Raw genomic sequence first — 140,218 nt, 5'->3', positions numbered from 1 at the left:
ATTCCCTGGCTCCCTTAGTCCCCTCTCCCTCTTGCACTGCCTCGAGGCCTCTCCTCCAGCCAGGTCTTGGTATCATACCATCCATCCACAAAGGCCTTCCCACAAACCTCTCTTTCACTCTTGATATCAAAGGAAGAAAGGAGGCCCAGGCAGAAACAGATAAATGAATGAAAGAATAAGAACCAATGAGAAAGCAGAGTAAGAGGGACTTTCCTGCTGGTGCAGTGGTTAAGAATCCACCTTCTGATGCAGAGGACGCAGGTTTAATCCCTGGCCAGGTATCTAAGATCCCACATGCCGCAGGCTGACGAAGCCCATGTGCTGCTGAGCCTGTGGACACCAGAGCCTGCGCGCACCCCACCAAGAGGTCCTGTGTGCCACAACGAAGACCCGATACAGCCAAAAATAAATAAATATTAAAAAATAGAAAAGAAAGCAGAGTAAGAGACGAATCTTGTAGGCATTATTGCTCAGGAGATAGGCTAGATTGGCTCTGGGGGGGCAGTCTGGAGGTAACAAGCAGAAATGGGGATTGATGATGACTTAGAAGCTGCTCTCCAGAATTCTGCTTCTCTTCCCTTCCCTTAGACTTCCCTCTGATTCTGTGCCTCTATGAGCCCACATCTGGCAGTATATTGCGGGAGAGGACCTGAGCTCCCCTATTCATCCACCTTCCCTAACAGACAGCACCATCTGCAGAAGTGGGAGAGGGGAAGACAAGATCTACTTGAAAGCTGGAGACTACCAGAGAGCTGAACCCCTGGAGTTAATCTTCCTGCATGCTACTGAATTTTAGTTTCTATTTGTCACCTGTCAAGCCAGCCCAAGTCATGTGAAAGCTACTTTTCTTTTCCTGCCCTCAGTTCTCACTTCTCTCTGCAACTCGCCACTCCAGAGTTTTCCTGATATCCAGGATATGAAGCATGGGAAAGACACGAAAGAGGGAGGAAGGGGAGGCTCCTGACAGAGGGTTCACATACAGTCTCCATTCCAGACACACCCTCACGTCCAAGGAGCAGCACTGGGTCACCAGTGCTTAGCACTGGGTTGTTGTTGTTTTCTAAACTTTTACGTTTTATTTATTTAGGCTTTGTTGGGTCTTCGTTGCTGCAAGTGGGCCTTTTCTAGCTGTGATGCTCAGGCTTCTTACTGCCATGGCTTCTCTTGTTGCAGAGCATGGGCTCTAGGGCAGGTGGGCTTCAATAGTTGTGGCACACGAGCTTAGCTGCCCCTCAGTAGGTGGAATCTTCCCAGACCAGGGATGGAACCCGTGTCCCCTGCATTGACAGGCAGATTCTTAATCACTGAACCACCAGGGAAATCCTCTCAGCACTCTTTGATTTGTCATTTGCCTCAACATCGACTGAGCTTTAACTGAACCTTCTCCAAAACCCTTGCGGTGGAAATACACCCATTCAGATACATCATCTGTAAAGACAGCTTAATGAACACTGGGGTATATCTTAGAGCACCACAGCCAGACAAGTGTGCAAAAGAACACGCCTACCAATGCAGAAAATGTTGGTTCGATCCCTGGGTTGGGAAGACCCCCTGGAGGAGGAAATGGCAACCCACTCCAGTATTCTTGCCTGGAGAATCCCATGGACAGCAGAGCCTGGGAGGCTACAGTTCATGGGGTCGCTAAAGAGTTAGACATGACTGAGCAGCTAAATAACAACAATGACAACAAATTGTATAGAGCTTGGATAGAAAGGCCTTGAAACAAGATTAAGAAGATTCCATCATTTGTCTTCAGGGATGCTTTCCCTTAACACAATGAAAACCGATCCTCCTTCATGTTTACTGCATTTCCTCTCGTCCCAGTGAGGTCTGACAGCATCCGTTCACAGGTAGATCCCCAGTGCTCAGGCTAAATGATGATTTAATATTTTCTCAGAGGTTTCAGCCTCATTTCCCAGGACTTTCCTTATTTCCTCCCTCCCCTGGAGACTGCCTAGCAGTCTCTTATATCTTATATCTTGAGGGAACTCTTATATCTTGAGGGAGCAGAGCTGACCCTAATATTTGCTATTCAACAAACACAAAACAAAGGCATGGCAGGAAGCAGAAGTTAAGGTCTCTAGGGATTCCACAACCTACTTCCTGGCCTGAAGGAGGGTACTGTGCTCAGCATCTCACAGAAGACACTGTCAGCCTTTGATAAACCTTGCTGGGCCAGTCCAGAACAGACCTCTCACCTCCCTAAACACCTAACACCAGAGATCAAACCAGTCAGTCCTAAAGGAAATCAATCCTTAATATTCATTGGAAGGACTGATGATGAAGCTGAAGTTCCAGTACTTTGGCCACCTGATGGGAAGAATTGACCCTGCGAAGAATTGACCTCATTAGAAAAGACCCTGATGCTGGGAAAGATTGAGGGCAGGAAGAGAAGGGGATGACAGAAGATGAGGTGGTTGGATGGTGTCACCAACTCAACGGACATGAGTCTGAGCAAACTCCGGGAGTTGGTGATGGACAGGGAAGCCTGACTTGTTGCAGTCCATGGGGTCGCAGAGAACTGGACACAAGTGAGCGACTGAACTGAACTGAACTGAGAGAGTCACATGTCTAAGGTGCCTGGGACAGCAGAGAAACCCACCATCAACTGAACAGACATGTGTGGGTGCTTTTCTATCCCACATGCCTTCTCCACACCAGGGAATACTAGGTAGCCATTAATAGGAATGTACCAGCCCAGGATGACTCAGGTGGGAGCCAAGATATAGGAAATGGAAACAGCAAGGTGTGGTATAGTATGCTACTTCTGAGATTAAAAAAAATACAATAAAAAGGAATGTACCATGTAAGTATGTCTGTATAACCACAGACCATCCCTGGAAGCATACAAAAGAAAATAATAAGAGTATTGCCTATGATGAGGAGTAGGAAATGGCTGAGGATAGGATGGGAAGGAAAATTCCTTTTTGTAGTGTTTTCTTTTGAACTTTTTCATTGTTGTTCACTGTGTCTGTATTACCTATAAAAAATGACAATCAAAGAAGACCCTTCTCTTTAGGGAGCTGAGGGCGAAGGCAGATGTGCAGACAATTGAAATATTCTCTGCTCATTGTCATCATGGAGACGTAGACAGGGTAGGAAGGGACTGTGGGAGAGAGGCCATCCGAGCCGGTGTGCGGGTGTGTGTGGGGGACTTGGAATCATCACAGAGAGTGCTGGAACCTCTCTCAGCTCAGCCTTGCCAGGGCCTGAAGAGCACAGTGAGAACGGACCCTGGTGGAACTGCAAGGGCAGAGGCCAGAACGCCTACCGCGTTGTGTGCCAGGCTGAGAAGCCGCGATTTTATCCTAATAGAAAATAGGCAACTATTAAAGAATTTTCAGAAGAGGAGTGACCTGTTCAAAGTGGCTGTTTAGAGAGAGGATTCTGGCAGGAACATGGAAGGAAAGATTAACAGGGGCAAGAATGGGGTGGAGAGACTGGCTGTGAGGTTAATGCAGGAATCTAGGAGAAGGAAGGCAGATGGATGATGAAGGGATTGGGGATGCAGGAGAGGGATAAAAGCTGAGACATGCCATGGGTCTGAAATGTGCATGGTGACCATGAACAGATCTAGCTCTGCGCTCTTGGTTTTCTCACATGGGCATCCTCTGCTCATTCTTCCCCAAACACCCCCAGCAGCTGGCAGAAGAGGTCCCCAGGGGCGTCGCTCCCTTGCTCCAGGCTCTAGCTGCTTGGCAAAGAGGTGCAGAGGAAAGAACAGAAGCCTGTCCCTCGTCATTCAACTCCTAGGTCTCTCTTATTTATTCCATGCTCTCTCTCTCTCACGATTCGGTCCTCTCATTATTTCTGAGCTGTACAGCTTGCTGCTTCCCGGGCTTGCCTCTCCCACCCCTGTCTGCGAAGTGTCAATCAAACCATCGGATGAGCAGCTCAGCCTTCCATCCTCGGCGGCTGTGCCCCAGGACACAGCAGCAATTGCTGACACACAGCAGTGGTGTAGGACCGCCGGCTCTCCCTTTAATGGTCTTCCGATCCAGAATGGGTGTTAAAATGAAATTTGAGGGGTTCGATTCTCTCTGCTTGCCCCTATCAGGATGGCCACAAGGACAGGCAACACTAAGAGAGAGGGGAAGCCTTCAGAAGCCGGAGTGCTTTTCATCTGAAGGTTGGACCACGGCCAGTGTCTGCTTTCGGAGGAGTCGTTTGAAATTCTTAACAAGAAGCAGAATGCTTGAGTCCAGGAATCCAGGGCAGGCTTGTGAAGTAGGGATGGGGAGATAGAATTGTTATTTTATTACTGAAGTTATATTCTATTTAACAAAGGAGAGGTGGGATACAGAGCTGCTTTGTAGCTTCCCGGGAGGATGAACAATGAGAAATGTTCGGGGTTTCGGGGGGGTGGCTAGGAAAACTGAGATTAGAACAAAGAAAGAACCTCCCCAGGCCCTGGAACTGGTGACCGGGGAGATCTGAAGCATCTGTTTCCTCAAGGGATTTGTCCTTATCCTTTTACAAATTATGAATGGAAGTGCAATTTTTATAGAATATGGAAATTAATGAGCATTAAGCTCAATTACCTTCGCCAAATTCTCTCTAGATCTCTGATACACACACACAAGACTCGTGGTTGTGATCCGTGCGTGTCTATTTGTGTTCTGCGCCTCTTCCTCGGTATAATTTCATATACACATGTCTGCTTGTCATTCTGAATATCCTATCTATTGTGTCGATGTGCCAGTGTTTGTTCCTCCATGCCCTGTGGCTGGGTCGTTTCCAATTTTATTTTTTTTTTAGTTTGTTACTTTTCCCATTTGATTTTTTTAAGTTGGTAAGTTGTATTTTCATTGCTATTCAGTTCAAGAAATTTTCCTTTCTCTTTTTTTTTTTTTTTTGGCCTCTTAGTTCCCTCATCAGGGATGGAACCCAAGCCCCCTGCAGCGGAAACGTGGAGTCTTAACCACTGGACCGCCAGAGAAGTCTCTCCATTTTTTTTTTTTTTAATATATTATAAAAGCACAACAAGGAATGTCTTCATACAAATGACTTTTTCTTCTCTTGAATATTTCCCTGGGGTATAGTTCCCCAAGTCCAATTTCTAGGTCAGAAGGTTTGAATCATTTTACCGCCCCAGAGCTCTCCAGGAAGCCCAAGTAATCTGAGTGGCCACCCTACTCTCTCTCCATCCCAGAGGCACTGACAACATCAGATTTTATCATTTTTATTTATTTTTGCTCATTTAATAGGGACATAATTGTACCTTGAAGTTATTTAATTCCTATTTATTTCATTGCCAGTGGGACTGGGCACACTTCCACATTAGGATTTATTGTCTGCTTTTCCTTTGTGTAAACTGTTCATCTCCTCTGACATCTTATCAAGAGAAATCTGAAGGCCAATCTTATGTATTTATATCAAGACTTTACATACTGAAAGAGTCCATTTTTCTCATTTATGTCTGCCACTCCCTAAGGGACCTGTCACATTGTGAGGTAGATGCTAGCTTGTCCCGTGTGGGTGAAGAGTAGGAGAGTCTTGAGGTCACTTCTGGATCCTAAAGAAATTTTTTTCAGAAGTAAAAAATGCCAGTCGTATGGCACTCCCTCTCTGGGCCCCTGTTTTCCTAGGAAAGGAAGCCTGGGCTGAAAGGACAGCTAGTCACCAAGGCCACCCTGGAGGATTCTTTGCTAAGGCTAGGCACCTTCCTATGGTCCCAAGGATGTCCTGGTCCATTACTTTCTCCCGCTTGCAGCATGGCCATGAGAGAAACAACAAAATACTCAAACCAGAATCATCATTACAAGTCTGACTACTCATTGGTATAGCACAGTGCTTAAAGCACATGTTCTGTACCAGACACACCGAGGTTCACCTCTCTGTGCCCCTGTTCACCAAGTGCGAGGCTTTGGGCAAGTGATAGTCTCTGTAAGTCTTCGTGTCTTTGTCTGTAAAGTGGTATTTCAGTTATAGCTGCATGAAAAACTACCCAAAATCTTAGTGGCTAAAAACAGCAACTATTGGGCTTCCCTGGTGGCTCAGTGGTAAAGAATCTGCCTGCCAGCGCGGGAGACACAGGCTTGATCCCTGATCCAGGAGGATCCCTTATGCCTCAGAGCAAACAAGCCCAAACACCGCAACTATTGAGTCTGGAAGCCACAGCTACTAAAGCCTGAGCACCCTCGAGCCCTCTTGAGAAGCACAGTGCCTTCTAGAGAAGAACAATAAGCCCCCACCTGGCAATTAGACAGGAGCCTCCACTCACCACAATTGCAGAAAGGCCTTGAGCACAGCAATGAAGAGCCAGCATAGACCAAAATAAATAAACAAAAAATTATTCTATCTCATGATTTTGTAGGTCAGGAATTCAGATGGGTTTTGGCTAGATGAGTCTTATGCTCCACATGGCATTAATTGGGTCACTCAGTGGTATTTAGCTGGTGGCTAGGGTGGGCTGGAAGGTCTAAGATTGCTTCACTATTTTCTAAAGAAACTATTTATTTATTTGTTTTTGGCTGTACTGGGCCTTTGTTGCTGCACATGGGCTCTCTCTAGTTGTGGTACACGGGCTTCTCATTGTGGTGGCTTCCCTTATTGCGAAGCACAGGCTCTAGAGCATGGGCTTAGTAGCTGTGTCTTACAGGCTTACTTGCTCTGTGGCATGTGGGATCTTCCTGGACCAAGGATCAAACCAGTGTCCCCTGAATTGGCAAGGGGATCCTTAACCACTAGGCCAGCAAGCAAGTCCCAAGATTGCTTGGCTCTTATGTCTGTCTCTCCATGTAGTCTCAGGGCCTCTCCATGTGGTCTCTCCAAGACGGTTGGACTAACATGGAGGATCCAAGAAGCTGCGTTTAAGGCCTGGGCCAGAAAGTGCCCCCATGTCACTTCCTCTATATCCTACGGGTCAAGCTGTCACAGAGCCTGTGATGGGAAGAGTGACCAAGAAGTGGGGACCATCTTTAATGTGCCAAAAGTGGGGATAAAAATATCAATATTTACATCTAGGGCTGTGAGGATTAAACTAGATAATGCATGCAGAGGCTGATTCACTGTGAAGTTAATGAAACTTCAACCACGGGGCTCCTTAATTGCACGATCTTTTCCAAGTCTTAGCAACTAATTTTGTATTCACAATTTTTCCTTTCCTTTTCTTCAAGAGTCCTCCCGAATTGTATAAGAATTAGGCCCTACACAGCCTGGCTGTGTCCCAAATGCATTTAGCATACTGCCTGGCACAGAGGGAGCCCTCACTCCAGGGCCCGTCATATCCTAGGCTAGTTCCTGGTCCCCTTCTGTGTCTCCGGAGAAAGCTCCTCCTTTTACTCTGTCCTTTCCATTTGTTCAGGATCATTTCCCCTTCTCCTTTTAAAAAGACACAAGTCAGACACACTGAGAATAATTTCATAATCACAAACCTGCCCTCCCAATTGGTCCCTGCGTCTACCCCCTAACCTCACCACCCACCAGGGAGGTGGGTCTTACCCTGGGCATCGTGCCAAGTTCTTAGCTGGGCCCTCTAGAGTCTCCAAAGGAAATCAGGCTGGAGAGTGGGAAGACAGCAGGGGGAGGCAGCAGTCCCAGTGCCCGGCTTCGTCTAGGAGGCATTGAAATTCCAGGGCCGGAGTCCTGAGACAAAGATCGTAATGAGACAGGAAGGTGGCATAGGAAGGAGTCCATTTGCATGACAATAATTGAGCCAAGAATAGAAAGCTAGAGGGATGCAAGGGGTGAGGCTGGCAGCTGAGCCGGGCTAAACCTCACAAATTAGACTCCCCAGCTCTGCTTTGCAGGGGAGGTGGGGGCTGAGCCCGGTGCCAGGCTTTGGGGGTTGGGAGGAGCGGGGCGAAGGCCAGGGTCCAGGGGATTGTGGGAATGCTGACCAGGTTGGACTTTGCTTTACTCCTCCTCCTTGGGGCTGGAGCCTGCCTCCGCCGGCCCTCTCTGGTCTCTGAGGTCTCTGTGGTCTCTGAGGCTGTAGAGCTAATTCAGCAGGCAGGATGGCTGCTCAGAGGGAGCTCTATGACGCCATTGTGATCGGGGCAGGCATCCAGGGCTGCTTCACAGCATACCACCTGGCCAAACACAGCAAGAAAGTCCTTCTGCTGGAGCAGGTACTGTGTCCCCTCTGCACCCCTGACCTCAGGGACGGTCCCTTTCTCCCCCCCTCCCCAAACCCCTAGAGGGTTTTTCTGGAGCCAGCAGGCAGTGGGGTTGAGGACCTGATCATCACAAATCAAAGGGCCTGGTCATTACAAATTCTGTGCAGTGTGAAGCTTAGCTGTCTGGTGTGTTTCATGACAATGCAAAGACAGTTCCACCCTCCTTAAGACCTGCTTTGGGTTTCTAGGCACATTTCCTCCTTTTGCTGCCTCCCAGATCCTGTCCTTGGCCAAGAAGTGTCCCAGGCCCCATTCGCTACCTTCTACCTACCTAGGATCCTCTGTGCCAAAATGGCTGCTCTGACCCAGAAAAGTAATCAGTCCTTCTTTGCGTAACCTTAAGTACAGGTAATTCTGCCTGGAGTCTACGGCTGATTAGCCCGCCTAAGAGGTAGGATTCATCCTGGCATATTTCTGGCAGAAGCAGAGGCTTCTGTTTTCTTCTGTCACCTCTGGATAATAGCAGTCTCCTTGTTTGATACACAGGGAATGAGACTTGGATTTGTTTTTTTCCTTATAGAAAACTGACTCCACGAAGTGCAATCTACTGGCCACTGCACATGTGGGTAGGCCCTGTATATCCACAGGGTCCTTCCCAGGGCAGGTCTGTTGTAGGAAGGGGGAGGCCACCTAGAGGGCCCAAAGAGCGGGCTCTTGTCTAACACTCGGAAAAGAATTGTCCGAGGAGACAACATGTGCTGACAAAGCAAGAGATTTTATTGGGAAGGGCACCCGGATGGAGAGCAGGAGGGTGAGGGAACCCAGGAGAACTGCTCTGCCGCGTGGCTCCCAGTCTTGGGTTTTATGGTGATGGGATTAATTTCTGGGTGGTCTTTGGCCAATCATTCTAATTCAGAGTCTTTCCTGGTGGCGCACGAATCGCTCAGCCAAGGTGGATGCTAGCGAGAGGGATTCTGGGAAGTAAACGGACACTCATTGTCTCCTTTTGACCTTTCCCGAACTCTTCCGGTTGGTGGTGGCTTATTAGTTCCGTATTCCTTATCAGGACCTCCTGTCATAAAACAACTCATGCAAATGGTTACTATGGTGCCTGGCCAAGGTGGGCAGTTTCAATCCGTGTGCTCCCCCTAACAGGTCCACCCAGCCCACGTTCCCAAGGCTTCTACCCTCCCATTCTACCTGCATCTATCCAGGCTGCTTTTGGTTTACTCTTCTTGGTAATGAGCTGGATTGGTTGGAAGCCTTTTTCATTTCTTGATCAGTTTTCTCAAAGCCTGAGGGATTCCTTGTCCAACCTCGCAGGAAACACTCCATCTCTTGTTAAATCCCAAGACAGATCCCTTGTCCTGAGCAATCTGAACTACAGAGAAAGAGTCAGAATCAGTTTCCTTGTCCACAAAATGAGGAGCCTAGGCTAGAAAGATCTCGAAGCGTCTTTCTAATTCTACTTTTCCAGGAGTCTAAATGGAGGTTCCAACAGGATGCCTGAAGACTAACTCAGAGAGGGACTTTGGGATGTGAATGATGTTAGCAAAAAGGAGGCATGAGTTAGAGCTACTGAAGAACTTCTCTTCTGAAGCCAAGTCAATACTTGGCCATAAAGGGAGACTGTACAGAAATATTTGAAGAATAAGTGCTCCTCGTTGACAGTACAGGATAAGCTGACTCCTAAAGGGGAGGGGTGTCAGCTGCAGCTGTCTCTTGTTCTCCATCTCCAGTTCTTTCTCCCGCATTCCCGAGGAAGCTCCCATGGGCAGAGCCGGATCATCCGAAGGGCGTACCCGGAAGATTTCTACACCCAGATGATGGCTGAGTGTTACCCCATATGGGCCCAGCTGGAGCATGAGGCGGGAACCCAATTATACAGGTGGGGTTGGTGGAGAATTCTTTGAACCCTGGGGCTTGGCACCTGGGGGTGCTTTTACCATGAGAGGGAGTGGTCCCAGGAACACTTTTGGTGTGCAACAAGGGACACACAGGGTCTTGGAGGTGTTGGACACATGGAAGCATTCTGCTTGCTGTCATCATGATCACCCCACAAGTCCAACTGGCTCCGGCCAGGCTCCGAGTTCCAGGGCTGGGTTCAGACCATGTGTCCAAGGCTTGCAGAGGTTGTTTGGGGAAAGCTGCTGGAAAAACATTGGGCAGATGCCCAGAGCTAGAGTGTGTATCTACATTTCCATGGAGCTGACAGAAACTCTGTCGGGGCAGGGATTGAAATAGAGAACTCTGCTTCATTGTTTTTAATTAAAGAACTAATGATTTATTCGGCTGTGTTGGGTCTTAGTTTCATCATACGGGATCTTGCGTTGCTCGTTGCGGCACGTGGACTCTCTAGTTGAGGCATGCAGGCTCAGCCGTTGTGGTGCATGGATTTAGTTGCTCCCTGGCATGTGGGATCTTAGTTCCCCAACCAGGGATTGAACTCGTGTCCCCGGGATTGCAAGGCAGATTCTCAACCGCTGGACCACCAGGGAAGTCCCTTTGCTTGATTCTTTATATTCCGACTAGTATCACAACCCTTCATGCTGGGTCCTCACCCCCAGAACAACCCATATAAATCCATTTCACTTTTCTCTGCATACCTCCTCCCATGGGAACAAATGGGAGCTCCTCAGGCTGCACTGCTTGCCAGGGAGGGAGCCTGCAGCTATTTCCCTGTTGCTCCCATGTCTTATCTGACCCTTAAGATCCACGCCCCCAACCACGACCTTTCAGATACTCATGGGGAAGAAGGCAGACAACCCAGGAGGCAAAGAGAAGTTTTACCACCCATCGCATCATCCTCCCACCTTCTCTATGGCTCTTAACTGAACTTCCTGCAGAACCACTGCTCTACCCTACAGGGTGGCAGTTATTTTAATGGCCAGGAACCAAGAGGTTACTGTTCTGTTGCAAAAACACCATTAACTTAAGAACAAAGTGAAATCCATTATGCAAATACAGCTAGGGCAGCTAATTACAGATTGATTCCAGAGGCAGCTAATGCACCCAGCACCCAAATAAAGGAGCATGTCTTGCTGAGGGGTGGCCTGGCAAAGGGACCCCCCTCTCTGTCAGCCATCTGTGAATACTGCTGAGTATCTTATGCTGAAAGACCTGCTGAGGCCTTGGAGGGCACACTTCATCCCAGAAGACAAGGAGGCAACTGAGAGATGTTTGGAAAGTGGAATCTTTCAGAGGGGAGACAACTTTGGAGTCAGACAGGCTTGAATTTGACTTTGTGCTCTACTTCTTACCAGCTGTGTGACCTTGGAAAAGTTTCTGTACCTCTCTGCACCTCATTTTCTCTTCTAGGGCTTTGTGAAGATTAAAGGAGACCCTTATGAAATACTTGGCACTATGCCTAGCACCTTTGAACATATGGCATTTCCTTCCAGTTATTCTGGGTCAGCTGCATCCTATCTCCATTGAGCAAGGGGGGAAGAAATGCAGGAAGAGGCAGATGGGATTGCAGGAAGCATGGACGTCAAGGGGAAGGGCTGCTGGAGAGAGGGAAAGGGACCCTTGGATAGGAGACTCATGATCTCACAATCCTTCTCTTTGGCAGGAAGGCAGGAATTTGGAAGGGCTTTGGAATAAGGTAGGCCTGGCTCTAGATATCAGCTCACTCTGACATATTTAGCTGCGCGGTTTGGAGCAAGCTGTCTAACCCTGTGAGACTCAGTTTTCTTATCTGCAAAATAGGGGTAATAATATCTATTTCCTGGGTCTGTTGTGAGGATAAGTATGTAAAGGGTTTAGAATGGTACCTGACAAATCACCATCATCATCATCATCACTGCATGTTTTAGTACTTATGATAAGAAGCTGGAACTTCCCTGGGGGTCCAATGGCTAAGACTCTGTGCACTCCCAATGCAGGGGACACAGATTTGATTCCTCATCAGGGAAGATCTTGCATGCTGTTTAACCAGAAAAAAATAAAAAGGAAACTAAGGTTGTTCTAAAAGTACTTGATCCATGTTAACTCGTTTAATTCTCCCCACAAAGTTATGAGAAGGTTGCTACTGACCAGTCAAGATCTTAACCAGTAGTGCAATTCACAGAATTACTCAGCTTTTAGTCTAGAGCAGAGTTTGGCAAACTTTCTGTGAATGGCCATATAGTAAGTTTTACAGGCATTGCAGGCCATATGGTCTCTGTTGCAGCAATTCAATTCTGCCAGTTACTCAACTCTGCCATTGTGAAAGCAGCCACGAATAAAGTTAAAATGAAAGTCACTAAGAGCTTTCCGACTCTTTGTGACCCCACATAGTCTGCCAGGCTCCTCTGTCCGTGAAATTCTCCAGGCAAGAATACCGGAGTGGGTTGCCATTCCCTTCTCCAGGGGATCTTCCCGATCCAGGATCGAACCCGGGTTTCCCACATTTCAGGCTGATTCTCTACCATCTGAGCCACCATAAAATGAAAACAAATGGCCATGACTGGGTTCCAATAAAACTTTATTTATGGACACTGAAACTTCACATAATTTTCATCTCATGAAATATTCTTTTGCTTTTCATCAACCATTGAAAAACATAAAAACCAACTTGGCTGTGGGACAGGCAAAAACAGGTGGCAGACATGATACAGCCTCTGGGTCATATCTTGCTGGCTCCTGATTTAGGGGGTGACAGAGGATGAGATGGTTGGGTGGCATCACCGACTCAAAGGATAAGTGTTTGAGGAAGCTCAGGGAGTTGAAAGGAAGCCTGTTATACTGCAGTCCATAGGGTCACAAAGAGTCAGACTGAGCGACTGAATTGATAGGTTGATTGATTTAGGAAATACCACAGACTGGTTCCCTTGTCCATTTCTTGTCTCCATACAAGTTTGTGCCTCAATTATCCCAGGTCAGAAGCCTGCTATGTGTGTGTGCATGTGCTCAGTTCCTCAGACGTGTCTGACTCTTTGTGACCCCACAGACTGTAGCCCATTAGGTTGCTCTGTCCATGGGATTTTCCAGGCAAGAGTATTGGAGTAGGTTGCCAGTTCCTTCTCCAGGGGATCTTCCTGACCCAGGGATCGAACCTGGGTCTCCTGCATTGGCAGGCAGATTCTTTACCAGTGAGCCACGTATCAGGCCCAGGACATATCCTAGCCCCTCTTAAAAGACTATCGCCCCGCTTTCCCCCCAGAAAGACTCTCCCTATGCTTTGAAGCCCCACTTAACAGAAAATGAAGAGTAAAGTGAATGTTCTTTGAAAAATCTTTAAAGTTCTAGGTTTTATTATTGTGTTGTTATTATTAACAATTCCTTCCTTATGGCCAACCTAATTTACTCAGGCAGTCTAGTTTATTTAGTTCTTTTACTCGGAGCCACGGAACACATACTTCCTATTCCAATTCCTTGAGCTTTTGTTCCTAATTCTGATTTTCTAAATGATTCATCAGCTGTGTGGTTCTTATTCTCCTAAGCTCTTCTTGAAGAACCAGCACAATATCATAATTGAACTGATAGATACAAACATATTTACTTAATGATATTTGATGATTAAAAAAAAAATGCCTTCAGGAGTTGATAGTTAAGGTGGTTGTCCAATTCTTCTCATTCTGTTCTGCTGCTTCGAGTGACAGCGGCATACTGAACATGGGTGGGCTCCGGATATTTGCATATATTCCAGGAACAGACAATGACACATGTGTCAGATCACAAGGTCTGAGTCTTTTGTGATGTGTACAGCCAGGATGCTGATACCCAGAGCAAATCCCAGCTCTGTGGCCCATCTCTTTCCTGCCCCCGCCTTCTCCCTTTGAGTCCTACTATCTAGCTCCTGACCCGGGTTGCCCCTGCTTAGCTGACAATATCAGACAAGATCACAGCCGTAGGCAGTACAGCTGCTGGCAGAACCTGGTGGCCCCCTCCGCAGCTGCGGCTTCCTGTGTCTGCGAAGTGTCTGGCTTGTCAGCCACATCCCCTCCCTGGAGCAGTCTTTGTTAACCAATTCCACCTCAGCCCACTGAGCTGAAGATGAAACACCAGGAGCTCCTCGAAAACCAACAAAGACAGCAGCTATTACCAAGTCCTATCGGAGTCCCTTCCCCAAGGTGACTCTCAGAGCTGGCTTGCCTGGCACTTTTCACCCGGAGAGGGGGAAGCGGGAGCTTGGAATGGGAGATGGCAGAAGCAGGGAGAGCTATCTGCCCCTCCCATTTCCTCCCAGCTCCATCCTGCCTCCTGTCCTATTGTAGTAACTGGTAAAAATCCCTCATCACCAACTCCCTCCATCACGTCTAAGGCTTTAATAGGGCCACAGAGAAGTCAAGGGCTTCGCTGGTGTCTCAAACAGTAAAGAATCTGTCTGCAATGGGGGAGACCCAGGTTTGATCCCTGGGTCAGGAAGATCCCCTGGAGAAGGGAATGACTACCTACTCCAGTGTTCTTGCCTGGAGAATTCCATGGGCAGATCCTGGCAGGTCACAGTCCATGGAGTCACAAAGATTCAGACATGATTGAGCAACTAACACACACACACACACAGAAGACAACAAGGCTGCTGGGAGGAATCTCTTCCTAGCACTGGATCCAGCTAGGGTTGGGAGGAAGGCACAGTTTAGCACCAAATTCTCAGCACTCAGTTGATGGTGTCCTGCGACTTAGGAGCGGAACTGTTTTCAGGGTTCCCTGCACCCAGCCTCACTTCAAGGTGCCGTCTTTCTAGACCAGCCCTGGCTACTCATTTTCTGGTCTTTTTTTTTTTTTTTTTTTTGCCTGTGAAATCATTGTCCCTTCTCACCCTCTTCCTCCCCAAACTTGGTAGCCGGGATCTGAGCAGAAAAAGAGGAAAGGGAGGCCCAGAGCATGGGGGTGAGAAATGGATGCAGAATGAGCAGACTGTTTATTGGGATCTAGGAAAAGCCATTAAGAAAATAAGCACTTAAATGATTTTCAATCTGGCCGTGGAAGTCATCTATCTTCATATTGGGGGAGAAAAAGCCCGTTCTCCAATCCTGGTTTTGATTGACTGATTTCCAATTCTCTAAACATTTCCCACAGGAGACTCTCACCTATCTCCCATAATGACAGGCCTTTGCATTTCCAGGCAGTGTTTTACATTTATTTCCGATTTGCTCATAATGGTCAAAAAATCTCTCTCCAATCCAAGGCATTTCTCCAGCAGTGCATGGTTTCCCTCGGGCCAAATAGCTCAGCTGTGATCCACGGAAAATGAGAATTTCCCAAACGCATCTTTGGACTAGGGGAGGGTCCGGCACCACAAATTCAGACGGAAAATTTCCCACTGTTAGATCAATATCTGAGCTAAGAAATAAATGCCACAGGGGCAGAGAGCTGGAGCAAAATGATTACAATCGGCACAATTACATTCACCGGCAGAATCAGTGCGCTGATTACTCCTAGGAATGGGGTGCTCCCGCTTCAGCCACCACAGGACGGCTTGGGAATTAGAACATCACTCAGCATTTCATAATTTGACAGATTTGCCCGTTGTCTTGGCATGAGTTCATTTCCTCCGTGCAGTACATTCCTGTAAGAGGAGTTCTTATTTCAAGGAAGGAAGGAAGGAAAGAAGAAAGGAAGGCAAGAAGGGAGGAAGAAGAGGAGGGTAGAATAAAGGAAAGGTAAATCTCAGAGTATACGAGAGACCAAGGCTGCTACGTTGCAGGCAGAGGTTAACATATGCTGCTCGGGAATTTCCGGGTCAGGGATCTGATATTATGACTGCTCAGGAGAGAATGAAGCCAGGACTTAAGCAGAATTGTAGCCAGCCACAACCTCACGGGGTACAAAGGGCTCAAGAACGTATGCTTGGGTGACTTCCTTTTCTTGTTGACCAAGGAGTTTACTAGGTGAGTTTTCATTACCTGAAACCCAATCTCAAGTCCTTCTGGGGCCACAGGAAAAGGACTGCCTGCTGACAGGTGGGGATTTCTACAGTATCTTTCCTCTGCCGAGCTTTGAAGAGGCAAAGGCGCTCAGCGCTTTCTCATCAGTGGTGGATGCTGAGTAGGCGGGGGCCATGGCAAATGGATTGGGCACGCTGCGAGGCTCTGTGTACTGACACCAGCCCCAGGGCCCGCTGTGTCCCTACCCCCTCCCAATCTTCTCTTTAATCCCCCCAACCAGATAATGTGGGATTTGGAAGCATGTAATATCCATGAGACTCCATTATAGGCTATTACGAGCTTTATATACAGTACCTGGGGGATGTGTCAGGCTGATGCTTGTCATTGTGGCTGCTGGGACTGAGAGGGACTATAGGAGTGGTCCCAAGGGCCAAAGTGACCCTTCTATTGTTTTTATCAGTTCCCACAAAAAGGCAGCTCTGATCTCTGGTGACATAGAGGTGGAAAGCATTAAACAGAAACGGCTTTCACTCAGAGTAAGAAGCATACAGGGATGTACAGGGAGAAACAAAATCACTGAATCACAGAATTGATTCCTGGAGTCCTAAGAGGCTATCTATGGGGGTTTCTGCATGAGGGCACTATTCGCATTTGGATGGGATTTTCCTGAACATTCCAGGTTTAATATCCCTGGCCCCTGCCCACCAAATGTGAGTGGCAACTCCCAGGTATTGTGACAAGCCAAAAAAAAAAAGAACAATGATCCAGGCCATTTCTACACCCTCTCTGATGTGAAACCTCCGATAGTCCAACAGTCATGCATTACAGAGGAGGAATCTGGGGGTTGGCTCAGCGAGCAATCAGAGCAAGGTCACAGAGAGGATGCCAGGACCGGACCTGGAGTCAGAACTCCCAACTTAGGACCCTTTCCACAAAATAAGCAGCTTGAGAAGGAACCAAGAGATAGACACACAGGAAGGGATAAAACATGATCCGCCAAAAAAAATAATAATAAAAAAAAAAAAAAAACCCACCATGATCCATCACAGAAAAGGGACGGGGAAAAGAAGCAGCAAGGGGTTGGGGGAGGGAAAAGAGAGAAAGTTGTTGTTCAGTTGCTAAGCTGTGACTGACTCTCTGCGACCCCATGGACTGCAGCACACCAGGCTTCCCTGTCCCTCACCATCTCCCAGAGCTTGCTCAAACTCAAGTCCATTGAGTCGGTGATGCCATCCAATCATCTCATCCTCGGTTGTCCCCTTGACCTCTGAAGAACAGAGATCAAAACAGTGAGTAGGGTCAGGGAACTGGAGGGAGGGGAAGAAATCTTATCAAATTCTTTCAAGCTTTGCCACTTTCTAGGTGTGGCGATAAAAGAGGACTTAGGATCTCTGTTCTCAAGGGCAGGGTGGATCTTGAGGAGGGAAGATGGAGGGACAAGCAAACCAATAGTGACAGCCAAGGGCAGACTGAGGGATGGGCTGGATACCAGCTCAACAACACTGGGACTCTTACAACAGAACAGAGATGTCTCTGCCTGTTTTCTGAATGTGAGGCCAGGACTTCCCTTGATGCCTGGCCCCGGACCCTTGCTGAAGAATGACAGAGAAGGAAGGGCCCAGACACAAACTCTCACATAGGGGTTTTTTTTTCCTTTTAACAGGCAGACTGGACTACTGCTGCTGGGAATGAAGGAGAATCCAGAATTAAAGATAATTCAGGCTACTTTGTCGAGGCAGGGAGTGGAGCACCAGTGTCTTTCATCTGAGGAACTGAAGCAACGTTTCCCCAATATTCGGTTGGCCAGGGGAGAAGTGGGGCTCTTGGAGGCGTCCGGAGGAGTTCTCTATGCCGACAAGGCGCTCAGAGCCCTCCAGGTGACATGGTGCATCGCTAGGGGCCACGCAGCTCCTGCTTGGGGCATCCTGGGTCCCCATCAGCCATCCCCTGACCCCCGGCTGGATGAGAGCCTTTGCCCAGCTGGTTCTAGTCTTAACTGTGGGGGCAGGGCGATTTTAGATACCCTATTAGACCTGGACAATATGAGTGTGGAGGTCTAGAGTCTGCCCTCCCTTTCCTGCTCTCAGTGAAGGATTCTTTGTCCATGAGAGTGAGCCACATATAAAACTGATTCTTCCTTCCCTGTTCCTGCCCTTTCAGGATGCAATTCGACAGCTAGGTGGCATAGTGCATGATGGAGAGAAGGTAGTGGAGATAAAACCAGGGCTACCAGTCACGGTGAAAACTACCTCCAGTAGCTACCAAGCCAAGAGCTTGATCATCACAGCAGGTCCTTGGACCAACCGGCTCCTCCGTCCCTTGGGAGCTGAGCTACCTCTCCAGGTAAGGGGAACTGGAAGCCTGGGAGGTCGCGCTTAAGAAAAGTTGAACCTAGACGGACTTGAACTTGAATCTTCCACCTGCCACTTGTTAGTGGATGACTTTGGGCAAGTTCATTCACCTCACTGAACCTCAATTTTATAACCTGTAAAATGGGGACTAGGGCTGTCAGAGAATTAAATTAAATGATATATATAAAGGCCTTGGGACTTCCCAGGTGGCGCAGTAGTAAGGAATCAACCTACCAATGCAGGAGACTTAGGAGATGTGGGTTCGATCCCTGGGTCGGGAAGATTCCCTAGGGAAGAAAATGGCAACCCACTCCAGTATTCTTGCCTGAAAAATCCCATGGACAGAGAATCCTGGGGGGCTATGTTCCATGAGGTCGCAGAGAGTTGGACATGACTGAAACAACTTAGCATGCATGCACACAACATAATATAACATGTAAATGACACGAGTACTGAGTGAAACAAAGATGGGTGAGTTGAGCAGGGCATCTGGGCTTATATTAAAGAGCTGCAGGACCCCAGAATGCTCTCCTTTTCATTTCCCACTTTCTCTTCCTGCTCCAAGACCCTGCGGATCAACGTGTGTTACTGGAGAGAGAAGGTTCCTGGAAGCTACAGCGTGTCCCAGGCCTTTCCTTGTTTCATGGGCCTGGGCTCCAGCCTGGCTCCTCACCACATCTACGGGCTGCCCTCCAGAGAGTACCCAGGGCTGATGAAGGTGAGCGGAGAGGGCCAGAGCAGGCTTACAGCGGCCCATGCAGATCTAGGGCGGCTACCCTAACTTCCCTCTCAATGAGCTCCCTCAGACCCCAGTGAGTAGCAGCAGGAACCAACTTCACTATTCAGCATGCCACACGAGACTCTCAGCTGTCCTGGGGCCCAGCAACGGGAGCCCTTCCTTTGCAAACAGAGGGTTAGCGGGGGAACAGACAACTAGAACCTTGTGCGGCAACAAAAAGCATCTGACAGGACTGGGGAAGGCTGGGGTGATGGCTGGGGTGCCTCCTGTGTACAATCTGCCCCCCATCTCCTGCCAGGCTGGGGGTGGCGTGCAGGAAGCCGGCCCTCCCAGCTCACACCGCTCTGATTGGGAGCCAGGTCTGCTATCACCACGGCAACAATGCAGATCCCGAGGAGCGGGACTGCCCGGCAGCTTTCTCAGACATCCAAGATGTCCACATCCTGAGCAGTTTTGTCAGAGATCACTTACCTGACCTGCAGCCTGAGCCTGCTGTGATGGAGCGCTGCATGTACACGGTAAGTATGTGAGCAGCTGGGCCAGGCCCTCCCGAGGCCCTGGGAGCAGGGTGATGGGGCAGACCGGCCTTGCGCAGCTTGGGCCAGACTCCGCCTGACCCCTGACATAGAATGTGACTTGAAACAAATGAGCTCATTTCTGAGGGTCGGCTCACCTCCACCCGAGAGGGCCCATTAGAGGTTATTCATATTCCTTTTCATTAGGAAACTAGGCTTATGTCTGGCAGTCCTTCACTATGCTTCCCAGAAGAACTCTAAAAGAGTTTTTGGCAAGATGTTCTAGTTGAGCAGGCCTTGGGGACAAAGAGAAGAGACAGATGTCACCAGGACCCGAGGCATCTTGGCTGAAGTTAGTTTACATACATTAACTGAGCACCTACTGTGTTCATAGCTCTGTAGAGAAGAGACAGATGGACAAAGGAGAAAGACAGGCATACCCCAGGGCACTGGCATGCAGAAAGCACGCCTGGGTCCTGTTCCCATTCTTTCTGGAAAGAAATCCAGCCGAGTCTCCTCCCTTCTGAGCCTTCAGCTCTTCTTCCTGCCTCTATCCTCAAAGGACACAGGTGTGATTGTTTCTTTCTAGAACACCCCCGATGGGCACTTCGTTCTTGATAGACACCCAAAGTACAACAACATCATCATTGGTGCTGGATTCTCTGGTGAGCCTGAGCGAGGGAAGATGGGGTGCCTTAAAGCTGACCTCAGTGCCAGGCAGAATGGTGTTTTTCATGCTTTAAGCTGATAGAGAAGGGCCGAAGTCCAGATTGTGAGTGTATAAGGGGGCTGAGCAGGGCTATCAGAGAATAAGGGCTGCTCATGGTGGGAGGCAACTTCTGCCTTTGGGGTGCGACCGGTGGGAAGGTTAGCCCTATCTGGGGACCATGTAGGCGACTTCCAGGGAGCCCAGCCCCTGTCTATGAGGATGCCTGACCACCTGTTCTCCTTTCCCTAGGGCATGGGTTCAAGTTGTCCCCCGTTGTGGGGAAGATCCTGTACGAATTAAGCATGAAATTAACGCCATCCTATGACTTGACACCTTTTCGAATCAGCCGCTTTCCCAGCCTGGGCAAAGCCCACCTTTGACCCCTGGCCAGCAGCTTCCCTTCTGTGCCCAGGAGTTGGAAATAAAGCTGGGAAAGACATCTAAGAGGAAGAAAGTGGCTGTGGGAGGTTATCCTTTTCTCCTGCCTCTCTTCAGTCCCCCGTAAACACCAGCTGATTGAATGTACCTTCTTTCTCTGGCCAGCTCCCCAATCACACACCACTTTTTTGCTTCAGTTCAATCAGATATTCTATAATCACAGAGTGGCAATGGCCTTGGAGGTGGATGTCTCAATAAGGAAGGGGCATAAGGACCAGCTCAGGAGACCAAAGCAACTGTTAAAATTCTCTTCACTGGGGAATTTGTTGAATTTCGGATAGATCTGACGAAAGTTGCCTAGGGGAGGGTAAACAAGATGGTCTGTAGACCATTCATGCCCTTGGAGTTCCTTTCATAAAACTAGAGCCATCCTCTATCACGAACCCCCTCAAAATGCGGCTCGTCGTGGGTGCACAGTAAATGTTTGTTGAAAAAAAAATGTGTTGCACAAACAGATAAGTAAATGACTGCCTTGCATGAAAGCCTGTGGTGGGCTTTATTTTCCATGTGACCTTATTTCTTACAGAATTTAATTGTCTGAATTAGCACCACAGAATCCATTACCCCAGGACTCCTTAGGGTCTTTATCCCCTCAACGCACCGCACCCTCTTTCTCTGGATTCTTTGTCTGGTTCTCATCCTCTCATAAAGACGCTCAGCTCCCCAGTCTCTCATTAAGGTGTATTGTCAGGTCTTTATGAAGATGGAGCTGTTCTACCAGAAAGGAAGAGAGAGACACACTCGCTCAGAAACCCTGTTCAATGTTTGAATGTTAAATGTGCCATTTTATTATCATTAGGATTGCTCCCACTTAATGAAACGGCATTAACACCGAGTCGGCTGGCCTCCTTGCACTAATTGCTTTGGAAGGAAACAGGCTCATAACTGCCCCAGGGTGGGTGGGGGTGGTGAGAGGTGTAAACAGAGACCCAAGCAAGGCTGAGCACATTCAGATGAAACCAAAGCAGGAGGATCTCCAGACAGGGGCCCCTTGGACCCAAAAGAATAGGAGTTAAAGTGCTCTGGGGAGAAAAAAAAAAAAACCTGGCACTGGGTGGGGTGGAAATGTTCAGAGGAATCCCTGAGCGGGGAGGAGTGGGGAATGAGAATAAGAGTAAAAATATTCTCAAAGGAAAAACAACACAGAGGAAAGTACTCTTCAATTGCCATATAGGCCTGGGCACATGGATTAATTCTGATTTCTCCTGGGAACTATAAAAGCTAGCCAGTTCTGTCAACACCATTCCAACCCTGCTTTTTGGGTGCTCAACTTGGTTCCCTGAACCACAGCCTCTGTAAAGGAGGGGATGATAATCATATCTGTAAAATGGGAACTCTATTACATCTTGTGGATCAACCTTGAAGACATAATGCTGAATAAAATAATCCAGACATAAAAGGACAAGTAGCGTATGATTCCACTTGTGCGAGCTATGTGTGTGTGTGTGTGTGCACGCTCAGTCGCTTCAGTCATGTCTGACTCTTTGCGACCCTATGGATTTTAGCCCTCCAGGCTCCACTGTCCATGGGATTGTCCACGCAAGAATACTGGAGTGGGTTGCCATGCCCTCCTTTAGGGGATCTTCTCAACCCAGAGATCAAACCCACGTCTCTTGTGTCTCCTGCATTGGCACGTGGTTCTTTACGACTAGTACCTCTTGGGAGGCTTGTGAACTACTTAAAGTAGTCAAATTAACAGAAACAAAAGGTGGAATGGTGGTTGCCAGGGACTGGAGAGAGGAATAAGGAGTTATTGTTTAATGGGCACAGAGCTTCAGTTTGGGAAAACGAGAAAGTTCTGGAGATGGATGATGGTGATGGTTGTATAAGACCGTGAACATATTTAAATGCCACTCAACTGTACACTTAACATGGTTAAGATGGGGGACTTCCCTACTGGTCCAGTGGCTAAGACTCCAAGCTCCCAGTGCAGGGGCCCTGGTTTTGATCCTTGGTCAGGGAACTAGATCCTGCTTGCCACAACTAAGAGTTTGCATGCTGCAACTAAAAGATTCTGCATGCCTCAACTAAGACCTGATGCAGCCAAATAAACACTTTAAAAAAATAGTTAATATGGTATATTGTATGTTATGTATATTTTACCACAATTTTAAAAAGTGGGGGACTTCCCTGGTGGTCCTGTGGATGAGAATCTACCTGCCAACGCAGGGGACAAGGGTTTGATCCCTGGTCCAGGAAGATTCTGCATGCCATGGAGGCAACTAAGCCCTAAGCCCGTGCTCTAGAACCCAAGTGCTGCAACTACTGAAGCCTGTGTGCCAGGAACATGCGCTCTGCAACAAGAGAAACCACTGTCAGGAGAACACCATGCACCACAACAAAGAGTAGCCCCCACTCACCACAACTTCATTCACACAGCAACGAAGACCCAGCACACCCAAAAGTAAGATAATAAATAAAAATTTTTAAAGGGGATAATAGTACTGACCAACTCTACAGGAGTGTGTGAGGATCAAATAAGATCATTCATTCAAAACACAAATATTTGCAGCTTCTGTTCTGTGCCATGCACTGTGCTAGGCATGGTGGATGTATCTATGAGTAAAACAATCTGTGACAACCTCACTCCTATGGTGTTTACAGCCCAGGAGGAGGAGAAGACAAGTAGCTAATGCTTGCGTGCTTGTGTTCTCGCTGAGTCATGTCCAACTCTTTGCGACTCCATGGATTGTAGCCCTCCAGGCTCTTCTGTCCACTGAATGTTCTAGGCAAGGATACGGGAGTGGGTTGCCATTTCCTTCTCCAGGGGATCTTCCCCAGCCAGGGATCGAACCCATGTCTCTTACGTCTCCTGCATTGGCAGGCGGATTCTTTTACCACTGAGCCACCTGGAAAGCCCATGTAAATAATATGGATAAATAAATTGTATTGTACATTAGAGGGTGACAAGTGTTTTGGGGGAAAAACACAGCAGAGTGGGGAAGACAGAGAATGCTGGGGGAAGGGTTGCCCTTTTGGATGATGGTCAGGGTGAGACTCATTGAGCAGACTTGGAGGAAAAGGAGTGCGCCAGGCAGATACCAGGAGCACGTGGTGAATTGTAAAACAAGGTACTGTGTTATTACTAAGAGAGAAATGAGGTACAGACAGGGATCAGGGTAAGATGCTGCCAGCTCCCCAGCCAGCAAAGCCGGGGAGAAAGAATGCTGGGCTCTCTCCCTGCCTCTCGTTCCACGGCTGCCCTCCACTCCCGGCTTCTTCCAGTGCCACCCTCCTCCCCCAGCCAGCTGCTGCAGCTCCCCTTCCAAAATATCCAGTCTTATTCAGCTTGCTGGTGACAGCGAAAGGAGGGGACCAGTGTCTAGAGGAGGCTGAGGAAGGACAAGTGGGGGACGCTGACAAGGCCTGCCTGAGCTGCGAAGGCCCTTTACAAATGAGCCAGCGTGTCCTAGAAACGGAGTGCAGGCGGAGGCAGGGGCTGGGGCGAGCAAGTGCGTGTGGGAGGGATGAGGTCAGGGCAGAGTGGAGAGAGGCAGGAACTGGATAAGAGGAGACTGGTAACACACAAGCCAGGGAGGCAGGTGAGGACCTGCAGGGATGCTGCACACAGCCCAAGTGGGAGGAACTGAGCGTCTCTTATTGGGAGTGGGCTGGGGTCATAGAGGGGAAGAGAGGATGCAGGGAATAGAGTCTATGGCTATGGAGGAGAGGACTAGCCCTTGTAGATGGGCTTGGAGGACCAACTTGAGGGTTTTAGTAACACTGAAGGATTTGCCAAGCAGACCTGCCAGCATTATCTCCCTGCCTCCCTTCTGCTTGAGCGTGGCCAGGCATCCACTTTCAGGCAGAAACCCTGCCTATCTTCAAGATGGGAGAAAATCAAAATAAATTGGGCAGGCAGTAAGAGACCTCTGGAAGGGCAACTGGGGTCCACATGAGCTGCAGGGGAGAGATAAGGGCAGCAAAGAGAAAGAGGCCGGCATGGTTGCCAACCAGACTAAGGCAAACAGAGGCAGGCTAAAATTAGATTGGGGGTGGGGAGGGAGGAGAGGCAGTCCAGAAAAGAAGGGAAAGCACAGGCAATCGATGCCATTGCGACTCTGACCCAATTCTTCATCTCTCAGCCTCACCATCTGAAAAATGAGGAGGTGATGGGGGAAAAGGGAAAGGCTGGCACACAGGGGAGTCAGGGGAGAGTAATTTGAGTCCTAAGACCTAGGCAACTGTGCGGTACGAATTAATGGTGCCAATGTGGAAAAGAGGAGGTATGTGGTGTAGTTGAAACAAGTGAAAATCTAACTGGAGTTTGGCTGGGTTTTGAACCACAACAGGTTTAAGGGCTTAAGGAGTGTGAGTCTAACTTGGAATGAGGTTCACCTGTTTAGAAAGGTAAGTGGGAGAACAAGATGGTGGAGGAGCAGGTGGACGTGGAGTGCCTCTCTCTCCGCAGATACATCAGGAATACACCTTCAGACACAGAAGTGCATGCAGAACACCAGCCGAAAGCAGACAGGAGTACCCGACCAGTGAAAAGGAATATATAGAACCATGCAAAACTCGAGATCAAGCCCTGAACCTTTGGAGTGGGAGCACTGACTCCAAGACTCTAGACTACCAGAGATCTAACCTTAGGGAGTATCAAATACTGAGAACTCACACAAAGAAAGCCACTTGAATACAAGACCCGGCATCACCCAACCACCAGTAACACCCTGTGCAGGATGCCTCAACTAAACAACAAACAAAAATAGACAGGTAAGAGGAGGCAACAAGGATGAGTTAATCCAGGGACAGTAGGCTGGAGTGACTTGATGCTTGCATTTTACTTCTCAAAAGAGTGATTAAAAGACCTCCCTGGTGGTCCAGTGGTTAAGACTCTGTTCTCCCAATGCAGAGGGCCCAGGTTCAATCCCTGGTCAGAGAACTAGATCCCACATGCCAAAACTAAGAGTTTGCATACCACAACAAAGATTGAAGATCCCGTGGGTCCCAACTAAGACTCGGCGCAGTTAAATAATTTCTTTTTTTCTAAAAGAGTGAGTAAAGAGAATTTGGCTATTGGATATTCTATTTCAATGATGGGCTTCCACTTGCTTGCAGCAAGAGGGATTTAGGTTAGACCTCAGGAAATCCACCCAATCACTAAGTAAACAGATTTTTGAGATATTAAAACACATATATAAGCACTCTTAGGGTATTCTTTCCTTGGAAATCTTTAGAAATAAGAAGTCCATCTATTTGGGCCTGTATAGTCTTACCTGATGGGCTTCCTGGGGGCTCAGTGGTGAAGAACCCATCTGCCAATGCAGGAGACTTAGGAGACATGGGTTCAAGTCCTGGGTTGGGAAGATCCCCTGGAGCAGGAAATGGCAACACACTCCAGTACTCTTGCCTGGAAAATTCCATGGACAGAGGAGCCTGACAGGCTATCGTCCATGGAGTCACAAAGAGTCAGACACGGCTGAGTGACTGAGCACACACACACAATCTTGCCTGATGGCCAGGACCTGCCAGCTTCAGGAAGACTTGTGGCTAAAGAGCAGGCAGAGTCTGAAATGGGATTCTGGGTAGGGCAAATGAATGTATGCTCCTGAGGGGCGAGGGGAGGCAGAAGGCGGGCTGGATCTGTCAGGCAGGAAGAAGCAGCGGGGACAAGGGGCAGGATTCTAACATGCAGGACCCAGTGGCATTTACATAACTTTGAATAATGAATAAGCCCAGCTCTGGGGCTCCAAGTCAGCGCGTTCATCTGCATCTTTATTAGGCTTTATAAATGATTCAGCTCCCTACCCCTTCCCCCCTGCCCCTGCCCAGCCTGCCCCAAGCATCAGGGTAGTTGATTGCTCATTATTTTAGACTAGGTTTGTTTCACCAACAGTCAGTGAGGCATGGAGCAGGGGCACACAGGAGGGAGGAAGAAATCTGAAAGGTGGGGCAGAGTGGAGGGGGTGGAGGGGTGAGCAGAGGCAGGCGGGTGACTGTGAGCAGGGATGTGAGCATCTAAAATGCTCCTGGGGCCAACATCTTCAGGAGAGAAAGGTTTCTTAGATTCCCCCAAAAGTGCTGGGTTCAAGTCCCACTCAGTCCCCGGTTTCCCTTACATCTGCTGCCAAGCCCCCAGAAGGCTTCTCTCTCTGCTCCAATGCAGCACAGAGCCACTTGAGCAGCCAAATGAGAACTGCCCCCAGGGAAGTTCTCACTTTTTCCTGAGGCAGGAATTTTGCTATTTTCACACACACACACAAATCTGCTATGCTTGCAAGGCAAGAACAGACACCAGGCACATTAGGAGAGAAAGCGGTAGGAACAGGCCTACATGGTACGTGAATCAGTAGAGAAAAGGAATTCTCGTGTCCATTGAGAGTTGGAACCCACCTGGAAAGAGGAGTCTGGAAAAGACACACCTCCAGTTTAGGCATGTGACTGCCAACTGCTCTGGTCTATTGGCTAGAGGTGGGAGAAGTATTTAATAGCCTGGATGAGGAGGAATTGGCAGGAAACTGGTAGGGGGAAAGGTAAAGCATTTCTCAACCCTGGCTGCACATTAAAACCATCAAGACAGCTTTAAAAAATATGATGCTTGGGCCCCACCCAAGGTCAATTAAATCAGAATCCCTGAGAGAGAAGGCCCTGGGCACAGGACTAGTTCTTAAAAAGCTCCTCAATGCTGTTTGAATCCTGATTTTTCCAGTAGTCACATATGAATGTGAGATTTGGACCATAAAGAAGGCTGAGTGCTGAAGAATTGATGCTTTTGAACTGTGGTACTAGAGAAGACTCTTGAGAGTCCCTTGGACAGCAAGGAGATCAAACCAGTCAATCCTAAAGGAAATCAACCCTGAATATTCATTGGAAGAACTGATGCTGAAGCTGAAACTTCAATAATTTGGTCACCTGATGCTTAGAACTGACTCACTGGAAAAGACCCTAGTGATGGGAAAGACTGAGGGCAGAAGGAGAAGGGGGTGACAGAGGAGGAGATGGTTGGATGGCCTCACTGACTCAATGGACGTGAGTCTGAGCAAACTCTGGGAGATAGTGAAGGACAGGGAAGGCTGGTGTGCTGCAGTTTATGTGGTCGCAGATAGACAGCTGAGTGAGCAACAACTTTATATATATATATATATATACACATATAATTATATATAAATTAATTATATATATAAATAATATATAAAACTAATATAATTAGTAATATGTACAATCAGGAAAATGTAAACATTGATTGGATATTTGGTACTAAGGAATTAGTGAAAATTTTTTAATGGTGTGATAAGAGTATTGTGGTTACATTTTAAGGAGTCATTTTCTTTTTCTCTAAGGGAGAGACACTAAACAAATATCTTCCATTGGCATGTGTGTGTGTGTGTGTATGTGTGTGTTTGCCCGCTCAGTCACAAAGTGATATATCTGTTAAGTGAAAGTGTTAGTCACTCAGTAGTGTCTGATTCTTTTCTATCCCATGGCCTGTAGCCCTCCAGGTTCCTCTGTCCATGGAATTCTCCAGGCAAGAATACTGGAGTGGGTAGCCATTCCCTTCTCCAGGGGATCTTCCCGACCCAGGGATTGAACCCGAGACTCCTGCGTTGCAAGCAGATTCTTTACCATCTGAGCCACCAGGGAAACATATGATATATCTGGGGTCTATTTTAAAATAATCCAAGGGTTTAGATGAAGCAAGATTCATTCCTTGTTGATAACTTTTGAAGCTGTTTGATAGACAAAGCTCATTATACTATGTTTTTTACTATTTGTATACAAAATAAAAACAGTTCTGTGAGCGTTTCTGATGTACAGCAAAGTGAGAACCTCAGAATCAGGCTTCAGCAGGGTGGGGGCCACCGCGACACCTCAGTGGCATGACCAGCTTTAAAGGAGACCATGTTTGTGGGACCCTAAATGACAGGTAAGAGCTGTGTCCTCCGTAGCCCTATTCTTCAAGCAGAATCACAGGGACCACTTGGGGGGAACCGTATCTGGCACTTAGAGATGCACTAGGGTGTCCAGGAGCTCTGGCTCTTTCCCCAAGCCAGCACAGCCTCTGGAGACTCAGAGCCCCTCTAAACTCTGAGCATCAGGCCAGGAGGTTGGACCAAAGGGTGCCTAAGGCACCCAGAACAAACCATCAACCCAACTCTTCGCTCTCAATCCCTGCCCTCTCTTGACTGACTCCACAGGAGCCAGACCCCAGTTTCAGCCAGCAACCCCGCCGCCCTCCTCCACCCCCACCAGCCGTCACCATTGCTTCCCAGCGCTGTCACTCTCCCGACGGGCTCATCTGCCTCTGTCAGGGAACATTAGCCCAGCAGACTTCATCAAGGACGTGTGGGGCGGCTGTACACAGGGGAGGTTGAACACCGGTGCGCAGAAGTACGGGCATCCGGGCAGCCACCCCCAAGCGGCTGCCGGCGGAGCTGTCTGAGCTGCTGAGAGATTCGTGGGTAGCTTGATCTCATTTGCATAACACTTCTTCAACGAACACATTCACAAGAATTCCAGATTCTCAGTTTTCTACTTTCCCCGACAGGTTGGCTCTCCTCACACTTGTCCCTGACAGGGACCAACCATTCCCACGTTCTCCATATGCTCTTGGGAAATAACTCACCTTGGCTTGGAGCGAGGTATTTCCCTGACCCCGGCCCTCGCCCCGCCCCGCCCCTGCTCTGCCCTCGCCCCGCCCCGCCCCGCCCCTGCCCTCGCCCCGCCCCGCCCCGCCCCTGCCCTGCCCTCGCCCCGCCCCCACCCCCCACCGGCGGAACCACCAGCTCCACCATCGCGCTCAGCTTGGGGCTCTATCTCTCTTCTCCGCTCCATTACCTTCCCCTGATGGCCTCTAGGGGCTGGGGAGGGGAGAGAGTTGGAGGGGGTCTATTTAAGAGAATTTTTGGAATCTGTGCCTGCGCATCACCCGCTGCCATGAGTTATTTCAGCGCCGATGTTTGTCTCGAGCTGATTATTCCAGCCCGAGAACAGGTGGAGCAGCCTGCGGTGGCTTATTCGTCAGCCAAGGCCATCTGTTCCCAACAAGCTGAGATTTGTAGCTGATTTCTACTGGGGAGCAAGGAGTGGGGGCAGGGAGGGAGATGAAGATCACCTCCGAGCCCCAGGAGACTTACTCCTCCCAGACCTTCTGCGAGGCTGAATCCCCCAGTCCTCCCCTTCTAAAACCAATACCTTCTCGTTTTTTTCAGAGAACTCACTGGTCACTTGACTCTGAAATAGTGAAAATACTTTTTCCTTAAGGGGCTAAACCTTCTTCGATGGAGTCAGGTAAGAGAAGCAGGAATCCATTAACCAGGCACAGTCTGGCCATTGAGTCATGTCCACCCTTACAGATTTTTTTTTTTTTTAAGTATTTAACTGTGACACAAATATCCTAAATGACCTTTTTGATTCTCGGCTTCTCCTCACCTCACTCCATCACTGGTCCCTATATCAACATGTATCTCCTCGTCTAAACCTGTCACCTGCAGGGCTTCAGGCAGCATGGGAGGCTATGTCTGGAGGCTCTTCACACCCCTCCCCTGATGCTCCTCTTCCCTAAATACCCTGTTCAAGTTCCACCCTCCAATCTGTTCCTCTTCCAGCTTCCACTCACAGCCATGCCAAGAGATGCCTGCTGCTTTAAGAATGGCTTTCCCTGAGCAAGGGAGCTAAGCAGTTTCTAAGCAGCTTTGCCACATGGTTTACCCTCCACGGCTACTATTTCTATCTATGCGGTGCTGGGAAAGACACTCCTCTTAGAGTCACGCTAATATGACTAATTGGGGGCCTTCTTTGGTTTCTGACACATACACATCTGTACTGACTTAAAAGAGAAATTGTATGAAAACTTTTATTTCAAGCACAGAGACTTCATCTAGAATCCTACGTGCCCAAATAAAGCTATTTCTAGTTTTCAGAAGTCTCATCTAATATTTATCTGTTTTCACATGTACTTTTGTCATATGGACATGTTCCCCTAGGAACCCATTCACAGAGCTTCACACTGCCTCACTATTGAGTTGGTTTTCTAGGCTTATTTTGCCAGTTTGAGGGAGCAGGAGCTCCTTTTCTGCTATTAAATCCTGCCCAGTGGCTCAGTCTATGGTCCACTGGGAGGACCAGCCTCCACAGATGAGCTGCTGGACACGCAAAGGCAGGTCATGGCCCCGTGCTTCTAGTGTACAACCTTCCAGGGTACTGTCATTCGCTAGGGTCAATCCCCCTTGCTCTCCAGAGGACAGCATTCCTGTGGAGGCCAAAAGCAGCCCTTAAGCAAGGATGTTAACCTGCAACTGATGCCAGTCCCCAGGATTAAATATGTCACGAGGCTTATTTCATCACATACAGTTTTATATTTGCCTGGTTATCAGTTGTTGACCTGTCTTTCAAAGAGGTAATATTTCTAAAGCTACTGGCTGTATTCCCATACCAGGATGCTTTTTTTTTTTTTAATTCTCCACTTTCAAATTCCCTAGTGTCCTCTCTTCCCCAAATCCATTTGCTTCTTTTTCTAATCTAGTCAGATCATATAGATGTGGCACAAAACATATAAAAATTTATTAAAATGTGGAAACTCTTTGACTCTTAAACCACCTCAAATATAATTTGCCTGGGTAGTGTCAAAACTTAATATCTTTTTTGCGTTTTTTTCCCGTAAAGCTGTCATAGCTGACTTTTGATATCTAAAGCAAATTCTATATGCACATTTAAGTATTCCTCTGGGAGATTTATGTCACTGACTTCAATTGCAAAGCACACATCCTTTTTGGACTCTCCCTCATGTATATGACCCATCACTGGAGCTTACGCTACAGAAGACTCCATTTCTCTGTAAAATTCCTCCTAAATAAACCTAGCATCCTTGTTAACTCCAAAATGGCTATTGCTCTGAAAATCACTCCTCCCAGATGGAATCCCAGAGAATGGTCTGGATTGTTCCATTGTACTGCAATGAAATTAGATTGAGGTGCCTAGAGATTCAAATATGCATTCCAGGCCATGTGGAACATCGTTGGCACTGTGTTCTTGAAGCACAAATGTGATCACACATGGGGGATGCTCTGAGAACTGTAAGGAGCAACACAAATGTGAGGTTGACATTTCCCCACCCCACCCCCCAAATTGTCAGAAAGTGCTTCCTTCCTCTGGGTAGGCCTTGGTGAATACCAGGCACGCAGCTACTTGAGAGGAGGATCATGACAGCAAAATTCTTGGCTTTCTCGCCCCTCCCTTCATCCTCTGACAAGGCCAGAGTAGCTCGGGGACAGCTGGCGAGTTGCTGGAGCCAAGCTGAGGTCCCTGCTAGGACAGACATCACCCTCCCTGAGCCTGTTTCCTCAGGGGAAGGACACTTCCCGGAGCTGTGACAAAGGTTAAGTGCGATTATGAAGTGCTTAAGCACTGGGGACATAGTTAGCGCTCACGATGGTTATATTGGGTGAGCCCTCCTCGTCCTCCGCAACACTCCTAACAGGAGAGGCTGGTCTACATCAGCCTCAGCTCCCGCCGAGGATTTCTAAAGTGAAAGTGAAGTCGCTCAGTCGTGTCCGACTCTTTGCAACCCCATGGACTAATTCTGTGCGACCCCATGGACTCCTTGTAGCCCCATGTAACCCCATGTAGCCCACCAGGCTCCTCCATCCATGGGATTCTCCAGGCAAGAATACTGGAGTGGATTGCCATTTCCTTCTCCAGGGGATTTTCCTGACCCAGGGATCGAACCCGGGTCTCCCGTATTGCAGGCAGACGCTTTAACCTCTGAGCCACCAGGGAAGCCCTAGGATTTCCAGGAGCCCTTAAAAGGGCGGGAAACAGTACTATCAGGTTGCTGAGAGAGGGAACCGGTTCCTTAGGCTTCTGGAACCCTTCAAGGGCAAACGACTCGGTCCTGTCAGCGGCCCTTTATAGGGCGTGGCTTCGGGAAAACGGGCGGGGGAACCTCCAGACGGGGGCGGAGCCAGAGGTCCCAGGCTCCTGACGCCGGGGTCATGAAAATAAAATATGAATATGCTAATATGCCCAGGTTGGCCGTGAACCGGAGGGGCGCCGGCCTGAACGCGCAGAACCCGCCATTAGAAAGGTAAAGAACTGAAGAGGACGCAGGAGGTGCATCCGGGCTGCTGGACGGAACCAGGCCCAGACAGCCCTCGCGCTGGGGTAAGACATCTGTCCCCCAGCCCGCGGGTCTCGGGGCCCCACTAGCGCCACCCATTGGTTCCTCTGGCCCCTCACTGCAGGTGGTGACGAGGTGGGAGTTAGAGGTTCTGTTGGCAGCTTTGAGGGGTTCTGTAAGGACCTAGGAACCAAAAGTTTCTTGCCAGCAATTCCACCTTGTTTTACAGATGGGGAAACTGAAGCTCAAGAGGTCAAGGCCTTTCTCCAAGGTCTCAGTACTGGCAGCAGAAGCGATCAATTTAGCACTGGTTTTGTTTTCATGAGGGTCTGTGGACACCACTCTGTAGGTGAAAAAAAGCAGTAACCCCAAATGGGGCAGAACTTGGTATATTAGCAAGCATGTCCTGAACTGCCCACCAGCCCGGAGGACGTAGAAAAGAAGATTTCCTGGGGAAAGATGAAAGGCATTGGGGTGGCAGCCAGTTGCAGGAGCAGGCAAAGACAAATAATCATAGGCTGGTCTGGAATAGGTTGCTATATAAGAAGTGATGAAATGTTACAACTTCCCTGAGAACCAGCTCGGAGGAAATGAAAGGGGAACCGAAAGCATGAAGGTTAGATTTAAGGCAGCACTTTCTCCCAGGGGTGATAATGGGGAGCTTTATTCAGTGACCAGCAAAGGCTGTGGACTCGCCCTGTCTCTCCCACTTCTAAGGCCTCTGGGAATCCATCTTCCTCCTGTCCCATATGGGCCTGCTTGGAGGACAGGAAGGAATGACTGACTTTGAAAAGTTCCCATCACTCAGGTAGGAGGTCCTTCCCCCGATGAGCCTCTTGGGCTCTTTGCTGAGGGGGAGGACAGCAGACACGCAGGCTCCAGGGCCCTGGGGGGGTGGGGTGGGGGGAGGAAGCAGCAGTCATGGCATCTCTTGCAACATACTCCCTGCCAAATTGATTCAAATTGGCTTGGATATGAACATATGATTAAAGGAGCGGCGCGATTCATTTATCAGGAGAGATTAAAGAGCGGCATCTGCGCAGCCTAGCTGGGGGACAATTAAGGAGCAAATCGCTAAGTGTCTGTGCCACCAGGCATGGGGGCGGGGCCTGGGGGAAGGACAACCGGGATGTCTGCCAAGAGGACACAGGACGAAAGGAGGTGCTCGGGGAATCACCACGTGCTGCTCTTGTCTCTGGGCACAGACTGGGCACCATGGGAAGCCTCACGGGGCTTTGGGCACCCCCATGCCTCTTATCCAGGAGTCAGAGCGGTCCCGGTGGTCTGAGATTACAGAGGAGGATCTAGCGAGGCAGCTTTGAGCTTGGCACAGGGACAGACTTGCTGCCTGTTTTGTGGGAATCACTTACATCTTAGGGACCAAGGCAACCATGAGTGTACAGGTGAGGGCAGGAGCTTAGAGAGCTCAGAAGGCATATCCCGAATGAAGATGGGCTTTGATAGCCTTGTAGGTCCTGGGGTTCCCCTGGGGAGTTTGGTGCAGAGGGAATTGCCCCCTTCCCAGTCTGGAGCCCAGCATGCTGGCAAAGAGGCTTTGCTGCATCTCGGAGAAGTGTTGGTCATGTGAGGCAATGTCCAGCTTCTCTGGACACCCTGCGGAGTTCCCCATCACCACCTAGCATTCCCTGCCTCAGGGCCTTTGCTTAAGTTCTTTTTCCCCAGCACACCTATGCAGTAATATCTGTCTGTAGAAGTGCGTGAGTGCGTGCGAGCCAAGTTGCTTTAGTTGTGCCTAACTCTTGGCGACCCTCTGGACTGTAGCCCACCAGGCTCCTGTGTCCATGGGATTCTCCAGGCAAGAATACTGGAGTGGGGTGCTGTGCCCTCCTCCAGGGATCAAACCTGCATCTTTTACAACCTCTGCATTGGTGGGCAGGTTCTTTACCACTAGTGCCACCTGGGAAGTGCAATCCTTTATTCAAGTACCAGCTCAAAAATACCAGCTCCTTTTAGAAACCTTCCCCGTTCCTGACCCTCCTCTCTCAGTGACAGTGTCTCCTCTTATAACATACCCAAAGCAACTTCTTTGTCCTTTTATGTCTCGTGTAATTATTTCCAAAGGGGTCTGCCCTAGCCCTAATCCATGAGTCCCTGGAGGACAAACACTATGTTTTACTCCTCTCTACTCACCCAAAAGGAAAAGGAAAGTGAAGTTGCTCACTCGTGTCCAACTCTTTTCGATCCCATGGACTGTAGTCTACCAGGCTCCTCTGTCCATAGGATTTTCCAGGCAAGAATACTGAAGTGGGCTGCCATTTTCTTCTCCAGGGGATCTTCCTGACCCAGGGATCAAACCTGGGTCTCCCACATTGTGGGCAGACGCTTTACCATACTCACCCAAAGCTTGTACACATTAGGAGGGGTGGTACATATTTTCTGTGCTTAAGTCCTCTACTAGAATATCCACTTCATGCAGGCAGGACCTCATCCCGCCCCAGCACTTAGAACAGTGTCCAGACGACAGCCAGGCAGTGATGAAATATTTGACTGTTGAATGAATAAGCAGATGAATAATACATATTTTCTGACTTGAACAGATCCCTCTGCCCCAGGCCAGGCTATCAGAGGTTGATGCTGGGACTTTCTCTCAATAATTAATCAGAGGCCCCGAGTCAGTGTGGGTGAGCAGAGTTGGGATCTTGCCTGTAGGTAGCAGTGACTTTTGTCACACTAGTTCCTTGGAAGAAAACATGCACCAAGCTAGCTGAAAGCAGGAGTAAAAGATGTGAATGACAGAACTGAACATGAAGAGTCAGCAGTTAAAAAAACAACCCGGTAACTTCACTTCTACTGCCTTCTGTATTCAACCTTCAGGGCAGTTTCTTTCATTCAAGATAGAGCCACATCACACTTCACTCCCGTTCATTTTGGGGATGACTCCCCCCACTTCTTTCCCTTTCTTGCCCCTTTCTAGATGTATGACATCAGCAGTAGGCCTGTCTGATACCCTTTCTTGCCTACTTGTCCAAACCAGGGGGGTCTGATTGATCAGTTGCAAATACTTCATGCATGCAGGGATTATAACTGGTCATATTATAAGAGGTAGAGGAGGAGGAGGGTCATTTGCTTCTCGCCCTTTTGCATTAGCTACCTCTCAGCTGTCATGGAGGGGACTAAGTGTGGACTGGGACATGAAGGCAGAGATTGAGCAGGGTGGAGAAGCCAGCACACCCAGCCTATTCAAACTGCCCTGTGGCCATGGGACTGGAGGTCAGAGAGAGTTCTGCCAAGTATTGATCAGAAAGTCATCTTTGGGACTTCCCTGGTGGTCCAGTGGTTAAGAATCTGCCTGCCAATGCAGGGGACACAGTTCAATCCCTGGTCTGGAAAGATTCCACATGCTGTGGGGGAACTAAGCCTGTGTGCCATAACGTCTGAAGCCTGTGTGCTCTAGAACCCATGCTCCGAAATAGAAGCCACTGCAATGAGAAGCCTGAGCACCCCAACTGGAGAGTAGCTAGCCACCACTCACCACAACCAGAGAAAGTCCGAGCACAGCAACGAAGACCCAGCACAGCCAAAAATAATAAAGTTTAAAAAACCCTGATAAATGTTTGCATCCTTAAAAAAGAGGATAGGATTTCTGTAATTGGCAAGATTTAACAATCAGAGTAACCTCAACATACCCAAGTAGAGGCCAGGGTAGGACAAGACCTAGGTGGCTCTGCAATTTGAATTACAACCCTCAGGCTTTTAAAGCAGAAGGGAGGTTTATGTCTTTCTTGACCAGTTCTCTCACCCACTGCCTCTGCCTGCTCCAGATGACCTGCCAAGGCTCTCTGAGTGGCACTGGTCTGACACGGCAGCGGGTCAGAGGCCAGGGTGACTCCCCCAGGTCCTCAGCAGCAGCCTCGCTCTGCTCCCATGTGCCGACCCTGCACTTTACTGAGCCTGAAGGAACAGGAAGGAAAACTGGCAGCACCAGGAGAAAAAGGATGTTTATTTCCATACATCAGGTAAACGGGGATGAGAGCACAGCCCAATGAGTACAAACCAATCGCAGGAGAGAAGAGGGGGACAGCAGATGGGAGCGGCACCAGGCACTGCCCTTGGGCCCCCAAGTCTGGAGGTATTGGTGGGATGATCTTTTGGGGGGGGGGAACTGGGACTGTCAGTCCCCATGTTGTCATGTCTGGGATAAGTGTGTGTGGGCAGGGCGATTAAAAGAAGAAAAATGACTCAGGCTCAGGTCTCAGGGTGAGGACTTGTGTCTGATACATATTAGTACTGACCAAAGCCTCCATCTTCAGTTTCCCCAGACACAAGCCCTCCACCCAAGGCCTTCCCTCTCAAGTCGAGCTTGTGATCCAGGCAACTTGGACTGAGGGGGAGGGAGGCAGTGCTTGGATAAGCCCCGAATTGGCGTAGGTGGAGCGGGTTTACTCTTAAATAGGTCATTGCACATAACACACGGATAAGACAAAGAGGGGTGGGGGCTGGAAGTTCCTGCTGGTACATCCACACCCCTGTCTGTGTAGGCTTGCTCAGCTTGAACCCAGAAGCACCTGAGAGTCCCTCCCCACTCGGACTCTTAAGAAGCTGGACCCAGCTCTGCTCACCAGTCTCTCCAGCTGCACAGAGAAAGGCCTGCTCTCTGAAGAGTAAAGATGAAGCTGAGATTCCTCTAGTCATTCCCGGTGTGGGGAGGCGGGCCAGCTGCCGCGGCAGCCCCCCTCCCACTCTCAGGGATACAGCTGCGATGGAGAGGTTGGGTGTTTAAATTAAAAAAAGTAAATAGACAGCAGGCACTGAGAAGAGAAAGCCCTCGCCCCAAGCCAAGGGGGAAGGAATTGCTGTTTCCTGCCCCAGACTCCACCCCATGGACCCAGCAACCCGAGAATGTCCCAGTAGGCAATCTGTCCACCGTCCCTGAGCAGGGCGCTGACATGGAGGTCAACCTGCTGGCTCCGTGTGGTGCCAAGCCACCTGCCACCCACGGTGGCCCAAGGCAGGAGCAGAAAGTTCTCTTTTCAGAATTGCTCTTCCCTCCACTCTTCCACGTGGAGATGTCAGATACCCCTAGCCTGGGAAGCCCCCAGACCGAAGAGGGTCGGGGGTGTCCCGTGCAGATCCGCAGTCGGATGGGGGAGACCTGTGCCCCACGAAAGAGGTGCCCGTGGCAGCAGGCGGCGGTGGGTGGGAGGGGTCCACACCACTCCCCTGGGCTATGCGTTGGTTTCTGTCTGCTTGGCCTCTGTGTCACTGTCACTCAGATAGTTGTGGGAGTATCGGGGCCTGGAGGTGCCATCGAGAAGATCATGCTCATCATCTGAACGGTCAGGGGCAAGCGACTTCCAGTAGCTGGTGGGGCTGCAGGGAGAGAGAAATGAGATCAGAGGAAGGGCGTTCTTTACTTTCAGCACCCAGGCCTTTGGTCCAAAGGAGGCCCCCCAACCTTATCACAGCATTCCCCCAAAGCCACAAATTGAGAAACAGAAGCCTTCCCCAGTTTCCCCAGAAGATACGCAGAGTAGTAAGAGGAAGGCCATCTCTTTGATTCTGAGAACTTTCTACAACTCCGAAGAAAGCAATGCTGAAGAGCGGTAGATCTCAAACTTGAACATGTGTAAGAATTGGCTGCGGATCCCCGTGTTCTTTCCCCCAAGAAGTTCTCATTTGCCAGCTCATAGGTGAAACCCAGGAATTCTGCATTTTCAACTCCCTCTCTGGAAGATTCCACTACAGGCAGTGCATGGACTGCATTGACTTGGAGACTGCAGATCTGGTGATTACAGGACTACAGCCTGTCTTAGTAAAGTTTCCTTCTAAGGAGAGGCTTTCCTACATTGAATACTCCCAGATCATAACCCTGCTTCCTAATCAGATTTTCCTAAGGGCAGTGAGAATTTCTATCTTTGACCATGACACCGTCTACTCACAAGGAATGGAGACTGAGGATGTAGGAGCTGGCAAGACCTCTGTTTCAAGGTGGCAAAGTCATTCCTGTCTTGGTACCACAATCCAACCCCATAGTTTTCATCAGGCCACTGGGAGCCTTCCACTGTCTCTCCGACCAAGGTATGAAGAAGGATTTCTCCCTGGATGGAGCAGACTCATGGTGTCCAGCATGGAAGGGATCTCACTTCCAGTTCTAGTCACCTTCTCTTTTTTATCTTTTCCAAAGCCTTAGAGCACCCCTCCCCTGCCCCCTCACCTTCGCTTCTGCACTGTAATTTCAGCACTGCTGGAGAAAATGCAGCCCAGGGTGGCTCCACCCCTACCAGTGCCATGCGTTCAGTGGGCCCCTGCCCGGGGCTCCCAGGAACACAGTCCTGCTTCCAGATCCTAAAGAGCTTCTGCTAGGATAAACAGGAATCCTGTGATTTCAATGTCTACCATTCTGATTTAAGGATCTGAGGAAGGCCCTTGTTTACTAACCCTTTCAGAGATCTTGTTTCTCTAAACCGAAAGAGGAGGAAAGAGTGTTCTCCAAGAAAGAACCACATTCTCAGCTTTTCCAACTGTGGTGAGGAAAGGATTTGATCGCTTGAGTATTTCCTGTATGTGAGACACTGTCCCAGGCAGGCTGGATGTGCTTATTCTTTACCACATAAAATGTCATGAGGAAGCTGGTTCAAAGAGAGGAAGCAGCTTGCCCAAGGTCACACAGCCAGTATGTAAATCTGAACCTGGGACCTTAGGCCTCAGAGCCTCTCAAGGACTCCACCTTGTCTCCAGACAGGTGACCTGAGGAGAAAACAAGACGAAACCTGCTTCTCCCCACTGGCCTGGGTGAGAGCCCGGCGGGTGTGTAAAGGCCCGTGTCTCTCTCTCTCTCTGCCCCTGGGGAGAAGGAAGAGCCTGATAGAATACATGTTCAATTATGCAAAATGGTTCAGGAATGGGGCAGCCTGGTTAATAGTTATCGTATGTCTCATGAATGAATTACCATTTTTAAAGGAATCAGAATAGCACAAAACACATTTAATACAAACTAGACTGAACATAAATGAGCCTTACTTGGATGGGCCACAGGCACTTAAGGACTCTGGGGTGTCTCGGGGACAAAATTATAAAGCTGAACGAGCACTGTGCAACATAGGAAAAATTGGGGTCATTTTAGTTTTTGGATTGTTTGAATTCTGAATTAGTGGGAGCCTGATTTCCTTTCCTTTTTTTTTTAGACAGAACTTCTGGGCACCCAATGCTAAGGTCTGCTGTTGGGCAAAGGAAGGAACTGGCTTTGTGGAAAGACAGGAGGGTTATTTTAAGGGCAAAGGAGGGGGTGAGGTAGATGCCAAGGCTGGGACCCAGATGAAAGTGGGGTGCTCCTTTCCTTCCTCACACCTCTCCTCAGAGTGGAGCCGCAGCCCGCACTTCCATATTCCTGTGCCTGCCAGGCAGACACCTGGATGAATGACAGCTGGGTTTCAACACCATTCCATCCAGATGCTGGGAGCAGCAGCGGAGGCAGCCGGGAGGGGTGGATGCCAGACCCCTCTCTCCCCTGCTCCCACCTCGGATGCTCCTTAGCCAGTTTCCTTTGTGGCTTCTGCGGCCACAGCTGTGACCAACAGCAGGTAGCTAGCCCCCTTCCCCAGGGCAAGAGTCAGGGCTGCAATTTGAATGTTTTAACCAAATGCTTTCAAATGCTTTCCTTCCCACAAGCCAGTGTTTCCTGCTCCATGCTGTCACACATGATTTGGTGCACAAGCTAATTCCTGCTGGGCGAGCCCAGGGTGGCGGTCCCCTCCCCCACCCTTTGCTGTGGATGCTTTCCTGTTCAGAATTCTCGAAGGTCCCCATCAACAGGTGGGAAGCTAAGCCACTCAGCCCCTGCCCCAACTCTTCACAGTTTATTTGCCCAAAGCCAGTTCACCCTGAGTCCAACTAGGTACTCTCTCCCCCTGCCCTTCTCTTGCCAGCTCTGTATTGGCTGGTTAGCTTCTGGCTTGGTGCCCACTCTCCCACAGTGAATCCAATCCTTGTTGGAGGTGGTGGTGTGTCGGGTTTCAGGACTACTCCTGTGTTCCTGGTGGACAAAAAGGGCTGTGCTGGTGGCTGAGGGAAGAAACAGGTTGTGTTTTTGTTCTTGCCGGGTCAACAGTGACGACGGACTGAGTCACTGGGGTCTGCAGTCCACCAGTTGCTGGGCAATGTGGGCATAGCCTGGCTAGGCCCGTGTCTAGGCCTGGCCCCCTCTGCTTCCCAAACCTCCCCTCATAGCCCATCAGCTGACTTCCTGTGCCGGGGCAGTAGGGCATTCAGCAGGGCGCTTGAGTGGAAAGCTGCGAAGGTCACAATATCATGACCCCTGCCTTTTCCCACTGTGGTGCTGACAACAGCTCCCTAGAACAACTGAGATGCTTCCTGCTCCTCCCAGAGAATCCTGCAACCATCTGAACATGCGGGAAGCCACAGAGCAGGTCTAAGTCCAAGGGCTTGGTTCTGGAGCAACTCAGGGCCCACAGAATCTGAGTTGGCCATGAGCCTGGTCTGGCTTCAGGTTCCACCTCCCCCTTGCTGTCTCCCCAAACCCATCCCATCACCATCTCCAAGCAGCTGCAAGTAACATTCACTTTCACAGACTGTTCCTTAAAACGAAACTGGTCCTTTTCAGTAGAAATCAGCTCAAGTCAGTGTTCTTGCTCAGCAGCTCCACTGCATAAGAGGCCCACAAGCATGCAACATGTGTGTGTTAGTTCATGCATCAAGGAAACACTGCCCATGCCCCAGGGGGGCTGCGCTCTAGGGTCATACCTCCTGGGAAGCAGCAAGCTTGCCCTGGGAGGGTACCATGCCAAAAACAGCTGCATATAACCAGGGTGATCCAAATGTCACCGCCCACCAGGGAGAGTGGCAACAATGGTATTCCAGTGAGTCAGTCTTTGCCTTTCTTCCAAGGTGGGAGTGTGGGCATAAAGGGTCTAACAGCTTGATCTTCCTTCCCACAGGGAGAAGGCTGAGAGAGGCAGGAGAGCCAGGAGGGGGCTGTCACTCAACAGCTGCTAATTTCTATTCATTAAAACTTTGCAAGATGAGCTAAGACGAGGTGACGCCCATGTGTGGGCTTCAGGTGGGAGGGGTGGGAGAGAGTCAGGCATCTCCAGGTCTGCTGCAGGGTGTGGTGCTGTGGGTGCTGTAAGCCTTGCACTCTGAGCCTCAAGATCCATGCCAGGGGGGAAGATGACATTGCAGGGCAGAGGGAGAGCTGAGCAAAAGGCCCCTTAATTGCTGATGGCCACTGATGCATCAACTCACACCCGGGGGTCAGTTCCAGCCCTTTCCCGGGCCCAGCCTTTCAGGGCTGTGGGCAAAAGTTCTGCATGTGTGCTGCTAGGCCCATACAGTGAATATTACACTCATGTGCTCTGCCTTGGGTCATATGAAGGAGTGGTTAAGGGTGAGTTGAAGAGACTTCATTCAGATCCTGGCAACATCACTTTCCAGCTCTGTAACCTTGGCAAATGACTTAACCCGCCTGAACCTCACCTTTTCCTAGAAAATGGGCTGGTGATCAGATATTTGTTTTGGGGTTAGTGTGAGGATTAAGTGAATAAAATAAGGCAAGTATCTAGGGGGGTGGTCCCTGGCTCAGGGTAAGGGCTTGCCAAGTGGGAGCTGTGACTTGAGGTCACCAGCGAGCTCAGGTGATTGGGTTCAGGGCTCAGAACGACTGACCAGCTCAGCCAGCCTCCACTCTCTGAGGAAGCCAGGAGGCTCTGCAAGGCCAGGCTCGCTGGAGAGGAACGCAGAGGGGCCGAGGGGTGGCGGGTGGGCCGGGAGGACGTTAGTTCACACCGAGTGGCACACGCCATGCTTTGCACGCCGCGCTGGGCACCACCTACTGCACTAGTCGCTCTCGGGCCGGTACAGGTACCGCATCATCAGGCTGTCCACCTCCTTCTTGCGCTTCTTCTCCTCCTTCCGGGATTGCCGGCGCCCCTGCCCGGCCTCCTCGTCCTCCGCAGCCGGGCCCTTCTTCACGCTCGAGCGGCTGTGGCCCGAGACGGTAGAGCCGCTGGACGAGGAGGAGGAGGACGACTCCGACTCTGTCTCTGTTCTCTTCCTTCTCGACTTGGACTTCTTCTTGCTCTTCCGAGAGCGCCCCTTCTTCCGCCGCCTGTGCTCCGAGGAATCTTCAGAGCTGGAGCTGGAGCTGGAGCTACTCCTCCTCTTGCTCCGGCTCTTCCGGCTGCCGCGGGACCGAGACACGTCTGCGGCGGAGGCGGAGCGGCGGATGCTGGTGGCTCGCTCCGGAGGGTCCAGCTGGGCGCTGCGGGTGCTCTGGATGCTCTTCCGGTCATCCTCCTCGGAGTCCGGCTCCAGGCTGCTCCGGTGGAACGGGGCGGGTTTGTAGCTCAGGACCTCGTTGATGGCGGCCTCCAGGTCTGGGTCCAGGTAGGAGCGGCGGCTGACCGGGCGGACACTGGAGCCCAGAGGCTCCTCCGGGGTGGAGGAGGCAGAGGCGCGAGGCCGGGGTGGCACCGACAGACTGCGGGCCAGAGACGACGGGTGGCTGTACTGCGACTGCGCCTCGCTCAAGGCCACGCTGGCTCCGTCGTCCCAGTCGTCCAGGCAGCTGCGGCCCAGGGACAGGCGGGAGTCGGGGCTCTCCCGGCCGAGGAGCGAGGCCCGGCCCAAGGAAGGGCTGCGGGTCATCGACAGGCTGTCGAGCCGGGAGGTGCTGCGGCGGGAACTGGGGGAGCCCGACAGCGAGAAGCTCAAAGAGGAGCGCACCCCGTCCTCGCCGCCGGAGCCGCGCCGCGTGGCCGAGGAGGCCCGGCTGACCGGCGCTGAGACGGCCGAGGCCCGGTCCAAGTCTGAGCCCCAGCGCTTCTCCAGCCGGCTCGTGCGGCCCCCAATGCCGCCGGAGAGGACCGAGCCGCCCTCGTCCGGCTCCTCGGACTTTCTGCCCGAGCCCGGCTCCTCCTTGGGGCCCCCACGGGCCTTCCGGGGGGGCCTCTCCGGGGAGGCCGGCCGCTCGCTCAGGGTGGTGAAGAGCGAATCCTCGTCCCCGGTGCCCCCGATGGAGTCTTTCAGGGTGAGCCGCTTTCGGTAGCTCAGCGAGCTGAGCACCGAGGCCGGCCTCTCCTCCACCCCCTTGCCCTCCTTCCCCGCGGTGCTGAGGGCGGTTCTGGCATGGATAGATTTGGGGGCAGCGCGGGGAGCGGGGGGAGAGAGAGAATGAGAGAGAAAGAGAGAGACAGGCATTAAACCCAGAGAATAAAGACACTGGGGGAGGGAGGAGGAGGAGGAGGAAGGAGGAGAGCTCGGCAGCGGCTCTGGCAAAGTGGCGGTGAGCACGTCGGAGGAAATGAAGCAAAATAATTTGCGTCAGTGAAAATAGCTTCACGGAGAATGTCATGTAAATTAGACTATTGTTCTATTTCATCACTTTTCCCCCTCTAAAACGTTTAGTTCAATTTATTTCATTGTCAACTACCTGCAGCCTGGTGCCACGCTGCGGTGAAACGGCAGTGGGGTGGGGAAGGCGGCATTTTCTGCAGTAACAAAATGTTGTTTGGCCAAATACATTAAACCAATTAAAGGGGGGCCGGGCTGGGTGCTTGTGGTGAGGGGCTGGGCTTGGCAAGGGGCTTCAGGGGCGTTAGAGAAGGAATTGTGGTTGTGGCTTAGTTGCTAAGTCATGTCCCCGGGCTCTCTGCCACCCCCTGGACTGTAGCCCGCCAGGCTCCTCTGTCCATGGGATTTCCCAGGTTAACAATACTGGAGTGGGTTGCCATTTCCTTCTCCAGGGGATCTTCCCGACCCAGGGATCGAACCCACGTCTCCCACATTGAAAGGTGGATTCTTTACCACTGAGCCACCTGCGAAGCCCTTGAGGGAGGAGAGGGATTGCTCTTTCTACCCAGCACACCAGCTGTCTCTCGGAGGGGGTGGAACAGTGTGTCCTGGGGGGTCAGGATGGCTCTGAGTTGGGAGGGGAGAGTCAGCAGAAAAGTGGTGGCAGGAGGGGTAGGAGGAGGGGACTCATGCTGGCCAAGAGGTGAGGGATGGGAATCGGAGTCCCAGATTTCCAGGGTAGCTGCCTGTGCCATCAGAAGACTGTGACTGGCCTGGACAACAGGGGAGCCAGTTTCTGCAGTGGATGGGTGTTAGCAGAAAGCATAGTGGAGGGCAAGTGAAAAGGCCGGAGGAAGAAGAGAACGGGCAGAGAATGAAGTGTGTCTGTAGCTGTGATGGGGAGTCAAGGGGAACTGAGGCCTCTTCTTCTACTATTCCTACCAAGACCTCAGAGGTCCAAAGCTGGCCCTGTCCAGGGTTGTGGGATCCAGAGTCCCCCTGTGCCCTATTTCAGTCTTGATTCCAAGCACACAAACCAACAGGCAGTTCGATCAACCTTTGTTGAATAAATGAGTGGGGATGAAATTAAACCTACACCAAACCAAAGCCCTGAACCTAGTAAAGGAAAACATTCCTTAGGCAAAATAATGGTGATGCAGACCCTGAGTAAGAAGGAACCTGGCCTCCTGTGCACATCCTATGTGCCTAGGCCCCTCCAGGCAAGAAAGAGACGCAAGTGGCGTGAGGCGCACCCTCTGGGATCAAGGCACTGCTCATCTATCCCTGGGGCACGAGGTGGTCTTTGCTCCCAGCCAAGGCCACGTGCTTACCTGGAACTCTTCAAGCTGCCATCATCAGAAGCCGCCTTGGAAGGCCCCTTGTTTTTTGACAGCCATGACTTGACACCGTCGACCCGGTCCTCCAGCTCCGAGTCCACGTCTGAGTCCCCCTCGCTGTGGGATGAGGAGCAGAAAGGTTGGCAAGGCTGGGAAGAGGTGATGACCACGGTCCAGGAGGGAGCACTGAGTGGCAGCCGGTTTGCCTCAGCGGGGGGTGGGATGCAGGGCAGCATGCGCATCAGTGAGTCAGAGAGAACAAGGGGTTAGACTAGAGCACACCTTTCACAAGGACCCTGCCCCGCTCAGCAGCCACACTGTGTGACAGTCACCAGAAGACCCTGGGGGGCATGGAGGCACCTCCACCCCACCTTCTGGGACGAGCTGCTATTCAGCTGACAGAGAACAACAGGGAGACCGTCCATTCGTCAATTACAGCTAAATGGCTCTTGGTTAAAAAGCAGAGTCCGGGGCCCTTCACCTCCTCCCTGAAGCCTGTTCTGCTGTTCTTGTCTGCCTGTTCCCCCAAATGTGGCTACAGCTGCTCCCACTTTCCAAGACTTCACTGCAAGAGAGGGGTTGGTGGCGATGGGACAGAGAAGAGAAGGGCTTTATTATGACTTAAGTGAACTTGAACCTGGAGTCTCCTGGGCTGATGGCAATGCCAACCTGGATACTACAGACCGTACCCCAGATCCATTCTGAAGCTCCCCTTGGCCTTTAAGAAACAAAGAAAGGACAGGGTGGGGGCAGCAGCATTTTCCAAGGGGCTGGTCACAGCTTTAAGATTCAAGCTGAACCTGGAGGTCAGGGTGGGGGTGCACCCAGAAGTCCCAGGCAAAGGCTCTGTCTCTCCTAGCTCCTCTTCCTCCCTCAGGAAGCCTGTGGCTCTTGCTCCCCAAAGGCTTTTATTGGCCAAGCTGACCTGAGCCCTCTCGATAGCCCACAGGAGTCAAATTCTGATGCTGAAATCATGGAGATTTCTTCACAAAGCAGCAAGGGCTTGGAGACAGCTTCTGAGTGAGAATGTTTCTAGAATTCTGCAAAATGTCTGCTCACCATGTTCCCTGCTAGGGATATGCTAGAATTTCTCCTTGATATAAATTTCCTGTCATTTGTGTCAACAGGAGCAGCCCCGTTCCTGAATTATGTTCTTGAATAAATAGTCACACAGGCATGTACACACACACACACATGCACAGAGAAGAAACCACACCACCAGACACTGTTCTGGGGACTGTGAGACAGCAGGACTCATGGGGAGGGGAATAAAGAGGCGTATTTTATGGGCTTCCGTCAAATACAGAATTATAACAAAGACTAGGCTGGCTGATGCCCCGGGTAAACAGGAGTTTAGTAGACAACCCCGAAACCGTTAATGCAAGCCCTGTGCCCCGTCTGAGCCCGGCAGATTTACTGTGGTGCACGGGCCCCATGGAACGCCAATACCTCCTGATTTATACACCCGTGCAAAAAACCTCCTTCTCCAGCTTCACAGCCTGTAATTTATCACCGCCGTTCATAACCATATTGATTGCCTTTAGAAAGGAGGTGCTGTATGCATCGCAAAATCTATGTCTACATGTTAAAAGCGTTTCTGTATAAATCTCCCTTAATACTGTGCTGTTTACTGCTTTCATTAAGGTTATGGCAATAACAACTGTATCTCTAAGTAAATCGAAACATTATTTTTCGCCCGCCTTAGCACGCGCGCTCAATAACTTGAAGCTTGGGCCCAGAGCTGCCGAGGGAAAGACCCACACCACCCCTCTACCATCAGCAGGAACCGGGCTAGGACTGCAGACCCCCGTGTGCCTGCATGAGTGGTGTGTGTGCATGCGCATGTGTGCGGGAGTTTAGAATGTGATCTGAAATGCGCATTTTATCAGGCCTCGAAGCTCCAACAGCCCAAGGATTGCAGAGCTGGAACACACAGGGGACAGACAGTCACGGGCCCAGAATACGAATTTGCCTCCTTACATTCAGAGCAGCGAATGAGTTGAGAAGCTGGCCTGCCTGCCCTTGCCTTCTCTTTAGTTTCAAGCCTATAGAGGATGTTTGGCTTCTTTTCCTTAAATAATCAGGCCCGTAAACAAACTCCAGGGCCAGGCCGGCTCAGGGGGCAGTTGAAATTTTAAATGGCCGGAATTAAACCTCGCATCAAATACAATTTATGTCCAGGCTCATGTGCTATTAGTTAACTGGGAGCCGAATCGCGGGGGAACAAACAAACGGAGACAGAACGGCGGGGGATATTAATTGTGTGTGACAACCGGGCTCCAGCGGCCCTCTATCACTGTTACACACTATTACATTTATCATTAGCTCTCACGGAGTCCTTTGCGCTGCCGCCAGCCCATCCTGGCCAGAGGAGGAGGTCTGCCAGCAAGAGAGAGGGGAGGGGTGGAAACCCAAGGCCGCCCTGGAATAACAACCTCCAAAGACCAGCCCTGTTGAATCTGACGGAGGATCACTTCGATCTAATCCTCCTGAAGGCGCAAGCATCTGCACCTGCTGTTCGGCTCCCACCCAGAAAGAAGGAAACAGAAAGGGGGTGGGGCTACTGGGCTCCCCCCACCTGACTGACAGCTCCGGCACTAATGCCTGGGGCCCCCTTACCAGGGAAGCCCATGGGGGGGGGAGGGCGGGGTACAGTAAACACAGCTGGCTGTGTTCCCTCCCCCTGCCACGCCATCATCCACAGCTGCTTGTTTTCCCCCCAACAAGTAACTGTTAGATGCTCCTCTCCTTCTACCCCGTCTTCCAAAAGTAGGGGGCAGACCTTTCAAAATGCAACACACCCACTTCTTTCAGGCAGGTCAGGCTCCAAAGGAGCCCACGGATGGGGAGAAATCCAACCCAGATCTTCCCCCAAGAGAAAGAGGCCAGAAAGTGGCTACCCTTGGTTTCTGAAGGAGGCGAGGCTGAAACCCAGGAAGGCAGACTGTGGGGACCACCCACTGAGGCACAGCTCCCCTTTCTGATGGAGCCCCCATCCTGCCAACCAAGGATGTGGGGGCCAGGAGCCTCCCAGGCGGAGCACCCTCACGGCCTGTCGCCCTGCCTCCCCCAGGAGAGAGTCAGCCCAGTTAGCGTGAGAGACTAGCTCGAGGAGTGGAGGTCACTGTGTGTCCACATGCGACATGCAGCACAGCGGGAGCCCGGGGTTAGGGGTGGTTAGACACCACGCGAGGAGAGGCAGAGAGCGCGCGCGCTCCAGTCCTCACGGTTTATTCTTTCTTTTCTGATACTTTGTCACCATGTCCTGCAAACTGGAAACAGAAAGAAAAGGGTGGGCAAGGGGGCCAAAAGAACACAGAAAAGTCAACGGGCAAACCAGGGTGGACCCTTCAGCCGAGGACCCACTCCTTTATCGGCAAGACAAGGCTCTGGCTGGCTGAGACCAGGAGGCGGGACAGTGCTGTACTCAGAGGGAGGTTGCCTAGGGCATCATCTCCCTGCCTCAAAGAAGCAGGCTCCCTGGACAGCCCAGGAGCAGGATGGAGCCCCAGCCTTCACGCGGGATGGGGGCAAATCCCAGGGCAGGGGGGTCTGCCCAGGGCAGCCTCGGGAGCTTCTCTAGGGCCTGACTCACCTCTACTGCTGGTCTGCCTGCCTCGTGACTGCCTCCTCAGCCTAAGACCACAAATCTCTCTCCTAAACCTTTCCCCGGGTGGGTTTTATGAGAGAAAATCTCTGGCACAGTAACAAGGCACCACGGCCCTTAAATCTCTGCTCTCCCCAGAGTGGGGCAGGCGCCATCAGAAATGCAGCTAAACGGGGGAATAACTCATCTTGAACAGGCAGAGCTGGAGAGCCAGGTCTTGGAGGCCCGGGGAGGGGTATGGGGAGGACATGGGGAGGGCATCTCACGCAAGCCCCACCTGTCCAGCCCTCAGCCGCCACCAGATGGGGGTCCGTGCTGGGGTTTGGCAGTGAGGGGAGGGTGGGCAGGCAGCTCAGTGGTGGGGAGAGCTAGGTCACAGCTGTTCTACCTGGTCTGGAGGTGGTCACGAGGGCCTCCGAACCAGCCGCAGTTGCCACAGAGGCCCCTCACCTGTTGATGAGGTCCTCGTTCTCGTCGCTCTCCATCTCATCCTCAATAGCAGCCTGCAGGTCCCCGATGCGCTTGAACGCTAGTTTCAGATCAGCCTGCAGGCTCTGGTTAGCAGCTTCCAGACTCTCCAGATCCATTTCCTAGGAGGGAGAGGGGACAGTCCAGTCCACAAGAGGGCTGGCATCTCGTCCAGCTGCCCTAGAAAAGGCTGGCTTCGTATCTTTCCGGGCCCGCAGCCGCTCTGTAGGTGCTGCAGAGAACCTGCAGGACTTTCTCTGCCCTGGTGTGGCTGGGCTGTGGGGGCCCGGCCTCGCCCGAGGCAGAGACTGGTACCACCCTCAGCCCCTGGCCTGCCCTCAGGCTTCGTGGACCGTCTGTCCTCTTGGCACGTTCTCATCCCTCCAGTTCTCTAAACCATGGTTTCTTTGCAGCCCACCTCCACAAGCCCAGGGTGGGGAAGTGTGTGTCTAGCGGCTTCTCAGAGGGCTGCCAGCCTGCAGCCTCGCGGGTGGGGGGCATTACCAGTTCATGTTTCTTGCGGCTCGCCTCCGCCTCCTTCCTGGCGAGCTCGCCCATCTCTTCCTTGGTGTCCCGGAGCTGCCGCTGCAGCCTCTTGTTTTGCTCCTTCTCCCGGTTCTCAGCCGCCACGCGCTGATCCCGTTCCTCAGTCAGCTTCTCCATGTTTTCCTTGAGCCGGCTGGCCAGGCTCTGAACAGGGCGGTGGGAAGAGAGATCCATCAGCTGGGCAGAGAGTGGGGTGTGGCAGAGCTCCGGACTCAGGTGGGCAGCCACTAAAGCCCTGGGGGTGGCTCCCTCTGCTTTTCTGTATAAGGGGGAGAATAACGCCTATTCCCCAGGGGTCTTTTAAGGACCAAATATGGTAAGGGAGGTGACAGCACATCGGGAAGATGAAAGGTGCTACATCATTATCACCACCATCACCTAGGTTGGAAGAGGGCTGTCTAGAGTCCACACTGACATGTGTGGAGCCTCCACAGGCAGCAGGGCTTCCCCCAGAGACCCTAACCCCAGAAGCTCTAAAAGTGAGAACCTGTGCTCAGAGGCAAATGACCTTACTGAGAATTCTGGATTAGGAAGAGACTAAACAGTCATCACGTGCCGAACACAAAGCCATCCCTCTAAACCTGATGAATCTCTCTTTCCCCAGAAACTTGAACACATTTCCTCTCCAAGGCCATAGGATGCCAAGCAGAAAACAACCTGGAGATGGGGGCAGTGTGAGGGAAGCACCCTGCCTCTGATCCTAATCTTGGACCGGTCATGGGGGCTCCGCTCTTAGCCCCTAGCCTCTATGTCTTGAAAATAATTAGAGTGCTAGGCTACATCTTTAAGGGCCATAGGTGTTTAACATTCTGTGCATCTAAACCACAATACTGCCTGTCTGAGCTGAAGGCAAAATGAGAGACAGAGCTGAGGAAAGGGACTGGGACCCTCGAGGAAAGGAGGCAAGTGCTGCAGTCTGTTCTGCGTCCACCAGCCCACCGGCCTCCTCTGCCCTGTAACAGCTTTGGGGCCTGAGGCAACCTACTTAACCCCTTCTGTGTGTACACTGTGGACCAGAATATTACCAAGGCAGAGCACGGACTATTATTAAGCCTCCTCTAATTCTCTCTAGCTCTCTGGAGAACTGTGACCTTGTCTTAGGAGGTTCAGCCACGTTTTCTTCCTAGGTCAAGGGTACTAATGCTCTCCGAGGCCCATTGCCAGCCCTATGGTCACCTGGTTCCATCCTCATCCTCTTTCCTGCTCCACTGACTCAGGGGGAAGGGGGAAGGAAGCAGGGATGCTCAGCACCCACACCATGAACACACTTCTCATGGAGGCCAGTCAGTGCTCAGATGATGTTTACACGCTCAAGATGGAGGAAAGGAAATAGGGAGAGAAGGCTGTAAACCCAGAGAGATCATTTTGCCGGCCTCTTTCTTCCTACCTGCTCTGCTGGAAAGAAAGGTGCTGGAGCATGCAGGCTTCGGGAGAGTGGAACCGAAAGGATTAAATGTGGAGGATGGAGATTATAGTTAGGAGGCAGGAGGGATGGAAGGAGAAGATGGGGGTGAATAGAAAAAGGAGAAGGGTTAGAGGGAAGAGAATGAAAAGTAGAGGGAGAGGACAAAAGGGGTGGGGAGAAAGGAAGAAATAGCTCGGGATAACGAAGGGAATGAGATTGGGGAGAAAACAGACTCAGAGGGAGAGGGAAAAAATGGGGCAAAAATGGAGGAAAATGAAGAGGGAAGGAGAAAAGCAGAGACAGTAGGCGTGGGGAAAATTGACGGAAAACGGGAATAAGAAAGGGAAAGAGAAAGAGCAAGCAGTGAGATGAGAGGACAGACTCCAGCCCTTGAAGAAGTGGCGCCATCCGCTGCATATTTATGACCCTGCTGGAGCGCAGAGAGGGGACCAACGGGGGGAGCGCACGGTGGAGGAAAATATGAAGACGAAAAGCTAAGCTGCTGTGGTCCCTTGGCAGAAAGCACGCACGGAAACAGAATGTAAAGCAGGCAGGCTCCGCGGTGCCCAGAGAGCAGGCCGGGCGGGCGGGGGAGAAGGCACCCGCCCCGTCAGCTGGCCTGGCAGCTTGGCAGGGGCCTCGGAGGAGCGGCCTCAGGCCTGCCTGGCCCTGCTGAGCATGCGTGGCTCCAGCCGGGGCCACTCAGCCCTTCCCCACTGCGGAAGGGATGGGGGAAGTGTGTGCCCACCTCCAGCCGCTTCACTTGGGTCCTTTCAAACTCCAGGCGTGTCTCCAGCTCCCGGATCTTAGCTTCCTGCCTGCTCACCAGGGACTTGTCCACCATGGACTGCTCCAGGAACTCCACTTGGCTCTGGAGGGCTTGTAACTGGGGGGCGGGGGCAGGAAAGGAAGAAAGAACTGAGCCTGGGAAGGGAAGGGGCAGGCTCTATACCCCCTTCCCTGCCGGCAGGATCACCATGGTGACCAGAAGCTGGGGGAGGGAGGGATGCACAGAGAGCTGGAAGGATGGGTCCCTGAGACAGGGGCAGCCCCCACCTGACCCCATGCTGGCAAAGATTTTGCCCTTTGGAGAGAAAGGAGAGAACTAAGGACCAGAGAGGGAATAGAAATGCAAAATGAGGCGGTTGAAGTCAAAAACATCTGCTATGGTGACATGGCTCCAAGCCGAGGCCTTTGCACTCACTGATGCTGACTGATGGCAGAAAGAAGCGCATGTGAACTTGTGAGCTTGGGAGCTGGTCCCCACGAACAGGGACCCTGGCACCCTCTCTCTACCAAGGGAAATCCTGGTCCCCACCTTCTCCTGCAGCTCTTGCTTCTCTTTGTTGGCTTCTTCTAGTTGAGCTTGGAGATCATTCATCTGAGCCAGGTCCCGGGAGGCCTGGGAAAGGAGAGAGTGCCGAAGCAGGACTTCCCATGAGCACCAAATTCCAGCCACTCTGCCCCACTCGGAGGGCCAGGGCACACAGGCACTGTGACGGGGACCTACAAGGAGGACCAGGGGACGGTGCCTGTGCAGGGGGTGGCGGGGCACTCCTGGGCGGGGTACCTGAGCCACGGCCGCCTTGTGCTTCTTCATCAGCTCGTTCATGTCCTCCTGATCCTCCTCCAGCCGGTTCTGGATCTCATTCTTTTCACGCTGAAGGCGGCTCAGCTGCTCCTCCAGCTGGACAGAGGCAAAGACAGACCGAGAGCATCAGGCCTGGCGTGACTAATGGCCCTGGGTTGGAAGACTGAACCTCCCTTTGCCACCACCAGTGGGAGGAGCTAATGATGGGGCCAGGCGGACCCGAGGGAGGGTGTGCAGGACCAGTGATGCTCAGGGAGCTGCCTGTCCTGCCCTGCTCTGGGCCTGGGAGCTGAGTGGAAGGACTGTCTTTGCAGCTTAGGCAGCGTGTATGTGTGTGTGCGCGCACTAAATCACTTCAGTCGTGTCCAACTCTTTGCAAGTCTGTGGACTGTAGCCCACCAGGCTCCCCTGTCCATGGGATTCTCCAGGCAAGAATACTGGAGCAGACTGCCATGCCCTCCTCCGGGGGATATTCCCAACCTAGGGATGGAACCCATGTCTCTCATATCTCCAGGATTAGCAGGCAGGTTCTTTACCAATAGCGCCACCTGGGAAGCCCAGCTCAAGCAAACCCTGGGCTAAATGACAGCTGCTTCCCCACAGCTCTTTGGAGGCTAATAAGAAGGCAGAAAAGGTCTACGCAGAACCAAAAGACCCATCATCCAGCACTAGCGACTAGGCCTTAACCTCTGGGCACGCTGCCCTCTCCAGGCCCCAGGGAAGGACCCCTCAAATCTGTGAGGCTCTCCTGGCCTGGACTCTTGTCTCCCACTGGGACTGCCTGCTCCCCGCCCATCCAGTCCCCACGGCCAGTCCACTCCTGTGGGGAGGTGAAGAGACAGCCAACAGCAGCTTCAGGAAATGAATGAATCTATTAGCCAGTAATTCCAAACCAAAATGACTGCGTTGGCTCCTTCTCTGCCCCCATCCATCTTGTTACCGGGCTGCGGGGAGCTGGGGATGCCTCCGCCAAGAAATTTATTAACTTGGATTTAAATAAAATGGTAATTTTATAACAGCCTTTTTTAACACAATTAAGGAATTTGAATTACTCACCTGAAAACTGCTGAGGAGCACAAATGTCACAGGGATAAATCAAGCCCAGGAGACTGGCATCTCTCTGCAGCTGGGAGACTAGCTGGGGGGCTGGGGAGCTCAGAGCCAAGTCCAGCCTCCTCCCCTGCCCCGTTCCCTGCCTGAAGAGGTATACCAGTGGCCGCATCCCAGTAATGAGCTCTCAGCCGATGGATGGGCCGTGGGAGAGGTGGGGAATTAAAAGGGAGGCATTAAATAAGCGCTCTAATTAGCTGCCGCTTGGGCTTGTCAGTGGGGCTGGCCGGGGGCAGGGGAGGGAAACGGAGTCATCCCGTCCTCTTATCGGTGTTTCTGCTAATCTCTAGGTACCTGTTTACATCCCTCAGCCACATTAGCTGCTTTATTTATGGTGTTAGGGCCTGTGGCCAAGCTCCCACAGGCAGGTGGTTAAACAGGGAGATGGGTCCTCGCTGGCTTCCTCTTCCATCTTGCCGCCCCCTCCCAGGCCTCTAAGTGGGGAGAGGCAGAGGAGTGGAGGCCTATTCTCCCTGCAGAAAGTCCTGGGCTGGGGAAGGAGCCTTGTTTGGGGTAAAAGGAGCCACTGTCATGGCTCCATTGTCCCTCAGCCCCCCGAGTCTGGCCCTGCACACCCTGCGTCCTTACCGCTGTCTTGGCCTTGGCGATGTCGTCGATCTGCAAGTGCAGGTCTTCGATCTCCACCTCCATCGCTTTCCGCGCTTTCACGGCGGCTGCACAAGTGAACTCTGACTCCTCCAACTGAACATAGAGCCAACCCCCGCCCCCGCCCCAGGGAGAGATGTCAGCCACTCCCCGGGGAAAGGAAGGCTGTGCAGGGGGCTCCCGGGGGAGAGGGAACCCCGGCGCTCTCCGCCTCCTCCGTTCGCTTCAGATCCCAGGGCTGTGATGTGTTATGAGTGCACTGAGGTCTCTGCCTATGATGGGGTGGCAGGTGCGGGGCCATCCTCACCACCCTGGGCTTGACAGTCATGCCTGCAGCACACGCTGACCCTCAGGAGTCCAGCTTCTCCCCGCTTCCCTGTCACCTTCCTTCCCAAGGACTCAAGAACCACTGGCGAGAAGGAGAGGGAACTGATGACGTCCTATCTGCGGATACCTGGTTCTTCAGCTGGGCGATCTCTCTCTTGCTGGGTGCGTTGTTCTTCAGGTGATCCAGCATGATCTGGGCGTCTGCCAGCAGGGCCTTGGTGCGCTTCAGGTCTTTCCGGAGCCGTTTCTCTGACTCGAAGTCGCGTTGGTTCACCTGGATAGACACCAGGAGCTGGGGCTCAGGGCTCTGCCCTGGGCCTCCTCTTGTCTTGCCCAAGCCCCCTCCTCGCCCTGCCCTCACTCTGAGATGCCTTAATGAGCAACGACAGTGGCAGTGCTGGGATTACACCAGCTGAAGTGAGAAAGCCCGGTGTGCCCTGGGTGGTAATCACCCTCCTGCATGTGATGGCAGGGCCCTACGGAGCTCCCAGCGCCCTCCTGCTCCCGGATTTCCCCGCCCTAGCCAGCGGTCTCTGCTCACCTGGTCACTGAGTGTGGCCAGCTTGCTCTCCAGCTCCCGCTTCTCCCGCAGCACCTTCTGCTTATCCTCGTACTCCTCCTCAAGCTGTACTTCCATTTGCTTTAACTGCAAACAGGGGCCCATGGGTCCCTTCAGAGTCAGGTGCCAGGCAGCCCCTTCCCTGCTGGACCCCCCCATGCCCGTGGGATAAGAGTGGGGCGGGGGCTGAGGATGGATGACCTGGAGGGGCAGACCCTGAACTCAAAGTTTCCAGTGTTTCAGAGCAGCCTGGGAGGAAGGGGAGGGATGGCAGGCCACGAGCAGCGGCGCAGGCCCAGGTGGGAGCTCTTGTTCCAGAGCCTTTCTGCCTGCAGCTTGGCACAGAAAGTGGGGGGTGTTAGCTCCCCAAGGACCTGGGCCTCTCTACGGACCCTCAGAGCAGCACACATCCTGGCCAACGCCAGGATCCCAAGCAGAGCTTCCCAGTCCTGAATAGCAATGGAATATAGTGAAGGACGGGGAAGCCTGGCGTGCTGCAGTCCACGGGGTCGCAAAGAGTCAGACACGACTGAGCGACTGAATGACAACAGAGATAAAGAAAACAGAAAAGCATTTACTTTAGATTTGTTTTTTAACTGAAATATAGTTAATCTGCAATGTTGGGCCAATCTCTGCTGTACGGCAAAGTGATTTCGTTATATACATACAGACATTCTTTTTAAAAAAATGTTCCTCTCCATTATGATTTATCACAGGATATTGAATATAGCTCCCTGCACTATATGGTAAGATCTTAGTGTTTATGCATCCTATACATAATAGTTTATATCTAGAAAAGTTCTTACTGTAACGCACTGATGGGGGAGCCAGTGTTTCTACCGGACGGGTCAGAGCCAACTGGTTTACCTTCTTCTGACACGACTGCCGGGCCTCCTCCACCTCCTCATCCCGATTCTCCATCTCCTTGGAATGGGTCTGCCTCATCCGCTCCATCTCCATCTCGAGTCGCAGCTTGGCCTGCAGGTGGGTGGGAGTAAGGGCTGGGTTTCTTCCCCGGCAGTACCCCGACCCCTCCCCACCGCACCTCGATCGGCCGCTCTCCCCGGGCTTGGGAGCAGGGAACATCTCTGCCACCAGTTCCCTGTGCTCCCACCTTGCTCTGGTGGCAGCTGGCTTCTCCAGAGAAACTGAACTCCTTTACTAGAGGCCTGGCACAGGCCCAGGGAAGGCTGCTGGGCGTGGGGGCAATCCTGCCGCTTTTCCACTTGGCCTCCGGGCTCTAGCTGCCTGGACTGACACGGTGGCTCAGTGGCAGGCTGGGCGGGCTCACGGCCTTCCAGCTGCCCTGCCTCCTGAGCCCCTCACCAGTGGAGCTCAATTAAGATCTGTTCTCGTGGAAAGTGCCGTGAAAAAGCTTAATTATCTTCACACTGTGGCTGGCACAGATCAGATGCCCCCTCAGTACTTTGTGAATAAGAGAAGCGATGACCGATTGGATTCGGGATCTTGTCCTCCTCTGGCCCGCACCCCGGGGCTGCAGAGAGGACGGTGCTGCCTCCCTTGGCCCAGCCCTCAGCACCTGCTCCAGCATCTGGATGGTCCCCGCCTGCTCGTCCAGCTCTTCCTCCTGATCCTTGGCCTTGGCCTCCAGGTCTCGGAGCTGCTTCTTGACCTTGGCCAGAGAGGCTTCATCCTTGGACTCTTGGGAAGAAATGTCCTGGAGCTCGGCCTCCAGTGACACAACCTTCTGGGTGAATCCTGCGATGTCCATGTCTTTTTCCTGGAGAGAAAGAGAAGATGAGGCTGGTCCTGGGTGGGCCCGAGCCTGGGGCGGGGGGAGGTGCAGATGGCGGGCAGCCCCACGCACCTCCATTTGCTGCTTCAGGCTAAAGGCCTCGGCGAGGAGCATGTCCTTCTCCCGCTGTAGTTTCTCCCGCTGCAGCTTCTCTCGCTGAGCCTCCTCGTGTGCCTGTGAGAGTTCGCTGTCGAACCTGCCAGGGAGCGTGGCCATGGCGGCTCCATCAGATAAAGGAAGAGTCCGGGCCTCCAGCACCCGGAGGTGGCCAGGAAGTGGTGCCACAGACCCGGACAGGGTGCAAGACGGGAGGACTCATGCTGCCTGAACTTGGGGCCCGCGCAGAGAGGTGACGGGTCAGGCCACCAGGGCCCTGATGAGCAACCTGGTCTGGGATTAAGGGGTGGGGGAGCATTTCATCGAGAGAGCCTAAAAGGGACCCACAGACTGCTTCCAGGGAAGAAGTGGACAGACTCTCCTCTGGCGTTAAATCTCAGCCTTTTCTCTTTCAACAGATCAAAGGATAGGAAGAGGGACCAGGGTGAAGGCAGAAGGGGTGTCAGAAGGGGTGGAAATGAACATCCTGCCTCATCTCACTCACTTTCTACAGCCCTAGACAGAGCAACTGGCTGCTGCGCCACCTCTGGGCCCCAGCTTCTACCCAGGCCTACCTGTCCCAGCAGCACCCCATCACCCCAGGACACCCCACCCTGGGCTGGAGGCCCCATCCCCCTGTGCCCAGCTAGCAGCATGCTTCAAGGGGGAACACGGGCCACGGCTGGGGTAGGGGGCCCCTCCTTTGTTCCTCCACTTCCTAGCCTTCCATCTCCTGCCCAGTGACTCCAAACAAGGAGCAAATTGCTGAAATTCCTCTTAACACCTTCCCGGAATAGCTAATCGGGTTCCTGTCCCTGTCGAAAACTGACGAGCTCACTCCCATCCCAACCCCACGTCAAGAAAAAAAAAAGTAAGAAAACTCCAGGCCTGCTGAAACTCAATAAGTTGCCCAGCGGGGAGTGCAGCAAGATAGTAACTAGGTCGAGCTGGCACTGTCATGGGGTGCTCCGAGGGGGGCCCCAAGGGTGCCTGCCTCTAGGTAAAAGGGAGGGTGTGGGTACAGATAAGAACCAGGAGAGCAGAGAGTCAGAGCCCTGGGAGGGAGGAATATAAGGCTTTCCTAGTGCCCCTCACTTGGCAATGAGCCCAGGAGGCCGAGGGTAACCCCAGGTCCCTGGAGGGACCCAGCCTTGCCCTCCTCACCCCCAGGGCTGTGGGGCTGTCCCTTCACAAAAGCAACCGGTGCCTCTGCTGAGAACCCGATCTCTGCAGAGGGGATCCGGGTGCCCACCCCACTCCCTGGAGCGTCCTGCTGTTCCCAGAATGTGGGGGTGCCTCCCTGTTCCTAATAAAGGCATCCCATTCCCATCCCGGCCTGGGAAATTAATTTAGATTGACTTTTCTCCTGCGAGGGCTGTCCCCCCACCCTGCCACTTCGGGTCATTATCATAATGAGATGGAAGTGGCAGGTAGTTAAATGACATTAGCCAGGAGTCTGTATTTGTGTAGCTGAGGCAACAGGGGTGGGGGTGGGGCATGGGAATGGGGAGCTGGGTGTTCAGGGGTGCAAGGGGCAGGACCGCCATGGAGTGGTTCCTGTCTGGGTCCTGGGTGACGCCCATCCTTCCAGATCCCAGGCTGGGTAACAGCACATACTCAGGGATGGAGGAGGCAACATCTAAGAGCAGAGCCCCGAGCAGGCCGTTAGGAACGCTATGGTCTACAAGCGCCTCGGAGGTCAGAAGTCAGACCCTGACTCTGATTCCAGGGCGAGGGACCAGGCAGATAAAGCCCCTGCCAAATTCAGGCCCTCTCGTCTCTCCTCCCTGGAGGGAGGCAGGGAGCTGCTCAAGGAGGTCCTCTACATCCCAGCCAGGGGACCCACCCACCTCCGCTGCTTCTTCTCCAGCTCATGGTTGCGGACCTGCTGGCCCTCCAGGTGCAGCTTGGTGTCCTGCAGCTCGGCCGTCAGCCGCTGGCACTTCTTCTTGAGCTGCTGCAGGGTCCGCTGGCTCTCATCACTATCTGCCTGCAGGTCCCCGAGCTAGGCGGGTGAGATGGGGGTGCAGGGTCAGCGCCCATCGAGAGGCCTGGAGGTACTGGTGGAGGAGGTGAGGAGAGGGCGGTGCGTGAAGGAGAGGGAGGTCTGGGGACCAAGGATGAAGTCAGGGTTGTCCGGGGAATCTAAGACATGCTGACAATAGTCTGCCCTTGGTCGTCCCTCACATCCAACGTCAGCCCTTCCCTAGTGCTCCCAGGGCCTGCCTGGCTCACCGGCCATTCCCCACGCCAACACGTGGCGCCAAGCCCCTCCCCGCCCCTCCAGGCATGGGTCTCCACTCCCTGCACCAGCCTCACCCGCCTCTCCAGCTGCCTCTTGCTCTGCTGCTCCACCTCCAGCTTGTCCTCAAACTCCTGCTGGAGCCGTTTCTTGGTGAAGTCCACCTCCCGCACGGCTCGCTCATACTTCAGACGCCACTCGCCGCCTGTGGGGTGGGGGCAGACAGGGGATGAATAAGATGCTGAGAGTCCCCGAGAAAGGGTGGAGGGGGACGAAGGATGGGAGAGCAGGTGGAGTCAGCCAGAGGGACTCAGAAAGGTCCCTGGATTGGTGACTTCTTTCCAAGGCAGAAGGAACCACTAGCCAGCCTAGAGAGAGTGATGTGGCCACGTGTGCTGTCTTCTCCCAAGGACCGCCAGAACGTGGTCCTCAAACATTTTCATTATCATGGTTGTTGTGGTGGTTTAGTCACCATGTCATGTCCAACTCATGCGACCCCATGGACTGTGGCCTGCCAGGCTCCTCTGTCCATGTGATTCTCCAGGCAAGAATACTGGAGTGGGTTGCCATTGTTACCTCCCTCCATGATAATCCCCTGCACTTATTGGCACCTCTACTTTCTCATCAATTTATTTCACACAGCCTTATAACAGCTCTACAGACAGGAGACAAGGGGTGTGGTTATCCAGGGGTGGGCCTCAGAACTCGCCACTCAGGCCACTGCCAAGTCCTCCGGCCTCTGACCCACCTGTGTCACCATCAGCCACTTCCCCGTTGATCTCAGCTGCCCGGATGAGACGGGCCTCCATCACCTCCATTTCCATCACCTCCATTTTCTTCTTCAGTGCATCGTACTGGGTCTGCAGAGAGGCGGTTACGTGCTGTGCTGCCCCACCCCCTCACTCAGTACCGCCCGCGCCCCTGAACCACACAGACCACAGTCACAAGCTTACCCAGGGCAGACAGGGGTGCTGGGCTGGTGGCAAAGATGCCACCTATCCTAGGGGGAGTGGACAGGCACTAGCATGTATGGCAGCTGCTAGCTTGGCCCTGCCCTTACCTGCAGCTCCTTCATCTCCTTCTCAGCCCGGAGCCTCTCCGCGGTCTCTGCGTCCAGCAGCTGGGAGGCGGACTCTCCTGTGTTACGTTCATCCGTCAGCTCCGATGTCAGCTCTGAGATCTGGGGTTGGGGGAGGGAGTCACCACCCGTTGAACCGACTGCCTCACTCAGCTGGAACAGTGGTGGTGGGGGGGGGGCGCCTTCTGGGCTAGGCACCCTGCAGAGGGGGGTCAGTCTGTCTGGTGCTGGGAATCACTCACTCACCCGGGTCTCCAGCCGGTCACTGCTGAGCCGCAGCTCGTTCCGCTCCTTCTCCACTTTCTCGAGCTTGCTCTTCAGCTGCTGAATCTCCTCCTAGGGCGCGGGAAGGAGGGCAAAGTGAGCCAGAGCCCCTGGGAAACACTGGGGTGGGATCTGCACCCCTGGGGTGAACCAAGCTGGTGAAGCTCAGGCCACGACACGAGGGAACTGGAAGCCACCGCCTGCCTGGGGCTCCCTCCCTAGACCCCTCCCCATGGGCTGCGGACACCTGAGGTTTTATCCTAAGAAGATACCCGGGGGCTCCCTAGAGGGACGTCTTCTGTTTGCTAGGCATGGCTCAAGGACACCCGCTCTGTGGACTAAACAAAGGAGCACTGGGGAGCCCAGGACAAGTTGGCAAAACTCTGGCCCACGTGGATGAAGTTCAGCCCTCCCCTCCCCGGGCTGTTCCGTACGTCTTTGTTCCGGATCTGCTCTTCCGACAGCTGGACCTCGATGAGGGGTCTCACGGTGGTGAAGAGCTTCCACCAGGGCCAGTCCTTCACCCCTTTGTTCTTCTTGATGTTCTTCTGCACGCAGCGAATGGCCAGGTCCTGGATCTAAGTTGGGGTGGGAGTGGCGCACAGCAGGCTGTCAGTCCCAAGTCCAGCCAGGATGGTCCCCGCCACCAGCCCCAGGCTCTGGGGCTGCCCCTCTGGCCACCAGACCCACCCCGAGTCAAACACTCCCTGAGCCACCCCTTGCCCCCAGCCTCCCTCCGACCCTCAGAGAGTGGGCGGCAGAGAGTGTGGCCCCGGGAGCACCGGGCTGGGCGCTAACCGATCCGCCGTCATTAGGAATAATTTCGTCTGCTTTATTTGCTGCCTGATTATTTCCAGCACGCCGGCCTAGATGTGCTATAAAACCTAATCTTGCTGAAACACAAGAGGCGGCGGTGCTGGCTGTTTTATGGACTTGCTAATAAGAAAAGGAGTCGCTGACACAGCTCCTTAATCTTCATGGAGCAGCCTGTGATCCCTAGCCCACCTTTGCCTGGGCCCTGCTCCCCACCACCCAGCCTCGGACCAGGCCACACGATCTCATCACCAGGCACATGAGCACTCTGGCTGGCACAGGGGGGCTGCCCATCCCCTGCCCTGGCCCAGGGTGCCCCTGGGAGGTCCTGCCTCTTCTCCCCCAGGTAAGGATAACTCACAACCCCATGAACGGCCTCTTGCCTCACGGGAATGCCTCTCCCAGTCCCACCCCTACACCCGGAGCTCAGCGCTGCCCAGATAGGCTGGGGAAGGGGACCAGGCTGTCCCTGGAGCAGCACCTTCTTCTTCTTGAAGTGCTGGCGGGCCAGGTAGCCCCTGCAGGCCGCCTGGAACAGGGTTAGGTTCCGGCTGGTCTGTTCATCTCGCTGCTCCTCCAACCGCGCCAAGGTGCCCGCTCGGAAGAACACCTGTGGAGACACGGGCCAGGTGAAGGGGGGGAAGGAGAGAGGCAGGGGGCAGCTGGGCGGAGAAATGAGCAGCTAGCACAGAAAACCAGTGGACCCAGGGCGTGGCCTTTGGCCTGGGGAGAGCCTAAAACCCTCGTGTCTAAGGCGGAGGAGGGCTGGCGGCTGGGGAGGCCTGGGAGGGAGGAGCAATGTGGGAAAGAGAGGAAGGAGACGGAGGCCAGAGAGAAGTCATCTGGGACAAGAAGGACGCGCCATGGATGCCCCACGACACCTCTGGTGGCTTCGTCCCCAGGGCCACCCACGCCCCTGTGCCCGCGGCCACCACAGGCCCAACCACAGGCTCCAGCCGCCTGGGATCAGGGGACGGTGTACGTGTGGAAGAGGCAAAAGAGCAGGCAGCGGTGTGCAGAGAAGGGGGAGGTGTGCAGAGAGGGGGCCCCTCTCTGCACCCTCCCCAGTCACTTTCATTTCAGACCGTCTCCTCTTTCATGTGCCAACACCCACCCCCACACCCAGGTTTCACCTCGTGAAAAAACCGGTGGGGTGGGCAGGGGTTGGCCCAGGCGAGGGACCTGTCATACAGGTTTGGGGGCAGGAGGGCAGATGTGAGAGGAACCAGCTGGGCACCCCCACACCTGGCCTTTCCTCTCACCCTTCTCTGCCCTGAGCTGGGCCTGGGTAAAATTCTCTGTGCTAAGAGAAGAAGAAGAGGGGGAATGGTCAGGTGAAAAAAACAGGACTCTGGTATCCTCAGAGAGGGCAAGGGCCGTGGAAGTACAGGCCATCACCACCGTGCCCAGAGACAGAATATTTGCTTTCGGGGGGCAAAGAGAAGACATGAACTCCATAGGAAACAGCACCGATAGGTATGGTGTCCCCAGGCTTCCCTCCAAGGAAGGAGCGGGGAGACGGCCACGCTTTCTGCTGGGAACGTTTTGCCTCCTGGCAGGAACTGAGTCCCGTGGGGCTGGCCTGGGAGAAAGTCGCTCAGTCCTCCACAACACATGGGGCTGAGCGCCGGGCATCTCCCATGGGTCTCAGCCCTCCCTGAGCCTCCGTGTCCCACAGCGCGGGAGCCTGAGATTCCACAGCGGCTGGGGAAGACCCAGGTCCCTGGAGGGAGAAGGCCAACGTGCTAGTGGTCAGCGCGCAGCTGTCTGAGCAGGCAGCAGCAGCGAGGTGCCAGGGAGGGGGATGGAGAATGGCCCAGAAACACACGGAGACGAGAAAGGGTGGTGTAGAGTCGAGAGCAGTGAGCCTCTCTTGACAGTTGTCCTTTATGCAGTTGAATCTCTTTGGGTATTAGGTGAAATCTCAGGGCCATCTCCTCCCCCAGACATACCCACCCATTCATATTTTACAAACAAAGTCAGGGATGCTCTCAGACCCCCAAACTTCCTTGCCTGAGCTCCACTCCCAGCCACCTGTGGGCTCAGATGGAGACCCCATTTCCTCTGGAACAATGTGACAAACACACAGTGGATCCTTGTTCACCACCACAGCCTGTGTGCGTGCGTGCTAAGTCACTCAGCCGTCTCCAACTCTTTGCAACCCCATGGACTGTACCTGCCAGGCTGCTCTGTCCATGGGATTCTCCAGGCAAGAATATTGGAGTGGGTTGCCATGCCCTCCTCCAGGGGATCTTCCTGACCCAGGGATCAAACCTGGATCTCCTGTGGCTCCTGCACTGCAGGGGGATCTTTCACCGCTGAGCCACTAGGGAAGCCCAACTGCAGCCTAGAAACCCGGAAATTTCTCTTTCAAACCAGATGTCAGCAAGCATCTGACTTTGCCCCTAATTCTGCTCTGAGGGTGAATGGGCTGTGGGGCTCACCGGCTTCAGCAGGCGCCTGGGACGATGCCGAGAGACAGAGACGGCAGCTGGGAAGAGGACCAGCCTGGACAGGCCCTCTTCTACCCAAGACATGCCTTGGAGACGGTGCCAGCCCCCCAAGGCTAGCCAGCAGCTCAGTCTGCCAGAGGGACGGGACCCCACCCAGAGAAAGACCAAGAGGCTGCAGTGAAAAAAACCTGACTTCAGGCTTCCCAGGGAAGAAGAGCATAGAGAGAGGTGGGGAGGAGGAGAGGAAGGAGCCAGACACAGCAGAGAACAAAATCAGAGCGACAACACGGAAGAGGGCGGGCCCACAGGAGGCAGAGAGAACCAGCAAAGAAGCAGGAAATAGCAGAGCCCGAAACCAAGGAACACAGACCAGCAGGGACAGCCAGGACCCAAAGAAAAAGGAAAAACCAGGGACAGCAGAGCCAAAGACAGGAAGACAGGAAAGGGATTCCCGGCAAAAGAGGGAAGGAGGGAGGGGGCGGTAGGAATCAAAACCACGACTCAGAACACAGAGCAGGGAGAAGAGAGCCGAGAAGCAGAGCGCGAGCCTTTTCTGCAAGCATCCCCTTCCACCTCACTCTCCCCACGAGTTCCCTCCCTCTCTGCGGACAGATGGACAGTCCAGAACCCTCCCGGGGGCTCCCCACTGGTCTCTGCCCACCTCGGCCCTTGGAGCACGTCCGTGGATGCTGTCTGTCAGCCTCCCAATCTCGGCTGGGGGACACGCAGGCTCCCGGCCCCGAGGGAGGGACACCCGGCTGGCCCTCTGGGGTGGAGTGATGCGGCCGACTGGCACTCAGGGCCGGGCACGCCTGCCTTTTATGTGCGTTCCAATCAGGTGAGGAACCCGGCCTGTGGGCAGGCGGCGGCGGCACAGACTCACAGAGCCCTGCTTCCTCTCTGCAACCCTGGACAGCTCAGCAACGAAGACACGCTTTCCGCCTCTCCCAGCTCTCCCTTCTGTCTTCCCCATTCCCCACGCCAGGACTCAGGCCGACTCAGGACTACCTTCCGACCCACTCCCTCCTGACATCACAGAGGTGTTCCTGGCACTGAGCAAGCCATTTATTGACAGGAAAGCAGAGTCAAGTTTGCTGCAGCTGGAGCATCTAACTTCCTGGCCCCCAGCCCTGAAGGGGGCAGCTTGAAAAGAAGCAGTTGTAGCAATAGTGTCAATCAGTTATGTCTGACTCTTTGCGACCCCATGGACTGTAGCCCCCCAGGATCCTCTGTCCATGGGATTCTCCAGGCAAGAATCCTGGAGTGGGTTGCTATTCCCTTTTCCAGGGGATCTTCCGGACCCAGAGATCAACCCTGGGTATCCTGCATTGCAGGCATATCCTTTATCATCTGAGTCACCAGGGAAGCCACTTGAGAGGAAGCACAGCCCCAAAGCAGCTGGGGTGAGGGGCTGGGAGGCAAGACCCAGCAGGGGCCCCAGGAGACTCCAGAAGTTGGACTGAGCAGGGAGAGCAGGAGGGGAGGACCAGCCATCCAGACAAGGGTGACCAGAGACTGCGGGCCCGGCTGCCTTCCTGCAGGGTCAACTCACCCGGCTCAGGCCCATGCAGCAGCTGCTCTTCTCCAGGTCCAAGGACTCTAGCAGCTCCTCCACCGCCTGCAAAGAGACGCCTCTGTCAGGAAGCCCACCCGGAGACTCCCCGCCTCCATGCGGGGCTTCACCCAGTCACTCAGCCCTTCTCATTCTCTGCTCAGTCTACTATGTGTTCAACAAGCACTTTCGGTGGCTTCTGCAGCACCAGGCTCTGTTGGATTCTGGGGATATAAAGATGACTGCAAGAGGAACAAAGCTATCTTGTTGGGGAGCCAGACAGGAAAACTGATGAAATGCACAGAGGAGGAGGCATCTAAGCCAGAGAAGGGGACTGTGGAAGGCACCCGGAGGAGGTGTTGCTTGCGCTGTCTTTAGCTACAAGTAAGGATTAGCCAGACAAAGTAGGGGCGAGGGCATTTCAGGCAGAGGGACAAGCAGGCGCGAAGGCCTGGAAGCATAAGACAGTCAGTGGGAAGCACTGAGGAAACTCCAGGTGGTTCAGAATAACTGGAGAGGGGTGGGCAGCAGTTAAGGGGCAGGTGGAGAGGAGGGCAGGGGCTAAAAGACCAGAGACTGTGTGCTCTGAGCCCCTGGAGGTTCTCTCCCTGGGAGGGGCGTGGTCAGGTTTGCTCTTTACAGAAATCTCACTGGCCCATAAGTGGAGGATGCATGGACCCCTTAGGCAGAAATACGTAGGAGAGAAGACTAGAGCCTGACCCAAAGGGAGAAGAGGAGGGGGAGATGCAAGAGATGTTAAGATGGAGCTTAGAGACCCCTGGTAGTCCAGTGGTTAAGACTCCACGTTTCCAATGCAGGATTCAATCCTGAGTTCAGGAACTAAGATCTCACATGCCACGGGGTGTGGCCAAAAAAAAAAAAAAAAAAAGACAGAGCCTTGCTCAATGCGGGGGAGAGGTAGATGAGAGAGAGGAAGCTAGGGACACACGGAGGCTTCTGACTCGCATAGTAAGTAGATAATGGTTCCATTCTCCGTCTCTGGTGGCCTCCCTGGCGGCTCAGTGGTAAAGAGCCTGCCTGCAATGCAGGAGACCCCAGTTCGATCCATGGGTTGAGAAGATCCCCTGGAGAAGGGAATAGCAACCCACTTGCCTAGAGAATTCCTGAGACAAAGGAGCCTGGCGGGCTACAGCCATGGGGTCGCAGAGAGTCAGACATGACTTAGCACATAATCAGTTTGGTCTGAGCATGCTGAGTTTGGGATGCAACAAGGCAACCAGGTAGAAGAGTTAGAAAGCAGCTAAACAGAAACGCATGTCTGGAGCGGGAGAGAAGCCTGGGCTAGAGGTATTGATCTGGGAGTCATCGATATATATGCGGTAATTGAAGTGATGGGTGTGAATGAGGTTGCCTAGGAAGAGGGTGTTGCATAGAAAACAGATATGGTCAAGGACAGAGTCTTAAAGAAGAGAGGGACCTTTACTTCAGGGGCACGTGGGCGAAGGGAAGCTCAGAGGGACTGAGAAAGAGAGGAGGGAGGCAAGGGCAAAACCAGGAGCAGCAGCAAAGAAACTGGGCAGAGAATGCTTCAGAAAGAGCAGGGCTGTCACGCGCTGGCGAGAAGCACTGAAATGTGCCCTGAGCTCTGGCAACATGGAGGGCTTGGGAGGACAAGCCCGTCCCGGGTGTCCTTGGGGTGGGAACCGGGGGGAAGGATGAACGGCAGGAGGGAAGTCAATGTTGATGGCCCAGGGCACCAGGGAGGGTTGATGGAGGTTCCCTTCTGAACGTAACATCTGTGGACTACTTCACTCAGAAAAAGGAGCCGGCGGGGAAGGAGAGTTGGAAGGGACAGGAGACAGGAAGACATGGTGCTGATGGAGCAGCTCTCCAGAGAGACCAGAGGGAATGGGTTCCGAAGCCCAGGAGGAAGGGACTGGATGAGAGGTGCCCCTCCCGCACCCAGACAGGAGGGCGGGGGAGGAGGGGACACCCGGAGAGGAGTGCACAGGGCCCAGAGGAGGTTGGAACCCCGATCTGTATTAGGGTTTGGAGGCAAGGTCAATTGCTGGGAAGATGCAGTAGGGGAGGATTCGAGGGGAAAGACAGAGAATGGAATAGCAAAGGAGCTCGGAATAGAAGCCAGGTAAGGATGGAGCACATGGAAAACCAGAGATCATGGATCTAGAGGAATTCCAGTCCCCACAGTTGTGTCACTTTCTCCCACAGCCCTTTGGGAGCTCCAATCCAAGGATGGTTTAACGCCCAAAGGTGGCCCTTCAGGGAGAGGGCTGGGCAGGGCAGATGCTCTGGGAGACTGAGGAGCTGAGGGTGGAAAACCAATTGGACCACGGCGTCCAGGCTGAGAGGAAGAGGAAGGGAAGTCAGGAAGGGATGGACAGAGCAGAGAAAATGGAGTGGGGCTGAGAAATGAGAAGTCTCGATGGAGTCACAGAGCGGGTGTCCTGAGAGGGAGAGGCAATGAGCCGTACAGACAGGAGGGTGTGGTCAGAGATTTCAGAAGCAGAGCACTTCCAGGGATGATGAGGTGCTGGGTGTAGTCCTGAGGGGGAGGTGGGAATGGAGGTCAAGGGTCAGAGAGAAGGGGGCGTGGCTCGGGTCATCTACATCCATGCCAAGGTCACCCACATCCACGCCGAGGTCACCCTGGACACTGGCAGGTTCCGGATGGACAGGGTGGAGAGAGGGTCTCTGAGGCTCCATCAGTGTGGTTCTGTGACTCAGGGGGGCAGCAGGAGGTGTGGGGGTCCTGCCCCATCTGCCATAGCAGGCTCCCTTGTAGGAAAGCCATCCTAAGGCCTGAGATGGCTTCCGAGTCAGGCTGTGCCTGAGGTCAGGGCACAGCACAGGATTCCTCTGCTCAAGGAGTCCTTCGCCTCTCTGAGGAGCTGCCTCTGGGGATCAGTGTGACAGCCAAGAATGGCAGGAAGACATCCCTTGGTGCGGCAGGAAGTCACCGACCTGGCTGACAAGGGCCCGCCCCGGGAGCCCGAGGCTCACCCTGCACCAGGGAGGTGCTGCCACGTCAACCTTTCTCCTGGGAGGGATGCCTGCCTCACCCCTGGGCAGCTTCCTGCTGGAGGGACTGGTCCCTGATGTAGAGGTCAAGGCTGAGGGGCCCGGGTGCTACCGGTGGGGCATCCAAAATGCTAGTTCTAATCTGCCCCCCTGGGAGGCTCTTGGGTGACTGTCTGGCTCAGCAGAGAGCAGATACCCTCACCTCGGGCCTTGAGAGCAGGTGGCTCTTCTGTGATTCCTGCAGTCCATTTCCCGGGCTGCCTTCCCTCCACCGGCCAAGCCCGTTGCCAAGTGCCCACCCGGGCCTTGGTTGGCACAAACCAGGCACCTGAGCAAGGCCCAGCCTGGCTGTCTCTCGGCAAGGGAGGGCAGCTGGCTCAGAGGGGTCTGAGCAGGGGCAGGAGGGTCCGGTGGGGCCGTGGGGGCCCAGACCTACCCGCCTTTCATCCACCACGATGTAGTTGCGCCCGTGCTTCTTGGTCAGGTGCGGGGCCAGGACGTCAAAGCGGCGGCGGAACTCGGAAAACACCATGTGGTCAGGGTAACCTGGGGAGACAGGAGCCCGGAGCCAGGCCCATCAGCCTCGTCTGCTCCCAGGGAACGATGTCTTGAGGACTTCATAAAATGAGGGCATCACAGAGTAGCAGAGAGGAAAAGTGCAAGTGCTTGGGGCTGGAATCCTGCCCTAGCTCTTCCTATCACGTGACCTTGGATGAGTCACTCAACCTCTCTGAGCCTCAGTTTCCTCATCTCTAAATGGGGAGCCCTCCCACTTATCCTGCAGTCACAGTGCTTACAGGAGAAAACATGGAGAAACAAGCTCGGCTCACTTGTTGAATGTTCAGTAAAACGTTCTCTTCCTTTCCTCGGTTCCCTGAGGCAGGTATCAGAAAGGGCACCCCTCCTGCCCCTATTCTGACTGTGGGCCCCAGGCCAGGTGACCAGAAAGCTTCGTAGATTCCCTTTCCCTAAAGAGTGTCGGCTCTAGCAGAGATCCGCTACCACCTGGGCTTAAAGGCTGGAGCAAGGTCAGGATGGAGACCAGAGACAGGTTACCCCAAGTCACCCGGAGGACCCCAGAGCCCACAGCAGAGGACCAAGAGACCTACTCCAACAGAATCTCAAACCAAAAAAGAAGTCTTAGAGCCAGAAAGAACTCATCCTCCAGATGTGGAAACTGAGGCCCGCGAGGTGGAGGGACAGGCTTGCTCAAGGCCCCAAGGAGCAGCTGAGGGCAGCCCTGGATTCCAAACCAGGGCTCCCAGCAGCCCGTCGGGGGCTGTCTCTGCCACGGCAGCCGGAGCTGCTCTGGGAAACCCTCCAACTGAGAGAAGGGCTGATGCATGTGCCTGATAATTGAAACAGGAGGCGGGGGCCGCTGAGGGGCCAAGACAAAGTGAGCTATTGATTGTATCTGAATTGCAATTAAATTGATGGGCTGGGATAGCAGGTCCGGACGCCTGGCATCTTAATTAATCATCAGTGCTATCGATGGGGGCTGGGGGCTGGGGGAGGGGAGGGGGGCCTGCCGCCACTGGCCGCATCGACCTGCTTGTTTGAGTAAAGCACATTGATTTTGGTTCAGAGCGGTAACAATCTGGTTTTGAAATAATAAACACCAACTCCATATCAAGACGTGGGGACAGATCGATGATTTATTTTCAGCAGGGCAGGGAGCCCGTTTCCTGGCTCTGGCTGCTAAGGAAAAGTGACGGTGCCCCTGGGGGTGCCTCCAGGAGACCTGGCTGTTGGTGGGTGGGAGCCTGCCTGCTCCTCCAGCTAAGGGGAAAAGGGCAGAAACCTGGTAACTCATAACGTCTCGGGCAAACGAAACGCTAAGTGGAAGCTGGTCTGCTTAGGTCAGATCTGCTCTGCCATTCATGAGCTGTGTAACCTAGGGAAAGCTACTCACCCTCTCTGAGCCTCAGCTGCCTCCTCTGGGGATGATACTAGTACCTACATCTCCTGAGGCTGTTGTGAGGATTACATGAGTTAATCTGTGTGGTATGTTTAGCATAGCATCTGGTATACTATAAAAGCACTAAGGATGTTAACTACTATTATTATCATCCTCTCTGGCCCCCTCTTCTGGATTGGTCCATAGAAAGGGTCTATCTGATCTTTTTTGGGAATTTCAAGTTCTTCAGAAAGAGTGAGCACCTCATTTCTCACTGGCCCCTTCTTACAGACAGCTGCTCCAGTAGAACGCTGGGTCAGCTGTGGGCAGAGCTGACCTGCCCAGGCCAGGGGAGGGGAAGGAGACAGCTGAGGGGACAGGGCCTGTGGTGGGGCGGGGATGCAGAGGGCTGGACTGTGGGAGAGAAAGGAGATCAGCAGGCTGGAGAGCTGCAAGGAGAGACGCCAGAGGAGGCAGTGACAGAGAAGAGCGAGGTCAAGGCTGGTGGGAGACGGGAGGGGAGCAGCTCCCCTCAAGACCCCGCGGGGGGGGGGGTCCCTGTTGGAGCGGTGGGGAGGGGCAGGGGCTGCTCTGGGAGGGAGGGCCCCACCTTGGCGGTACATGCGCATGGCGTCGAGCAGGCGGGAGCCCCGGAGCTGGGCCCGCAGCAGCGGCACGTCCAGCGGCAAGAGGCCGCTGGCCTCGCAGTGCTCTCCCGGGGGCAGGTCCAGCTCGCTGCTGCTGCTGACTCTGCGGGAGGCGGCGGAGCGGGGCTCCCCGGCCCAGCCCTCCGCCACCGGCAGGAAGCAGTGCACGAAATGCAGTTTGGACTTCTTCACGGTGTCAATAAGGGCGTCCTGCCGAAGTGGAAGGATCGGCCCTCAGTGGGCGCCGACAGCGCGAGCCAGGAGGCGGGGACCGGGGCGCCAGCATCGCGACTCTGGGCAGGATGGCAGGGGGCCCCCTCCCTTCCCCGGCCAGGACACTGCCCAGTCTGGACAAGCCTGTCCCTACCAGGCCCCAGAGACCACTCACAGGCGGCAACACTGAGCAAGGACCGCGCGCCCCATCCCACCCCCGCGAGCCGCGACAGAGGCAAGTGGGGTGCTGAGCGGGCGCGGGTGACCTGTGTGCCCAGGAGACCCCCGGCCGCCTGCCAGCGTTCCGGAAGTGCCCCGGGGCCCCCGCGGGCACACTCACCACCTGCAGCTTAATCTGGATGCACAGGGACTTCTTCTTGACCGCTGCCATCCCGGTGGTGAAGGTCTTCCGCATGCTGGTGGCCCGGCGCAGCGCCAGCTGCGAGCCGCCCTCCAGGCCTGCGATGGAGCCTGAGAGCACAGTGGCGCCGCCCGCCCGGCCCAGAAACAGGTTGCTGATAATTTTTCTGCCGGGGGAGGGGAGGCCAAGGAGGGGAAGGGTCTCATTCATGGAGCCCGTAGAGGCCGGCTGCCCCTTCTCGCAGCTCCTAGGACGCCCCACCACCCCCACATGACTGTGGCCAGGGTCCAGGTTATCTGGGTGTGTGGGGGGATGGAGGGCCTTCCCCCTCCCCTCCCTCATCCGACAGAGACACTGCAGAGGAAGTCCTCAAACAGCAAGAAGAGAAAACGGGCGCGGAGAGCCAGTGGCGCCCTTACTTCTGGGAGTCCTGTAGCAGCCGGGGGGCGTTCTGGGCGGCCGGGTTCTGCTTGGTGTAGCTCAGCCAGCCCGCCGTGTTGTACTCCACCCAGTTGGTACAGTGGCTGTGGCCCAGGAGGAAATGGTGCGATTTGCTGCTGCGGAGGAGGGGGCTCTGGCCTGGTTTGGGTCCGGGGGAGAAGCAAGGTTCAGATCATCAGGGCCCAGCCCCCCCTCCACCCCAAAGACCGTGGACTCAGTCAGCCCCATCCCGGGCAAGGCCAGTTGGACCCATATATACATAAGCAGGTTCTCAGGAGAGGAAGTGGGGAGCGGCCCTCCAGGGCTACCCACCTTTCTTGTCACCTTCCTGCGGGCCATAGTAGGAAAACAGGCGCTGCAGAAGGGTGTCCTCCGTGGCCCCTGGGACCAGTGCCTCCTCTTCCAGCAGCCACAGCAGGCCCCTCGCCTCATCCGTGCGGGCCAGCGAGCGGACCTGTGGAGGCGGAAAGAAGTCCCACGGGGTCCCACGGGGTCCCACGGAGCTGTGGGGAGGGGGCCAGGACCGCTGGTTCCCAGCCACACACTCTGAACATGCCACACAGATACACACACACACACCCTCCAGCTCCTGCCGCTCACGGCTGCCATCCTGTGGAGCAGGTGGGCAGCAAGCAGAAAGCGGGGCAGAGAGAGGAGCCCACAGCACGACATGATTCCTAGGACCTGTGTCCAGAGTCCCCAAAAACTGAAGGCTTCTTATGAACGCCAAGCCCACATCCAGAGGGTCTCCTCCACCTTCAGCCCCAGGGAGGTCAGGGGGGCTTGGGTGAGCCCCATGTTGCCTGCACTCTCTGGGTATCACCTTCTAGGCACATTAAAGAGCAGGTCTGTAAGGCCCTGAGTACAGAGGATGGCCCAAAGGAGACTGTCAGTAAGAGGAAAGAGCTGGCTGTGGGGTGACCCTTGGTCCCCCCAAGAGGGGAGAACCCAGAGAAGGCCTGGAGCTCTGCGGGTGGGGTCACTGTGGGGTCATAAACTTGAGCCCCGAAAGCCTAAGACGGTTGAGTTAATGCATGTGGCAGGTAAAATGGGCAGAGCTGGGGTGCCCAGGGAGCAGTCTCATCTACCAGCTCCCACTCAGCAGCAGCCACCTGCCGTCCTGGAAGAACGTGGGCCTGAGAGTGTAGGTGAATCCCCCAGTTTTTCAAGAGAATGTGGAAATACTGAACTCCGTTTCTAATTCCCCACATAGACCAAACAATTAGGTGTGAGGGCGCCTTTTCTATGCAGTTCCCGGGTCTTCCTTGGGCAAGAAGGACTCTGGCTGGCCTCTAGGGACTGGGGACAAGAGAAGTAGAGAAGTGCCCTCTTTGACCCCAGCTGCCCAAGGGAGACTGCGTGCTGACCAGGAGGAAGCAGAAGGTGGCTACGGACCGGCGGGCAACAGGCTAGCTGGAGCTGTGTGGTGCGAATGAGCAGGAAGCTACTGGAGGGAGGGGTGAGCGGCGGGCGGGGCACGAAGGGGCTTCTTTGCCCAGAGGTGCAGCTGCCGATGCCAAGGCCCATCAGGCGAGGGGGGTCAGAGGAACGAAGGGATAGCCAAGCGCTATCCAAACACACCACCTGACCCACTGCTGCGTAAGTCCCCTGGGCCAGCTGGCCCACCTCCTGGGAAGGGCAAAGACTCTCGAGGGAGGCCTTGGTGGAGGCCCAGGTATCAGGAAGAAAAGCCAACTTCCCCCGGGGAGGTGGGGGACTCGGGCACGTTAAGCACTCGTCCCAGAGGGATGGATACTCGTTCTCTCAGGGCCCCACCCCTGGGCCAGAGCCTTCCCACGGCGAGGAGGGGAAAGGAGGTAGGATCCAAGCAGAGGAGGGAGATCGGCAACCCGGCAACATTGCCGGTTCTTCAATCAAGCACCTCATGAAGCTTCCCTAACTGAAGACGACTACCAAACGCCAAGTGCCCATCGGGCCAGCCAGTCCCCCAGGCAGCAAGGTGCCCAAGATGCTTGCCCAGCGGGTGACGAAGTCCATCCCCAGAATGAGGGGCAAGGGCTCAGACCCACACAGTCCCTTGGTTTTATACTGTATCCATATTCAGACAGAATGCCACCTCCTCACCCTGTTGTTCCTGTACTTGGGGACAAGGGGCAGGGATGACTGTGTCCTCTGGGTCTAGCCAGGCCCTCACCCGCGAGGAGGTGGTACGAGGGCTCCTGGCAGACACACCTGAAGCACAGCTGAGACAGGGCCTGAGCTCAGACACCCGGGGCGAAGCTCCCTACCGCCGGAGGTCACAGGGTCCGCTTCCTGGCCAGACCGGCTGACAGCTGAGGACAGGGCACACGACTTCAAAGTGCTTGGCATCTGGGCCTGACTGCTGCACGCCCCCACCCCACTGCCCGCCCACAGTGCCCCCTCCAACTGGCAGGCAGCAGCTCATAGGGGAGGACTCTACCGAGGGAGAAGAATGGGAAGAGTGATAAAAGGCCAGCCCAGGCCCTCCCTGGGATTCCTACCAGGGACTGATGGGACGCCTGGTCCACGGCGGCCACAGAGTCATCCGTGGCTGGCTCCAAGTCATCAAACGCCAGCTCGATGTTCTCCTAGGAAGGAAGGTAGGGTGGTAGTGAGCACGGGGCCGCGTGCAGCCCTACAAGCAGGCCAGGCAGGGGATGCTGGGGTCAACAAGTCCAACGTCCCATCAGAGCAGGAGGGACACTCCAGCAGCCCGACTGACGGACGCTCACCCCCTCCCAAGGCCCCGCACTGTGTCTTTGGACAGTTAACCTTCTCCTCACCTCCTTCATGGTGAGCTAAAGTCTTATACACATTCCTGTTACTCACACCCGCTGATGTGGCCACCTGGAGTTAGCCCACTCTCGGTTTCACATACTCATCCTCGAAACACTTGAGCAACTGTCATTTTCCTCCTGAATCATCTCTCAACCAAGATAAATATCACCCCCCATACCCCCGAGCTCATTCAACTCAGCTCCAAGTGAGGTAGGATTCTCAGATCCCATCTGGGATACCCTTTTATGGAGGGGGGGGTGCTTAATAATTAGTCTTCATCCTAACACATCAGGAGACAGGGAAGGCCAGGCCAGACACACATGGAGACAGGAATTGCTCAGTGGTGGTTCACGGGGCCAAGGCAGGTAACCTTGAAGGCGGGCAAAGAGGGGCTCCCAGGGAGGGACTCTGCATGCATCTTTGGCGTGTTGGAGAGCAAACTCCACAAAGAAAGGATGCGGCCTCAGCAGGAAAAGCCTCCTGCTCCAGAGAGCACAGGGGACAGAAACATCAGAGTAAAGAGCTGGGCAGGGAGCAGCCGGCGGGGAATCCGCTGCATCCACAGATGCCCCCCGACTCCGAGTGTGCCAGGGCCAGGCGAGCCTGGGGGTGCCAGGCGGCAGGGGCAAGGTCGAGTGCTACCTCCTTGTATCTTTCCAACTCCTGAACGAAGGTGCGCTCATGGAAGAGCCTCTGCAGCCGGTCTTGGGCGTAGTTGTGGCACAGCTCCTCAAAGGAGGCCCCGCGGGCCGACCCACCCTGCTCAGGGTTCTGGAAGCCTGGGGTGTCCACAATCATCACAGAGCAGAGGGAGTGCTGGCTGGACTTGAGAGCCCTGCCCGGGGAGAGCCGGGTCAGAGCCCCCCAGCGCAGCGCCCCGGCGGCCAGGCAGCCCACCCTGCCCTAAGCCCAATCCCCATCCCTGCCCAGGAGCCCAGGACCTGTGGGGAGGACTCAGCTGGTGGAGGCTGGCTCTGCCTCAGCGACCCCACAGGCAAAAGGCATCAATCCTACCTGTGTCAGGCCAGGAAGCCGAGAGTGCCTGGCACCCACCTGTTGGCCAGGGAGATGAGAAGCGTGAAGAGCTCGCTGTAGAGGCCGGACGCCATGCCCTCCAAGCACTCCAGCGCACTCAGTTTGGGGCCTGTGGGCAAGAGGGTCAGCTCTATCTCCTGCTCCCTGGGACTCCATACCTGGGCATGTTCCCACCCACCCCCACCCAGGCCCAGGCAGCACGGAGCATCTGTTCGCCCAGCAGTCTGCCCACCCGGAGATGGCAGCGCAGCCCGGAAGAGGCCTCCGATCGCACGGGACTGGGGTACCTGTGCCCTCGCCCAGGCTGCTCTCCTCGGGGCCTTGGCGGAAGGACGTGGAGCGCTGCAGGGTGCCACCCTGGTGGTGGTGCTTGAAGATGGCCGAGGAGAGCTCTTCCAGGCTGCAGCCCAGCAGGTACGCAGCCTTCTGGGCCCACTCGTGGCGGGCAAACTGCCTGCGCCCAGCTATGAAGTAGAAAAAAGAATCTAGCCTCTTGGGTCTGCCTCCTCAGGCTGCTAGATGACCACTGTGCCCTTCATCTCCCTCGCTCCCGTAGCGATAGGGAACAGGCACCCTCCAGAAGGAAAACACAGCCCTGATGACATCAGCAAGGGCTTCAGGCATAACAGGTACAACCAGCAGCTGCCAGTGTCTCTCAGGGGTGGTGTTTCCAACTGTTTGTGACCCCATGGACTCCCTCCCCTCCAGGCTCCTCTGCCCGTAGAAGTCTCCAGGCAAGAACACTGGAGTGGGCTGCCATTTCCTTCTCCAGGGGGACTTTCCCCACCTAGGGATTGAACCCCAGCCTCCTGCATTGCAGGCAGATTCTTTACTGTCTGAGCCACTAGGGAAGCCCCTTGGAGAGAATGAGATCCAAAAAGAGGAGGTAACTCTACGCTGTGGCCACCAGAGGGCTCCCCGACAGCTGGGAAAGCCCCTTTAGAGGGTTTGGCTCCAGGTGCCAGCGGTGGGGAAGGACAGAGGATGAGCCGGCCCACCTGTGAAAAGCACAGGACCAGCTGTGCCTGGTGGGGGGTGGGCAGTGTGTATCAGAAGAGTACTGGATCCCCCCCACTTCCACGGACACACCAGGACCCCTCCCCTTCTCCCCAGGCATCCACCAGGGGGGATCTCAAATATCCACTATGGCCCAACAGTAGGGAGGCAAGAAAGAGTTGCAGGGGACTGGGACGACGCGCCTCAGCCAACACGTGTCTAATCGCGGCAATTAGGGAACGCTAACAAGAAACAAGGTTTTACCTTCGGCAGCTTCTGTAAGGCAAAGGACCAGCATGCAGCATGCAAAGAAAAACAGCGTGTTAGCAAACAGTCATCAGCTGAGCCTGCCAGGCCCAGGGAAGGGCCTGTAGCGGGTGGGGGTTTGTGAAGATGAGCCGGACAGAAAACACAACCCGCATTCAGAAACTCAGAAACACACACACACACACACATGTGCACACATTCACAGCCTCATAGTATTTGTATGGATATAATCACACTGACACACACAGAAAGAGACCCACAAATACTTTCTACCACACATACACACATGTGTGTGCGCACACACACACCCCCCTAGAAAATCCTGGAAGCTCTGAGGAAGTAACAGACTCTGCTGAACAAGGTCTACGTGCTGACGCACTCAGAACTCTCTACATGCAGTCAGCACTGAGTAGGGCTACAGGAAACCTGGGCTTTCACCTCCTCAGAGGGAAAGAACGCCCTCAACACACAACCATACACCCATCCACCTGCCCATCCGCAAGTGTGGAGACAACTTTAACTCTGAGCCTGCTTCCTCTTGGGCAGGGATGCCACCTGCTGGGATCATAAGGTACCTACCTCATGATGCCTGCTCCTCCGTGCTCCCAGCCTCCCTCCCACCCACCCGTGCTTCCTCACTCCTGCTGACAGCCTGGGGCACTTCATATCCCAGAGGAAAATGAAGCCAGTGCCCCAGGTGCCGTTCAGAAGCAGCAGCCCTTTCTCCACACTGGAGGAGAAAGAGGCGAAGAGGCTCTCAGAGCGCCGGGCCATCCATATCATCTCGAGGAAGGCAGACCAAGCCAGACCAAACTCCAGCCATTCGTGAGACACCCAAGCACGAACGCCGAAGCTGCAGCCCATTCGATACCACGGCGCCTGCTGCCCCCTAGTGGCCGCCACCCTGACATGCAAGAGGAAAAGGCCCTTAATAACCACAGCGCCTGCTGCCCCCTAGTGGTCTCCACCCTGACATGCAAGAGGAAGAGGAACTCAAATACCAAACCAGTGAAGACTAAGGAAGATTGAGGGGAAACTGGCCTTGGGAAGCCCCAGGAAGCAACACACCCTTCCCCACCTATGCCCCAGGGAGGGCATCCTGAGCGGTTCCAGGACCTGTACGCAAAACACGTAGAAGCAGCTGTTCCTGGGGCTCTGAGAAGCCCCGCCGCCCGCAGGCACTCTCTCCACCCTCAAACCTGGGGCTTCTCCCAGGCCAGTGCCCTCTGCTCTGATAGAATTAGCCCAGCCCCCAGAGAGAGCCCAGGGCAAGCACCAAGACAGGGCACGGTGGCCCCTACACCCCCGGTCGGGGCCAAGATCAGTTACCCGCTTGCTCCTCGGGGGCCTCTGTCAGGAAGGGAACAGAAGGAGAGTTATTCTGGGGGCCTGGGGCGGGCTACTCTGAGTTTGTACCCTCCCAGCCTCCGAACCCCCAAGCCCCCTGCTGTTCACAGCACTTCCGGCCACTGTCACCTCAGGCCAGGCCTCTGGCCATCACTGGCAGAGACGCTCCTCTGGGTGTTTAGAGGCTTCTGCTCTGACGAGGGGGACTGGGAAAAGGGACAAGCCAGAGAAGGGTTTCTGGCAACAGGGAGTCTGTGAGAGGCAAGGACGAACTGGGGGTGGGCCGGGCGCCCACCAGCTCTCCCGGGTGACCAGCCAGCCTGCTGGGCTCCACGGTGGGTTACCTTTGGTGGCGCCTGCAGCCCCCAGGTGGTAGATGGCAGCCAGGATGAGCCAGCAGGCTTTCTGTTCGTCCGGGGAGACGCCCAGCACCTTCATGGCCGTCTGGAGCTTACTGAACTGCTGAGCCGCCTTCTGCTTCTCCTCAGGCTGCAGGGATGAATGGGCACACGGGCAGCGGATCTCAGACAGGCTGTCCTTCCGGCCATCCCCATGCTGCCAGGCCCTCAGGGCGGCCCAGGCTGGGGCACTGCCACCCACCCGGAGCTGGGCTCCTGCTATTCCCCTGAGGCACTTCAGGCCACTCGAAGCTTCTCCTACTCCAAGGCCCCGGGCTGCCAACCCCTCCTCACAGGCCCCTCACCTTGGCCAGCGGCACAATCCCAAACACATTGTTCTCTGCCAAGTGGTTCAAGTGGAGCTCTGTCCTAGGGGTACACACGAGGTGTCAGCGCAGGGCTGGGTCCCCACACCAAGTCCATCTCCCCACCAGGCTGGAGGCAGAGACTCTGCCTCCAGACTCAGTTCTGTCTCTCCACCATGCCCTCCCATCAGGCACCTTTCCTAACTGGCCTGGATGCAAGGCTAGCACCCTGGGCTGCTTCCTCAGCTTTATCATTTATCCTTTTTTCAGTGAACACAGACAGCAAGCCCAAACGTCTAAAGGGAAGAGCCTGGCAGAGGAGACAACATCGAGGCAAGGGGGCCAGCGTGGAGGGCAATGGAGAAAAGGCTCGGCCTTTGGCCCCCACGTGGGCTCCAATACCAGCTCAGCCCCACACTGGCTGTGGGGCTGCGGGCAAGACCCTGACCACCTGCCCCTCGGGGTGCTTTCCACTCCAGATCTGGCATCACGGGGAGCAGAGATCCTGGCCAGGCCCTGGGGATGCTGAAGGGTCAATGGTGCCCCTCACTTGCACCAGGCCCCCGGGGTCCAAGGCCAGGGAGCTCCTGTCGGGCAAGGTCTATGGCTCATTCAGCTCATCACCTCCAGGGCCTAGCTCAGAGCCCAACACATAGCGGCCATGAAATAAACAACCGGCATGGGATGCAATCAGGGGGCAAAGCCCAGGAGCTGTCAGTGGGTGGGAGCCCAGAGCATCCTCCCAGTGCCCTCTGCCCCACTCACCTGAGGGTACCATCCCCACAGGCCAGCAGGTAGTAGAAGACGTTGAACGTGGCCTCACCGGCTGGACGTCGGGCCACACGCAGCTTTTCGAGAAGCATGGTCTGCAGCACAGCATAGAGGGTGTGTGGGCCGGAGGGCAGGCCCAGGTCAGGCTTCCCTGACCAGGCCCGTGGCAACAAGCGCCTGCATCTTATTCTCCAGGAGCTCAACCAGAGGCCAGATCACCTCAAAGGCAAGTGTGGGGCAGACCCTAGAGCTAGGGAAGATCACAGGCCCTGCCACCTCATCCAGCCACCAGGGGAACCAGGCACTCAGTGTGAGCTATTTCACAAGCATGGAAGGGAACCAGCCTCAGAGGGGGGGCCTTACTTTACTGACAGGCCAGTCCTGCATGGGTCAATCAGGCTGAGTGAAGGCCCTGAGCAACTAAGGTGTGGGCCACCCCAGGACAGGCAGGAAGCCAAGCCATGCCCCACCCAGGGCAGGAGGCATGGCAGGTGGGCAGAATATGGAGGCTCCGGGCAAAGCAGGCCCCTGCAGGGGCCGGGGTCCATTTCGTTGGGGCAGAATCTCAGGAAGACGAGGTGCAGGAGAGAGTCTAGGTTTCTAGGCATGAAATCGGGCAGCCAGTCTCTTACTACCCTGCGTGTCCCTCACCTGAATAGAGGCGGAGGCCACCTGGCCGGCCTGGTCAAAGTCCAGGGAGAGGATCTGGGAGAAGCGGGTGGCGTTGCCGTTCATGACGGTGGGGCTATTCCCAAAGGCTTCCAGGAGGGTGGACAGAGCCTGCCATTTGTCCACTGCAGAAGACAGGCCCCGGGGCTCTCAGAGGGCCAGGCACTGCTCGCCCCCAGCCACGCCCCCAGAGGCCCAGGCAGAATGGGAGGCCCAGCCCGTAGCTGCTCCCCTAGTACGCAAAGGCTGTTACTCCCACCAGGACTGCTGGGGACAGAGGAGTTTTGAGGACACAAAGAGGCCCGGGCGGAAAAGTGCTGGTATCTTGGCAAGGCCTCCATTCCCACCCCATCTCCAGCCCCCGCCCCCTCTCCAGGCCCCGCCCCCTCTCCAGGCCCCGCCCCTCTCCCTCCGGCCCCGCCCCCTCTCCAGCACCCCGCCCCCTCCAGCCCATTCTGTTTCCCCGGTTGCCTCTGCCTCACCGGAGAACACCTTGTTCCCGCTGGTGCCTGCGATGGTGGCCAAATATTGCACCAGATGCTGGCAGCTGGTGGTCTTGCCACTGCCACTGCTGCCCAGAAGGATGATAGACTGGTCCTGACGGCTCATGAGCATCGCCCTGTAGGCGGTCTGGGCTACTGAGTAGATGTGGGGGGCCATGTCCTCCCGCCGACATCCCTTGAACATGTGCATCACCTTGGGTGTGAGAGGGATGTAAAGAAGGGGTGGGCGCTCTTAGCTGGCTCCATGTGGACAGCTCTCACCCCCAAGACCCACACCTTTCTGGGCTTTTCACTCCAAAGGAGCCAGAAGGTTCAGAGGCTAAGGTCATGCATGGAAATGCAGATACCAGTCAAGTCCTGGCCTCTGTGTGAGGTGGGGGGGGGGTAGCTTCTGTCCCCATCTCTTGAAATGACTCCTGTCCCCAAGGTCACTGTGAGTGTGGACAGGAGCCCTGTGGGATGCCAAGTGAGAGGGGCAGAGCCGGGGAAGGTGGGCAAGGTGGGGAGGTAGAGGGTGGTGGGTCTGTGGGGCGCACCTTCTCCGAGTACACGGCCGGGGCCCCTCGGGGACTGAGGACCAGCAGGCTGGGGCCGGCGTACGTGTGCAGCAGGCTGGCACCATAGCGCTGGCGCAGCGTGTGCAGGACACTAGACTCGTTGAGGTACACCAGCGAGGCCAGATCCTCCAGACGGTCGCAGGAGGGAGCATTGGCCTGCAGGATGGGACAGACAGGTGGGCACCGAAGAAGAAGCAGATCTGGTCGGCCGTGCCAGCAGACAGCCTGCCCAGCCCAGCACGGCCCCCCTCTGGTGCCCTCCACCAGCCTCTGACGAACCTTCTCCACGTCATCCTCATCCACGTCCAGGACAGCCCCATCGTGGTCAAGCTTCACACGCAACTTCCCCTCGGGCAGGCTGAGCTCCTTGGATTTGAGCTGAGTGGCTGCAGAGCAGGGACAGACAGACAGACAGACAGACATGGGCCTGGGAAGCCGTGGCAGTCCTCTCTGGGCCCTTCATGGTCCTGCCTTCTCCTGGCTGTGCTACCAGCCTCTCCCCGCGCACCATCCGGCCCTGGCCAGACCCAGAGGCCCACCAGCCACCCAGTCCTGAAACCAGAGAGGCCCAGGCACCTGCCCCCTGGGCCTCCCCAGACTCACCCAGCGAGAAGCCATCCTTATGGACGAGCCACACCTTCTCTGTCTCATACCAGGCCTCCTCAGCTGCAATCTGCTCTTCTGTCTTCACCTGCCAGAGGGAGGGGAAGGACAGAGAGTCAGAGCCTGTTCTGGAAAGCAGGCAGGGACAGCGGGAGAGGAGATGCATGACAGGAGGGGCTTCCGGATGAGCCACTGGGCGAAGGGGACGAGAGACATCAGAGATGTCATAGAAGAAGGCAGGGGAGTCAGGAGCTGGTGATGGGTGGTCCGGAGGAGCCCTGAGGACAAGGACACAGGACTAGGGACCCTGCCATCCCTGAGAGTCTGGAAAGACAGGGACACGTGGCAGGTGTACCCAGGAGACAGCAGATCCCAGGAGAGCAAATCACCAGCCGCCTTCCTGCCCCCTCCCCACGAAGCCTGGACCATCAGTATTCTGTGCCCCCAGCCCTCACCCTGGGCTGCAGCTGCTGTGACCTCACAGGTCCAGCTTCTCCATCATCACCGGACAGGCCCTCCTTCACCAAGCGGGGAAAAGGCATGTGCTCAAGATCTGAGAATGTCTCCAGGGGACTCAGTGCAAACTGATGGGACGGTCTGGAGTCCCAGCCTCGTCCCTGGCCTCCCCCCAGAGGATGCTCTCCTGGCAGGGGCTGTGTTCTGCACACGCCAGCGTACTGTGCCCCCTCCACACCTCCTCAGAAGGGGCCCAGACCCATATGGATGTGCCGAGGCCATACAAGGGCATGAAGCAGCATGGCCGGGGACATGAGGCGGGGGCAGCGCTGCTCTGTCAAATACAGGAAGAAACATGCATGCCACACGAATGGACATGAACATGGGTATAAAGGGGCTGGGAGCCCCTGGAGGCCCAGGTGGTCACCAGTCAGAAAGAAGCATTCACGGGCACTATTCACTGCCAAACCTGGCATCCCCTAAGACGACCTGAGCTGGGCAGAAATGGTGCCTGGGGGAGCTGGGCAAACGGGAGAGGTGCTCAGCCCCCACAGCCCATCAGGGTCCTTTTGTCTTGTGGGCGAAAGGGCAGCAGGATTCATCCAGTGGCCTCGTGGGGAGATGGTCACCCCCCCCATGGCATGAGGAGTCCTCAAACTAGCCCTAACCCCCAGCTCTCTGGGGGAGCTGGGCATATTGACATATTGCTCTGTGATTGAATATTGAATATTGTCAATATTCAACATATTGACACTGCTCTGTGATACTGATCTTCTGGGTGAGGGATCAGAAAGGACAAGGGCAAATAATAACAATAAGTATGTTCTCTATTACATTTCTTGGAGCTGAAAGAAAAAGATCTGTGTCCTACTCGCAGGGTAGACTCCAGCTTCAGATCACTCCCTCTCCCTTGCTTCAGCCCTCCCAGGCTATAGAGTCAGAGGGCTGGCTAACACAGCAGTCTCTAGACTCTGCACATAGTGGACTGGTGAAATTACCCCTCAAACAGGAGGATCACCACCATGGGGCTGCCAGCATTTTAATAAGACATCTTAAAAAAGAAAAGGCTAGATATTTATATTTAAAAAAGATTGGCTTTATAAAACAAAATTGCTTTAAAAAAAATCATGAGACAGGTGAAACATTTGTCTTGAATGGGCACGTTGTAGGGGTCAGATGTTTGGCAACTGATGACATCAAAGGATAAGGGCCTCTAACTCAACGAAGTCCTTTAGGGTTAATCGGAAGAGAGGTTCCCACACTGGCCAGCAGGGGGAGACAGAGGAGGCACTTCTTCAGGCTCCAGAATGGGGGTGGGGGCAGAGTTATGGATGGGGGGGCGCCGGGTAGAGATTCAGCCTTTTCAGCTTTCTCTACCTAGAGCTGGAGCCACAGGAGACTCGGGCTCCACACTCTTCCTTAGGCCGGGAAGATCCCCTGGAGGAAGGCATGGCAACCCACTCCAGTATTCTTGCCTGGAGAATCCCATGGACAGAGGAGCCTAGAGGGCTACAGTCCACAGGGTCACACAGAGTCGGATACGACTGAGCAAAGACACACACCCAGAGACAGCAGAAACTGAAACAGCTAGGAACCAACACTCTGGCCAGGCCCTTGGGCTTCAGTGGGTGAGAACCTCACGCCACAGAGGCCTAGACACTCCTCCAGGGCTGGACACAGAGCAGCAGCCCCATGTCCAGCTCCCGGCATCGCCTCCCCGGGGGGATCCCCCCAGACACCAGCTGGGAGCCAGGAGGGGAAAGAGGCCTTACACTCCAGCACGAGGCCCGAGCACAGACGCCAGCCCAGGTACAGGCTGGGGGTGGCGGGTGGTCACCGGAGGGCTCCTGAGGGGGGCAGGAGTGCCCTACCTGGCTGTGGGCAGGAGAGGCGGCCTCAGGGTCCAGCTACCAGCGGCAGGCAGAGGAGAAAGAGAGAGAGAGAGAAGAGGGGTGAAGACAAGCAGGCTGTCCACGTGTCCCCTTCAGCAAGCACCCCGGCCAAGTAGGGGGGAAGAGGGATGCAGCACCAATAGGTGAGGGGGGCTGGCTGGGGCAGGTGCATTGCACCCAGGTAAGGAGGGGCCCTGGGTGGTGAAGAAACACTTGTCACCATCAGACTCCTTAGTGCAGATGCACATCTGATAGTGCAGATGTTCCCTGCGGCAGGTGGCAGCTTCCCTGCCTCTGGCCACAGTCTCTCCTGGCATCTAGTCCACTCTGCAACAGCCTCCTCTTCTGTGTTGCTTGGTCAGGCCACCTCACCACCCTCAGGGCCCGAGACCCCTGGGAACCTGTGGCCTGATGTCCCAGGAACTGCCCAGCCTAGCTCCCCTGTAGCCACCAGACCCCAGCACAGGTTGTCCCTGGCCTCCAAACACCCACCCGAGGGGGCCCATGCCAAGGGCGGTCTTTCAGAGCTGTTATCTCTGCGTAGCTCATCAAACAAGACCACCAGCAACTGGATGTCTAGGACCCCTTTTTCAAACTCCCATGGCACGCCTGCACCACTCCCGCCCCTCGGGGCCCCCGCACCGCTCCCGCCCCACGGGACCCCTGCACCATTCCCGCCCCACAGCATCCCCGCACCACTCCCGCCCCGCGGGACCCCCGCCCCACAGCACGCAGAGGCTGCACCTAGCCAGGTGCACCTGCCAGCCAGCTGCCCAAGGACCACAGACTGTGGACAGAGCCTGGGCCAGCCCCCACCTCCCCATCTCGGTCTGGTTACTCCAAGGCCTTTCTAGAGACAAAGGGGAGGCAGCCGGCCTTGGACCTTGCCTGTGAGAAATGGGCAAGGAGTTCAGAGGCCCACCTGGGTCTAGAGAATCAGGGCTTGATCCACAAAGGAGAGTGACTGCTCCCTGCCTCACACCCACCAGGTCCTGGCACCGAGACAGGCCCTCTGGGGCAAGAGACTGGGGCCAGAGGAGCGGGCTGGATCTCCAGCCAAGAGGGACCCCTCCCATGGGTTCCCAGGAGGAACAGGCCTCACTCTGCTCAGACTCCCCGCCCTGCCCTTCTCTCATTTTTTCACATGGGAAGCCCATGTGAGGGCCTCCAGGCCCCCAGGGAGCCCCCCTTCCATGGCCGGGTGCTCCTACACACACGGACACACACAGTCTGGCCGGCAGCCCCCATAAAGGGACCAGGGACTGGGAACCACAGGTGAGAGGCGGCATTACTGGAGCTGTGAAGATCCTCTCGAGCCGCCGGTGGGCCTCCTCTGGGGGGGTCAGCCAGACCTCAGGGGCAGCTCCAGCCTAAAGGTCAAACCACCATTAGTCCTGGCCCCAGGGAACGTTAGGGGCACAGCACACCAAGCTTCTAGCTCAGGAAGCCACTGGGACCCCCGTGGGTAAGTGGAATATGGTCAGCGAGGCAAGCAAGGCACCACTTTAAGCTTTTAAGCTATCAGATGAAAATAAAAGGGCTTCCCTGCAGTCTCAGAGGTAAAGAATCTGTCTGCAATGCAGGAGTCGTAGGAGGCAGAGATTTGATCCCTGGGTTGGGAAGATCCCCTGGAGGAGGGTGTGGCAACCCACTCCAGTATTTTTGCCTGGAGAATCCCATGGACAGAGGAGCGTGGTGGGCTACAGTCCATGGGGTCACAAAGAGTTGGACATAAATAAGGCAACTTAGCATGCACACATGAGAATTAAAAAAAGGTGCCTGGAGTTCCAGGGTTAATTCTTTTCACCACCTTAACCCTTTCAGCTCCTAGATGACCCGTTCTCCCATGCATCCTCTGGCTCCGGCCCCAGGCCCAGGAAACACATGGCTGAACTCCAGGTCAGGGCCCCAGCCCCAACTCCACCCTAGAGAGAGGCAGAAGGCCAGAGAGCCAGAAGGAGGGCAACCAGCCCAGGACCAGGCACATGACCCTCTCTGGCTCCTTGAAGGTTCTCCTTAGGGGCTAGCAGTTCAACTCACGACCAGCCCGTCCAGCCAAAATGTCCCTGCCAACTCCTGAGTGCCAGGTCGTCACTTCCCTGAGGCAGAGTGGGCCAGGAGGGATGGGGGAGCTGCGGCTGTTCCCCTCTCAGCTCTGCAAAGCCCAGGAAGAATGGAGTGGGGAGCAAGGCGGGTCTGGGACCTCAGGAATCCTAGCAGGCAGCAGTCAGAGAGGCAGGCCTCCAGGGCCTGGGGGACAGGACAGGCCTTTGAGAAGTGCACTGCCCCCACGTCCCCAACTGTCCCCTTCCAGCCAGAAGGAGCAGAGAGAAGCAGTAGTGAAACTTGGCATGTACCCCACTCCCCTGCACAACCCCATGAGGCCCCAGAAGGTTCACAAAATGGCAAAACTGGAAGAGAAATGCCCCCCAACCCAAGGACCAGCCAAGCAGGCATCATCTTCCAGGGATGGCCGGATGGATCATCCGCAGTCCTCCCCTGCGCCCCTCAGCTTCCTGTCCCACCCACAGGGCACTCTGTGGACAGAGGGGACCCCAGATCCAAACAGGGCCCACTGTGCTCTTTGCCACTCAGGCCTAGAGTTCCTCAAGAGTCCTGCTGCCAGAGGGGACAGCAGGTGACAGTTGTCCAGGCCTGAAGAAGCCGTGACGGTGGGGATGGCATCAACAAGCACTGTTATCAGCATCACTATGTGCTCAGTCGCTCAGTCGTGGCCGACTCTCTGCGACCCCTGTGGACTGTGGCCCGCCAGGCTCCTCTGTCCATGGGATTTCCCAGGCCAGAATACTGGAGTGGGTTGCCATTTCCTTCTCCAGGGGATCTTCCCAACTCAGGGATCGAACCTGCATCTCCTGCCCTAGCAGGTGGGTTCTCTACCACTGAGTCGGGTTATCATTTTCTTGTGGAAATAATGTGTTTGATCATGGGTTGCTGCTCATTATGTACATTGTATGACACTCCTAAATACAAAAATCACCCATTTCCAAAACACCTGTGGCCCCAAGGGCTTCAGAGGAGAGACGGTAGACTGATGTGAACCCCATGCAACAGCGGAAGGCTCAGAGATGCTGAGGGCCCACAGGAGTGAGGGGCTGGGGGCAAGGTGTGAGCACAGGCCACTTGGCCTCAGAAATTCTTTCTACCCTCGCAGCGATCTGCTAAGACTCTGAGGAGCGGCTTGGGGTGTGGCGCCTCCGGCTGACACGGTGCGGGGCTCAGGGCCAGGCCTGGCCTCCCATGCAAGAGTGAGAAAAGAGCAGCTCCAGGCGGTCACCAGGGTCCCTGGGTTCTGGCGTTTGGTAAACGCAAGCCATGCAACCCTGCCGTCGGCACGTGGCCCCGGCCCAGCTTCTTTGCAGTCATGCGGTGCTTGTGCAAAAGAGCCTGGGGAAGCTGACTGCCAGCCCTCTGTCGAGGGCAGTGAGGGGACTGGGCAGTTAGTGACACACTCGGGTACCTCCTGCTTCGCGTTGGGGACTGCTGACTTGTTCGGCTGCAATCCAGTGAGGTTTGACTTGAGGTTCGGGCCAGCAGAGCCTGGGTCTGCCTGCTCTTCCAGTGGGGCCGGGGAGCCTGGTTTCCCCGAGGAGCCTGGCTCCTGGTTGGAGGGCTTCTCCGCCTTCCCAGGAGACTGCCTGCCACGCGGCTTGTGGTCCTTGCCCCGGCCCCGGGACATCAGGCTCCGCAGGCCCACGGAGAGCTCGTCTTTGGGCGCCTCCTTCTTGGCTTCGGGCTTAGGCGGAGCAGGGGGGACAGGAGGGGGTGGCGGCTTGGGGCCAGGGGCTGCCTTTTCTCCCTTTTTGCCTCGAGCCGGGTGCTCAGGGGATCGGACCCCTCTGGCCGGAGGCTCCTTGGCGCTCCCAGGCTCCTCGCCAGGCAGCACCTTGCTCACCACCTTCCTCACTGCGTTCGCCACCCTCTTCCGGGACAGGCCCTGGGCCTCCTCGCTGGGGCCGTCCGCTGAGGGAGCCGCCGGGCCGTTCATGGCCGGGGTGGACGCGGGGCTCTTGGCTCTCTGGGGAGGCTCGGAGGGCACAGGGCTGGTGGAAGGCTGAGGACTCTTAGATGGGCCACTGCTGCCCTTTGAGCTGCCCTCTGGCTACGGTCACACAAATACAGGGAGACATTAGCAGCAGGCCCTGTGTCCCTGCCCACCCTCCCCAGAGGAAGTAAGAGGCATGCTCTCACGCCTGGTCACAGAGGAGACCTTCCATTCATTCAACAGACAACACCAGCTCCCAGAGGTCGCCCCCAGGAGGCCCGCATTCTATCCTCCAGATAGAACAATTGCATGGAAGAGCTTGGCTTCTCTCTCCCACAGAGCACAGGCAAGTCACCTGCTGTCTATCTCCAGGCTGAGCTTTGAGAGGCTTGCACAGGATATCCAAAGGCCCAGGAGGCACCCCAGCGTTACAGGCTTTCGTCAGGATAGCAGTCAAGCTCGGATCCAGGGAAGCCCACCCCCTCACAGCCCAAACACAGCAGAGATGCAGCACAGTGAGGCCAAACACCCATTCGCACCATTAAATCCTGCGCCTAACTCTGGGCCTTCCTGCCTGTGGTCCTCCTCTGACCCGGCTTGCTCAGCAGTCAGCGCCAGAGCCTGCCCATCCCAATGAAAACCACAGCCAGGAAGGAATTCTCGGCCCTTGGACATGCCAAATCTCTTCCCTCCCGACTCCTCTGGTCTGTGGCCACCATCCACTCTTCGCCCGCGCTCTCCAGGGCTGCGGAAAACCAGCGCTGGCCCAGGAAGCTTCCACCTCAGCCTGCTTTCTGCCACTCTCCCTGCTGTTTTCCTTGTGCAAGCCTCTCAAGGACGTGGGCTGGAGACCTCCTGGCTCCCAGAGTGTGCATGGGGAATAAGAGGAATAAGAGGGGGCAGCTGCGGCACTCAGGGGGCTAAGCACTCAAGCAACCACAGCTCCGCTCTGCTCAGAGCTGGGGCCCTGGCTCAGCCCACTTCTGGGCACCCAGGAGTCCCCTGGAGACGCTGCGACATCCTGCCTGGTGGGGACAGTCTGCGGTCCCCAGGGATCGCCACTGGGGCAGGGCAGACCAGGCTGGCTAGTATGGCAGGGCAGTTTCCTGAAAAGACGGCCACCCTGCCTGGGGCAGCCAGGTCAACCTGGGGGCCCGTTGCCGGTCACGAAAGCCCGTGCCACTCATGAGATGTGCTCGAGTCCTCATTCTCCCAGACAGTGACCTTGGTTCTAGGGTGTCCCTGGGTACCAGGCTCTGAGAGGGGCTGGCAGCCACTCTGATGAAATGCAGGAAGGCGCTCAGAGCGGTGGACAGACCTCTGGCTGCCATGTGGATTGAGACCCACGTCCTGAGCAGAGCTGAGCCAAATGACCTCAGGCCAAGCCTCTGCTGCAGGAGTGGGGAAGGGAGGCCTTGAAGGGGCCCCCTCCTCAAGCTCTTGGGTTGAGAGTGTTCAGTGGGATGTAGGGCCCTGCAGAGCTGCTGGGTCCCACGCCCCACTCCCTTCTGGTTTTCCTCCCATGCCCTCTAACTGAAGCTGATGATCACAGTGATGATGCTAGTAACTGCTAACATCATATGGAGCTTATTATGTGCCAGGCAGTCTTCTAAGCACTTGACATCTAATTCTCCCTCCAGAGCTGGCATGCTGTAAGGCCCCTCCCTCACAGATCTCAAACATATCCCTTTGAAATCACCCTGGCCTCACAGGACTGCTTACAGATCAGGTAGAAGCCAATAACACCTGGCTAATCAAATCTCCACCCAAGGAAGGGGGGCAGGGGGAGGGCAGGCACTTTCTGGGGTGATGAAGTTCGGATCTGTTCCGTGACCCAGCAGTCCCGGAGCCCTGGGCGCTCCTGCCCGCTGGGCCAACAGCAGCCCTCATCTAACTGCACATCTCTCCCCTCTCTTGCCTTAAAGGTGTCCAGCTTTATTCAGGGTCTCTGTCCCTTTATTCTGCCGCTATCCCGAAGCAGAATGACCGGGGGGTTACGGCACCGGGTGGCTGGCGCCGGCCTCCGGGTCGCCCGCACCGAGCAGCTGACGGGGTCTTGGGACGAGAAGGCAGCAGCTGCAGTGAGATCCCTCCCCGCCTCGTCTTGTGCCACCAGAGCAGGACGCGGAGGCCCAACAGCTGAGCTCTCATGTGACACTAGCCCACCTCAGGGCGATCCCACCCATGCCTCTCCAGCCCCAGAGAGCTCGGGAAACCAGGACCATAGGAAGGAATGAAGGAGAGGGGGGTTAGGGAGAGGTCCCCAACATGCCTGGCACTGCCAGCTCCTTCACACACCCCGGGTTGGCATCACATTTGCCGTTCTTCCCATCACTTTGGTGGCCTTCCCTCTAGCCACCCCACACGGGAAGGGGCATGCCAGCGGGCCTGCCAGCTCCATGGAATTGCCTTCCAGACACAGCCTGCCCGGACACACAACCCACTCACTCATTCCCTTTCTCTTTCACACACACACACACATGCGCACACACGCACACGGGTCTGGGAGAACCACTTACAGCCCCTTCCTCTTTGGCAGGAGGGCCAGGCTTCGGGAGAGCTTTATCCTCCTCTTTAACCTGAGGGAGCAGACAAAAGAGGTCACTGGCAGGTCAGAGGTCAGGGTGGGGAGACACAGGAGGAAAACATCCAAGCTGTTGCTCCCTCTGAGAGGCAGAGCTCCTGAGTGCTTAGGAGTCCTGGGGCTCCGGACCTGGGCAAGTTATCCTACCCTGGGGTCAAGATTGTCCAGGGACAACTTCAAGGATGAAGCATCTCTATGGGGGATTAAAGCCACGGATCCTTTGCCTTCAGTGACCGGCCATGTGGCCCACGTGGGCTGCCTACAGAAATCCACCCATGAGAGTGACATCATGGCCTTACTTATAGGAAGGATCCAGCGAGTTCAACTCAGGCTAAACTACAAGAGCCATTCCCAGCTCAAACAGGAGGTGGTCTGAACAAGAGCCCCCTGACCCCGGGACTGAGGCGGGGGAAGGAACCCAGTGTATGGGGTTGGTAGAGCTCAGCGTGGGGTGAACAGGCAACCCAATCAGGCTGGCCTCCAGGTCGGTACGATCTCCCCAGTACAGTCTGTGTGCCTTCCCCACCAGCCAGCTGAGCTCTGGCTGGAGACAGGAAGTCGGGCAGAGGCAGGAATGCAGGAGACCAGATATCTTCCCAACCTCAGACCCACAGAACTCTGCCAACCATGCAGTTGAGGGAGGCAACCCCAAGGTTGGGGGGTGGGGGGGCAGAAAGGAGGAAAGATGCCTGGGCTCTGGGGTCTGTGCCCAGCCTGGGAGCTGGCTGGCCTGAGTTAGAGAGGAGGAGCAGAGACAGGGGCAGACAGCAGCGACCATAACGTATCTGGGAAAAGAACAGACACTATGGCCGCTCTGATGGTTCTTTCAGCTCAGAGCCTGGCCCAGATCAGACCCAGAGGGCCAGGCCTCCAGTCTGGGTGAGCATTCTCCTCTCCCCCTCACTAGCATCCCTCCCTTCAAAAGCTCAGGCTGTCCCAGTGGCTTTCATTTCTCTCTTTCCCCCAGTCACTTAGGACTAGAGGAAAAAGACAGATCTGTCAGCAGGGACAGGAAAATGGGAAGGAGTCTTTGATTCCTAAAGGAAAAGATCCTTAGAAATGCATCCAGAATCATTTTAATTATCCACCCAGGGGGACTCTCCGTGTGTAATCAGGGTCCAAGGCTAATTTTGAGCTCTAATTAGCAATGCCTGGGGGCACTGACCAGTGTGAAGGCTGCTGCAGTTTTAAAGCTAATAGCCCATAGAGCTATTTTCAGTGGGCCCAAGCTTCAAAGTTAGCTCACACTGCCACGGACAGAGGGGAAAAGGCCGTTATTCATCAGAGCGGACTCCACGACTTTAGAAATTTGGGACTGGAGCAGAGAACAGGCAGAGAGGAGCTGGTGGAGAGGAAAGGAAGGAGAGTCTAGGTCTGCACCTGACGTCCCCACAAAGCCCCACGCCACCCATCTCCCATCACACCGTGCATTAGTTCCAGGGCACACGGGTTAGAGGGTCAGCGAGTGTTCACACACCACCCAGACACACTCATCACGGCACGCAGTGCTGTCAGCTCGGGCCCAGCGATGGCCCAAACTCCCAAGTCCACTCCGTGTCCTTTGTCAGCTCCAAGTCTGTCCTCCTTCTGTGTGGCTCAAGCTTGGGGCCCCAAGGGTCTTTCCCAAGTGGTGAGGCATGGCAGCCCCCTGAGATGGCTGGGACAGCAGACTGAGCTCTGAGCTCAGGTCTGCATTTAGCCTGAGGCTGACTCACTGCCCCTCCTCCACCGAAGGGTTGAGTCTGCTGGAGGTCATTGCCCAGCTGGGGCCTGTGCATAGCACAAAGGCACGCGCAGGTCTGCGGCCTGAATCACCCTCTGGCCCCAGGCAGCCAACTGGCCCAGCTCCCCACTCCTGGCTCCTTCTCACCCTCCCCATCACAGACCCCAGACTCGGGGAGACCCAGTTCTGAGGCCAAAGCCTCAGAAGCCAAAGAGCCAAAGCCATTCCCAGCGGCCCCTTCACAGCAGCTCAAGTGCCCAGGGGTGAGTCAGAGCAGCGGCGGGGTGCAGAGGGCGTGAGGGGTTAACTTGGAGGGGCACCCGTGGGACAAAAGGCAGCTCGGCTTACCAGAGGTGGAGCTCAGGGGAGGAGCATGACCCAGCAGAGGAGCCCATCCAGGCAGGAAGAGGGCGTTCATGCCCCACCCCCACCCCCTGGTCCTTCTACCCAACTCCCCAATACACATGCCCCAGTCCATCGCCAGGTCCCAAAGCTCCCTCTCCCAACAGCCAGTCTCCTGCCTGCACACACCATGCCAAGCACAGAGAAAAAAAAGCACAAAGATTTTGAAATATAACTTTCCTTTTGCTCCCAGAAGGCAAACCTTGATGAAAAGGCCATGGTGCCGAAAGCAGCCCACACCCTGGGTCAGAGAAGAAATGAGGGCAGGCTCTCTCAGGGGCTCGGAGTCTTCCTAAAGACCAGGACCTGCCGGGACAAAGACCGTGGGCCACAGGGGAAAGGAAGGGTGGAGTGGAGGGGGAAGGATTACCAAGTTCCAAAGGTCAGAGATGGAGTAAGGAATAAAAGATTAGAGGAAAGAGAAGACAAAGTGAGGTACGGGACCTTGACCTTCCTGCCTGGGCAGCTGTGTGTCCTTGAATAAGCCGCTTCACCTCTCTGGGCCTCTCCGTGGAATTAGGGGATGGGCTAGTCCAGACAATGGCTAAAGTCTTTTCTAGGTCTGGTACCCTAGGAGTTGGGGTGAGGACAGGCACATGCGTGTATGCTCTGTCGTGTCCAGCTCTCTGCAATCTCATGGATTATAACCCGCCAGGCTCCTCAGTCCATGGGATTTTCATGCAAGCCCTTAATTCAGTGAACCTGCAGGCCTGGGAACCAGGAGGGGATTAAGGAAGGACTAGGACTCCTGGGGCTTTGCCTTTTACCTGCAACTCACCAGCACCTGCCAAGGGTAGGAGGCCTGGGGAACAACAACACAGCTGCCCCGTCCGGGCATTAGAAATCAGAGCGGGTCCTCTCGAAACTCAACAGGTGGAATCTGCCTCAGCCCAGGGAAAGGTGTCATCTCAAGAATCTGTTCAAGTCAGCAGAATTTAAACTGGTTCATTCTTATTCTTGTTGTTTAGTCACTAAGTCATGTCTGACTCTTTCGACCCTGTGGACTGTAGCCCATCAGGCTCCTCTGTCCATGGGATTCTCCAGGCAAGAATACTGGAGTGGGTTGCCATTTCCCTCTCCAGGGGATCTTCCCGACCCAGGGATCAAACCCTCGTCTCCTGCATTGGCAGGCAGATTCTTGACCACTGAGCCATCAGGGAAGTTTCTACCCTACTGTCAGGTCATATTCTAGACTAAGTTGGCTTGTTTAATTCACTGACTCATCCTCTGACGCCCTGCTCCGGCTCTCCTGTGTGTCCAGAGAGGAGCCCGTCAGCTTCAGGCTCTGAGGACACCGGGCTGCCTCTTTGTCAGCCGCTCCTCAGGAGCATCCTTCCGACCACAGATGTAGGCTTTTCCCTGGAGGAAATTCCTTCTGTGGCTTCTGTGCTCAAGTGCCCAGATCTTCTCCTCTCTTCCTTATCACTAGATTTTAACTAAAATTAGAATCAAGAAACACCTGTCTTTGTCCCACAGAGAACAGGTAAGGAATGCAGTCCCAAAGATGGTGGCAGCATCTCCTCTACAGTCACCTGCATCTCTGCTATAGTCACCTGCATCTCTCTCTGCTACTCTAGCAGAACTGAGATCTGATGGTTCTGTGGAGCAAGGGTGCCTGGGAGCAACAGCCTCTCTTCTCTGACCTGTCCTCTCACCTGTCTCTGGTGAGTTCAGACATTTCCAACAACAACATTCATTACTGAACATGGAACACCTGCAATGAGAAGAGCCCTGTAAAGGTGTTTTATATGCATTTTTGTATATAAATCTTATAGCCTTAGGATAGGAGAACCACTATTATTCCCGTTTTACTGACGAGGAAGAAGACTCAGAGATGAAGTCACAAAGCTGGTAAGTGGTGGAGCTGGGGTTTCAACCCCAGTGGCTCCAGCTGCAAGCCTGTGCGGCTCCCTTGGAGGCCCATCTTTTCTGCTGTGTCAGGCAGGGTCAGGGGGGCTGAGTCATCCTTAGTGGCCAACTCTGGTTAAGATCTGCGTCAGCATCGAGCTTCGGGAGGCCTGGGTCCAGCCAAAGCAGAGATTAAGAGGGCGGAGCTTACCAGCATTCAACATGCCCAGACTGAGTTTCTGGACTTGCGAAGGGACCACGACCCCACCACTCTCAGGCTCTGGCCGCCACCTGCCTCTCTGGCACTCCTGGTCTCTTCTCTTCCGGGAAAGGGAGAGAAACCAAGGCTCACCAAATCCTCACTGTGGTACTCAGCACAGTGGTAGTGCTTCATGCTCCCTCCTCACCTAATCCTCACAAAACCGCACTTTCTAGGTAAGGAAATGGAGAAGGCGAGTCACGTGCTGAGGGCTCCCCAGCTGGCAGGTGGGAGCAATGCAATTCACAGCCAGGATGGATCTGGGGAGCCGCTTGTGCTGTCTAGATCACTCTCCAAACTGTGATTTCCTCATGGGCAGGACTCTGTTTTTACTCATCATACTGTGGGCACTTACTAGATGTTTGCTGCCTGGCAGTCCTGCAGTGGGGGTCCTCTGCACAAACCTCTTATTCCCATCTGGTCTCTTCTGCCAGCTGTAAATTATCGAGGATAAAGCTTGTCTATCCTGATTCCCAGGGATGTAGGGAAAAACAAGGGAGGTATAATCTCTAAATTTAGCAACAATAAGTAGATAGTAAACCCAATTGCCATGGGGATGAGGGGAGGGCAGGACACTGAAATTGCTTAGTAGCTCTTTGCGGAGCCAACAGTAGCCATCCCATCTTCAGGAATGCATAAGCAATGAGCTGACTTAAGAGAAACCACCCCCATCCCCACCCCAACACACACACACATACAAACCTATCAAAGAGGCACCCTCTATAATAGCCCTAAACTGGAAAGAATTAACTCCCTAGAGTGGGAAGGGGGGTCAGGTAAACTGTGCTAAATCAGTACAATCCATTGTTATGTTGCTATTTAAACTAACAAATATGTGGACAATGTAGCCATATGGAAAACTCCTCTTAAAATAACATCAATCAAAAACACTAGAACCTAAATAGTAAGCAGTGATCATAACAATCTTGTAAATTGTGCAAATTAGACGCAATAGAAACACTTGGTATTTATTGTGTTATGTATTTGTTACTTACTATTTATTTCTATTATAAAGATGGCAAAACAGTCCATAAAAAAGAAAAAGCGGAGGAGATAACAGCCAAAAACATTTGTTCTCAAGGGGGAGAAATCCAAGAAATGTGTGAAGAGACCCATCTACCCTCTGCCCTTAAGGCTTCCAAGGCTGGGGCAGGCTGGGTCTCACCCTCTGCATCATGAGCAGGACCATCTGCCCTTTACTTATGATCCTCTGGGTCCCTTGCAGGAGGGAACAGGTACACAAATGCCTCTAGGAGAATCAGTCCAATCACCAGGCACCCTCCAGGCATGGAGTGCTCAGCCTGGACAAATGCATTGAGGCCCAAGTGTCCATGCAAGACATCCACCCCATTGCAAGTCCCCAAGGGCAGTGGATACCCCAAGACTGAGTGCCTAAAGGAAGAGAAGATCCGCCACTTGTGACCAAGGAGCCTGGCAGCTCTCCCCTCTACCAACACTGTCCCATTTGAATGCAGAGGGTCGCTCCCAGGTGACCCTCTCTCTGCTAGTCCTAACCTAGCACCAACTTATCTAAGGATGGGAGAGGAGGGTGGTGGTGTAAGGAGGAAAACCAGTAAGAACAGTTAGCCTTTACTGAGCGTGTACTGAGTGCCAGGCACTGTGCTGAACACTTGACATGCATTATCTCAGTTAATCCTCACAACACCCCTCTGAAGTAGATACTAGTATGATTCCTACTTTACCGATGAGCAAAAGGAAGCTCAGAACTGACCTGTCCAAGGTCTCATGGGTTCTCATAGTCAGACACGACTTAGTGACTGAACAACAACAAAGGTCTCATGGGAGCAAGTAAGTGGCCGACTGGGACATACACCCAGGTCTGTCCTCCAGCAGGAACCTCGGAGGCTCATGTTAGGGGCCAGAAGGGAGCCCTGCCCCCTCCCTTCCTTGGTTCACCTGCATCACTGACCTCCCATGACACCTCCTGCCAGAGCAACAGTTTGGGTAGAAAGCAGGGGTTTTCCAGAGATGGTCTTACCCCTCTACCTGCCTGTGACTGCCATAAGCTTTATACTGAGCTGCCTGGGAGGAATGGGGGGAGCGCTGCCAGGAATGCCCTCAAGGCCAGGCTGCCAGAGGAGAAAGGGGAGAAGAGTTTGGCAGGGACAGCCTGGCCCCTTCGGTCCAGCCTCCAGCAAGAGCCCTCCTCCGGCCCAGGGCGGAACAGAAAGCCGCCGAGTGCGAGGCCACCGCCGGCCGGGCCAGCCTGGAGGAAGCAGGTGCGCTGGGATGGCTTCCTGTCAGCACTGCAGTTGCAGAAGGCCCAGGCTTCCTCTTCCAACGGCCAGACCTGCTGGGGGCCCCCCTCCTCTGGGGATCCTCACTGCCCACCTACAGGGCACTTTGCCAACTGCCTGGCCATCATCGTGCATGGCCCCAAGTCTGTGACCTGGTGCCAGAGACCTGGATGCCCAAGGTGGGCAGGGGTGGGTGGGGTGGGGTGTTAAGCAGGAAGCACCCACTCCCAGGGTGTGAAGTCTCTCGGGCCCCACCCCCGGCCGCCCACACACCTCAGCGCTGGTGCCAGTGTTGAGGCTGGGGCGGGGCAGGCTCTGGGTACAGGGGGACACAAATGTTCTCGGTCACATCTCAGGCTCCTGATCCACCTCCGCCAGGCCAGCTCCTAGACTCGGCCAACTGCTGACACAACTGAAAACCTTATCCTTGGTGGCCGGGAGGAGCGGCGTGGGGGGAGCAGAACACACTGGAGGCAGCTATGTCTCTCCTCACTTGCTTTTTTAAGGAACTTACTCTTCTGAAGTAATCTCTGCTAAAAAAGAGACCTGTAGAGGGGTCAGGGCATCCCCGAGATGCCATCTGTGCCCCATTTGAGCGTCCAGTTCACAGAAATGGAGGAGGTGACGCTGAGCCCACCCTCGGGGGCTCTGAGGGGGGAGCCCTGACAAGTCCCCAAACCAGCCCCTCTCTCTCGTTCACCAGGAGGAAAGAGGGGTGGGGGGTAGGTGGAGGGCTCTGCTGGCAACGCAAACCAGGGACAGGACTTCCAAAGGCCTGGGAGATGCTGGGGTTCTGGGCTTTGGGAGGAAATAGCATTCCCAGGAATGAAAGCCTGGAGCACTCACGGTTTGTGGGGAAGGCGTGTCCCAGCAGGTGGGGTGACTGATACAGTCCCTGGACCCTGAGGTTTAGAGGATGGTGCCCCCTCCCAAACTCCCAAAGTCATTAGTCAGGCCCAGGAGTCCCTGCCCCTCGCCTTTGAGAGGCAGAGGCTTCGGGGATGAAGGATTCCCTCCCCACCAAGAGGCCAAGAGAGGAGCCTGACCCCTCCCTCCCCACCTACTTTAGCCACATCGAGGGAAACGACAAAAGGGCCCCTCCTTTCCTAAATGAGGAAACAGCGTGAGGAGTCTGGGACGTTTCCGGGGTGGGGGGTCAGAGGGACACTCACCCGCATGGCCTGGCCTGGAGCAGCCCAGAGCAAGGAGTCTCCTCTCCGATGCTGCTCGGTTAGCGGCTCAAAATAGCACTGGCAGCGGCCCCGCCCCGGTTCCCCTCCCTCTCCCCAGGCCCCTCCCGGCCGGAGCTGCCCAACCCTGGCCAGAGCCAGTGGGGAGAGTGAGAGATTGAGTGGCCTGGCCGGGAGGACTGCGGGAACCAGGTATGCTGGGAGGCAGAGGGGGGATACGGCGTGCCTGGAGGAAGAGGAGGAGGCTCTCAGGGGAAGGACGTGGGGCAGGGGGGGGCCGGGGGTGGGGCAGAGGTGTTGGAGGGCTAGGGGCAAGGGACAGGGAGGGGGAGACTTTCCGACTGACACACACCCAGGCTCCCGACAGCTGAGCTGATATGGCCCCTAAAAATAGCAGAGGAATTTGAGACCTGCAGCCCCCCAGCCCCCCAGGCCAGGATCAAGACAAGCACATGCGTGTTCGTGTACATACGTACACACACACACACACACACACACCCCAGCACACATGAACACTCGATCACAGCACAGTGTTCTTGAGAACACGAAATCACAGGCTCACCCCAGCCATCTAATGACTGCGGCAGAGGCCAAGACAACCACTAACGTCACCTCCGATACAACAGCAACAGACACACACAGGGCCCGCTGCACGCTGCGCCCAGACAGCAGCCGCACAGCCATCCTGTGAAGTCCAGCAGGAGCAGAGACCCGCACGATCCAGCTGAGGGCCACTGTGGCCGCCTCCCTGTTATAAATACACCGGGACGTGCATGGAATTGACTGCACGATCTGTGTAGACATCCCTCTCCCCCACACCGCCAGCAGCTGAGGAGGGTGGGGCTGGCGGGGCGGGGTGGGTGGGCCTTGGCCCTGCAGGCAGAGGAAACTGTGGGTGTCTGACTGATGAGCAAGGGCTGCAGTGAGAGGCCAGTGCTCCACATGAAGAGAAGCCTGGCCTGGAGTTAGTATCCCAGGGTGCCCAGACCAGGGCTGGGGACACCCAGGAGGCTGAAATGGGGGCTGGGAGCAGGTGGGAAGGGGCCAAGAGACAGCTCTTCTGAAGCTGTCTCAGACGCTGTCAGCTCTGCAGAATAAAGGAAGCAGTTGTCGCCTCCCTCTTCCTCTCCAGGAAGAGCAAGGGTGGGGTGAGCGTGGGGGTGCGAAGAAGCCCGAACAGAGCTGTCACCTAACCAGGGCCCAGCAGTGGGTCTGGAGACCCCGGCCTGTCATCCTGTCTGCTCCAGTGAGCCCTGTAGGCCTTGTGAAGAGGCTGCTAAGCACTGCCCAAGAAGACCAAAGCCCAGCTCCACCTCCTACCTGCCACTCACTGTACCAGCCGTTAGGACCGGGCTCTCCAGGTGGTGCTAGTGGTAAAGAACCTGCCTGCCAATGCAGGAGATGTAAGAGACGTGAGTTCGATCCCTGGGTTGGGAAGATCCCCTGGAGAAGGCAGGGCAACCTACTCCAGTATTCTTGGCTGGAGAATTCCATGGACGGAGGAACCTGGCAGACTACAGTCCATTGGGTTGAAAAGAGCCGAACATGACTGAAGTGCCTTAGCACTCAAGTTCTGCTTTCTAGGGAGGGGGCTTCCCAGGTGGCTCAGTGGTAAAGAAACTGCCTGCCGATGCAGGAGATCCAGATTTGATCCCTGGGTCAGGGAGATCCCTTGGAGAAGGAAATGGAAACTTACTCCAGTATTCTTGCCTGGAAAATCCCATGGACAGAGGAGCCTGGCGGGCTACAGTTCATGGGGTCCCAGAGTCGGACACGACTGAGCAACTAAACAACCACTGCTTCCTAGGGAATGGTATGTCCTCCTGGGAAGATGATCTGGCCCCTCAGGGACACATGCCATGTCACAGGTCTCTGCACCTCCAGGGCTTTCTTGACACAATGATGCCAACCTCGGCAGCACGCCAAGAACCCCTGTGGGACTTTAAAGATGCCAACACCTGTATCCCACCACTTCCTCCCAGTTTCTGATTTGATTGGTCTGGGAGGCAGTCCGGACACTGGGATTTTTAAAAGCTCCCCAGGTGATTCCTACACGCAGCCACAGCTGAGAGTTACTTGATTGGAGGGTCAACATAAGACCTAGGGCAGAGGTGCCTGTTTGTTAAACCAATGAGAGAGTAGGTGAATGAAGGACTGAATGATTTATCTGTGCAACCATAGGCAGGTGACTTAAATTTCTGTCATCTGAGAAACGAGGATTAGGCTGAAACCTCAGTTGGTGAAATGACTTTGGTTTTCAAAATGTGGTCCCCAGCCTGGCAGGATCAACATCACCTAGGAACTTGTTAGAAATGTAAATTTTAGAGTTGCACCCCAGGCCTACTGAATCAGAAACTCTGGATAGGCGACCCAGCATCTATGGTTTTACCAGCCCTCCAGGTGATTCTGAGAATCACTGCTTTAAAGGAATTATTCACAGTGTACTGTGCTTAACTCGGTGAGACCTCGAGTCAGACTGTCTGGTTCAATCTTGGCTCCTCCATGCAGTAAACTACACAACTTAACTCTGTGCTTCCATTTCTTCACCTGTAAAATGGGGAGAAAAACAGTGCCTACCACTTAGGGTTATTGCAGGGATTAAATGAAGCGGGACTTGCAAAGCCCATATGTTTTCAGTAAGTTTTAGCAATTATTATCTATCTGTGATCATTAGGGGGAGAAAAGGGACATCGCAAGCAAAATTTCCAGGTAACTGAAGTCTACCCCCTTTAAGGGACAAAATAGTTTCTATTTTAAGTAGTTTTCTCAATTCTGTGACTACTTAAAATCATAAAAATAAGAGACTTTTTATAGACTCTCAAAATGTCTTCAGTTAAAATACTCTGAAAGGGAAAGTGTTAGTCTCTCAGTTGCGTCCAACTCTTTGTGGCTCCATGGACTGTAGCCCACCGGTCTCCTATGTCCATGGGATTCTCCAGGCAAGAACACTGGAGTGGGCTGTCATTCCCTTCTCCAGGGAATCTTCCCTTCTCCAGAGATGGTACCCGGGTCTCCTGCACTGGAGGCAGATTCTTTACTGTCTGAGGCACAGAAGTCATCACAAACACCTTAAACTCTGTAAGCTCCTGACTTACAACCTGGCTTCGGCCTCATCGATGCCCCGAACCACTCTCCGAGGGCACCAGGCCCGTCTCGGCACTGCAGCCAATGTGAAGCCTCGCTCTAGCCCCGTGGCTTCCGACGCCCTTTGTTTCTGTCTGTGTATCTGCTGTTCGTTCGTTTCCTTTGTCCCCTACCTCTGCTGTCAACTCTGCCTGTCAGCGTGCCCGTCTCCAGCAGTCTCACCTCCTTCTGACATGCTGTTTCTGCCAAAGGCTGTAAAACCTGATAACCAAGCCTGACAGAAGAGGCCAGAGCAGAACCAGTGGGATGTCGGCGAGCCTGCAGCCTCTGCTGGGAGTGAAGGGCCTGGGCTTTCACACACAGACTGGGTGTTCTCTATTTTGGCTGCGTGAGAACCTTCGGGGCTCCCCTCCCCTTCAGCAGGGTCCTGGAAGCTTCTGGGTGACTGAGGGTCACTTGATCTGCACAGTCTTGTTCTGACTTCCTGGTAACCACAGAGGCCCATCCACTCCGAGGTTCTGCTCATGACTAGGTCCTGTCTATTCTGTCTCTGCGATGCTTGGTGTTACGGACGGGGACCCTCTCAGAGCAGTTTCACTTCCCTTCGTGAGAAGGACAACCTCTTCATTCCGAGGGGGAGGCTGGGGCCCTGGCAGCCCGCTCAGCTTCACACATAACCACGGCTGGTCCCTCTGCGGCTCAACGCTCAGCGCTGTTACGGGGCCTGGTCCTTACACCTGCCCTACGGCTCTGGGGGGCCACGCAATCACTCCCACAGCTAGCCAGACCACGCCGGGTGCCTCAAGGGCCTCCAAGACGGCACGCCAGGCTCATTCTCTCAGACAAGACCACAGGCCCTCATCAGCCTCAGAGCCTCTACTTCTGAAAGCCTCTCCACCAGCCTCTCCACCTTCCAACCCTCTCCATTTCTCCAAGTCCATCACGAGTCCCACCTCCTTCATGAAGCCGTTCCTAAAACCCAAGGCCTGCATGGTGCAGTAGTGCAAAAACCGAATCTTAGCTCAGCCTCTTTTTTTTTTTTGCAGTCTGACCTAAGGGGAAGTTCCTTCTTAAACTTTCCACTTTTTTGCCTTATAGTATACTTATCTTATTGGGTTGCTGTGAGAATTGAAAAAAATAGTACGTGGAAAGCACCTAGCATTAGGTCTGAAAAATGGTCGATAGTGATTAAATTATTACTAAAAACTACAGCGTTCACTGTCTATACATAAATATTAATATCACCACTCATGCATGGTGATTCTTGAATATACTCAGCATGGTGCTTTGTCACATACTTGGGAGTCACACATCACATGGGGTTAGATTCTCTAAAGTCAACATGTAAGACAAAAATAGAATATAGTCAAAATTACTCTTAAAAATCCCTTAACTTGCTCACAAAATACAGTACACATGCTTTTGCATATACCATCCTTATATGTGAAAGCATGATATATACACTGAAGTAAACAAAATACAATGGTTACAATTTCAGACTACAAGTAATATAGTTTCCTACACAACCACATGCAGGTATCCTCTGCTTTTTGAAAGTTTGCTTTATGCCACTTAGCTTTACAGAAGACCTACCATTAGTCTCTGCTTCCAACAAGCAAAAGAAATCTGAAGAGGATGTTCGCTTTTACAGAAAAAAAAATGCTATAAAAGCAAAAGCTGTGTCCAGCGTTCGTTTTGCGGCAAGCGTTTTAGAGGCAGCACACACCCTGGGCAACCCTGCCAAGCTCCTTCCCCAAGAACCACACTCAGCCTCTCAGCATCAAATCACCACAGCTTTGAACTGAATCTGTATCTGTGCTTTATGATTTTGTAATGCATCCATTAGCAAAATGTGCCCTAAGGTAATTGCTTCTTCACTTTACACCATTTCATCTTCCAAAAGGTTTCATAGGAAAGCTCTGGTGAGCTGTATTTGAATTTATTGAATTTTAATGAGTGAATATATGCCATGACCAAACTGACATTTTGATGGTGATCCATTTGTGTCATATGTTTAAGCCTTCTTCTCTCCCTGGAGAACAAGAACATTTCCTACTTCCTTTAGAGACCATCCCACCCTCTAGAACTAGGCACCTAGTAGGTGTTCAGTAAATACCCAGTGGATTTAACCAACTGATCTGAAAGGTAGTTGTGCAACTTGTTGTTTAGTTGCTAAGTCGTTCCTAACTCTTTTGCAACCTTATGGACTATAGCCCGCCAGGCTCCTCTGTCCGTGGGATTTCCCAGGCAAGAATACTAGAGTGGGTTGCCTTTTCCTTCTCCAGGGGATCTTCCCAGACCGGAGATTGAACCTGCATCTCCTGCACTGGCAAGAGGATTCCTTACTACTGAGCCTCCAGGAAAGCCTACATGTGCCATTAGCTGTGGAAAAAAGAATAAGGACCAAAGGAATTTCTAGACAGAGTAACAAGTTCAACTACCCTGCTCTCCCACATTGGTAGCGTTGGATGAGTGAACGGTCCTTGACTCTGTTTTGGGCACTGGGTCAGACAAAGCGGCGGAGCAGAGCTGGGGCAGGCTAGGCAGGAGGAGGCTCTGAGGAGTAAGTGGTTTACTTGTGAAACTAGTATTGACATGTAATACCTCAAGGTGAACACTGTGGGGAAGCACAATGCCTGTTTTGGGTTTTTTGTTTTTTTGTTTGTTTCATCCTCTAAGCACTAGATTGTGAATTTCTTGAGGCTGGTTTAGAGGGAGATAGTTTGTAAAACATTGAGACTGAGGTTCTAATTAATGTATTAATGAAAGAATACTGCTCTGATCCCATTTGTCTTTGTCATCCCCTTTTAATCAGAACTCAAAAAAAGAAAAAGGCTATAAGCACTATCTCCATAAATGGATACTAACTGTGTTGCTAATTGCAAGTTATAAAATGTCACTAATAGGACTCTTGGCTTGCCCCCTGGCACTAGTGGTAAAGAACACACCTGGCAATGCAAGAGATGTAAGAGAGGTGGGTTTGATCCCTGGGTCAGGAAGATCCCCTGGAGGAGGGAAAGGCTACCCACTCCAGTATTCTGGCCTAGAGAATTCCACGGACTATACAGTCCATGTATAGAGCCTTTCCCTCCTCCAGGGGATCTTCCCGACCCAGGGATCGAACCAAGGTTGACCATGTTGCAGGTGGATTCTTGATCCACTGAGCCACCAGGCAAGTCCAAGAATACTGGAGTGGGTAGCCTATCCCTTCTCAGGGGATCTTTCTACCCAGGAATTGAGCCAGGGTCTCCTGTATTGCAGGCAGATTCTTTACCAACTGAGCTATGAGGGAAGCATGCAATAGAACACTTTATTTAGGGACGTTGGGGCAAGTCCCGTTTCCAGCACTCAGCTCTGTTGGATGGGGAGGGCCTGGAGCATTTCTGCTCCCTGGGATAGGAGACGCCTCACCAACAGACAAATGCATTCTCCAGGGTGATCAGTTCAAAGGTTTCCTCAGTACTTGTGACTTTTCTCTGTTGGGAAGGATTATCCTTTATTACCTGTGTGTGTGTATAACAAACATCTTGCCTATGAAAAAACAGTGTTAAGAGTGTTAGTAGTGACTGGTACCCTTTGAGATACTAAGGGTTTTTGTTTTGTTTTTTTTTTTATTTTGTTGGGCACCGATAACCAGTGGAGCCCAACAGACCTCCTTGAAGAAGCCTAGGGATGGCAGCCGGGAGGGGAGGAGGGCTAGAGGAAACCTGCTGAGACCCAGGGTGCACACCCAGGGCTGGGCAGATAATCCTGCCTAGGAGGTGGCTAGGGGCCCAGTCAGCCTCGGCCCCGCCCCCAACCCCTGAGGCCTACGCTTCCTGGCCCCGCCCGCTCGCTGCCAGCGCGAGGGCAGGATCGGGGGGCGGGGCCAGGTCGGCACATGCGCCTGGAATCCCGCGGCGCATCCGCCCTGTGTTGCTGCTAGAGCCCGGCAGAGGGCGGCCGCCTCCTTCTCAAGGGTCCGCCAGGACCCAGGCAGTGGGATATCACCTCCTCGGGGTCGCCCTGCCGGCCCCGCCCCCAAGAGGCGCCCCCTGGAGAGGAGGCTGAAACGTCAAGATGGCCTCTCCCTTCACCCCGTGGCTACTTCGAGAAGAGGCTAGGACGAGTTCCGCGCAGACTTTGCGCTCGTCACTGCTCCATCCCTAGCCCAAAACAGTCCTCATGGATAGTAGGCATTCAGACGCTTACTGATGGAATAAAACAGATGAATGGATGACTTCATGAATAAACAGAAGACTCCAGGGACGCCTTGAGCCTGTGTGGTGGGGACAGTTCTGGGACAAGCAATCCAGAAGGGTCAGTGGGCTTGCCCCAGAGGTGGTCACTGAGGCTTGTGAAGTCGCTCAGTTGTGTCCCAACTCTTTGCGGCCCCATGAACTGTAGCCCCCCAGGCTCCTCTGTCCATGGATTTTTTTCCAGGCAAGAATACTGGAGTGGGTTGCCATTTCCTTCTCCAGGGGATCTTCCCGACCCAGGGATCGAACTTGGGTCTACCACAACGCAGGCAAACTCTTTACCGGCTGAGCCACCAAGGAATCCCACTAAGGCTTAGGGCTCCCCAAGTCCCTGCCTCTGCATACCCAAAGGTTTGCTCAGAGCCTGTGGACCCCGTACCATCTCATGGGCACAGAGCCCAGGCAGGGAAGTCTGGGCTTGTCCTCTCTGACAAGACCAGGAGTCCATTTCCTCGAAGTCAGGTCCTGGCTGCCGGCAGGGACCACCTGACTGGTGGCTCCATTCGGCCTGCTGCTCCCTGAGGACTCTCAGCTGCTGGGGATTTCCTCATGGCCCCTGGGGATTTCCAAACTGGCTCTGCTTGCCAAGCTCCCACAAGGTCCAAAGCCAAGGGCCAGCCTTGAGGATGATTTCCCAACATCCTCCACACTCCTGCCCCAAATTCCACCAAGACTTGGGGCACTAGTAAATGCATAACACAATATTCCCATCCCTGCCCCCTCTGAGAGACAGGAGCTGATAAGCATAATGAAGAACTGTTCTCTTTTTCACATAATCAACAACTCTTCTCTATGTGCACAGGAGAAAAAAAAGGAAACCCAGTTTAAGGGTCAGACACACCAGTTTAAATAAAATATCAGTGAGGTCTCCTGGGGTGTGAGCTGGAAGCCTGCGCTATTTATTCTCAAAGTCAGAGCCATTCTTTCAGCTAAACCTCAGTGTCTTCCAAACACTGGACATTCAATAAATGTTTGAGGATCTATGTGTTCACCTTTGGGGACCTCTATTGGGCCTGTTGCTAGAACCCTTTGAAGTCAAAATAAAGCACAGATCCAAACTCCATAGAAGCAGGAAGGAAGATGCAAAAGCTTCTACTTTTCCTACCAACCTACCACCTCCACGTTAAGAGCCCTGGCCAAATCCACTGGGGCATGTGAGTGCCTGTGTGTTACCAGGCTGGGCCGAAAACATGCTTGGTGAGCTGGGGAAGCGCTACCACAGTTGTGGTGGCACACGGCCAGGACCTGTTGGCTCTGGGGCATCAGGATTCCTGAGCTGGTGAAGTGTAGAAATTGCCCAAGAGGACAAGCCCTCCTTCCTGGGAGGAAGGCAAAACAACCCCCGCCCAGACTCACCACGGGGGCTGCAAGAGGAGACAAGCTTCCAGACCACTCTACCATCTCTTCCTGAATGAGCTATCTAGAGATGCCCTATTCAACATGGCAGCCATTAGTTAAGTGTGGCTATTTAAACTGAAACAAAGGAATGCTTCTGATTAAATTAAAAATCAAATAAAGTTTAAAATTCAGTTCTTAGTCACACTGGCCACATTTCAAGTAGGCAATAACCACGTGTGGCTAACGGCTACCAAGCTGGAAAGCAAAGACGATAGAAGAGTTATCACTATGCAGAACTTTGTACTGGGGAGGTCTGGTCCAGAGGATCCCTGTTCAGCTTGTCCTTGACACCGTCTTTGTCGTCCCTGACAAGGACTCCTTCAGGCATTGTCCCTGACCCCCTGCTGTTCTCTCCTACCCCTGACCCAGAGTCAGCTTAGGCTCCTGTCCCCACGTGCTTTGCCTTGACCTCCAGGCTTCAGAGAGAAGTGGAGGAAGGGATGGTAGCCACAATTGAACCCCCAGCCTGGAAGCAGAAGCCAGATGCCAAGGGGCTGAAAAGGAAAGGCTGAATGGAAGCCAGCCCCCACCCCAAGGCATCCCAGGCCTGGGAGAAAGCCCCTCAGTGCCACACAATCGTTCCTTGTTTCTGCAGAGTCTCTGGACCATGCATGGGTAAGACATCTGGAATGTAGTGGCCTGAGGGCTTCCCCACATCACCGGCTGCTGGACTTGTCTGATGTTAGTGCTCCCAGAAGGAGAATTGCCAGCAGAACCCTGAACTCTTGAGGGCAATTAAGGCAATGAAGTCTTGTACTGAGCAGAAAGCCAGGAGGTCTGCCCTGGAGTAGTGGGGACCATGGCTGGACACCTCCCTGCAATGCCATCTGGATAAAGCTAATGAGGAGGGGCGGGAGGAGGACAGAGTGGAGAGAGGACTCTGGGGCACACTCATCATGCTAGAGAGGCTCCAACAAGCTCCCTCGGGAGGAACAAGGCAACAAGGCATGGATCTACTGCTACCACATTCTATCACAGGCACTTCACTTGAAAAGTTTTGCAACAGTAGCTAGAAAATTCAAGGTGTGAATGCGTGGGCAAACTCCTATGTGTGAAGGAAGGAGCAGAGAGCAGACCCAGGAACTGGTGGGTCAGGGCTGCCTCTCTGTTCTGTGCCACAATACCCTTTTTTTTTTTTTTAATATGTATTTATTTGGCTGTGCCTGGTCTCAGTTGGAGCACATGATATCTTCATTGCCACACTGTGGCATGCAGGATTGTTAGTTGTGGCATGTGGGATCTAGTTCTCTGATAAGGGATCAAACCCGGGCCCCCTCGTCCAGTGGGGAAGGACGCACATAGCCTTCGCCACTGGACCACCTGAAAAGTTCCATATGCCTCAATTCCTGTTAGCCCTAATCCACATGGGCTGTCAGAGGCAAGGCAGGTATAAAGAAATACACTGAGTTGTAAAGAGACCACAAAAAAGTAGAGTTTGTTCAACTGGAAAACAAATAGGTAGAAAGAAGCCTGGCCTTGGAAAGGTACTGGTATCAGCCAAGAATTTGACTGGAAGAAGTCACAGGAAAAGGATTAGAGCTTCAAAAGCTGGCAGCAAACTACAGATGACAGTGGATGCTCAGGGCAAAGCAATCCCACTCTGAGGTTACTCTGTGGCCCCATGTAAGCATGAGGTCCCACCTGGACTTTATTTCCCTATCTCCGCCTGGAAGAGCTGACTCATTGGAAAAGACCCTGATGTTGGGAAAGACTGACAGCAGGAGGAGAAAGGGATGACAGAGGGTGAGATGGTTGGATGGCATCACCCACTCGATGGACAAGAGTTTGAGCAAGCTCTGGGAGATGGTAAAGGACAGGGAATGCTGCAATTCACGGGGCTGCAAAGAGTTGGACACGACTGAGCAACTGAACACCAACCACCTGGAAGCCCTCAGAGGCAAAAGCATCATCCTGAGAAGAGCAAACCCCTCCCGAACCTGCCATGAGCCAAGCTGAGCTGTTAACAGGCTGTGGCATCCCTGTGGGCAGATGGCCCATCGAGCTCCCAGGTATCAAGAGCTTCTCAGTTGTCAGAGACAGATGATAATGACGTGACACTGTTCTGAGTGACTTGTATTAATTCATTCATCCTCAAAACAGCCTTATGAAGAGAGTACTATTATTCTAATTTTACAGATGAGGAAATGAGGCACAGAGAAATTAATTTGCCCAGGATTTCCCAGTGAGGCTTCCCTGGTGGCTTAACAGTAAACAATCCACCTGCAATGAAGGAGATGCAGGTTCAATCCCTGGGTTGGGAAGATACCCTGGAGGAGGAAATGGCAACCCACTCCAGTACTCTTGCTTGGGAAATCCCATGGACAGAGAAGCCTGGTGGGCTACAGTCCATGAGGTCACGAAGAGTCAGACAGGACTGAGCACGTACACCTAGTAAGCAGCAGGGCCAGGATTCAAACCCAGGCAGTCGGCTCCAGAGTCCGTACTGTGCCCGGTACCAATGTGTTAACAACACACACAATCACATACAACTCTCTATGTGTGGGCCCTTCTGCCCACGCCGCCCTCCCCCAAATGAGCTGAAAGCAGTTCTTGCAGCCAAAACCAGCCCTCCCAACCAACTTCAGATCTGCCAAGCATCTGTTCCTACAGAACAGTAAGAGCTGCAGCTTGGAGATTTTGAAGACAACGGGTGGGGAGGGAGGATGGGAGACTCTTTACAGCAGGGGCTCCTCCTTCAGAGGCACAGAAAGAGACCTCAAAACCAGTAGTCTAAGAAAGACACAGGGGTTGGGTGGGGAACCTAGGGCCCTGATTTAAAAAACAGGAAAACTGTGCCTTCTTCTGCCCCAGAAACCAAGTCCTCTGGTTTGAGGCCAGCCTGCCTCTGCACAGAGAATGTGACGGCTGGTTAGAAGGACTCATGGCAAAAATGCTTTGGAAGGGTCTGGGTAAAAAAGACAACCCAGACTAAATTCTGCTGTGAGAGAGAGAGAGAGAGAGAGAGAGAGAGAGAGAGAGAGAGAGAGAGAGAGAGAGTGTGTGTGTGTGTGTGTGTGTGTGTGTGTGTGTGTGCGTGCAAGCCATTTCCAAGTAAAAAAGACAACCCAGACTAAATTCTGCTGTGAGTGTGTGTGTGTGTGTGTGTGTGTGTGCAAGCCATTTCCAAGCGGGGTGTCCCGTCACAAAACCTGATTCTTCTCCCCAAGTCAGGGCCAAGTAATGATGAGTGCGGGGAGGGGAACCGCCCTGCCCAGGCACACAGATGCCTGCCTGAGAAACATGCGGGCAGGCATCCGTGGACCTGGGCAGCGTGGTTTACCTCCCACAATGCAGGCTGCGGGTGTTTTCCCAAGCGAGGTGTTCAGGCTGGTACCCCTCACCTTCTCCAAACCTAGCCTCATTCCTGCCTGCCACCCCCAACCTCACCTAGATAAGAACCTCCTGTCACTGTCCAGAAATCCTGAAGCCAGAATCAGGCTCACCGGGGACTGCCAGAGAAAGTGGGGGCTCCGCCAGGCAAGGCCAAGCACAAAGGGGAACAAGGATGTTTGCTGGCCACTGGATTCCAGGAAGACAGCCCACAGCCGCCCCCGCCCCCCAGGCTCTTCAGGCGGGGCGCCCAGTCTGCCTCTCGCCTCTATTGATCTTGACGCACCGCCAAGTGAGTGGGGCCGTGACCTCACCCTGTGCCCATGTCCTTTAGGTAACCTAGGCCGCCTGCAGAGGAGGAGGCAAGGCTGCGGCAGGCCCAGTGCAGGCTGGGTCCCCCGTGCCCGTGGTGCCAGGCACAGAGGCTCCAGGGGAGAGAGAAGATGCCAGCCCACCCGGAGAGGAAATCTCTCACTGCCCCAAAGCCGGTGCCTCTGCAGGCAGCTCCACAACCAAACCAGCACACAGAGGAGGGAGCTGGGGGTGGGGGGGGAGGACACGGCCACCAGCAGGAGGAACTAACGAGGGCACTGTATCAGACCCCTCCCGTCGCCTTGTCCCTGGACGGCTCCTCGGGACTCTCCAGACACTTTCCCTTGATGGGATGGGGCTGGGCGTGAAACCGGGTGTCACAGACAGCCATGACTGTCTTGTGCCGCCTGACGAGTGCTGTCACTGCTTGGCCTCCGGCCCGCGCCACTCCGGGCTGAGACCTATCTTTTCGCAGATGTCTTCTGTTCTAGAGAAAGCACTGGCTTCTTGATCCCAGTGATGATGTCATCAGCCTTTCTTCTCCCCAGAACCAAGCGCCCCCCAGGGTAACGGGGCTCAGGTGCTTCTCAAGGTTTCCCGATGTCCCACCCTGACTGTCCCAGGGCTCCGGGCGCTGGTACCCGGTCTTCCCTATAGCCTAGAGCTAGGCCCATCCCCAGTCCACCTTGCCTCCAGCCCTCCTCTGCCCAGAGCCAGGGGCAGCCTCTTAGTCCTGCTGACAGAGAAGGGAGCCCAGGAAGTGCCTGGGAGAGACCCCTGCTCCCTGTGGGTACCCGCTTGCCCTAGGACCTGTCAGTGAGAGAAGCTGGTGGGGAAGGAAGGAAGTGAGTCAGCTCCTTGCAGAAATGGGAGTGGGAGGGAGGAGCCAGCAAAACTGAGATCAGAGGGCAGAGGGGCTGGAAAGGTCACTAAGAAAGGGAACCAGGCCCTGGATGTAGCTATGGGGCCCCTGTGAGGTGGAGGAGAGATACAGGTGACAAACTCAGTAATGCTACCTCGTGCAAAGGCTGGTGGTCCCTAGAGGCCAGAGAACCTGGGTCTGAGCAGATGCAGCCCCACCTGAGGATGGAATTCGAGGCGGCACCTCTTCCTGATGCTTGCACCGACTAGAGGAAGTGAGGGCTTGGAGGGTAAGACCAGCCATGTTCTTGCCTTGCTGAGGTGAGGTCTCTGGTCCCCAAGGCCTCCCACCGCTTCTCCAGGAGCCCGGCTGTCCCCTCGCTGGGCCCCCCTTGCATCTCCCAGAGAGGATGGGAACCAAGTCCGGGCCCCAAGCGCAGAGCAGTTGGAGCTGTCCCACCTCTGCCTGCACCCCCCCCAACCAGTCTCTCCAGTAGCCCCTGCCCACGGGGGAGCTGTCCCCAGGCTCCAGCTGGAATCTGTCCCCCTGACTGGGAAAAATCCTTGCTGTGAACATTCCCAGCCTGCCAACATTCCAGCACTCAGGCAGCCCAGGGAAAGCAGAAGGGAAGAGGGCGCCCTGTGCCCTGGCCGGGCCACGCTCCACCCCCTCAGAGACCTGCAGCCACTAAGACAGGCACATTCCTCCCAGGTCCCCTGGGCCGGACACCGTGTGACCCCATGTGACCCCGAATCTGCTTCTCACCCACGCTCGGTGCCTCCTTGGGCAGGCTATCCCAGCGACCCTCCTCCCAGAGCCCCCTCCCAGGCCCCTGCTCCTGACTGTCTAGTCCCATCTCGCCTCCACTCCTGCGAGGGACGCTGAGCATCCGAGCACAGGGCAGACGAGTCGCCGGGGACGGGCAGCAGGGAGGGTTCTAGAAGACCCAAACTGCGCTGAACAAGGAAACCAGTTTCTGACTCGAGAACAATCTTCTTTCCTTCAACGAAATATCCACCCATCTCAAGCGCTCCAGCATGGCAGAAATGAGAACAAATTCATTACAATCCTGATGAAGGCTGTGAAGGAGAAGGAGGGCAGTGTAGACCTGATGTGGTCTGAGAGGACCAGGGAAGGTTTCCCTCGGGAAATGATATTCAAAGCAGGGCCCGTGTGTATGTATGAATATATGGGGGTGGACGGGAAAAAGCACTGTAGACAAAAGAAACAGCATGGACTTGACAGTAGAAGCCAGTGAGAACGCTGAGTTGCATGCCCGCCACCTGCCAGGCACTGTGTCCTCCTCACCTTTGCCCCACAGGGCACGCTAGAAAACAACATGCTCACTCCTGTATAAAATAAGAGGACCTGCTCCTGGTCAGAGGCGACTTTCTGGGATCTTGCTACCCTAAGGGCTAGAGAGGTCAGTACCAGCATGTCAGTGAGAGCCAAAAAGGTGAGGGGGTAATGTGCCTGGCCTCCGGGATCTAGCAGCAGCAGACGTAAAAGGGGCAAATGAACACCCCTCCCCCATTCCAGGGGACCGAACCCAAAGGCTGCCAAGACACTTCTCTTCCCATGGCTTCCCTCAGGCTCTCCAGTACCTCTCCCAGCTCCCACAAGGTTAAATCCCAGGATTTCCCCAGTGGTCCAGTGGTTAAGACTTCACCTTCCAATGCAGGGGGCACGGGTTTGATCTCTGGTCAGGAAGCTAAGATCCCACAGGAGTCAGCACCCAAAAACCAAAACATAAGACAGAAGCAATATTGTAGCAAACTCAATAAAGACTTTTAAAATGGTCCGCATCAGAAAAAAAAAAAAAAAAAAAGATTGAATCCTGCCTGCTGCCCCTTGGGCTCGCTTCCTCAGGTGGATCCTCCAGAGGCTGAGAGCAACAGTCACACCCTTCTGTAGCATCCACACAGCATGAGTGGCCAGCCACCCCCCTGGCACCCCCTTTCCTTCTGGAGAAGAGGCTTCTAGGGACCCAGGAGCAGGAACCAGAAGGCCCAGGCCTGGGCTGGGCAGTGGATGTATAAGGATACCCAGAGACTGCCTTCTTCTACCTTATGTAGATGTATGGATATATACATGGATATATGGATACATAGGGCTTCCCTCGTGGCTCAGACAGTAAAGAATCTGCCTGCAATGCAGGAGACCTGGGGTTTCATCCTGGGAAGATCCCCTGGAGAAGGGAAAGGCCACCCACTCCAGTATTCTTGCCTGGAGAATTCCATGGACAGAGGAGCCTGGCAGGCTGCATACAGTCCATAGGGTCGCAGAGAGTCAGACATGACTGAGCAACTACACACACATACACCTGTGGATACACAGCCCTCCTATATGGAGTGAAGGGCCAGGAGGTGTACCTTGAGTTCAAATCCTGACCAGGCACTTAGTAGCCATGAATCCATAGGCAACTTACCTAACCTGAACCTCTCTGTAATCCAATTTCCTCATCTGCAAAACAGAGATCATTATACTACCTACTTCAAAGGGTTGATGGGAAAATGTACTGAGTTCATATGTGGAAGACAGCTAGAACAGCCTCTAATAGAAGCGGAGTGAACGCTAACCATGATCTTCAACCTCACTACTATTTTTCCTGTCCTTGCCTCAAAGCATTTCTATTCAGACTGAATCTTTACCAGATCAATTAAATACCACCTAGGGAGCCTGTCAGAGAAGGCAGTGGCACCCCACTCCAGTACTCTTGCCTGGAAAATCCCAGGGACGGAGGAGCCTGGTGGGCTGCAGTCCATGGGGTCACTAAGAGTCGGACACGACTGAGCAACTTCACTTTCATTTTTCACTTTCATGCATTGGAGAAGGACATGGCAACCCACTCCAGTATTCTTGCCTGGAGAATCCCAGGGATGGGGGAGCCTGGTGGGCTGCCATCTACGGGGTCGCACAGAGTCGGACGGGACTGAAGTGACTTAGCAGCAGCAGCAGGGAGTCGGTGAGAGCTACACACTGTACTGGGTGCCGCACAGAAGGCCAGGTGAACCCCCGACATTCTTTCCTGCCGCAGAGTTTGTGCAGAGTGGCCGGGTGAGCCAGGCCGGGGCAGAACGCCATGCCCTGATTCTGAGGAACATATGGTGGGAGGTGAAGGGAGCCAGAGCAGTGACCCAGGTCTAAGGAAATAGTTTCCCAACCCAACTAGAGCCAATGACTGAAAAAATAAGCTTTGCTAACACTGTCCCCTGTATTTAACAGAACAGAAGCTGCTGCCAAATACCACATGGGACTCGAGGGTTGGCTGGGGGCCCCCCAAACAGCACAGCAAGGGGTGGGGGACCACGATGACTCCACTCCTTGGCAGTGCCTGTCTGGCACGGTAGGTGCCCAGGGTGCTGCGGAGGCCTGGGGCACATTCGTACCCACTGCCCAGACAGACAAAGGAGGCGCCAGGCAACCTGCCCAGGCAGCAGGGGAGCCCCCACCCCAACGGGTCACCGATCCCCACCCCCACAACGCTGCTCCCCACCCCAGGCTCCAGTGAGGAGAATCCAGCAGCCCGGGGTAGGGGGGCAGCGGGAGCCCTGCTGGCAGGCAGAACGCGTGCTTGTGGTTTCTGGGAAAGGCTGTAGAGATTTGCAGCATTTTTAAAATACTTGTGTTCCCACCCGCCACACACACACACCCCGCTTCACCCCACTCCTCACCCACCTCCCCCTGTCTGGGTGTTTGCATATCTGGTATTTTCCAGAACCATTTCAATATAAATAAAAGAGATCAGAAGGGAGAGGAGGCCAAGGTGGTCTGGGGGATCAGGGTGGGCCGGAGGAGCACTGGCCAGGGCTGGAAGGGGCTGGAGCAGCCTACCTCCATCAAGGCCCTGCCCCTGCATCAGGGCTCCAAGCTGTGCCTGTGAAAACAACCAGTGACCATGACATGTCCCCACACCCAGGCCAATGCGGCCTGGGCGCTGTGCCCACCACCCATGGGCTGGGTGGCCAGGGCACTCTGGGGCTGTCGTTCATCTAGCATCTCCCTGGGGAAAAGGCAGACCGGACCTCTGAAGACAGGAGACCTAGCAGAATGGAAGTGACCTAGTCCACCACACTATTCTGCTGGTCCCAGGCAACCAACTAATCCAGGACAGACAACTCCCCAAAATGCTCCCAAAGACCTTTTGTTCACCAGGTCATGCATCCTTGAACCTACCCACCTGCTTTGCACATAACCAAAAGGACATAGTTTCGGTTCCACCCTAAGCCCCCAAACCAGGCTATCCCATGGTGAGACTCTGATTCCAGGAACTTTGGCATAAAATGAAGTGAAAATGTCCTGGAGTAGCAGTAGGAACAGGGCATTCTAGAACACTGAACTCAGGCAGTACCCCACCACCCCATCACCAGCAGAAGTCCCTGGGAAAGACTGTTGCCCAGAAGCCAGCCTGGCAGACCAGGAAGCAGCAGTTTCAAGTCTCCCCTTGGAATCTTTTGGGCCCCACTCCTGACAGCACCCAGGGGTCCTTGGGACCAGGATGAGGAGGCTCACGCTGTTTCTTCCCAGGGCCTCCATTGTAGCCTTCTCCCAAATGCAGACAACCCTGCCTGGCCAGTCCCCTGCAAGACCACTGAGGACCACGCCTGCAGGTCTGAGAAGCCTGGCTCTAAAATGCTGGAAAAAGCAAGAGAGTACCCAGTGTCCCATCTCTCCCACCAGTGGGCTGTCTTTAAGAATAGAGCTTCGAAGAAAGAGTTTGGACAAAAGTGTTAGGAGTCCTATTGGAAAGAAAACCTTATCAGGAGCAAGAATGGGAGAGCACTAGAATGGATTGATTAACACAAGTAGCATGTGTGTGTGGGCTCAGTAATGTCTGACTCTTTGAGACCCCATGGACTGTAGCCCGCCAGGCTCCTCTGTCCATGGGGATTCTCCAGGCAAGAGTACTGGAGTGGGCTGCCATGCCCTCCTCCAGTTGGCACTTTCCCAACCCAGGGATCGAACCCAGGTCTCTCACACTGCAGGCAGATTCTTTACCGTCTGAGCCACCAGGGAAGCCCATGAATACTAGAGTGGGTAGCCTATCCCTTCTCCAGGGGAACTTCCCAACCCAGGAATTGAATTGGGGTCTCCTGCATTGCAGGCAGATTCTTTAGCAGCTGAGCTACTAGGGAAGTCCCTCATTAACACAGAGGCTATAAAATTGCCTTCCATGGATGGTATTAGAGACTAGGCAGAGGGAAGGGAACTAATCTCCTTGAATGTTTACTACTGCTAAAGTCAGCACAAGCTGGAATCAAGACTGCTGGGAGAAATATCAATAACCTCAGCTATGCAGATGACACCACCCTTATGGCAGAACGTGAAGAAGAACTAAAGAGCCTCTTGAAAGTGAAAGAGGAAAAAAAAAAAAAGAAAGAAAGTGAAAGAGGAAAGTGAAAAGTTGGCTTAAAGCTCAACATTCAGAAAACTAAGATCATGGCATCTGGTCCCATCACTTCATGGCAAATAGATGGGGAACCAGTGACTGATTTTATTTTTTTGGGCTCCAGAATCACTGCAGATGGTGATTACAGCCATGAAATTAAAAGACGCTTACTCCTTGGAAGGAAAGTTATAACCAACCTAGACAGCATATTAAAAAGCAGAGACATTACTTTGTCAACACAGGTCCATCTAGTCAAGGCTATGGTTTTTCCAGTAGCCATGTATGGACGTGAGAGTTGGACTATAAAGAAAGATGAGAGCCAAAGAATTGATGCTTCTGAACTGTGGTGTTGGAGAAGACTCTTGAGAGTCCCTTGGACTGTGAGGAGATCCAACCGGTCCATCCTAAAGGAGATCGGTCCTGGGAGTTCATTGGAAGGACTGACGTTGAAACTGAAACTCCAATACTTTGGCCACCTGATGAGAAGAGCTGACTCATTTGAGAAGACCCTGATGCTGGAAAAGATTGAGGGCAGGAGGAGAAGCGGACGACAGAGGATGAGATGGTTGGATGGCATCATCAACTCAATGGACATGGGTTTGGGTAGATTCCAGGAGCTGATGATGGACAGAGAGGCCTGGCGTGCTGCGGTTCATGGGGTCGCAGAGTCGGACACAACTGAGCGACTGAACTGAACTGAACTGAAAGTCTAATAAGTGACATCATCTAATACACAAACATGTTTATCTTAAATAAAGGCCCACAGAGCATGGTATGTAGAATAAAAAGAAGTCTCCCTTTAGCTCCAGTCTTATTCTCCTTCTCAGAGAAAACTGTAGTTAGTTGGGCATGCATACTTCTCTGAGTTAGTCTTCTCAAATTCTGGGAGGAAAGAATAGAGCCTGTTTAGAGTGGTCACGGCTCACTTTGCCTGGGAGGCCTCTCCTAATTGCCATCCCTTCACCTGTGGCAGAACCGGCTGTTTCCTCCTCCTCATCCCACTGCAGAGCTGTTCAGACCTGTGATAGCAGTTATGGTACTTGGTTGCATTTCTTTACTTAGGTCTATGCTTCCTCAAGAAAAGATTGCATTTTATTTATTTAATCTTCCTATGCCTGGTACAGTGCTAGTCCCTAAGCAGATTCATTAAATGTTTAAGGGAGGGACTTCCCTGGCAGTCAGGTGGTTAAGATTGCACCTTCCAATTCAGGGGGCCTAGGTTCCATCCTTGGTCAGGGAACCAGATCCCACATGGCACAACTCATCAGTGGTCTAGATCCTGCATGCCGCAACTAAGACCCAGCACAGTCAAGCACATTTTTTTAAAAAGCTTAAAGGAGTAAGTAAACTAAAGCTCACCAAAGCTTGGTAACTTTAGGAAAATGCAAATACAGGTCTTTCTGGCTACAAAGTCCATGCTCTTTACACTATAAATACTATCTTCCAGATTCTCCTGAGTGTGGAGGGGGTTTTAGATGGACATGATGACCTCTTTAGGAAACTTACAGCCCTACAGCCTTTGAGTACAAACCCCAAGTTCCAACAGAAGAGACTGGACTACAGATCTCAGGCAAATGTCTGACAGCTTGAGAGGGTTCAGGAAACCAGCCTTGGACGGGAAGGAGTGATACACCTTCCTTTAAGCACCCACCTCTCCCCTCCTACCACATCCTTGAAAGCTCAGGGGAGCAGTGCTTCCTAGGTATGGCTCCCATGCAGGCCAGCTCCTCTGGCTCTTGGTGGCCGGGGGACAAGCACATTGGCCAGGGTTTAGCCAGGTGGGCTTTTCTGAGCTCAGCAGAAACACCCTCCATTGTCAGACACCATATTTGCCCCCCATGAAGACCCAGTGAGAATATAAGCAGAAAGGACCGGCTCTCCCCTCTCTCAAGTCCTAGTCCCTAACAGGTTTCTGCCCCTTCTTAAAGAGTATTGACTTGCCCACACAGACTCATGGACCTGCAGGAAGGAATTCTGAAGCAACTAGGGTTTTTAAGATCCTCATCATTACCAATACCTCCTCCAATTTCACCAACTCAAGGATCTCTTTGCCTTTAGAAAATTTGAGTAACTGATCCCCAAACAGATGTCCTAAAACATTTTCCCTGAGGAGTTGAAGAAAGGACTTAGCCTCTTCCCTTAAATCTGGCATCACACTTGACCCCTCCTTTCTTCCTTCTCCCACACAAGCCAATCAACGAGACTACAAGGCACCCCAAGTTCATAACAGCACTATTTACAATAGCCAAGACAAGGAAGCAACCTAAATGTCCATGGACAGATGAATTGATAAAGAAAATGTGATATATGTATATATATATTTACATTTATACACACATACATACACACACAGAATGGAATACTACTCAGCTATAAAAACGAATGAAATAACGCCATTTGCTGCAACATGGATAAACATAGAAATTATCATACCAAGGGAAGTAAGTCAGAGAAAGACAAATATCATCCTAGGATATCACTTAAATATGGAGTCTAAACATTTGATATAAATAAGCTTATTAACAGAAGAGAAACAGACTCACAGACATAGAAAACAAACATAATTACCAAAGGAGAAAGCGGGAGGTGGAACAGATGCATTAGGAGCTTGGGATTAACAAATATAAATACAAATAAAACAGATAAGCAATAAGGTCCTACTGTATAGCACAAGAAACTATATTCAGTGTCTTGTAATGAACTATAGTGGAAAAGAATCTGAAAAAAATAAATATATATACACACACACATAACTGAATCACTTTGCTGAACACCAAAAATTAACACAACATTGTATATCAGTTATAATTTTTAAAATTTTTTTTAAATAAAAATAAATAAAAAAGACAACAGAGCCTACTTCAGTTGCTCCTGTCAGATATGTCTCTACATCTGCACTGCTTCTACCCGAATTCAGGCCTCTGTCCATCTTATTGAGATACTACAGCTCTCTCACTAGTCTCCCCACAGCTATCCTTGCAAGAGCTGAAAGCATTCTCCATAAGCAGCCAGAGAGGTTTTTCAAAACCTGTTCCCATCACTCCCTAATTAAATCGCTTCACTGCCTTTAGGTTAAAGTTCGCATTCCCTAGATGACTCACAAGGGCCTTGGTGACCTGCTTCCTGCTTGCCTCTCCTGCTGCTCCTCTCAATCCTGTCCCCACACAATCCCCCAGTCTTATTCCCCAAATGTGTCATTCTCTCCAGTCTCCAGACCTTGACATGTGTCTTACGGCCTTCCTCTTCCTCCCCTTGCCTCCCCTCCACTCATCTCCCTCCCAGATATCGGTTCTCCCTCCTTCCTTCCCAAGGCTGCACTAGAAGTCCCTCTGCTGTGCTCCCCAGGACCATGTCCTGGCCTCCGTCACTGAGCTTCTCCAATGAGCTTCTCAAATGGCGCTGTCTTTGCCTGCTGCTTGAGCATCTCTCCCACCAGACTGTGAGTTCCTTGGGGCTGGGGCTATGTGCTATTCAGGGCTGGACCCCAGCACGCAGGAAGTGCTCAACAAATGTCTGTTTCACAGGCAGGTGAGTGGAAGAAAAGACACAGAAGAGCTGCTCCTCCCAGGCCAGCTAAGTGATTCCTATGAGGTCCCAAGTCTATCCTACTGCCGAAGCTCACCCCTGCTCCCAGTGGAACCCTGTCGAGCAGCCACAGGGACACACGGAGGAGGTGTGAACCGAGCATTCGGGACACACACCGTGTGAGAAGGAAACCCATGGGGCTGTGTCTCCCTGGGGCCCTCTGAAGAGGTTGCGGAGAAAAGGCCCCATGGCCCCCATCTGTGTGCCGAGAAGGAACAGATGGCTAGCCAGCTCCCTCAGAGCTCCCTGGGGACAGGCGACGTGTGGACACAGTTGATGGACGGCCTGATGGGCATGGTGGCCGCCAGGAGCTGTCCCTGTGGGGCTGGAGTTGTCAGGGTTCCCCGCCCAAGAGCCTGGAGGAGGCGGGAAGACTCTTTTCTTGGCATGGAACTGGGATTAGAATCGCTGCCAAGAAAAGGAGCAGGAGTAGGAGTGGGAGGAAGAGGAGGAGATAAAGGATGAGAGTCCCAGAAGAGGCTGCAACACTCCTCCACCAGCCCCGGGGGACCATCCCAGGACACTGGAATGCTGGGCTCGCTCTGCTCCTCTCTGCTGTGGCCCGAGTCCCCATCACCTACCCAGGTAGGAAAAGATACAGGGGTTTCTCTGAACCTGTCAGAAGGCTCTAGGAGACTCCTGACGATGAGGCTTTCTACTACCTCCCCTGCCCGATCCCCCAGGTGTAGGGAGACGTCCTCTGGGCATCAGCTGGGTTTGCCCCACAGGGGCGAGAGCAAGCTAGCCTTTCAGGGGTACCTGCTGTACTGCGGGATCCCCCAGGGCCTCGACAGCTGAGCCATCCAATTCCCCAGGAAGGAGGCAGCAGCAGCTAGCTGGGAAGGGAGAGTGGCGGGGAAATGTGAGATGCCACGACGATCCGTGTGCTATAAGGACAAAACTGAACAGCATCTGGGATGCCAGGCCCAGGGCCCCTCAGAGGCCTGTGCTGTGGTTCAGCAGGGAGCTGGCAACAATCTCCCAGAGGGGATTCATTCTTAAAGAGGAAGAAAATTCCATCTGTTAAAAGCAGTGTTACCCTGGTAGAAAGCAGAGAGACCCATGGTATGATCACGGTATGATCTCTGGCTCTGAAATAAAGACTACTTCCTCTAGGCTGTGGTTCCCTGAGTTCAGTCTAGTCTGATGGCTAACACATAGTGGGAGCTTGATGGGTGTTTCTGGAATAAGTGAGTTCCAGTCCTCCCCTGGATTCCATGACAGGCTCCCTCCCAACTCACGACCCTTTCCTGACTAGCAGAGCATCCTGACCCCACCAGCCCCAGGGTAGAGGAAGGTCGGGGACCTGACCCCAGTGCTTCCTGCCAGAGCCTGACCCTGCTGCTCCCAGGCCCTCCAGGCCCGAGATGCTGCCAGACTGAACAGCCAGCGGAGCGTCCACTTCCCCTCCCTGGGAGAAAGTTAGGACGGGGACTCTGCCTGCTTCCTTAGCATTTCCTCCCACTTTTGACTTTGACACATCTGGCCAGTCACTTAGTGCTGAAAGGCCCCAGCCAGGCTATGCAGTGGTCAGGCTGCAGGGACCAGATCCGGACAATCCTAAAACCCAAAGGCAGGAGAAAGGGAGGGCTAGAGCCAACTTATCCCTCATGGATTGTCTCTAGGCAGAACATTCCAAACTGATACGTAGCCACCCTATCATAAGTCCCCTGGGGTTAGAGATATCCATTCCCCTAGAGACCTGCTCATGCATCTAATCTCAGTGTCTTCTGCTCCTATGTCACCCCTTCCATGGCTGTTTTGTGTGGGCTGGATATGAGTTGAGATCTCAGGGACAGTCAGGTCATACTATCTCTGTAGGCTAGATCCCTGTTGCCTTTCCAGGGCTGTGCTTTTTCTTCTTCCAGGAGATAATAAAGCCTGTTGGAGCCCAAGTGATCTTTATAAATCAGATCCAGTCACTCCCTGTGAAAATCCTACAATGGTACCATTTCACTGGACTAAAATCTAAACTCCTACTATTATTTACAAGGTCCTCCAAGATCTGGCCCCTGCTTATCTCTGCAACCTTACCTGGTGTTCAGCTCCTCAGTTGCTCAGTCACCTCCCCAAGAGCTACCACTAAAGCAGCCACACATTACAGACGTCCCATGTGAGACCTGATTTAAAATAATTTATCTTTTTTTCACCTCCAATCCATAAAAAATGGAAATCCTTTATTTTAGTCCACATACCAGTCTGGACTAGTAGTAATCCAGAGTGTCTCTCATAGCTGGAAGTGGCACATGTTAGCTTTCTCAATGCCTCAATTTAGGGCTCAGGACATACAAGCCCACTCAGGTATCATACAGTCTGTATTGCAGTATATCACATCTGCTGGGGTCACTTCTCCCCACTGGCCAGATAAGTTGTCCCGGAGCACAAGGAAGGGACCGCATCACCCCTCACACTTGTTAGGCTCTGATATCTATTGGGTACCCCAACCACCCTCCCAGGTACAAACGCCGGAGAGGCCAGCATACCCAGCCCCCGCTCACCCCTGGCTGCCCAGGCAAACACTCACATGGGCCGGCTCCCTGCGGAGTCCCTCCACGCTCTGCAGCCAGCTCTGGCTGAGTTCGCTGAGCTCTGGGATAGGCTGCACCTTGAGCCGCACGCTGTCCCCAGACTGCCGGATCATCTCCACAATCTCATCCCTGGACTTGTTCTCCACCTTGAGTCCATTGATCTCCACCAGACGGTCACCAGGCACCAGCCCCAGGGCCAGGTCCTTGGTGCCCGCACCGGGCTCCGCAAAGTGAACCACCCGCCGGTAGACCTGGCCTTCGGGCCCCCGATCAAGCATGGTGGTGCGCCGCAGGGAGAAGCCGAAGTCCCCGGTGGGCCTTCGCAGCAGTTCCAGTTCCCGGAGGGCAGGGGGTGGTGGGGGCAGCACCGGGGGCAAACGCAGGTCAGCCGGAAACCTCTTGGTCACCAGCTCCGGGGCTCGGGACCGAGGTCCTGATCGAGGGATGCCAGGGCCGGGATGCTGCGTCAGCTGTCCCTCCAGGGTCCTCACCTCTACCTGCGGAGATGGGGCGGCAGAGTGCTCCGAGGGGGTGGAGGTTTCCGACGTGCTCTCGTCCCGACTGCGCTGGGAGAAGGAGAAGCGCTTGGCGATCATCTGCGAGTTCTGCTTGGCCAGGGAGCCGAACTTGGCCGCCCGCTGCAGCACCGAACCCCGCCCGCCGCCTTCCTCGCCCTTGAGGTCGTCGCTGGAGCTGGCTGTGCTCAGGTGGCCCGAGTCCAGGACGACGCTGCCCCTGTTGCTGTCCGAGTCGATGTCCGTCAGGTGCAGGTCCGAGCCGCTGGCCACCTTGATGGGGATGGGGTTGGAGATCTCCAGGCGCGTCCTGGAGTCGCGCTTGGAGGAGCGGTTCAGGTTGAAGAAGCCGCGACGCAGGCTCATCTCTTCCAGGCTCCGCAGCTCCGCCGCCGACATCCGCTCCTTCTTCTCCTTCTTTTCCTTCTTCTCCTTCCGCCCGCCATCTTTGTCCTTGTCTTTCTTCATGAGGTTAAACATGGTGGGGGCGCTGTTTCCAGGGGTGGCACCCCCAGATGATTACAGGTGCTTAGTACAGGGCCTTTGTGCCCCGCCCTTGCCGCTGCAGACGGAAACAGAGAGAGGTTATTCCAGCAGAGCCCAGACGTGGCCAACCAGTGAGCACAACCGCCCGTCACTGAGGGCCAGCTACGTGCCAGAGGCGCTGTCTCACCCAACACGTCTCGAGGTGACCCTCCTAACACTGCTCTGGGTGTTCTTGCTGTTGTGGGTCAGTCGCTAGGTCGTACCCAACTCTTTGTGACCCCATGGACTGCAGCACACCAGGCTTCCGTGTCCTTCACTATCTCTCTGAGTTTGCTCCAACTCATGTTCATGGAGTTGGTGATGCCATGGCTAGGTCTATGGTTACTCCCATTTTACAAATAAAGAAACGAGGTAAGTTTGTAGAAGACCAGACTCCAAAGTCTATCATTTCCTGTAATCCCTGATAGACTCACACTTAGGTGTACACAGCGGTGGCATCTGGGAGCTCTAACCTCCTGGTTAAGAGGATGCTGTTGGGGATTCCCTGGTGGCTCAGTGGTAAAGAATCCGCCTGCCAATGTAGGAGACACAGGTTCAATCCCTGATCCAGGAAGATCCCACATGCCACGTGGAGCAACTTAACCCATGCACCACAACTGTTGAGCCTGTGCTGTAGACCCTGGGAACTGCAACCGCTGAGCCCATGTTCCACAACTACTGAAGCCCCGGGGCCCTAGAGCTCGCGCACCCTAGAGCCCGGATCCCCAACAAGAGAAGCCACCACAATGAGAAGCCTGAGCACCACAACTAGAGAGCAAGCCCCCACTCGCCGCAAGTAGATAAGAGCCCATGCAGCAATGAAGACCCAGCATAGCAAAAAATGGGTCAATAAATTTTTTTTTTTTTTTTAAAGGATGCCATCAAGTCAACCTGGGACCTAACGTAAGATTCAAACACAAAGGAACAAGGCAAGTGACCTCCCACAGCCACTGTCCATTAAGGCACCAGACGTCACATGCTCCTGGGCTCATTCCTAAACCTGCTACGCCTGAAGCAGCTGCCTGAGCCACCGCTGGACAGATCTCAAAGAACCAACACTTATTTAATGACTGCCAGTCACCAGGCATAATGCCAGGCCCTTTACACTATCTCATTTGAACCTCACAGCATCCCTGCAAGGCAGGTATCATTATCTCTACTTTGCAAATGAGAAAACGGGGCTCCGAAAATTAAGTATATGTTAGTTGTCACACAGCTAGTAGGTGGCAACTGCAGGATTCAATGGCAAATGTTGTTTTCTTTCTAGGGCCTGGGCGCCCACAGTGAAGCAGGGAGGGAAGTAAGGGGGAAGTTCCAGATTGAACAGAGGACAGACAGCTGCAAGGTGGGGGTGGGGTGGGGTCTGCTGGATAAACAGGATCCTGAAAAACTCACATCCTTTTCCCCAGACCGACACCTAAATATAGCCTTGGGAAGTAAGTTGCGGCAGCCGGAGAGAAAAACCTAGCTCCAGAGCTCTAGTGTTTATGGTACCAACCTCCTCCCATCCCCAAGCACACCCGCCTGGGGACAGGACCAGAGAAAAACCTGGTGGGGGTGGAGTGAGAGAGCTTTCCTTGTTCTAACCAGCAGAGAACAAGAAGTAGGCCATACCACCTAATTAGAAATTAAATGTAATTTTTTCTCTCTCCGTGAAAGCTTCCTGCTCTGAGTTCTAGACCCAAGACCTACAAGCTTCCTCTTTGCAGCAGTGAACTCGGGCCAAGCCCTGGAGAGGCCCTTCCCTTCAGTGTACCCCATCCTCACAACCAAGAGGACCTTCTGGGCTCCCCATTCTTCTGAGAAGGATTCCCAGCCCAGGTTCAGTGCCTAGGAAGGCTTCAAGGGCCAGGAATGCCCAAGGGCCCAGGGGTGCTGGTTGACTGTTTCTGCTCCACCCAGCGCCCTGACCCATGTGGCTCCTGAGAGATCATCGTATCTTTTCTAGAGCAGCACTGTCCATGAGAAATATAATTCGAGTCATATAAGGAGTTGTAAATTTTCTAGCAGCCACATTAAAAAACAAAAGGTAAAAGGAAGTGGGTAAAATTAACAATACACTTTATTTACTGTAAATATATCCAAAATATTGACATCTCAACATGTTATTTATATAAAAATATTGAGATATTTTACATTCTCTTTTCCATATTAAGTCTTCAAAATCCAGTGTGTGTTTAGCATTCAGAGCATGTCTCAATTCAGACAAACCACATTTCAAGTACAGTAAGTCACCCTACATATGAACAAATTCTGTTTCAAGAGCACATTTGTAAGTTCAGTTTGTTTGTAAGTCCAATTTGTTCACAAGTCCAACAAAGTTAGCCTAGGTACCCAACTAACGCAATTGGCTATATAGTACTATATTGTAATAGGTTTATAATACTTTCCATATAACTAATATGTAGATTAAAAGAACACAAAAAATAAAGAAAACATGTTTACTCTTACAGTACTGCACCTTGAAAAGTATAGTAGTACAATACAACCATCAGCTGGCATACAGGGGCTGGAACACACATTTGTGTCTTTGAAAGTTTGCAACGTGAAGGTTCTTAAGTAAGGGACTTACTGTATTTGACAGCCCTGTGTGGTTTGTGGCTATCAGATTGGGCAGCACAAGCCTAGAGAATTCTTCTGTTGTACAGCATATCCAAAGAGGTGGGAAATCTGGCCATCAGCTCCCTGTGGACCTAGCAGGCACCCTTCTCCCCCTCTGACCTCAGTTTCTACCTGACAAAATGAAGTTCCCTGTCTTTAGTTCTTACTGCTCCATGCATAGTACCTGGGGGCGGAAAGCCAGGAAATCTAAGGGCCCAAGAAGTACAAACCCAGGAACAGCCTTGGCCAGCAGCTGCACCTGGATTGAGATAGGGTGGCGGAGTGCCTGGATCAGGCACTGCCTCTTCAGAGCTCTATTTCAACATAGTGAGTCTCCCTCTCCTCCTGAATGCTGATGGGGGTGTGGACAGACCTACCATATATTAGGATGAAGGATTTCTGGCTAATCACTGCCCATCTTACCTCTCACCCATCACTACATGCATGCTTTTAAAAGGCTAGCTTAGAAAATGGTTCCAGAGGGACCTGTGGGGGAAATGGGGAAAGAAACCCACCTTGGGGACTTGGAGGGAACAAACCAGTATCTCAGCCCCAGTTCAACCACAGAGAACCCCGCTGCCTCCAATGCTGTCCCACCAAGACACCTTTTATGGTCTCCAGTTCTCACTCTGCAGTCCTTACCCAATCCTGGCTCTTTGCTGGGGGCTAGATATCTGAGCAGTATCAACGGAAAACAGCCCCCAGAATTCTAGAATCTCTGGGCTGTCTCGGCAAAAGCTTGTCCCTCACTGTCATTGCAATCGGCGAAACGGCAGACGGTCACAGCAGAGCACAGGGGGACGGTGCTGGCAGGAAATGTTAGAAGATCTGGTATCTAGGCCTGGATCTGCCAACAAATCACTGGGGGACCTTGAACCTGTCACTTTGCTCAAGGTTGGACGACATGATCTAGGTCTCTTCTAGCTCTAAAATTCCAAATATCTAAGTCTCCTGTGGACACAGGTTATTTATTAACTTTCTGCCAAAGTCACCACTCGCTCATCCCAATCCTTGGGGCCTCTGGAGACTAGATCCATTTCAGCCCTTCTCTCATCACCCCCTGTCCTGCCACTGTTATCTGCACAGCTCACAAGATCCCCCCTCCTCACTGTTGTCCCTCCAATCACCAGGCCTGGCTGTGGCCTGGGTTCTCTCCTGTGCCCCACGTTTAGAGCTACTGGCTCTAAATGTGTCCCCCTCCAGGGTCAGACCTGCAATACAGCTGCAGCTAATCCTTTATGTCTCAGAGCCTAGTTCGCCAGAGACCCAGGTTCTGTCAACTTCCTATAGACCGTGGACTTTGCTATGTCTCCTGTCCTCAAGTTCAAAGTCTCTAGTAGTAATGATATCATTACCTCCCCACTCGTTTCAGGCTGCAGTTTCTACCTACTTCCCCTTCATCTCTCACTCCCTCCAGTGAAGATAACTTGTTTTGATCCACTTCTCTGCTTTTCATCCCTCACCCTACTCCAGGAGGTCTTTCCTAATTTTAAGTGGAGGAAAGGTATGTATGAAAGTTAGGATATGTACCTGAATCATCTTGACCCTCTGTGTGTGTGTGTGTGTGTGCTCAGTCGCTCAGCCATGTCTGCCTCTTTGTGACCCCATGGACTTAGTCCGCCAGGCTCCTCTGTCCATGAGATTTCTCAGGCAAGAATAATGGAGTGGGTTGCCGTTTCCTCCTCAGGAAATCTTCCCAGCCTAGGGATCAAACCCATGTCTCCTGCATTGGCAGGCAGCTTATTTACCACTGTACCATCTGGGAAGTTCTCCATGTTGACCCTACTATCCCCCAAATCTAAGCAAAATACCATTGACTCAATCAACTCAGCTGCTTTATCACATTAAGACATAAAGCATTTTGAAGACAAGGACCATTCAATTCAAATATGCATGTATCGGGCTTCCCTGGTGGTCCGGTGGTAAAGAATCCCCCTGGAAGTGGAAGAGACACCAGTTTGATCTTTGATCTGGGAAGATCCACATGCCATGGAGCAACTAAGCCTGTGCTCCACAACTATTGAGCCTGCGCTCCAAAGCCCAAGAGCCACAACTACTGAAGCCCTGCACCCTAAAGCCCATGCTCCACAACAAGAGAAGCCATCTCAATGAGAAGCCTGGGCACCGCAGCTAGAGAGTAGCCCCTTCTTGCCACAACTAGGGAAAGCCCAAGTGCACCAACAAAGACCCAACACAGTCAAAAATAAACGCATAAATAAAACTTAAAAAACAAATATGCATCAATTCAATTTACAGGGTCATATGATGGAATACTACTTAGCAATAAAAAGGAAACAACTACTGATACACACAACAAGGATGAATCTCAAAAACATCTCTTGCTGCTGCTGCTGCTGCTAAGTCGCTACAGTCGTGTCTGACTCTATGCGACCCCATAGACAGCAGCCCACCAGGCTCCTCTGTCCCTGGGATTCTCCATCTCTTAAGTGACTGTAAAAGAAGCCTTGAACTACTGGTTTGGTACTATTTATAATGAACTTCTGGTATAGTCAAAGTAACCTATGGTGAAAAAATATCAGAACAGTGGCTACCTCTGGGAAGCAGGGGTGGGTTGGGAGTGGGAATTGCCTGAGAAAGGGCATGAGGGAACTTTTTGGGGTGATGTTCATGTTACATATCTTGATAAGGACTAGGGTTAACAGATGTAACAGTTATCAAGGAAGACTGGTGCGGCTATTTCTTCATTGGAAGAAACACTCAAAAGACAAAAAGAATTGTAAACAAATACTGAACTCTATGTTATATGTATGCTAACATTTTGGGGGCAAGGTATATTTAGTGTCTGTTATTTACTCTGAGATGCATAAAAAATGTAAGATGGAGGAATTCCCTGGTGACCCAGTAGCTAGGACTCAGCACTTTTACTGCCATGACCCAGGTTTGATTCCTAGTCAGGGAACTAAGATCCCACAAGCCACACAGTGTGGCAAAAAAAAAAAAAAAAAAAAGTAAGATGGCTTAGGGTTGTATCAAAGGATAAAGATGTGGTAAACAGCATAGTAAAGTGTTCATTGTGGTTTCCCAGATGGCTCCATGGTAAAGAATCCACCTGCCAATGCAGGAGACAAAGGAGACTCGGGTTCAATCCCTGGGTCAGGAGGATCCCCTGGAGGAGGCATGGCAACCCATTCCACTATTCTTGCCTGGAGAATCCCATGAACAGAGGAGCCTGGCGGGCTACAGTCCATGGGGTTGCAAAGAGTCAGACATGGCTAAGCACACACGCAGACAAAATGTTCATTGTAGAATCTAGAAGGTTCTGCAAAACTCTAACTTTTTAAAATGCTTGCAGAGCTTTGTGATAAAATGTTGGGGAAATATATTTATTTCTCAAGCACCTTACCAAATGCAGGGAATATAAAGATAAATAAAATTCATGATAGAGTTTAGGGCTTCAGGTATCAGGTAACAAAGCTGAGAACAAATTTGAGTTAATATCGATGCAATCTTGGGCAAGTCACTTAAGGCAATGACTTAAGTCATTTTTTTTTTTTAATGGAGATAACAGTACCTGCCATTTAAGGCATGGGGATTAAATGAAATACATATATATACCTTTCATAAAACGCCTAGCCCAGACGAAGCCCTCAAAAATGGTACCCAACAGTAGCAGGGCAGAGCCTTGCCATCTAAATGGGATGGTAGAGAGGGTGATAAAGTACATAAGACTGTCAGCACAAGTGCAACAAAGTAAGTCTAGACACAGAATCTTTTTTTTATTTGACTCTGCTGTGAGGCACACAGGATCATAGTTCTCTGACCAAGGATCGAACCTGTGCCCCCTGCTTTGGAAGCTCAGAGTCTTAACCACAAAAATGCCAGGGAAGTCCCTAGACAAACAATCTTAATGCTGGACGGGACCTTTGTGAATGGAAAGTAAAACCCAAGGAAGTGAGGGCAACCCAGTGAGAACAGGGCCAAGTTGGATCACACTGGCTCAAGTCCAGAGGCCCCATAAAAACTATGGCCAAGATAAGGACAAACAATTCATAGTTGCAGAAATATAAATGGCCAACAAACACAAACAGGTATTCAGCCTCAATAATAATCACAGATGTGTGAAATAAAACAGAGATATACTGTGTTCACTTAGCAATTTAGTAAAAAGTACCAAGATTAATAACATCAATCAGAGGATGAGAAGCAGGGTGTCTCATACATGTTGATGAGAATATAAATTGATATAAGAAGGGCAGGTTTGTGGTATCTATGAAAATATTTGAAGATATATATTCTTTGACAGGGCAATTCCATTTATAGGACATCTATAGATATATTCACACAATAAATGGGGTTAATCTTTGCAGCATTGTTTGTAATAGCAAAATTCTATCTTTCTAAATATCCATCACTGGGGTAATAGCTATAATTATAGAACTAGACAGTTATTTAAAAGAATGAGGAAAAAAAAAAGAATGAGGTAGATTTGTATATACTGACCTGGAAAGATTCTATATTCTATTGTTTAATGAAAAAAGAAAGCTTCCAGATAGTATATAATTTTTACTAAGAACTTTTAAGCTATGTATATGGGTACATATATATACATGTGTATTATGTATAGTATTTCCACATGTACAGAAAAATGTATACTCTAGGAAAGAGACAAAGATTTTGAAAGCATCAAAGGCGACTTCTGTGTTTTGTCCATATTGTTTTAATTATTGACAGTGAGAATATTTAGCTGGTAGGGGTACGTGTGTGTGTGCCTGCATGTGTTCACTTAAGCCTAGGGCCTTTAGATAGTGGGATTATGTATAATTTTTCTTCTTCATGTCCTTTATTTCCCACAGAAAGAAAATTTATATAAAATTCTGTTTATATAAAATATGAGTATTAAACTATAAATACATAATATATAAAATATTCATGACAAGTTTAAAAAAAAAATAGCCTGGAAAGATCCATTATACAAATATATCCGTGATTTTCTCTGTGGAGTAGTGGCAAAGAGGGGTAACACTTGTAGACTTGCTAGAGATCGAACCTTTTTTTAGCGTGTTACTTTTGTGATTTTAAAGTTCAAAAGAGAAAAAAGGAAGGTTTGACAAAGTAGTAAGCAATCCATTTAGCGTTACCGCTGTAAAGGGGTTTGCAAGGGCAAGTTCAAAGCTTGCTTTCTCATGCTTTGAAAAAAGTGACTTGAGGGACTTGGTTAAAATAGATCTCATTGGTGTCTTGTGGCTTTAAGTCGGGGACAGATTTAAATGGGTCACCCTGCAGCTGGCAAAGCAGAAACCCCAGGAAATGGAAACTATAACGTTAGAATCCCAAGACAGGGCGCCCAGACTCGGCTGCTGTGGGTGGATACTTAAAACGGTCAGTGCCCCCCCATTTTCACCCCCCGACTGCACTCATAAATAAATACAAAGGAAATACTTTCCCAAGAGAGCCGGCCTCTCTCGCTCGGCCTCTGACCTCCCTGAGCGGCCGTTTCCTACGGCCCCGAGGCCTTGATGGGCGCTGACCGGCTCACCCGCCCGCACCGAGCAATCGCACGAGTGGCCCGGGGTGGGGGGCTCCCCCGGCACCTGGCCGGGGCCCCGGGACAGCGCAGGGTGACGCCTGTCGCCGCCGCGGAGCTTCTTCCGGGCGGTGCTGCTGAGCCCCGCTGCGCCCCGTGACTCACGGCCGGGTCACACGGAGCTTATCTGGCTCCAGGTGTGCTCGCTCACTCCGTCTGCACGCTTCTCACATGACATCAGCCGGGCCCGCCCGCCCGCTCCCCGCCCAGCCCGCCGCCGCGCGGGGAACCTCGACCCTGGCACCTCCAGGCGGCCCGGTCCGGGGCAGCCGCGGCCCCGCGGCGCCTCCGCAGCGATACCGTCTCCCCTGGAACGCAACCATCCCGCGGGTCCCGGGAGAAACGAGTGCGGGAGCGATGCCAGCAGCCCCGCCAGGTCCCCCGCGGCTCTTCCAGGAACGCCTTCTCGGCCCCCTGCGGGGCCTGCCGCAGCTCGCGGGGCACCAACCTCAGCTGACATCCCCACACCCCACCTCCGGGGTGACCTTGAACCAGTCCCGTCCACTCTCTAGACCTCAGCTAGTCCAACTCCAAAATCTCCAGGGGCCTGAGACTTCAGACGTGGCCTTTGCCGAAGAGGTATTCCGTTCAATTCGTTCAATTCGAACCACCCAGCAGGTTCGAATCCCGCTCTCCCGCTGACTGGCTGCATGACCGACAGCCCAGTTATCCGACATCTCTGAATACTAGAGAATAACAAAAACAATTCCTTGTGAGTGACTCTAAAGTACTTGGCTGAGAGAAAGGGCCCTGGGCCCTATAAAATCGTCAGTCCACAATTTAAACTGCTGCCTGACTGTAAACTATTTGAAATGTCAAGGGAATGTGTATAATTTACAAGCCACACAATTCCTACCTCAAGAGAAAAGACAGGAAAGTGGGGGTGGGGTGGGGTTTTCAGGTCTGCTCCCCACCCTTCCCAATCCAGCTCCCACCACTGCACCACCTCACCCTCTAATTTAGGCTGCCTCAAAAAATGGTGAAGGGGGGTGGGGTGGGGTGAGGAGGTGCAGTGAGCAGACCTTAAAGAACCCCAGGGCCTGATGTAAAGCAGAACTTAAAAGCTCCATCAAGCCCCCAGCCCAAGTCCGGGGAAGCCTGTTAATCATAGCACAGCGTGGGCTGGGCCCTCCCATCCCCTCAGATGTTTAAACTACATGGGGCCAGAGCCCCTCGGCTTCACCCGCCACATCCAGGAGAGATCTAGGACAAGGCCTGGGCCCCAGGGCCACCCACGGGACCCTGCTCACTCGGATGCTCTGGCTCCAGTCTCTGGTGTCCGCTCCAGGTGAGGGAGGTCTAGCAGAGGGCTGACCTCTGACTGAGAAAGAGTCAGCAAAGCCCTGCTGCCCTGGAGACCTGTGTGTGACACAGCAAGCCTGGATCAAGGCTTCCTGAGTTCCAGCAGCTCTCTGCTCCACCCAAGCAGGGTGGATTCTCCCTTTCACACAAACCGCAGTTCTGCCCCTCCCAGTCCACCTTCAGGTGCCTGCCTCTGGGGGGACCCTGGAGTTTTCAGATTCAGCTTTCTGAAGACACACGCACCCCTCAATGAGCAGCCGCCACAAACTCAACCAATGAAGGGGGCTCCAGGCAACAGGCTGGAGCTTGAGGGAGCAGGCAGGATTCAGGAAGTGCATATCCACCTGAAGGCTTCTGAAGACAGCCTGGAGCATGAGAGGAAGCCCTCGGGCACACACCCTGGCACCTGAGCCAGGCCAAGAGACTATAAACAAACCAGATATTCAGAGCTGCCAGGAGCCAGGTCATCGATTGTTCAAAGCTCAAAGCTCCCACAGGAAGTGACAATCAACATTCCCCCCTCCCTCACCCACCCTGCACTCTCACCTGTGACCCTTCTCATTCCCCTAACCCCCCAACACAATAGTTTCCCCCACCATCTTCCTGGAATTGAGCCCCAGCTTCAATGTTCCTAACCCCAAATGCACAAGCACACCTCCACCCGAGGCTATATATAACCAGTCATGTCCAGCAACCAGGAGGATATTTCCTGGAAAGTCTTCATCATAAAAGGACAGAGGGGAAGCTGAGGAGGTTGCAGGCCACTGACAAAGAGCCAGTGAGGTCTGTCCGGAAGCCAGAGACCTCAGGAGAGTAACTTTCAATATCCCCAAATAGAAAGCAACTTCTGAGCTAAGAAGGGTGGAGAACAGGAGGCAAGGTGGAGCCCATTGCCATGACAACAGGATACCAACCTGCCCAAGAAAAGGGCTCCAGACCTGGCAAGCACCTGGAAAGGCAGCTTGACCATCTAGATTCAATGTCTTGCTAAGGTGATCTTGCTCTTAATCACCTGGACAACCTTCCATCCTGACCAGCCTGACTGCAGTGCACACACACTCAGCTCATTTAACTCTTTATATGGGGGTTTTACTAGGCCTCCTCAGCCACCAGGCACTCCAAAAGACAAAATGAACCCACATCAATCATTGCCATGGTGAAGCGGGGAGCAAACGCAATTCCATAATTTGGGGGGGACCATTTGAGGGCAGGAAGACCTTAGGCAGGAGAGCTCTCCCAGGAAGCATCCTCCCAGGCCTCCCTGCACAAACACAAACCACGAGGACACTGCCAAACACTTGCCCCATTGGCCAAGTGACCAGGCAAAGGGAGCACCACTTCAAAACCCAGCTGGCAGCCTCCTGCATCCTCCCCCTCCCTACTGGCAGCCTCTCCGACTAATCAGCAGGACACACGTGCCTTGCAACAGGGTGACACCCCCACCCCCCACTCCACCCCACCCCCAACAAAGCCCCAATATGCAGTGTGTCCCTGCAGGCCTTGTCCCTGCAGGCCTTATCTCAGCCAGGAACAGCACCCACTCTTTACCAGGCTGGGTACCAGTAGCACCCCCAACAGGGCGGTGCGGGGTAGGGTGGGGATGGGGGTGTGTAGGGGGGTTGCGAACCTTACCACCTCCCCTTCCCATTGGTGAAGCAACTGGCATGACAGGTTCGCAGGGCGGGGCGTCGGGTCAGTCTCTCCCAGAGGCCTGGGGCAGGCGGGCCGACCTTCCCACACGCACCCCACCCCTTGGCAGGGAGAGGCGAGGTGAGCAGCCAGTTGCATGGGGCAGCCTGCACGCCCTAATCCCCGCAGCCTACGGTTCACCCCCCACCCCCATGTTCTGTCCCAAGGAGAGGGGGCCCAGGCAAGCAGGGTCTCCATTGTTTTGCCAGCTGTCTGGCAGCTGCTCCTTTGAGACGAGCCCGGTGTCGGCCTGGCAATGAAAGGGTTGAAGGCCGCTGGGAGGGATAAAGGGCTCTTCCTCCGAACCTCGGTCCATCGGTCTGTCGAGGGTGGGGGGCCTGGGCCTGGCCTCAAGAATCCCCCTTACACCCCTAGGCTGCAGCCTGCACCCCGCAGCTCGGGGCCACCTGGGCTCCCCCCAGTCCCGAACCCTCCCAAACTGAAGGCCACCCCGCGCCGCTCGAGCAGGCAAAGGGGCCGGAGCTCGCCCTCCCGCCCCCCTTTCCCGGTCGGCCCCGCGTCCCCGGCGCCGAGCTGCGCGGCGCGGCCAGGGACCGGAGCCGGGAGTCCGGGCCGCCGCTTCCAGGGGACAGGAGAGGAGGAGGAGGAGCCGGCGGGCCCCGCCGCCCGCCCGCCTTCCCGGCCCGAGCCCGCCCCGCCGCCCCTCCACCCCCACCCCGGGCCCGGCCGGTCACCGAGCGGTCGCCCCCGCCGCCCAGCACTCACCGGCCGCCGGAGCCCGCCCGGCAGGGAGCAGGAGCGGAGACGCGGCATCCAGCGGCCCCGGCCCGGTCCGGGCAGGAGCGCAGCGCGGCGCAGCACAGCACCGCCCCCCGCGGCCGCGCGAGCCGAACCGAAAGGGAGCTCCCTGCTGGCGGCTCCGGGGATAAACGGACGGCCTTCCTGGCAGCGCCTGGGCGCGCCTCCAGAGCGGGCCAGGCGGGCACCGGGCGCTGCCCTGGAGACCTCTGTGAGGGTCCCAGAGGCCCTGCCTGGAGGTTGCTCTGCCCCGGGCATCCGAGGCTGCTGGGCGCGCCCAGGGCGGGCACTGGGGTCAGGCTGAGTGTATAAGATAGGCCCTGTCCCAGGCGGGTGCCGGTGGACTCTGCTGGCGGTGTTCAAGAGGGTGCCTTCCCGGGGCAGTGCTGTCCAGTTGAGTTTTGCGGGTCACATCTCCCCAGAGCAGCTCTGCAGAGGCAGACAGGATGATGCTGGAGGATGCGGTATGGCCCAGTCCAAAGCAGGGGCTGCCAAGGGGGCACTGGCAGGATGTACCCCCCAGATTCCTGGTGGGCTGGTTTGAGGGAGGCATGCTTCAGGTGGAGCTGTCTATGGGAGTGAACCAAGACCCAGCGGTGATAACCATAAGTGGCACGCACTCCCTAAAGGAGCCAAACAATACCAAGATTAACAGCTTCAGAAGCTCTTAGGAATGAGGTCTGCCCCTGGGTCCTCATGTCGCGTCAATATCAGGTGAGCTGCTCTACCCCTTGAGAAGGAATGTTAGACTCTCCTGAAGAGGCCAGAGGCGCTTAGAGACCAGGTTTCCAAGAAAGGGCTTATGTCTTGAGCTGAGAGAGAGGTGGGCGCTTCTACAGGCTGTGTCCACGCTGAAGGGAGGTACCCCAGAATGTGGAAGAAACAGCCGGGTGGTGCAGGAAAAAGGGTGCAGCAGACAAGGGCAGCTGCCTCCATAAACAGCCCAACCCGGAATTCTCCAGGCAGAGGTGGCCCAACCTGACAGACCAGGGAAGGTTCAAGTGAGGGGATTCAGGAGCTAAGAGCTGAGTATTAGCTGGGAAATCCTGAGGAAGAGACCACACCCAGAATGTGCATCTTGAATAAGGGAATAGCATGCAATCCAAAGTTAATTCAACACACTGTTGCTGAGACCCTGCTAAGTGCCAAGGGCAGCACCAGGCACTCTGAGGAACACAGAGATATCAGATTTGGACCCTCTCGCAAGGGAACTCACATGGTGAGGCTGAGGGGTGAACTTTAACTGCAGTAGGATTCACCACGGGCTTCCCAGGTGGCCCTAGTGGTAAAGAACCTGCCCGCCAATGCAGGGAACGTGGGTTCGATCCCTGGGTCAGGAAGATCCCTTGGTCAGGAAGATCCCATGGAGGAGGGTGTGGCAACCCACTTCAGTAATCTTGCCTGGAGAATCCCAAAGACAGAGGAGACTGGCAGGCTCCGTCCATGGGTAGCAAAGAGTCAGACATGACTAAAGCGACTTAGCGTGCACACAGGATTCACCACACTGTCATCCCTTGGATGATGAGATGATGCTATGATGGATGGCTCGTTTGGCTGAAGGAATGAAAGGAGGCTGCTCTGAGGACATGACACTTCAATGAAACCTGGGAAGCTAGGTAGCACAATGACTATCACACTTGCTTTCTGAGCACGTACTGTGTGCTAAACACTATCTCTGTTCCTCACAACAAACATATTAAGAAGACATTATTTTTATAGATAGGGATTGAATGCATGGACTCGAGTCAGGTTGCCTGGGATCAAACGTCAGCTCTGTCATGTCTACCTGTATTACTCTGAGTGACACAAATACCTCTCTGTGCCTCAGTTTTTACATCTGAAAAAACGGGCTAAAAATGCCCACCTCAAAGTTTAGTTTGAAAATCAAACGAATTTAGTCTTCTTAACAAATGGTGCTAAAACAACTGGACATCCTCCACAGGCAAAAAAAAAAAAAAGAGTCTAGACACATACCTTACACCCTTCACAAAAATTAAAATGAGTCATAGACCTAAACATATCCACAACACTGTAAAAAGTAGCATAGGAGGAAACCTAGCTGATTTTGAATATGGTGATAATTTTTCATATACAGTATCAAAGGCATAATTTATGAAACAAAGAATTGATGAGAAGAAGAAAGAATAAGAAGCTAGACTTCATTAAAATTAAAATTAAAAACTTCTGCTTCATAAAAGACAATGTCAAGAGAATGAGAAGATAAACCACAGACTGGGAGAAAATACTTGCAAAAGACATCTGATAAAGAACTGTTATCCAAAATATACAAAGAACTCTCAAAATTCAATAAGAAAACAAATGATTCGATTTAAAAATGTACCCAAAACCTGAATATACACTTCACCAAAGAAGATATACAGATGGCAAATAAGCATTTGAAAATATGTTCTTCATCACACGTCATGTTGTTGTTCAGTCACTAAGTCTGATTCTTTGCAACCCCATGGACTGCAGCACGCTAGGCTTCCCTGTCCTTCACTATCTCTAGGAGTTTGCTGAAACTCATGTCCATTGAGTCGGTGATGGAATCTAACTACCTCATCCTCTGTCACCCCCTTCTCCATCTGCTCTCAATCTTTCTCAGCATTAAGCACTTTCCCAGTGAGTTGGCTTTTCGCATCAGGTGCCCAAAGTGTTGGAGCTTCGGCTTCTGCATCAGTCCTTTCAATGAATACTCAGGGTTGATTTCCTTTAGGATTGTCTGGTTTGATCTCCTTGCTGTCCAAGGTACCCGTGTCATAGAGGATTGCAAATTAAAACACCAAGATACCATTACACATCTGTTAGAAAGGCCAATAACTGGAACACAGGCAACGCCTAATGCTAGAGGGAGTGTGGGGCAACAGGAACTCTCATTCATTGCTGATGGGAATGCAAAATGGTACAGCCTCTTTGGAAGACAGTTTGGCAGTTTCTTATAAAGCTAAACACACTCTTTCTATATAACCCAGCAATTGTCCTCCTTGTTCTTTACCTAATGGACTTGAGAACATAGACACCTGCACACGGATGTTTACAACAGCTTTATATATAATTGCCAACACTGAACAAGCAGCCGAGATATCCTTCAGTAGCTGAATGGTTAAACAGAGATACATCCAGATAATGTATTCTTATTCAGAAATAAACTAATAAGCCATGAAAAGACATGGTCGAACATGCATATTATTAAGCGAGAGAAATCACTGTGACAAGGCTATATGATTCCAACTCTGTGGTAAAACTGTGGAGACAATAAATAAAAAGATCAGGTGTTGTCAGAGTTGTGATAACGGAGGGATGAATAGGCAGGGCACAGAGGATTTTTAGGGCAGTGAAACTACTCTATTTGATACTACAATGATGGATGCATGTCCTGATACATTTATCCAAACCCACAGAATGTACAACA

The 140,218-nt window shown here is 53.5% G+C and overlaps 2 protein-coding genes and 1 non-coding gene across 11 annotated transcripts; 2 read left to right on the top strand and 1 right to left on the bottom strand.

The window, feature by feature from the left end:
* Positions 1-7,859: 7,859 nt before the first annotated feature.
* PIPOX (pipecolic acid and sarcosine oxidase) lies at positions 7,860-21,632 on the top strand. 2 transcript variants are annotated; one of them, XR_010659706.1, is made up of 8 exons: positions 7,860-8,072; positions 9,800-9,948; positions 17,535-17,748; positions 18,032-18,214; positions 18,788-18,940; positions 19,260-19,479; positions 20,066-20,141; positions 20,435-20,495. XR_010659706.1 is itself a non-coding variant. In XM_065910289.1 (8 exons), exons 1-8 carry the CDS (start codon positions 7,959-7,961, stop codon positions 20,563-20,565), a joined length of 1,179 nt encoding a protein of 392 aa, XP_065766361.1. In that variant the 5' UTR covers positions 7,860-7,958; the 3' UTR covers positions 20,566-21,632. The 2 variants fall into 2 exon arrangements, 1 of the variants encoding a protein (XP_065766361.1); XM_065910289.1 differs by having other exon boundaries at positions 19,321-19,479; positions 20,435-21,632.
* A 3,803-nt stretch (positions 21,633-25,435) lies between these two features.
* TRNAG-CCC (transfer RNA glycine (anticodon CCC)) lies at positions 25,436-25,508 on the top strand. Its single transcript has one exon. It is a non-coding gene; the product is annotated as a tRNA-Gly (tRNA).
* An 11,114-nt stretch (positions 25,509-36,622) lies between these two features.
* On the bottom strand, positions 36,623-136,895 carry MYO18A (myosin XVIIIA). Of its 8 annotated transcripts, XM_065910292.1 has the most exons (46): positions 99,127-99,170; positions 93,772-93,895; positions 91,400-91,461; positions 88,356-88,997; positions 86,170-86,247; positions 84,857-84,892; positions 82,530-82,617; positions 82,206-82,312; positions 81,906-82,082; positions 81,349-81,562; positions 80,849-80,991; positions 80,192-80,292; positions 79,427-79,490; positions 79,068-79,212; positions 76,401-76,577; positions 76,132-76,222; positions 75,721-75,913; positions 74,802-74,888; positions 72,631-72,772; positions 72,297-72,456; positions 71,857-72,043; positions 71,267-71,513; positions 69,196-69,305; positions 65,760-65,825; positions 62,236-62,364; positions 61,376-61,519; positions 60,924-61,013; positions 60,660-60,779; positions 60,348-60,459; positions 59,677-59,804; positions 59,208-59,362; positions 57,334-57,457; positions 57,046-57,246; positions 56,373-56,483; positions 55,488-55,592; positions 55,074-55,220; positions 54,602-54,715; positions 52,883-52,999; positions 52,631-52,714; positions 52,061-52,198; positions 49,866-50,051; positions 49,344-49,483; positions 48,514-48,558; positions 45,281-45,403; positions 42,491-43,779; positions 37,872-38,012 (listed from the first exon to the last, which is right to left on the bottom strand). In XM_065910292.1, exons 2-45 carry the CDS (start codon positions 93,806-93,808, stop codon positions 42,495-42,497), a joined length of 7,152 nt encoding a protein of 2,383 aa, XP_065766364.1. In that variant the 5' UTR covers positions 93,809-93,895; positions 99,127-99,170; the 3' UTR covers positions 37,872-38,012; positions 42,491-42,494. The 8 variants fall into 8 exon arrangements, with proteins under 8 accessions (XP_065766368.1, XP_065766369.1, XP_065766364.1 ...); XM_065910293.1 differs by lacking the exon at positions 86,170-86,247; XM_065910294.1 differs by lacking the exons at positions 93,772-93,895; positions 99,127-99,170 and adding an exon at positions 92,955-93,135 and having other exon boundaries at positions 91,400-91,459.
* Between the last annotated feature and the right edge of the window lie 3,323 nt (positions 136,896-140,218).

The sequence above is a fragment of the Muntiacus reevesi genome, chromosome 18 (assembly GCF_963930625.1).
Source record: "Muntiacus reevesi chromosome 18, mMunRee1.1, whole genome shotgun sequence".
In the NCBI taxonomy this organism is placed as follows: Eukaryota; Metazoa; Chordata; class Mammalia; order Artiodactyla; family Cervidae; genus Muntiacus; species Muntiacus reevesi.
The sequence above is the reverse complement of the archived record's forward strand: the minus strand, read 5'-3'. Positions and strand labels throughout refer to the sequence as shown.

What these genes read in the sequence shown, in the direction of transcription:
- PIPOX (XM_065910289.1), top strand. Translation starts at nt 7,959, where the DNA reads ATGGCTGCTCAGAGGGAGCTCTATGACGCCATTGTGATCGGGGCAGGC. An exon ending in GCGGGAACCCAATTATACAG is followed by an intron (nt 9,949 to 17,534) that starts GTGGGGTTGGTG and finishes TCCTTTTAACAG; the next exon opens with GCAGACTGGACTACTGCTGC. An exon ending in AGGCGCTCAGAGCCCTCCAG is followed by an intron (nt 17,749 to 18,031) that starts GTGACATGGTGC and finishes CTGCCCTTTCAG; the next exon opens with GATGCAATTCGACAGCTAGG.
- MYO18A (XM_065910291.1), bottom strand. Translation starts at nt 124,865, where the DNA reads ATGTTTAACCTCATGAAGAAAGACAAGGACAAAGATGGCGGGCGGAAG. An exon ending in CTCATCTCCCTGGCCAACAG is followed by an intron (nt 75,914 to 76,131) that starts GTGGGTGCCAGG and finishes CTCCCCGGGCAG; the next exon opens with GGCTCTCAAGTCCAGCCAGC. An exon ending in AGCACTTCAAGAAGAAGAAG is followed by an intron (nt 61,520 to 62,235) that starts GTGCTGCTCCAG and finishes ACCCCAACTTAG; the next exon opens with ATCCAGGACCTGGCCATTCG.